Genomic DNA, 109,645 nt, shown 5'->3' on the forward strand with positions numbered 1-109,645 from the left:
TAATTTATGTTATATCTTTAACATATGATGACGAACTAGCGATTACTGATTTTACAGTGAAATTTTACTTCCACTGATTATAATTAGTAAGTTATAAGATAAAGTAATAAAAAAGAAGCGTTTCTATTAGAGATCAATGAAATACTAATTCTTAGTGATTTTATCCATATATTTATAAATAGAAATTAATATAGTTTTCATAATAATTATATTATTATATATATATATATATATATATATATGTTTATATGTATGTATGTATATGTATATGTATGTATATGTGTATATATAATTTGAAATTAATAGAAATTAATTTTTATTTTGTCTCAAAAACGTGAAAAATACGTTTTCTTAACTATGGTTTTAAAAGCGTTTCTATAAAAACGTTTCTTATTAATGTTTTACGGTTAAAAAATATTGGATGCGTTTAAGAATCGTATATGGCACGCCATTTTGCTATTTATTAATCAGATTTTCTTAACCTAAAATAAAAATTCAATAATTGATTTAAACTGAAGTAGATAGTTTTTCGGCATCATTTTTATTATGTTATAACATAATAAAAATGAATTAAAATTATGTCAAACATAAAATTGATTCAAAATACATAGGTCCATATTCTAAATTCTTTTTTATCGATAAAAGTGCCTCTAAAAAGGACTTTATAAGCCTTTTGATTGGTTATAAGCCTACTTTTAGAGGCACTTTCATCAATGAAAGAAGATTCAAAATATGGACCATAAAGAAATATACAGCCTATACGTGGAATTATTTTTATGTCAAGACATAATATTAATTCATTTTTATTATGTTGAGATAATATTAATGTATTTTTATTTATATATCGTAACAAAATAATAATTGTAGGAATATAAATTATGTAAACTATCATAATAATTCCGTGAATTAAAACGTTACGACATAATAGAAAATCACGATTTAAAATTATGTCATGTCCTAATAGAAATTCGGTAAATAAAAATTATGTTAAAACAGAATAAAAATTGAAAATTAAAATTACGTGTGACTGTCATTTTAATCCTAAATTTTATAGTAAATTTTAAATGGAAAGCGATTTTTATTATGTTTTATAATATTTATAGAGAACTTGTATTATGCACATAATTTTCATTCCAGAATTTGTATTATGCACATAATTTTAATTCCCGAATTTCCATTATGTACATAATTTTAATTCCTGAATTAAAATTCCCGAATTTCAATTATGTACATAATTTTAATTCCTGAATTAAAATTCACGAATTAAAATTATGTACATAATGAAAATTCGTGATTGGTGGCAACCCTGCACGTCTACGCACGCGCGGCGTTACGTTCGATATCGCGGCGTTAAAGCTTGTGTTTACGATGCTAGAAATCGGTCCGAGTTCTCGGACCGAGAAATGTGTAGCCAATGAAATTGCTGCCTTTCCGTAAAAACTGCATATTAATTGGCTACACATTTTTCGATCCGAGGACTCGGACCGATTTCTAGCATCGTGGACACAAGATTTAACGCCGCGATATCGAACAGAACGCCGCGCGTGCGTAGACGTTTTACTGGAATAAGATGTTTTCTATAAAATAAGAATAAGTTGTTAATCTAATTCGATTACTTCAGAGACACATCATTGATCCGGATTAGTCTAGGGAAATTTAGAAAGTCTATCGCTGAGTACTACTGTTAGTCCGATCAAAGATCGGATTAAGGCCCGATTCCACAACTTGAGTTAATCCGAGTTTAAGTAGTGAATGGTCCAATCAGGACCCAGTTTAACGTATTAAACTCCGATTAACTCGAGTTTAATACGTTAAACTGGGTCCTGATTGGTCCATTTACTACTTAAACTCGGATTAACTGGATTGTGGAACTGGGCCTAATTGTCGTAAACACCCACAATGGCCGTAGCATAAGATTGTTAGGCGTAAGACTCAAGAAATTGACCAATCACAGTCAAGTATTAAGAGAATACTCGACTGTGATTGGTCATTTTCTTGAGTCTTACGCCGCTAGTTAGACCCAGTTCCACAATCTAGTTAATCCGAGTTTAAATAGTGAATGGACCAATCAGGATCCAGTTTAACCTATTAAACTCGGATTAACTCGAGTTGTGGAACTGGGCCTTAGCGGTTGAGTCCGCTGCATTGAACTATATAACATACTGGAAGCCGCGCAAAGATACGTTTTGTTTATTATTCCCGAGCCGAGAGAGATAGATAAGTGGTCATGCTTTCCTTGTCTTACATATTACCTGAGCTGAAAACATTAGTCTAAAGAAATGTAGCATGTGCAATGTAATACGTATTTGTTCAAATATCATTTTTTCAAATTAAAATTGTGATAAAATAATACATACATACAGTTTTGTTTCATCTACTATGATGTGAGAACTTTAGACGAATCGACTGTAATACGTTAGAGAAACAAAGAACGCATCACCTTTTAACGCCTCCTTGTCTAACAGGCTGGATCGGCCACTTTCTATGGTAGCGCGGCTTCCAGTATGTTATATAGTTCAATGGTCCGCTGAATGCGGCCATAATTGGCCGCATTCAGCGGATTCAACCGCTAAATAGCAATCGAATATGATTGGTCTCTACTTTCAGGTCCGACCAATCAGCGTCGAGTTACATCGGAAAATCTAGTAATATTGCCTAACTGTTGAGTCCGCTGAATGTGGCCATTGGCTGTGATCAAACGGGATATTCACTTGCGTCGAAGATCTACAGTTCTGCTGCACTTTGTCTTCTGCACTCTGCATCCGCCTTTTAAAAAGAACGATATAGAAAATGGTCTTGTTTAGGAAACGTAAAATTCGTTGCAGAACGCGAAAAGAAGCGAATAATGGTAAGTCATAATAAATATTCGATTTTAGTGTAGATTAATTATAGATATTGCATGTCTATTGAATTAAGTTCGGTTAAACGAAAGAAAAAAGAATTTTAGGTTATGTCTAAGTAAACATGTAAATAAATGTTTGGATTTTTTTTAGATAGCAGTGAGGATGAAATTACGATGATTAAAAAGGAGAAAAAACAAGATCATAATCCATCTTCAACATGTGAGTATTTTTTATACAAAATGTCGAATTAATATATCATTTTCTCTTACTTAAATTATACTGTTAAAATGTGCAGTTATTGAATTTTCATTAAAATTGATCTTTTCTGGAAAGATAAAAATTAATAAGGTTGCTTTTACTTAAATTATTAGGAATTAGAAGGAAAAAATGACAAAAAGAAAGACATGGCATCCATTGAAATGGTACGTAAAGTACCAATTAGAGCGTCCATTAACTATCTTAGAGCAACTGTAAGACGGGACTACCAGCCCAATATCTGCAAAGATTATAAAGAAACTGGTATATGTGGATTTGGAAGTATATATAATTATAATTTACTTTAGTATTAAATAGATATTATAGTTTAATTTAGTAAAGAGTTTTCTAAAATTAATGTAATAAAAATTTTCTTTTATTTTGTTTGAGATAGTTGTAAATTTCTTCATGACCGGGCCGATTATAAATTGTCATGGCAATTGGAAAGAGATACTGATGAAGAATGTGATGAAAATGGAGATATAGATGATAAAAAGTTTGAGATTGAAAACAGAAGGCAAACTTGCCATTTAAGTGCTGTATTTGTAAAAACAATTTTGATAACCCAATTACAAGGTATGCATTATTAACTTATTATTTTTTAATGTTATTGTTATATTAACATAACGGTAATATTAATTTAATAATATTAATTTAATAATTTTAATATTAATTTTTAATATTAATATTAATATTAATTTTTAACATTAATTTTAATATAAATTTAATAATTTTAATATTTAAAAAGTACTAATTTATTGTCTTATTTTGTTTTAGATGTAAGCATTATTTTTGTGAAAAATGTGCTTTGGGACAATATAGAAAAAGTACACGATGTTATGTTTGTAATACTCAAACTAATGGCACTTTTAATCCTGCAAAAGAAATTGCACGAACTAAAATGAAAGAAAAGGGAAAAATAATTATAGCAAGAGAAGGTTCTAGTGAAGATTGATAAAAATAGAATGATCTCTATTTGCAAATATACCAGTTTTTAAAATTAATACGAAGTATATGTAATACGAAGAGTGGCAATTTTTAGAAATTGTAAGCTTAATTTAATATAAATTATTTTGATATATATTGTTCATGTATATAATGTATTTATTATATTTTGTGAAGTATTTTTAAGTACACAATCCTTTGGATAGTTTTCCAATTTTTCTCTTACACTTATTCTTTAAATAACAAAGATATCTTTCGAAAATATGTTAAATTCATTATGAATGTTAGACCTTAATAGATATATGTACATATATATAGGTATTCATTTTTAAGAAATGTATAGTTTAATTTTTTAATATGAAAAAAATGTACATTTTCTTACAACTAACAAATATATGTGTGTATAATATATTTACCAGTTATAAAAAATATCCAATATAAAAAGCTGAAAAAGAAAAATGTTTATTTTTTGAGGGATATATACTTTTTGTAAAAATAAAAAATTAACATAGAAATTACGTCGATTATAAAATATTTGTATTAAAGTAAACTGAGTCAAATAAAAGAAGAATACGATTTATATGATAGGCAAAAATGAAAATATAATTTTTTTAAAAAAAATTGTTAAAGAGACTGGAAATGTGTGTATTTGATTTTTTCGCGCTAGGGGAAAATGTCTAGGGACATTCTGGGAAATTTTTAAGCGCACCGTCTGCTTTTTTTACAACTAGCTAAATTCACGCAATAACAGACGCATTCCACATAACTTTATTAACCAATCGAAATGCAGAGGTTCTTCGTTCCGACTGATCGATCAAACGATTTGAAGCTTTTGTAAGATCAAGTGAAGTGAGATCGATGATGCAAATTTGATAAAGATTTGCTTTTATTAGAGGATGTTTAAAATTCAGATTTTAAAATTTGCACTTTAACCGGCCGCATATTTATTAATTTTTGTCTCAGCATCCGATTATTTTTTGTAAACATATCCACTTGATATCGAATGTTTTTCGCGGAATTTATGATAAAAACAAACGATATAAGAGAGAAGATAACGGTTTATTGATATTTCGTGTAATTATAAAAGCAATGAGCTTTCAAATATGATTTATCAGAATTAAATATGTAACGTGATAAAATAAGCGAGACGTATAATTCGCAAAATAGAACATGGATCTAATTTCGAATGATCATGCGAAGATGGGAAACGGTTAGTCATAAATATATTTAATTATATTATGGTTATAATAAGTATATTTAATTATATTAAATATAATATTAAGTATAATATTAAGTATAATAAATATATTTAATTATATTAAGTATAATATTATGGTTATAATAAGTATATATAATTATATTAAGTATAATATTAAATATAATAAGAATATTTAATTATATTAAATTAAATTTGGAAATTAAATTAATTTTGGAAATTTCAAAAACTTATAGGTGTTGCTTCCACGTTTAATTGTATTAAATTAAATTTGGAAATTAAATTAATTTTGGAAATTTCAAAAACTGCATTTTCCACAGGTTCCTCTTCGTCGAACCACGAATGGACCTGGGACGAAAGGTGGTCGACGTCGTCGATCAAATTATCGAGTGATAATTTAATCGTTACATTTCATCCTGTATATAGCACTGGTACAGCAGTGACGAGGGGTAACAAGCCACTGGAGAAAGGGAGGCATCATTTTTGGGAGATTTTAATGATAACGCAAATATACGGCACGGATGTTGTAAGTTTGCTTCCCTCTCGTTGGATGTATCTTGAAATTGGAACCTTTCTATATGTTTGACAAATAACAACATGTACAATTGTCACTTTGTTGGTTTAGATGGTTGGTGTAGGAACTGCAAATGCGGAACTTCATAACGCAGGTGAGCTTTTTTGCGCTCTCCTTGGACGAGATCAAGAATCTTGGGGTTTCTCATACAAGGGATATTTACAGCACGATGGTAAGGTGTATAAGTATGGGACGACCTTTGGTCAAGATAATTTGGTAGGTGTGCATCTTGATACTTGGAGCGGAACGTTACAATTTTTCCTCAATCGAAAGCCACTAGGTAAGCGGCAAATATCTCTGTAAACATACTTTCTAGAAATATAATTGTTAGCTCTTTTATAGGTGTCGCTTTCACGAGGTTGAATAATGTTATGCTTTACCCATTAATAAGCTCCACAATGGCTCAATGCACCATGAAGTTAACTTATAGCTGCTCGATACCAGTATCTTTGCAAACTTCTTGCTTAGCAGTCTTGTCACCTGTACAAAAGGCATATCTGTCGAAAGCATTTCCCAGTTTGCGTTATCTTTCTGAAAATGTATTTGCTGATATACTACGAAAACCTATTGGTAATTCTTCTGATAAATCTTGGTTTTTGTTTTTTATAAATGTAAACGATATAAAATTTTGCATTACAGAGCATGATAATGAAGAAGACATTGAATTTCCTGCAGAATATATTATCTTAGACGATTTCGACTATGCCCTTATAGGGAATGGGGTAAAGAAGAGAAAAAAGCATTGAAAAAATACTGTGTGGCAAATATTCAAGTAATTAATATAGAAATTATTTCTATTCATACATATACACGGACACATCATACAGAATGTCCTAAAAGTTACGAACCAGTCAAATATTTCATAAACTATGCACTTTATAAAGAAATGTTTCAGACAAAAGTTGTATGGCTTGAAGGGGGCCATCAGTTAGTGGCAATGATTTGACCTTGGAGAGTCATTTGAAGCTGACGTAAAGATCACCTTCAATTTCTTAAATGGAACTCCCTATTTTTTATTACATATTCGTGTAGTTTATCTCAAGAGCTTTCCAAAACACTATAATAAAGTATTTTTTCATTGAGTAGTTTACGAGTTATGAGGCTTGAAATCATTTCTTAATTTTACATAAACCGTAAAATATCTTGTAAAATATTCATTTTTCGATTATCTTACCTTAATAATTTTATGTACAAAATAATGAGAGGAATCAATTGGTGTAAAGAAAAAACACAGTTGTTTTTAAGAAAAGAATATGTAATTTGCAATTAACAATTACATATTTTTTTTTTAAATTGACGGTGATCTTCACGTCACTTTCAAATGACTCTCCAAGATCAAATCATTGCCACTATCTGATGGCCCCCTTCAAGCTATACAACTTTTGTCTGAAACATTTCTTTCTAAAGTGCATAGTTTATGAAATATTCTACCGGTCATATTCTCCGGGACATTTGGGACACTCTGTATACATGTATGTATGTGTATGAAATACATATAAAATGTATTCAATAATAAAATAGAGATTTTATGTATTTTTATTATATTACTAAGAAATAAAAGAAAGGAATATTTTATACATGTTTATAAAATAAGATTCTTCAAAAATATTTTTTTTATTACAAAGATTTTTACAAATTATTTTTTAATACACACAAGAGATATTAAAAATAATTATCCTTTAATTTAATAAAATGATAAATCGCCATTTATGGCGTACAGTCTCTTACAAATTTAAATATATAATTAAAATCACATTTGGTCAACAATTTTATTAATTTGTGAAATCTGTTGTATAAAATAAACTATCGTTGAAAAGCATTATTTTGCTTTAGGAACTTTTGTTTGTACAAGATTTTCATTTTCAGATTTTCGTTTTCGCTTTTCGATTAATTTGGGTTGATTTTTGATATTGATTTTTGCAGAAAATACAATAGCTTGTGCCCATCCAGCTAACGGGCCCCATAATTCTCCTAAATAATTACTGACTTCAGCATGAATTTTTGGTGTAACTGTCTTCTGCTTCCTCAAGTGTGGTAAATATTTTGCTTGCGCTATTTGAAAGATATGAGTATCAACAGGTATAGCATCCAAATGGCCTAGTGACATTAAACATATACAATCAGCAACTTTGAGGCCGATTCCTGGCAAAGTCATCAATTGTTCTCTAGCAGTCTGATAAGATACATTATTTTCTTTTTGTAGATTTAGGAGCCATTTCTTTCCACCTAATGCAGATAAACGTTCCGCTGTTTTAGCTATATATGCAGCACGATAGCCAAATTTTTCCCTCTTTAGAATACTTTCTACGCTTTTTTCCTTTAAAGCTTCTATTGTTGGAAAATCGTAATATTCTCTATCTTCAATTGAGCATATCTTCTGGCCAAATAACAAACACAATTTTTCAACCATATTTGATATCCTAAAAATCAAATGTATATCTCTAGAGTCAATAATATAAGTTTATATAGAAATTCATATTTTATATATATTTTATATATATTTTTATTTATATTTCAAATTTTAAAAATATATACCTTGATATATTATTATTAGAGCTACATATAAATGAGAAGAGAGTCTCTACAACATCTTGCTTTAATATTCGCACAGCGTTACTTTCATCTAGATTTTTCTGAAAATGTGTATCTGCTTCCGCCCACTTTTTATAATGTTCCTTCAATGATATCGATAACCTTAGATATTCAGACAGAATGTCGTCATAGTGTACAGAACTTTTTAATTGCCCTTGTACAGTATACAACAGATGAGTTTCATTTTGAGATAAGGTCCAAATACATCCATCAAAGATACCTTTATATCCATCGTCACAATCGGTCCATCTGAAATAATGGGTGGTTTTAAAAAATTTTTGGTTTTAAAATAATTTTGTAAAAAAATGTAAGAAAAGTATATCTGATTAATCAATGACTCTGTGATTAGTGAAAAGTTAATAAAATATTTGTACTTCATTCCATTTTACTACCTTAATGTTAACCGTCTCTTTTTTTATTTTATTCATTTATTGTGTTTTCAGTTCATACTTGAAAAGGACCAGAACCATATTCTTTTTATTTTTTGTATTTCACTAGCGATTTCAATAATCTTAACCTTTTTTATAAAATATTTCTAAATTATCGAGACATTTTCTTGGTTATATATAAATTTGTGCGTCATCTTTACCTAAAACTTTGACCACCATGTAAAGTGAGAGCAAGATTTAGTTCCGAGCGTAAACAAGGAATGCTGCCCCGTTTTATTTTCGTTTCGTGCATCGCGTTACGATACCATGCGATCTTTGTGTAACCTCGAGAAAAAATCATCTAACGATTGACAAGTGTTGCTAAAATGTCATTCTTGTTTAATTATTATTACGTCATTCTTGTTTAATTACTATTACTATCACAACATTATACACTGCACGTGTGTTATTTAAATAAAAGATTCAATATATCAATCGCGAGCAAGGAAAACAAATTCTATCACTTGGTTCACACGTGCAGTCGACCACGTGACTAATATTTTTTTGGCGGACTCGAGAGACGCTAACTGTCACTGACAGCTGATTGACTCCAGTGGCACTTACACGTGTTTTAGCGTTATTTTGATGTCGCGCTCTTCAACATTACATGTATAATATAAGAATAATTTTTATTTAATTTTTTATTAATATTTTTATTAATATTTTTATTTAATTTTTTATTAATATTTTTATTAATATTTTTATTTAATTTTTCATTAATATTTTTATTAATATTTAATATTTTTGTTTAATATTTAATTACTTACGCTATATATTTTTTAAATTTTCTCCCTCCTTCTTTCCCTAACAGCACATGATATCATTCGAATATTCTATACTTATACTGTAAATATACATTACAGATATAATATATTGAGAATAATCCCATAACATCTCTTGTTGTATATTATTTTTCATATATTCTCAGAATATACTTTGAATATCTCGCGTATTAGTATATTCTTTCTCATATATTTTCCGGATATTCTATAATATTGCATGTGTTTCCTCATTTTGCCGCTACGCGCGCTACCAAACTCGTAGTTTAATTTTGGTGAAATGGACATAAAGGACTGGTATTTAACATGAGTTCTAAAGTTTCTTCTTTTTTCTTTTTAGTCAGTTTAATTTATAATAAGCTGACTTAATTTAAAATTTGTTTAGTAATTTAGTTGTTCTGGATTCTTGATTGGGATTCAGAATATTAAAAAGATTATTTGAAATTAAAATGAGAAATAGTGTGTGCGTTTACGGCATTTATCAAAAGTATTTATATTACATATATGAATTATACTGCAAGATATTCTCAGTATTTACTATTAACCAAAATAGGCGGATATTAGAGCATTCTTAGTATATACTTAATATATCATAGTATGTATCTCGAATGTTCTGAGAATATATGCATTGTACTTTTGCGATATTCTTCGAACATTCTCAGTATCTACATGTGCTGTTAGGGTTGGGATGTTTATTGATGACATAAAATACTGGGTTCTAGTAAAAAAGAGATTTTTTAAATTTTAATCTAAATTAATTAAATTTCAATCTAAATATCCCAGCAAGCATCAAGTAACATTTATATAATTGTTAGTTGTAATTTCCCACTGTTTTATAACTGTTAATTATAATTTCCTACTCAACAATATAATTGTTACATAACTAATATAACAATTACATGTTATGTAACAGTTATATTACAGTTATGTAACAGTTATATTGTTGAGTGGGAAATTATAATTAAGTTATGTAACTGTTATTTAGTGTTTGCTGAGATATATCTATAATGAAAGATAAAAAAATTGCATGGTTTTTTTATATGATTTTATTTTTCTTCATTAATGCATGTCACATTTCGAATACTTTCATCTACATACTTAAAAATTTGTGCGATTTTCTCATAAACGCTACGATAACTTTATTATTCTTGATTTTAATAAATGAAATAGTTAGTGCAAAAATGCTTTTATATTTACGTCATGGTAAATATAAATTACCGAATGTTTTCGATGTTGTATTTTTTATTTTTCAAATTATTATTTTTTTCAAGTATTTTAAAGTATTTGAGAGTTTAACAAGAGAGAGACTTTTTGGAAATATCTCTCTTTTCTCATATGCTTCCTTGGATTCTTTCAAATATATACGCTAATTTCTATTATCTGCTGTCGCAGATTAATAATTTACGATTTTTATATATTAATTAAATAGTCGAGATATATATTTTGGAAGCAAAAAATGATAATGAGAAATCTTTTATATACAAATCGCTCAAATCTCGAGTCAGCTATTTACTCCTACGCAAAACTTGCGCGCATGCGCGAAATGCAGGACCACGTGTACTTGCATACACACTCTTAAATGTTATATACGTGTACGCTGGAGAGATCCAGTAAATGGATCATTTCTGATTAAATCGAATATATATAGAGCAATTTTAAAATAAATCATCAAACTTTATAAGATTTATTTTTGATTATTTTGATAAAAATCAAATATACATATCTCTCTCTCTTTAGATTATTATTTTCAATTAAAAATGGAATTAAAATTGCAAAGATAAAAGTTGGATGACTTATTCTAAAATTTTCTTATACAAATTACTATCTTGAATTAAAAATATGTATTTGTAAATGGAATATAAATAATAGTGATAAAATTAATTTTTTATATCTTAATATATGTATATCTAAACATTATTTTGTGCAGCTTGTAAATAGCTAATATAAGTACATACAATAATAATATGTCATCAAAAATGCTAAGCTATCTTACGGTTAGGTTAGGTAGATTATGTTTCGTATGTTTTATGCGTCTTATTTTTTTTTTTTATTTTTACATCTTTGGAATGCTATCTAAATTTCAAATGCTTCAACGAACAAAGGGTTAAAGCTTATTATAATTCTATTAATTTGCTAATAGTATGCTATTTAAAGTTAATGAATTTTATCTACAAGTTTAACTCTACAGTACAAGGACCGCCGATATCTACGATGACATTTTACAATTAAACGGCAGATATAAACGAAGCAATTCAAGTTTAAATAAATTTTGTTGTAAAATACGACCAAGAACATTTTTATTTTTATTATATATTGTAATATATTATAAAAAATGTGGCAGAAAAATATAATAGCAATTTTATAGAGAAGAAGACATTTTAATAAACTTAATTTACGTTGAAAAATGTTTACTTGTAAATGCATTCTTCTTGTTTCCGAACGTTTTAATTGAAAATGTCTGATATGAAATTATCGGCAAAATTAATATATAATAACGATTCTTAATATATAATAATATTCTTCGTATTAAAGATATTACGATATATTGTCGATCGTGCCTTTGGCGATACATCTCGATTTAGTAATCGATTTTTTCTTTTTGCGTCTTTTTCATTTGATATATGTATTATAAATATTTCGACAAAATATTACATCCCTGAGAACTGCTATTGACATCTCCGGAAGAAGGATATTTCATTATCTGTTTACGCGTTTCGCGATCCCTTGCGCTTTACAGCCTTAGTAAGGAACATTATCCCGTACGTGAGCTTGTTTTCGGTATTCGTGATGTTGACATTTGCCCCACCAAGATCGTTTCACGCACACTTTTTGCGGTTTCAAAATAAAGCACTTTGATTGCAGCACATCGAAGAAGATCTTGCCTATAAAATCCGCCGACGTAGTCCCGGCCATCTTCAAACATGTGCGAAATCTGTAATGTTACAAAGAAGATTGCAATTTTTATATACATTAGATGCAAACACAACAATCATCTTCTTAAGCATTAAAATATTACTGCGCGCGGGATAATTTTTTATCGTTAATAAATTTATATTTGCGATATTTATATTTTATTGTTTTACATTTATTATTTTATATAGAATGTTTAGCATTTGATGCACAGAGATCAAAATCACCCCAGCAAACACCAAGTAACATTTATATAACTGTTAGTTGTAATTTCCCACTCAACAATATAATTGTTATATGTTATGTAACTGTTATATAACAGTTTTATTGTTGAGTGGGAAATTATAACTAACAGTTATATATTTTATTATATAAACTATTAGTTGTAATTTCTTACTCAACAATATAATTGTTACATGTTATGTAACTGTTAGATAACAGTTTTATTGTTGAGTGGGAAATTATAACTAACAGTTATATATTTTATTATATAAACTATTAGTTGTAATTTCTTACTCAACAATATAATTGTTACGTGTTATGTAACTGTTAGATAACAGTTTTATTGTTGAGTGGGAAATTATAACTAACAGTTATATATTTTATTATATAAACTATTAGTTGTAATTTCCTACTCAACAATATAATTGTTACATGTTATGTAACTGTTAGATAATAGTTATATTGTTGAGTGGGAAATTATAACTAACAGTTATATATTTTATTATATAAACTATTAGTTCTAATTTCCTACTCAACAATATAATTGTTACATGTTATGTAACTGTTAGATAACAGTTATATTGTTGAGTGGGAAATTATAACTAACAGTTATATATTTTATTATATAAACTATTAGTTGTAATTTCTTACTGAACAATATAATTGTTACATGTTATATAATTGTTAGATAACAGTTATATTGTTGAGTGGGAAATTATAACTAACAGTTATATAATTGTTATTTGGTGTTTGCTGGAACAAATGTTCATCATTGTATAAGAGAAATATAATAGATTGAATAAAGAAAATTAAGAGAAACATACAGGGTGTCTCAAAACTCATAATGAATCTTTCAAAGACAGATTCCTGGGATCATCTGAAGATAATTTTTCCTCGACGAAAATGTCAAGATACTAATAATTTTCGAATTATAAGTTGAATTGGAAATAAGGGATTTTTCGTAAACTAAGCTTTGTAGAAATAAAATATTAACAAAACCACCATTCTTCGATTAATTTTAAATAGAATTTACTTTAGTTGAGTTTTAATTTAAGACTTAATTGCAAAGATACATGATGACAAAAATCGGGAACATGCAAAAAATAATGGCCTTCATCGACATTTTCGCTGAGGAAAAATCGTCTCCAAATGATCCCAGAAATCTTTGAAAGATTCATTGTGAGTTTTGAGACACCCTGTAGATTAAATATAGATTAAATTATAAAATTAAGAAATTAAATTATAAAATTAAGAAATAAAATTATAAAATAAAGAAATACAATTATAAAATTAAGAAACACTAAAAAATAAATTTTGCTGAAGATTTTCCGAAAGTCAGATAATGATTCGGGATCATCCGATACTACTTGGGGGACGCATCTTTTCTCAGATCGCGCGAGGTTAAAGTAAGAGGGTAAAAACAATAACTCACCGCTCGTCGCAGGCGCAATGCATCATGCTCGATATTCTCCAGTTGAAAACGCCGTAACGCTTCCCGAACGCCGGTATATGAAAGGGACAGGACGTGTCGTGCTTGCGACAACAGGCATCGGCCAGCCCGAAGCCGCCCAGATTCGTGTATTTGGTGGCGCGGTCCCCGCGGCCGCACCATTGCGTTCCCGGGATCATGAATAGCTCCCTTCGGGTCCGATTCCGGCCCCGTTTTTTCCCAATGTTCGTCGCGTTGGTCGCCGAGTTCGCGTATTTCCTGCGTTTATTACAAGAAGAATCTTTTTCACTCCCTCTCCTTTCCGCCACGCACTTGATTGTCGCCCATAAGGATGGGGGAGAAGGAGGAGGGTGGTGTCGAGGGGTGATGTACCTATGTCGATTTTGAGTCGCGACTTGGTCTCGTACTCGCATTCTCACACGATCGCACTGATAATGAAGCTCCGATGACGACAATAGCCAAGAGAGATCGCGGGGTATCCTCGAAGCGTCCTCGCCGTCGAGTTGGAACACCTCGATCGACACCTCGTCACCGTCATCGTGATAGTGATAGACGCGGCGAGAGCTGGGCAAACACTCGCTGTCATCCCACCGTGCGAGCTTCTCGTCAATGCAATCGGTCAAAGTTTCGCCGGCGTATATCAATTGCAGCTTTCTGCTTGACTTTCGAAGCCAAACCTGCCGCAGCATCACGTCCGTGTTTCTATCGAAACAACAAATTATTATAACGTCATTTAAATGTAAAACATATTAAATTTCGAGAAATATCTTCCGTCGCACGACGTCATCGTCGTCTCTTTTTTTCGACGAATTATTTTATTTAGATCCTAAAAACCCAGCAAACACCAAGTAACAGTTATATAACATATCTGTTATATAACATATAACATATAAGTTATATAACATATAACAGATACATAACATATCTGTTATATAACATATAATAGTTACATAACATATCTGTTATGTAACTGTTATATTATTGAGTGGGAAATTACAACTAACATTTATATAACCGTTAGTTGTAATTTCCCGCTCAGCAATATAACTGTTATATGTTATGTAACTATATCTTGTTACAATTTTCCACTCAACAATATGTTATATGTTATGTAACTGTATTAGTTATAATTTCCCTACTCAACAATATAATTATTATATAACAGTTACATAACATCTAATAGTTATATAAATGTTACTTGGTGTTTGCTGGGTAGTAAATCATTCCCAGCAAACACGAAATAACAGTTATATAACTGTTAGTTATAATTTCCCACTCAACAATATAACTGTTATATAACAATTATATAACATAATACATTATATTGCTAAGTGCGAAATTACAACTAACGGTTATATAAATGTTACTTGGTGTTTGCTGGGTATAACTAGTAAATCATTTTCAATAAACATCAAATAACAATTATACAACTGTTAGTTATAATTCCCCACTCAACAATATAACTATTATGTAACAGTTATATTGTTGAATGGGGGAATTTTAACTAACAGTTATATATTTTGTTATATAAACTATTAGTTTTAATTTCCCACTCAGCAATATAAATGTTATATGTTATGCAACTGTTATATAACGGTTATATTGTTGAGTAGAAAATTATAACTAACAGTTATATAACTGTTACTTGGTGTTTGCTGGGTATAACTAGTAAATCATTTTCAATAAACACCAAATAACAGTTATACAACTGTTAGTTATAATTCCCCACTCAACAATATAACTGTTATGTAACAGTTATATTGTTGAATGGGGGAATTATAACTAACAGTTATATATTTTATTACATAAACTATTAGTTTTAATTTCCCACTCAGCAATATAAGTGTTATATGTTATGTAACTCTTATATAACAGTTATATTGTTGAGTAGGAAATTATAAGTAACAGTTATATAACTGTTATTTGATGTTTGCTGGGAATGATTTACTGTAACTGCGCGAGCAACCGTGTCTAACATTTACAAAGAATTTCTGGCGAGATTATGACGAAGTAAAATAAACTTTCGGCAACTGGGATATCTCCGAGTGTATTTCACCGTAACGCAAAGAAGGAGACAAGTACCCGGAAATGAATTTTCTCACCAAATTATTCACGCGATAAAAGCAAATTCGGAAGAAAGAGTGGGAAACGAAAGCTCAGTGGAACAGAAAGCAGAGTGTGCACTTTCTTCACGACGGTAAAAGAGCTTTCGTCCTGCCGTTTAAGTGCAAAGTGACGCTTCGTGGTTGTGGTATTTCGTGGTATCCTCGTGAGAGCATCAGCAGATGAGTCCCATCTAGGCGAGACTAAAACATAGACCGAACTACGTTTAGGTCCAGGGTCCAATCCGGTCCCTACGTAAAGGTTCCGAGACACCCGCACGTCGCAGGACCTAATCCTTGCTTACTTAACTTGCCGCTTTTCGGCTTAAGAGCTCGGTTGGCTTTGCGGTTACTGTCAACGAATAAACATGATAAATTTGTGCCATTTGTATCCCCCTTTTTCACTCTAATGAAATAACAATTATATTATTGTATTTTACACGTTTTTTTCATTATTATCACGATGTATAATTTTATTGTATTTTATTTCGTTGTAATTTAACTTTACGTTACTTGTAATCTAATTGTAATATAATTTTACGTTACTTGTAATATAATTGTAATATAATTTTACGTTACTTGTAATATAATTGTAATATAATTTTACGTGTTACTTATAATATAATTGTAATATAATTTTTAATGTTATTTTCTATCGTTTTTTTTTTTGGTATTTTTATTAAATATTTTTATTAAATATTTTTTATTAAATTACAGATGGATATACAGGATATCCCAAAAGCCCCGGACCGGTCGAATATTTCATAAACTGTGCACTTTAGAGAGAAATATTTCAGACAAAAGTATGGCTTGAAGGGGGCCATCAGATAATGGCAATGATTTGACATGGGAGAGTCATTTGAAAGTCACGTAATTTGCAATTAACAATTATATATTTTTTTCTTAAAAACAACTATGTATTTTCTTTACACCAATTGATTCCTCTCGTTATTTTGTACATAAAAGTATTAAGGTAAGATAATCGAAAAATGAATATTTTACTAAATATTTTATGGTTTATGTAAGGTTATGGTATAAAATTAAGAAATAATTTCAAGCCTCATAACTCGAAAAGTACTCAATGAAGAAATACTTTATTATAGTGTTTTGGAAAGCTCTCGAGATAAGCTATACGAATATGTAATAAAAAATAGGGGATTCTATTTAAGAAATTGAAGGTGATCTTTACGTCATCTTCAAATGACTCTCCAAGGTTAAATAATTGCCACTATCTGATGGCCGCCTTCAAGCCATACAACTTTTGTCTGAAACATTTGTTTATAAAGTGCATAGTTTATGAAATATTCGTCCGTGACTTTTGGGACACTCTGTATATTCGTTGTGCAATATTATTTTTATGAGAGAAAAATATACACTTGCTTTAATGCGTGTGATTGAGCGAGCAGAATTATGCAGATATTATCGCGCATAGCTTGATTCTATATCTTGAGTCACTTGATATATATAAGTATTAACATGCGTGACTTGACGTTTGGAAAACAGCTGATATTGCAAGTTAAATTCGTTCCTTATATAAGCCGGCGGGGAAAAAGAAGCAAAATGTAAAATCTATTCATTCGTTTGAGCATCGATCCTCATTCTGCGGGCATCATAACGCGGCATTATAATTGTATTGAAACGACTGACAAGGATTCACAGGGACCGTTCCGCTAGACTGTATCAGCGTTCTTCGGAACGATGGATGGCATTTGAAAGACCTAACCGACGCTAAATGTATACATAACAGCCAGGCTTCCACGTATATATTGGCAATAGTGAAAGGCGGCATTGTTTTCGTGCTTGCCAACCGAGTTCCCGCTACAATCCTCTCCACATATGGGTGGGACGATGGGATAGGAAGAGAGATTTGCCTATATCCGAGAAAATGTGTTATTTCAGAAAGGCAGATGGAACGGGAGAGACACACTCTAACCTTGGTTACTGTAAAAACACTCGACGCGCCCCTTCTTTTCAGGAAAAAGGACGCATGTACACACCTAAGTATCGCCAGATAAAAATAACACTCGTCAAGATCTCAGAGATTACGATAATATCGAGCAATTTCTTGCTTCCAAAGTTTATTTCCGAAATTGGACTCCCTCGATTTCAACCTGTCTCGATTTTATATTTCATATTAAGATTGTAAAAACCGATTATGCCCACCCCCAATTGACAACAGTCTCCTTGGCGCAAGCTCCGGACCACCAAATGATCCGCTCCAATCGCTCATCGGACGAGATCCTGATGATCGAGATGCTGCGGCTGGAAGACGTCCCGGTGAATTCGGACGAAACATTTGATCGTGCAAAATATGTACCTTCTTGTGACAGGTAAGCTCCGACGGACGATTGCCTGAAAATCAATCCCAATGCCAACAGCAGCAGCATCGGGTGGTACCTGTTCCAAAATATCATCAGGCCGTAATATTTTTGAATAATGCAAATGCAAAATGTATTGGATATTTTGCAAACTAAGAGAGAATCTCCTAATATATAATCTGATGTAAAATAGTTTTCTTTATATAGGAATTATTTTTAATATTATTCATCGAACATCTTAAAAACACAAATAACAATAACAATTCTTATTATGCTTCCTATGTGAAATTCGAAAATAACTTTGGAAAATGATATACAAAAATATCTTGATAAACATATTTTTCTTTGACTATCACACTGTAATTTTCTGATAAATTGATAAATACGCAGAAATTAGAAAGTATATAAATATAAGTAATTTTTGAGATTCGACAAAAATTAATTTAGTTTTATATTAATTATTTATTGAGACTCTCTCATTAATTTTTTTTTCAAGCAATGCAATTGAATTTCATTAAAAAAAATTACTTAAAATTTGGTCTACAATGAAGAGAAAGAATAGTAAAAGATTGCTAACAATTTTACTTTTATTCTTTTTTATATAATTTAAGTAAAAAATTATATACAATTAATTCGATTCTCATATAATCATTTAATTTCCTTTTATTTAAAAATTCGCGTGTATGTGTATAATATAACTGATTTATAATATATAATATATAATGTGTATTTTTTTAAGAGATTACAAACATTGTATAATTAATTCAGTCATTATCTAAAATCAAAATTTTAAAATATTTTAGAAAGCATTCCCCAAAATTATAATATAAAATTGTAAGATAATATTTATAACATATTTTGGATTTATTACATTAATCTCACGTTTATAAATTTTTAACTAATATATAGAAAATATTTGAGTAATTCTTTTTTTAAATTTATTTCTATTTACGAAAATTATAAAATGCTAAGAATCTATAATTTTAAAGAAAGAAAATATGTAGAGCAAAAATATTATATAAAAATTATTTCAAGAATTAATTGATTTTAGTGTCTGCTATGAACAATAAAAATGTATTCTAAGTAGAAGAATTTCTACTTAGAAAAAGAAATATATTGGTGTTAAAAATTTCGAAATATAATAATCTTGAAAAACACTTTTTCTAAATTATTAAAAATTTTCTTCTTTCAAAATTACACAAATTATGCTTTTAACATTTTGTTACATCTTTGTATTATTTTAGAAGAATTATTTAAAAATCTTATTTTATTAAAAAACGATATAAATATTTTTTAAATTACGAATTCACTATTACTTTTAACAATTCATACTAGCCTTTTGATTCAATATCGATCAAACTTGAATTTATTAAAGACATTTATTATACATGTTAGTGAATTCTCCTACTTTTGATTTCTTATCGCAAAATAATCCCTTTTCCAACAAATTCAACACATGATGAGATAATATGTACGTTAAACATACATATTAGGGAGAGGAAATATGATATAAATATGATATTATTCATTGATACGACGTGACATGTGCGATAACGAAACATAACTTCTTGTTTATTCGAACTGCTATCGTGAGAACATTTTTGATACTTTTCAAGAGATTGTAAATTTAAAGTGAACAAGATTGGTCATTTTTATAATTAAACTTGAACAGTTTCATCTCTCTACATTCCTTTTTATATATCTCATTTTTTTTATAAAAAAATATATTATGAAAGCTAATTAAAGATTGGAGTCTCCTTTTGAATAATTATCCTTCATCAATAATTGCTTCAATAAAATTACACAAGAGAGAACGTACCTCTTTGATACACTCATCTGTACCATCCAAGATTCAAAGCTATCGAATTCTCCCGATCTTCAAGTAATGCCATATGTGTGTACTCTCACATAACGTCGTCGCGCCGATTTGGAGAGAAACTATACGCGATTCCCCATATATTCACTCTGTTCTTCGCACTTGCGCGTTTACGCGATCGTCTTTTTTTTTATCGCGCCAAAGACAAATTGGCGAACGCGGGAGGACGATCACGTGGCTGTCAAAATTGCCCCGTTGAATAATATTCCGAGTTCGTTCGTCTCGAAATTATTCGTCTCATTTACTGAATTTACAACTTATCCCTCTCAGCTCGGCCACGTATTCTCACTCGACTGGATGCCACGCGACTCGACTGACAGGCAAGTGTCAATCCGCGGGAACCAACCACCGACCGGCCGTGTTAACAACTGGCGCGCTACGCTCGCGGCTCTCCCTTAAATACCGCCGAGTGCAGTTCGGGTGGTTCGGTGTTGTCCAACAGTTCACCTATACCAACCACCGTTCTGTCACTTACGGCCTCTTCTCATCTCTCTTCCGCGCTCCACCCCATCTTCCTCTACCCTGGTCTGCATTTCTCCCTGTACCCTACTCCGAGTCTCCTCTCCGTCGTTCGGACACCGACCAAACTCCACCCCCTTGCCCCTTCTTCTTGTCCTACTCCTTCTCGCATCATCGGCATCTACCGCCAACGAGCCGCGCGCGCGTCTGCCAAATCCAATCCCACCTACACTCGGATCCTGGGGATCTAATCTTCGCGCGGTCTTCCTCTTCTTCTCCCTCGCGATCGCGATTTCTCTCTTCTCCTTTCAGCAGTAGTCGAGGCTGTAGCCTGGACATCCCTCGGCTGGATTTCTTTCGGCCTTCAAACGACTGTAGTAAATGCCGGTGCTTTGGTCCCGCTGATGCATCCATCACCGCGCGTCACTGCACCGTGCGATCATCGATATTCGAGATTTCTCTCTAACGATGAGTCGCGAAAAAATCTGCCGTGACATAATACAGCGGATATCGGTCGCGAGCTTTCTTATACTTATCATAAAACATGCTTGTAATCGTGAAATGATTCTAAAAATAACTTGATATGCTTTACGCGCTTTGGTCTTCTTGGATACGAATTTTATAAATAAAGAGCTATCGAAAAGATATTTTTAAGAGAAATAAGCGATTGAATATCGAATATTAAATTGTATTAACCTAATTATAATAAATATAATAAAAATAATTGGATTTATCAATATTATTTTTATTATTTAATTATGTCATGCGAATAATAAAGTAATCAAATTCATAAAGTAATTATATTAATTTATAATAAAATAAATTAATTTTAAATAAAATTTAGTAGCATTTTAATTACAAATATATACAGGATTAAAAATAATAAAAAATAAATAATAAAAATAATAAAATAATAAAATAATAAAAATAATAAAAAATAATAAAAAATAAAATACTTTACTTAAAATTTAAAAAAATAAAATACTTTTGTATCAAACATTTTTTTCTAAAAGTGCCTCTGTCAATCTTAAAATTGACCTTGAAAGTAATTGTGATGAAATAATCAAGTCAATTTTAAGATCGACAAAGGCACTTTTAGAAAAAACGTTTGATACAAAAGTTTCTTATTTTTTCACGTACAATTCGAATCTGTAATAAAAAGTACCATGTTCCCCTAAAAAAATTCAACTTCCGATCCGGATAGCGTATTTCCGGTCGGAATCAAAAGTTGAAAATATCACCATTCGATAGAGCGTATCCGATTCACTTAAAAATTGTTCGTGATTTTTGATAAAAGCCATTTATATTAAATGGTATCATAAAAAAAGATAATCCAAATATGTTGAATTTTTATGATAAAAATTTGATGTTTTTATCAAAGAATATTTCTACAAAATCGTAAGACTTGAAATCTTAATCTATGCACTTTTGTCAACTCAGATATACTCAACAACAAGCGACAAGCGTAGATGGATGTGTGGAAGTAAGCTTTACTTAAAAATAAAATTAAAAAAATATATAAAAAAATATATATATAAAAATAAAAAAAAATATATAAAATTTAAAAAAAAAATGACGTTAATTTTTACATCACTTATACGTTTTCTACGATTCTTCTTTCTGCGATGCTACGATCGTACGTGGAACGTGGCGTTTGCCATCGGTGAATCGTTCGACAATAATAAATTATGCAAAACCGTGCGACAAAAGCGGTTGTCATCATTGGCTGCGAATTCTAAAACATCGTACCACGATTGGCGAGTGGCCAAAGGTCGTTTTTCGTGCGAAACGCACGATAAACCTTTGTCCCAGCATGTCGTGCGATTCTGCATGTAATTGTACGTTTCTATGTGTGCACTTTTTAAAATACATTGTTCCATAATTTCTGACGTAGTCGCGCGGAGAGTGATTTTTACATTGCTGAATATTATAAATTTCTACATGAAAAGATAATAATTTGTAATTTTTAAATAAGGACGGCGAGGGGAGGAGATAAGATATAATAATCTGAACTTCAACAGCGTTGATAAGGAAACATCTTTGAAAGTGTTTGTGAATTAATTGAGAAGATTCACGACTTTGTGAATCCACTCGGCTATTTTAGTGCGTGAAATCGTGACAGTCAAAATTATTTGGCGGCGCCGACAAATGGCAGAGAAAGGACACGACGGCGGTTTCTATCTATTGTATCCCACATAGTTATGATTCGACATCGGTCGTGAACGAAAAAATGCGGGCAGTAGAAGTCTGGGCAAGAAGTACACTAGACGTGGTGTATGTCTCTTCATCAAAAGTTAAATACTTCTGCGAGTCGAACGCATTATATTTATGCACAATTTATGACTCAGAATTACGTCAAACTCGTATTCTTTATTTGAAAACTGTGTTTTTGATACATACAAAAAAAAATTAAAAAAATTGCAAATAAAATAAAGATTTCTTACATGATATTTGATATCGAAAAGCAATAAAAAATAATAGAGATTTTAGATACTTTTATGATTTTGGTAATAATTTTATGACAATCAAGATGAATATATATATATATATATATATATATATATATATATATATATTTTATGTAAAATTAAGAAGTTATTTCAAGCCTTATAACTCAAAAAGTACTTAATGAAAAGGTACTTAATTACAGTGTTTTGGAAAGCTCTCGAGATAAGCTACAAGAATATGTAATGAAAAATAGGGAATTCCATTAAAGAAATTGAAGGTAACCTTTATGTGACCTTCAAATGACTATCCAAGGTCAAATTTTTGCCACCCATCTTCTGTCCCCCTCGAAGTCAAGCAACTTTTATTTGAAACATTTTGTTGTACATTCAAATATAAAAAAGTTATTGGGGTGGATAAATTAAAATGGCTCACCCTGTATATGATGCATTCGATTCAAAAGTATTCCAACTTGATGGCATATAAGGCGTCTAATGTACGGCACAAAAGGAGATGTAATGAAAGAAAAGGACTATGGCGTTAGGGGCAAGAAGACTTGGCGAGGGTTCGTGAGTGAGAAGGTAATTCTTGGCATACGCGATTGTTCGCTTTCGAGGGTTCCGCGAACGAGTCACCGTCTTTATATGCATGATCTTGAGGATGATAAGGCCTGGACCAAACTTATCCCAGCTGTCCTAGTGTCAAAGGCCGACCTTCCATCTGACAGTATCGGCAGCTTTTGAATGCTTCCTTGCTAATTACGAATCTGGAAGTGAGTTAGATAATACCAATCGTACTTGCTTTCGATCAACGATTGAGAGCAATTGGTTCAAGACATTCTACATGTACATATATATGTATATTGTTTCTTGTTGAGTATTAAAATTTTGAATTAAATATTACATAATTACATAATATATTAATTGAAATAATTATATAATAATTATATAACAATTATATAATAACCAATAAAATTACAAAAAAGGCTTAAAGGACCAGCTCAATGGTGAAAAGATGCGAAAATAAAAATAAAAACGGTTGTATTAATATAATAAACCTAATAAAAACGTTTATTTGATTTAAGTGACAAATGCTGCGTTTCGATCCAATTCGGATCTTTTTCAATGTCAAATCACGAAATAACAGTAAAACATGAAAATAAAATAAAATACGATCAAATTAACTCATTAGTAATGAGTTGCTGGGTAATTATATAATAATTACCCAGCAATTATATAATAATTACCCAGCAAACACAGAATATTGCAGCAATATTGCAGCAATATTACAACATTGCAGCAATGTTGCTGCAATATTCTGTGTTCGCTGGGTATATAATAATTATATAATAATTATATATTAATTATATAATAACTAATAATAATTACCCAGCAAATACAGAATGTTGCAGCAATATTACAACATTGCAGCGATGTTGCAGCAATATTACAACATAGCAGCAATGTTGCGGCAATATTACAACATTACAGCAATGTTGCTGCAATATTCTGTGTTCGCTGGGTATATAATAATTATATAATAATTATGTAATATATTTATATGATATATGGAACTCTTTGAAAATTATACGTAGAGTTCTAGACTGAGTTAGATTCTCATGGAGGGAGTTTCGTCGGCAAGAGTTGACCCCCTTTTTGGACCGCTTTCATCAAGACACTCAAGGCATTCAGGCAATCGTCCTTTTTCGCGACAATTACCACGGAATAATTACATAATTCTCGCCACACTCGACACTCGGTACTCGGGAGGGATCGTCCAAGGTAGTTAAAACCGCAAGTGGTCGAGGCGTTAGAAGGGTCGTACGCTGGTTTGCGTCAAAATAATACGTCGTAAGTGATAGACACAGCTGACTCTAAAAGCCGCGATGTCATTCCCTGAAGAAAAGGAGATAAAAGACATTAAGGATGTTTTGTACCTATTTTCAAAATATTGAGAATTTAATGAAAATTCTACAGAATGTCTTTACATATGTTTAGAATCTTCAGTATAATTTTTTAATCGATTCACTAAAGCGTTCGCGAGTTATAAGGATTTTAATTTGCACCGAATTAACATGTGTTTTTATGGGAAATGTATAACCACGTCGATTCAAATAACAAAAACACATGGAAATAATATTCAGAATTTGTTTAAAATTTGCAAAAGTTTAGATACAGAGGAAATATATATTTGGTCAAACAATAGTATACAAGTGCTAACTGGTTAAAAAGATATTAAATATAATTCAACGAAGTTAGCCATGTATCTGTCACAAGGCGAAATTCTCTGCCAAAAGTTAATCATTTCGATTAACAAAATTCGGAATATTTCAGTAAAAACGCAATAAATATTAAAAAATACTAAGATTGTAATATTCCACACAATTTCTTATACTCAAAATACACCAAAAGTGGATATTCCTCAATATTGATTTTGAGCTACTTTTTGCTGGGATTGTACAAAACATCCTTAACCTTTTATATCGATTTTATATGATTCACTTAAAGTATTTGACTTTAAATTCTAGACTCTCGGACGAATGTCAAGAACGAAAACGGGACAAATCACGAAGCAAAGAGCACTATAATCGAAATTCTGTGCCGAATCTATCGAGACACGTGGTCAGAGGCGTCAAGATTTTCGAAGAAAATCGCCGCGAATCTCGAGGAGAAGAATAGGAAAGAAGAGCGGGAAAGTCGGCCGTCTTGCTCTAGCAATTTATCCGCATCTCTCTCCCCCCTCCGTCCTTTCATTTTGGCTCGCGAAGAGACAATAGGGCAACAGTTGCAAGACGCGATAGCGGCGGATTAATTCTCGATCGATTTCGAAGCTACTCCATCCGTGCTCCGTATTGTCCACAATCGACCCTGAGAGTCGTCAGCTTTACGTAGCCGTGTATATGTCGTACGCGTGAGTTCATTAAATGTGCGCGTGTGTGCGTATTATTGATATGCACGCGCGCGCATCGAAGAAGTTGGGACACCAGAGACCGAGGATCAAATTATGATTATTATCATAACCATCTGCGTGGCCGAAAGCTTAAAAGTTGGTTCGTTTGCCAGATCAAAGGAGCCAACGTTGCATTCTCTCGAGAGAATAGAAAAAGCGTGTCTAATGTCCCAGGCGGATAGATTCTCACACAAACGGGCGGTACACGTTGCTAAAGTGCTCCTGGGAATGTGTGTATAACCGTGAAATGTAATTTCAATTGCCTGCCTGTATCATATGATTTTCCTGCAGGCTTTTATAATAGCCACCGCTCAGCGGGACGCGAATTTAAGGAAATAAGAGAATTTCTAAAGTCGAGAAAAGTTAGACGATAGTATCGGGACACCCTGTATATGTACCCTGTTTAGGATTGGAGCTCGTTTTTTTCTGGAGAACATCGATGACCCTCTCTCCCTCATTAGGCGATCATCTTTTAATTAAGCCAGGAAAAAGGAACGCCGCCGGCGCCAGCCTCTTATATCATTGTAGAAACTATCACCGTGTCTCAGCGATTGAGTAAACGGACTAATGTGTGTTACAAGTTCGGAAAATTTATTCTCTATTAGCAGCGAATGACAAAGGTTCGCCTCGGGTTATTTAAGAGTATTGCTTAATGACTAATTGCCTAGCCATTTTATTGAAGAGTCGTATATCTACATTTCTATCGTATAAAAATGTTAAATGCTTTTAAATGTTGAAAATTTTTAAAGAGAATACCCAGCAAACGTCAAGTAACTTTTGTATAATTATTAGTTGTAATTTTCTACTCAACAATATAACTGTTACATGTTATGTAACAGTTACATATAACTGTTACATGTTATGTAATAGTTACATATAACTGTTACATAACATGTTAATAACTGTTAATAACTGTTATTTGGTGTTTGCTGGGTATATGTATATGCAATATTAATTAACCCAGCAAATACCAAGTAATATTTATATAATTGTTAGTTGTAATTTCCCACTTAACAATATAATTGTTATATGTTATGTAACTGTTATTTGGTGTTTGCTGGGTATATATGCAATATTAATTAACCCAGCAAATACCAAGTAATATTTATATTGCTGGGTATATATGCAATATTAATTAACCCAACAAATACCAAGTAATATTTATATAATTATTAGTTATAATTTTCCACTCAACAATATAACTGTTACATGTAACAGTTACATATAACTGTTACATGTTATGTAACTGTTATTTGGTGTTTGCTGGGTATAGGTATATGCAATATTAATTAACCCAGCAAACATCAAGTAATATTTATATAATTGTTAGTTGTAATTTCCCACTCAACAATATAATTGTTATATGTTATGTAACTGTTATTTGGTGTTTACTGAGTATATATGCAATATTAATCAACCCAGCAAACATCAAGTAACAGTTATATAATTGTTAGTTATAATTTTCCACTCAACAATATAACTGTTACATGTTATGTAACAGTTACATATGACTGTTACATGTTATGTAACTGTTATTTGGTGTTTGCTGGGTATATATGCAATATTAATCAACCCAGCAAACACTAAGTAACAGTAACAGTAATATAATTGTTAGTTAATTTCTCACTCAACAATATAACTGTTATTTAACACATAACAGTTATATAACATATAACAGTTATATAACTGTTACTCGGTTTACTGGGAATATTATATATCATAGATTATCGATGAAAAATTCTTCATACGAGATAAAAAAATTCCGTCGATACTTTCACGTGTCCCGAATCACTGTAATTTGCCTGTCAGTATAATAATTAACAGCATCGCGGGCAATCGTCGGTCGCGATCTATTTCGTCGCGAACAACGATATGTGACGAATGTTAAAATCCCGTTGTTGAAATCATCGGATCGCGACGTAGGAGAGATAGCGACGTCATCGATGGTCCCTTGGTAGCGGGAAGACATAATTGATACGTACAAATCACCCTGCTGCTGACGCGAGGAGGACGAAAACCAGGGATGGGTGCATGGATGTACCGAGAAGGGACGATCGACGAACGGTTGTTTGACGGCACCTCCCCCTCCCCCTTCCCCCCCGGTTCCCCTTTTTCACCCTCTGCCCCCTCCTACCACTGACGCACTACGTGAAGCTACGGTATCGCATTCACGGTCCACTGCCTCAGGATTCGGGTCTCCACCCCGCGCGTTTCTCTGCGCACCGACTCTTTCTTGTAAAAAGAGAGAATACAGAGGATACACCAACCCTCGTCGGCGATCCGTAACCCCCGATCGTCAGAATCGAAGGTATTGCACAACGAAACGTACTTAGCCAACCGCTACATAAATAACGCATCTGCCCGTTGCACTTCGCTGCTGTATATACGTACGCTTTAAGCGGCTATGCATTTTTCGGTTCGTTGGAAATAGCGTTACGTTGTTTAATTTAAATGCAATCGAAAATTGTTAATTCTATCTACCTTGCGTCGCTGTTTTATAGATTAGAGACTTAATGCGTATAATAATTACAATAATGATTAAAGTTCAGAATACATTAACATTATACTCATACAACACAGAAAATTGCAGCAATGTTGTTACAATGTCGCAGCAATATTATAATGTTGCTACAATATTGCTGCAATGTTCTGTGCTGTATGGGTATAGTTATAAAGAAATTACTGAAGAAATCTGATACAACACAGAAAATTGCAGCAATATTGCAGCAATATTGGTACAATGTCGCAGCAATATTATAATGTTGCTACAATATTGCTGCAATGTTCTGTGCTGTATGGGTATACTTATAAAAAAAATTACTGAAAAAATCTGATACAACACAGAGAATTGTAACAATATTGCTACAATGTCGCAGCAATATTATAATGTTGCTACAATATTGCTGCAATGTTCTGTGCTGTATGGGTATAGTTATAAAAAAAATTACTAAAGAAATCTGATACAACACAGAAAATTGCAGCAATATTGCTACAATGTCGCAGCAATATTATAATGTTGCTACCATTTTGCTTCTGTGCTGTATGGGTATAGTTATAAAAAAAATTACTGAAGAAATCTGATTTCATGTTTGTTGACGAAAAAAATTAATATCAATCTAATCAATGAGATCTGCATAAAAAAATTTCCCACGTGGAAAGAGTTACGTTATAATACGCGTAAAAAGTTGTACATTATTCCTCGCCTTGTTACATACATTAAAGTAATGATGAACTTTGATCGAGAATTTAATATAAGATAGATTTTGTGGAAACAAGGCACATCGATAGATAGATTATGAGATGAATGTTGGAGATTATTCCAATTCATACTGTGACACAGAGATGATTCAGATATCGCGCAGCTTATATCATTCGGCGTCATGTTTGCTTTCGCACTTGAAGCCAGGCATCAAATGCATGTATAATCCGTATTATCTAATAAATAACAAGTATTTTAAAAATATTCTTTTTTGTATAATATGATAAATATACATGTGCATTTTTCTCTAAATAAAATATTATAATTATCATAGCACAGATACATATATATGTGTATATTTATTTATGTATTATATATATTTTTTTATAATTTTATATAAAAGGGACACGCTGTATATATTTATATAAATTTTTTTCAAAATAATCATATTAATAGATAATTATAATTATTTAATAATTATTTATTATTAAATGATTATAATTATCTATTATTATAGTTATTTTGAAAAAATTCATATAAATATATACAGGGTGTCCCTTTTTAAAGTTTCCACTAGAATATTTCTTCAAAAAAGCAATGTTCAGGAAAAAAATGTTTTAGACAAAAGTTGTAGAGTTTTAAAAGTTCTATAGAATGGTCATATCTGTTTGATCTCGAGTGGAGGGGTCAAGGTCATATGGAATTCAACTTTGTTTTTTTAAATGGAACTCCCTATTTTTCTCTGCATATTCTTGTAGCTTATCTCGAGAGCTTTCCAAAACACCATAATAAAGTATTTTTTAAAGTATTTTTTGTCAAGTACTTTTCGAGTTACGAGACTTGAAATAATTTCTTAAATTTACACCATAAAAAAACATATGTCATATTTGATACGTGTTTATTCGACACCATGTTATATATATTTTAGCGCGCGTTAGAATGTGATAGATGGGATAGACGCGACAAGAGATTCTTATTCTAACAAGCATGCATTGGCTTTTTGCCAGGCCGTGATGCCGGACCATTAACGAGCGGGCATTGCTTATCAGTTGCTGAGTTCGCGCTACCGCGCCGTCCGATGACCAGCCGTCCGATGAAACTGTTTCTCTGTCCTCGTATCAACTTGGAGAGACCTCTGCCGTCTCATAACTCGTCGTCGGATACCGGCTGTAAATGATGAAAACGATCGGCGTTGATCGATCTATCTTCTATCCCTGCTCTATTGGTATCTCTGTCGTACCTATTGGTCGATCGTACAGCCCGATTATCTATCATTTTATCCTTGTCGACGTTTTTATTAATTACAAGCATCGCACGCTATTCGATTCATCGCATTATTATGAAATATGTATGTAATTTTTTTTCTCACGGAGATTAATTAACATTTTTTCCTTATCGATGATAAGCGTAATAATAATCAGCGTGTGGGCTGATAGTGTCCTCGACATATTCACGCGCCTTTCGCATACATACATATCCCAGCAAACACCAAGTAACAGTTATATAATTGTTAGTTGTAATTTTCCACTCAACAATATGTAACTGTTACATAACATGTAACAGTTATATTATGCTAAAGTCACAAGTAAGATTTATATAACTATTAGTTGTAATTTCCTACTCAACAATATAACTGTTATGTAACAGTTACATAACATGTAGCAGTTATATTGCTGAGTGGGAAATTACAACTAATTGTTCTATAAATAATTCTATAAATTGTTCTATAAATTACTTGGTGTTTGCTGGGTAAACTAGTAAGTCATTTTCAATAAACACCAAATAACAGTTATATAACTGTTTGTTATAATTCCCCACTCAACAATATAATTGTTATATAATAGTTACATAACATGTAACTGTTATATTGTTGAATGGGAAATTACAACTAACAATAATATAAATATTATTTGGTGTTTGCTGGGTTAATTAATATTGCATATATACCCAGCAAACATCAAATAACAGTTATATAACATGTAACAGTTATATTGTTAAGTGGGAAATTACAATTAATTGTTATATAAATGTTACTTGTAACTTTAGCATAATACATTCGTAAAATAACAAGAAAAACATTAATTAAAAATTAATGTTTTTCTTTAATGTTTTAATACATTAATGAAAAATTAATGTTTTAATACATTCGTAAAATAACAAGAAAAACATTAATTAAAAATTAATGTTTTTCTTGTTATTTTACGAATGTATTATGCTAAAGTTACAAGTAACATTTATATAACAATTAATTGTAATTTCCCACTTAACAATATAACTGTTACATGTTATATAACTGTTATTTGATGTTTGCTGGGTATATATGCAATATTAATCAAAAATTAAAAGCAAGATACAATTGCAAGTTGCAGATTCATACAGCACAAAACATTGCAGCAATATTGCCGCAATATTGCTGCAATGTTCTGTGCTGTACGGGTAGTGTATTTATTTAAAAAATAGAATTATATATTCTCAGCAAACACATATAACAACATATAACAGCATATATAACAGTTACATAACATATGTTTGGCGGGAATTTGCGGAGTCCGAAGCGAGGAGCGAGCCGAAATTCAAATATGGCGGAAAAAAGTATCGGAAGCTTTATTTAAAAAATAGAATTATATATTCTCAGTAAATACATATATAACAAATATATAACAGTTACATAACATGTTATATTGTTGAGTGGGAAATTACAACTAACAATTATATAAATTAATAATAATTATATATTATATTATATTATATTATATTATATTATATTATATTATATTATATTATATTATATTATATTATATTATATTATATTATATTATATTATATTATATAATTACATAATATTATATAATATTATATATAATTATATAATAATGATATATTATATAATTATATAATTATATTATAATTATAATTATAATTATATAATAATTATATAATTATATTATATTATTAAATTATATAATAATGTATATTATATAATTATATAATAATGATAATAATTATATAATTATACAAATTTTAATTGGTGTTTGCTGGGTTGATATATAGGTTTTCCTTTCCATTATTTTGCGTATAAATTCTAATCCCATTATTTATTCGAAATGTCAAAGTGTCACGTGGCACCTGTCAAAATTACCCATAACGCAATTGCAAGTTGGAGCGAGACGTATGTTCGGCGGGAAATTCGCGGAGTCCGAAGCTAGGCGCGAGCCGAGATTCAAATATGGTGGAAAAAAGTATCGGAAGCTTTATTTAAAAAATAGAATTATATATTCCCAGCAAATATATATTCAGTTATATAACAGTTATATAACAGTTACATAATATGTAACAGTTATATTGTTGAGTGGGAAATTACAACTATATAAATTATATAAATTATATAAATTAATAATAATTATATAATTATATAATAATTATATATTATATTATATTATATTATATAATTAAATAATAATAATAATAATTATATAATTATACAAATTTTACTTAGTGTTTGCTGGGTTAATATATAGATTTTCCTTTCCATTATTTTACGTATAAATTCTAATCCCATTATTTATTCGAAATGTCAAAGTGTCACGTGGCACCTGTCAAAATTACCCATTACGCAATTGCAAGTTGGAATCGGAGCGAGACGTACGTTCGGCGGGAAATTCGCGGAGTCCGAAGCTAGGCGCGTGCCGAGATTCAAATATGGCGGAAAAAAGTGTCGGAAGCGCCGTGGGTCGGCGAAGAGCGAAAAGTGCTGCCATCACGGAAGCGCTCGGCGACGCTATCGGCGGCTCCGCTCCCTCCAAAATTGCGCATACATTGGCAACATTGTTTTTTGGTAGTTTACAAATAAAATGGCCGATTGTGAGGCTAGTTTGGTACGGACGATAAAATATGCAATTATGTAAAATTAATGACCATCGGGCGTGCGTGCGTGTTGGTAATAACCGAGCAACGTGAGCGGGAAACGCGGAAAAAGTGCGCGGGGCGCGAGCGAGAGTGTGGGAGTGTCGCGGGAGGAAGGTGGAGGTTGTCTTCCGAGGACCCAGTGGACGCCGCGGCAGCGAGGGACGAGTGTAACGAGCGTGGTCGTTGCCTCGCGATCTCCAACACACTGAAGTGGGCCGTCAGTCTGAGCGCGGTGTGCTTTTTTCTATTGGCGCAGGCACCGGCGCGGCAACAATACGAAAGGCCGAGTCTCGGGATCCACGGAAACACGGAGCTGTCGTTCCTGCTCCGATATTACGGCGATGCTCCGATCGCCCCGTCACGCATAAGGAGCCCTCCTTCAGGACGCGTCATCTCCCGGGGCCCGCGTCGCGATCCCAAGATCGTCGAGAGCGCCTCGGGAGCACGCTCGATCACTCTGGTCCGATGATAAGTTCGCGGTATTAACCACCTTGCAGGCCTCCCTGTAGATCTATGTTGGCCGAATAGCCGGGGACGCGAGGAGTTGGCGGGTTGTAATTGTTGAGTCTCCACTTTACGGCCCGGTCTCTGACAGATATGACAGCTGTATTTGACACTCGAGATACTGGACACTGATACCCGAGATACTGGAGTGTAACGGGTACGTTTATTTAGAACCTCTCAAAATATTTCCTACGGATCAGTTTGTTGTAGTGGAAAGGGTCGGCGCGGAAGATGCATTGGTAGAAACGGAGGAGGTGCCGGCAACCAGTACCGCGTCGAACCAGACTAACCCATCCATTACAACACTGACGAATATGTGTACTACTCCTGGCAATGCGGGTGCAGGATTCGGTGGGTACTCTTGGTCTTTTAGCGGGCCAGGGACCGAGACCCGGGAGAATGCCCAGAGCGAACTCGCGACGAACATCAGTTATGCCGTCAACAACAATCAGGATCAAGGATCCAGTCAGAAGATACAGGTTGACATCAAGCCGGCGAAGGTCGCAGCCACCACTCACCGTCGTCCAATGTTTGCGATGAACGAAGGTTGCCAGCAAACACCCACTACGCATCATGGCCATACAGCGGGAGCGCATAATCAAACAACTCATGGTACTCATGTTCGCACTAAAAAGCATCACGACGTATTTTCATTAACGTGTGACAAAGGCGGTTGCAATTGCGACGCGGCACATCCCACACCTCCACCCTCCCTGTTCTCAAACACCTTAGTTTTTACAACAGCCGATAAGCATGCCATGAGCAAGCACTTCATGACACCACTTGGACCAATACAGCTTACGGCGGAAGAGTGCAATGAAATTTTAATGAAGAGAGCAGCCGCTGCGTCTAATCAAGCCAGCACGGCGAACAATGTGGCGACGAGTCAGACGGACAGTACCGCCCATTTCGGGCACGTTCTGACCCATGTGAATACGACGCAGATCGAGACCAAGGTCAAACAGCAGCAGGATATGGGGAGTCAGGTCCGGGTGCCCAAGGAACGACCCTACTCCTGCTCCGAATGCGGGAAGTCCTTTCTATTGAAGCATCATCTTACGACGCACGCGAGGGTGCACACCGGGGAACGGCCACACATTTGCGTTCATTGCGGCAAGAGTTTTGCGCACAAACATTGTCTTCATACGCATCTGCTACTGCACAGCGCCGAGAGACCGTATCAATGTCGCGAATGTAAAAAGTCCTTTACATTGAAACACCATCTTGTAACACACACTCGCGTACACACCCGGGAACGGCCGTTCGTTTGTCAGGAATGCGGAAGGGCATTCCCTCTAAAACGTCACCTGGTGACGCATAGTAAGTTTCATTCGGGGGAGAGACCTTACGTCTGCGAGGAGTGTGGGGAATCATTTTCCCAAAAGGATCATCTTACTATGCATTCACGCTTCCATGGCAGTCTACATCCGTTTGTTTGCCATGATTGTGGTGCAACTTTCCAGAGGAAGTTCGAGCTGGTTAATCATGGCCGGCTGCATGGCAGAGTTCCACACTCGTGTTCCGCCTGTGGAAAGGAATTTCTGCAGAAGAGAACACTTTTAGCTCACATGCGCTTACATACCGGTGAAACACCCTATGCTTGCACTGTTTGCGGAGAAGCATTTCCTCGAAAGGCAGATCTGGTCGCTCACTCAAAGATTCATAATAACAATACAAATGCCGATGAGAAGTCTCTTACGTGCAGGTGAGACATCATATCAGTAATCACACCAGTTTATTAATTTTATTTTTCAAAATATGTAATAATAAATCATTCTTTTAGAGTCTATTTACAATGATTAATATCAGTATACCTTTGACAATCACTGTAGGATGTATCACATGTCCAAGAAAAGTTGTATACTTTGAATATAGAATTCAAAATGTACGGTACAATGCTGCGAGTTGATATATGGATACATATTTTGATACAAAATTTATAATAGAACCAGATCAAATCCTCTCAATTGCAGTTTTTTACTTAAGAAAGTCGAAAAGAAATATTAAAAAGTATCTTTTAAAATGTATGCGTGTACCTGTTGAGCAAAGCAAAATGAATCCCGAGTTTTATAGTTGAGCAAGAAAAAAAACGTAATTCTCAAATATGTGTTTATTGTATGAACATACATAGAATATACATATATTTTATCTCATTTTTGAAGAAATAAACATCAATTCCTAATGAATAATTATCATTTCAGGGAGTGTGGACTAGATTTCCCGAATCGAGAAGCTCTAAATTTACACCAAAGGTTACATACTGGTGATCGAACACTCGTAACGGACCTTTGTGGACTAGCGGCCGCCTTCCAGCAAACTCCGGCACATTTTCTTACCCCAAACACTCCAACGACTCATCAGGTAATGACCAGATCGTCTCTACAATTAAGATACGTTTACCAGAGGGAGATATTTCAAGATATGTAGATTTTAACTTAATTTTTGTAATGAAAATTTCGTCTAGAAAGCAATCACGTTATTATTTGATATTAAATGTACGCTAATTTTGTCTTAAAAAGAGTATTACTTATACTTCTCCCAAAAAGAAATGCTATTTGTTCAATTCTTGTCTCGCGAGTAAAGATATTTTATTGCGGAACTAGAAAGCATTATGCGCGTTCAAAGCGTAAAACATGTAAATGATAAATAAAATATGTACACAGATGAACGGACCGATAGGAACGCCTGGTGTTAGTCATATGCACGGCGCAACTCAAACGTCACCGCCAGTGGGAACAGGGCCGAAACCTAAACCACACATTTGTCCTGATTGTGGTCGCGGTTTTGCACAGAAGCACGGTTTGTCGCAGCACCAACGACGCCACACAGACGGCAGTTGTCACATAAGATCCCATGTATGTGACAAATGCGGCAAAGCTTTCTTCCAAAAGAACCATTTGTTACTACATCAGCGTCAACATATGGATCCGCCACCTAGTATACTTAGACAGCAACAAAGGCAAGCCGCCCAAGCTGCTGCTCAGCAAGCACAGCAGCAACAACAGCAGCAACAAGCGCAACAACAGCAACAACAGGTCCAGCAGCAGCAACAAGTGCAACAGCAACAAGTGCAGCAGCAGCAACCGCAGCAGCAGCAAACAATGACCGTCGATACGAAAACGATTCAACTGCAAGCAATACAGCAACAAGTACAACAACAGGTACAGCAACAGGTGCAGCAGCAGCAGCAACAGCAGCAGCAGCAGCAACAACAGCAGCAGCAGCAGCAACAACAAACGCAGCAGCAGCAAGCATGTTCCGTGGACGCTAAAGCAATACAGTTGAATGTCACCATGTGAGACGGTATAAAGACGAAGGACTGGAGAGTCCTTGAAACAATAGCACTCCCAAATGCGCACCCCGCTGCCACCCTCTGCACGCACTTCTCTTGTACTAACAATATACATTAGATATATATTTATTATCTCTAGATCCAAGTACGGAATAATCGATTTTATTACAAGAGTATATAAGAATATACAAAGTATACATACTATATTCTAATTAATATAAGGCTTGTAACAAGAAAATAAAAATAACCACATATTAGTGTTTTACATATACTTTATAAATATACAAATATAAAAATAAATATATATAAATATATAAATATATACTCTAGATATGTAAAATGAGACTAAACAAATTAGTTGCCTTAACGAGAAGAAGAATTTTAATGAACATATTAACATATTGTTTGGTGATTTTTTCATTTACTTTTATTTAGTAGGACATCACTTTATAAGAAAGTACATATTAAATAAATCAAGATATAAAGAAAAAAAATAAGTTCGCCGTGTATCGCTGCTTTGTTGTTTATCCTTCTTCATACATTTGTACGATGGATAATTTGTGTATGAAACAGAGAAAAAGAAAGGGGAAGAGAGATTCTGTAAACGATTTTCGGCGAAGAGAAAGAGGGTGGCAGATAATGCGCATTTACGAAGCATTTTTAAAGCTTAGATTTATCCAAGATAGCATTTTAGTCCCGCGCAATTTATATTTTTACGTTAAAGGATACGAGCGAACTGCTTGTTAAATTTTAGAAATACGTAAGAATCCCGGTTTTATAAAATCCAAATATCAATAAATGGATGTAAATGTTTTTTCGTGAGAAATTAACGCGATTCTCGTACCGGCGGCATATACGATATGTATACATTATAAACATGAGACTAATAACGTATATCAGTTTTACATCAATCATGGACGGTATGTTTGAGAAAATATCGCAAAAAATTATACATGCATATTCAGGGTGGCCCCGAACGTTCCGGCCAGATTTTGAGATCTTATAGGAAATTTAATTCTGAACAAAAAATTTCCTATAAACATGGGTCGAAAAATGCTTCCTGAAAAAGTTATCGCTCAAAAACCTCTGATGAAGGAAGAGCAAAAGATGAAAAGAAAATGAAACTAAATAAATTTCTTGAAAAACGTCTTTATTCATTTTCTACTATTACGTGTTATTACTAAAATATTAGTTGAAAAAGAAAAAAAAATTATTTTATTTTCATAAGAGAAAAAGATTTTTATTTTTTATCTTTATCGTTTTTTTCAAGAAATTTATTTTATTTGTTTATAGGAAATTTTTTCTTCAGAATTAAATTTCCTATAAGATCTCGAAGTCTGGCTGGAACGTTCGGCGCCACCCTGTATATATTATATATATAAACAAGTTGAAAGATTGGTACATGTACTATCGATGCATGTAAAAAAAATCTTTGTAACGCGCGTTTAGAATCGCGGAAATTGCACTTTTAATTGAAATATTTCTTTATCGCGATAAAAAAGTGCGCGTCGAGGCAGATACATGAGATTGCTTAGCGGGCTCTTTTAGCAAAATGCAAATTTCATTTCTTTGTCAGCAGGTATATAACTGATAGATTAGCTAGAACAATCGGAAGAAATACGAATAAAGGTTTCCTACATAGTTTTAAAATACGCATCTATCTCTTTTTTTTCGAAAGCAACGTAAAGTGCTGCTGATGTGTATCGATATTCGTATATATGTGAAGGGACTGCGAGGCTTTTATAGTGAGAGTCTTATCTATCTGTGCCAGTTTTTCTAATCATTTCTACAGTGACACTCAAACAAAAATTATGAAAATTAATCGATATATTTTACATATTTTTACATTTTTATTTTACATATCTTTTCTTTTTTTTTTAGTTAAACTTTTGCGTTCCCTACATTTTGGTTACAAACTTATTGAACAATTTGAGAAGTTCCAGAATACTGTGGACATCACATCGATATGTAAGTAAAGTAAGTACATATCGCGCAATAATATAATGGAGGTATGTCAGATTGATTAAGAAGTTTGTGCGTTTTTCTTTCATTGTATCATATTAGTGTAAGAGCTAAACACAAAAGATGCGTAAAGGATTAATACAATTTTGTCATTAATCTAGTATTTTGGAAATCTGAGAGATATGTTTATACAAATATATATTATTTGCCATGTTTTATACAAAGAGCATACCAGAATTGGCGCAAGAATTAATATGCATCGTTTCTTGTCATATAAAGTCGACTGATCGAGATCAAAAGGATCATAATTTATTACAATTTATTATTAATTTTATACAATTTTGGAGATCATTGTTTATACAAACGTTGCAACGTTGCAAATTTCAATTTCATAATCTCGAGCTTAAATTCGCTGTTAAAGACTACTTTAAATCGAATAATGTATGATATTATTTATTTTTCTTAATTTCTATAATTTTATTTATTTTTCTGTTTAATGTATAATATTTTTTATTTTTACCTCTCACAAGTTTAATTCGCAAAATATCTTCGTTTTAGCCAGATTATATAATTATTGACGTTTCTTCAATTGAAGGATGAAAAATTGGCCACGTTTCCCTCAGAATTAAACCGTTAAATGCGCATCTTTCGTCGATTCTGGAATGTGAGGGGATAATATAATAATGTGCGAATGAAAAAAAAAATTAATCAAAATAGTAGGATTAATCTTGAAGAGATTGCTAAGCGTCAAATAAACTTTCTTTTACGAGAAAAGCCGTATGTAACAAAACTATTTTCAATAATTATCTACATTGAATTGGTGAAATTTGTTTAAATATTTACAAGAATAATATCTCGGAGACGTATCTATCATTATATATAGATATATATATCGATAGAAATCTTGTTTACATTTACATTTTCTAAAATAAAAGAGAAGCTAAAGTATAAGCAAATATATATATATATATATTCATTTTTTTGAAATTCAAACACCAAATAACATTTATATAGGGTGTCCCAAAACTCATAACCAATCTTTCAAAGACAGATTCCTGGGATCATTTGGAGACGATTTTTCCTCAACGAAAATATCGAGGCACTAATAATTTTCGAATTATAATGATTGGAAATAAGGGTTTTTTCGTAAGCTAAGCTTTGTCGAAATAAAATATTAACAAAACCACATTCTTCAATTAATTTTAAATAGAGTTTACTTTAGTCGAGTTTTAATTTAAGGCTCAATTCAAAGATATATGCAAACATGCAAAAAATGATGGCCTCCATCGACATTTTCGCCGGGGAAAAATCGTCTCCAAATAATCCCAGGAATCTATCCTTGAAAGATTGATTATAAGTTTTGGGACACCCTGTATAATCGTTAGATGTAATTTCCCACTCGACAATAAAACCGTTACATGTATCATCGAGTGGGAAATTACATCTAACAATTATATAAATGTTACTCGGATGTTTGCTGGGAAACATTTAATTACGTGATTGAAGAAAAGAGGAGAAAATGAAGAACACATTTTTTTTTAAATGAAACGTGCAAATTTAAATATACACAAACTAAACGTACGAGAAATTCACTCGAGAGTCAATTTGAAGGAAAGTATAACTCTTGCGTAGAACTGCGGAGAAGCCGGGTTTCAAAGACAGGTTCCTGGGATCATTTGGAGACGATTTTTCCTCAACGAAAATATCGAGGCACTAATAATTTTCGAATTATAATGATTGGAAATAAGGGTTTTTTCGTAAGCTAAGCTTTGTCGAAATAAAATATTAACAAAACCACATTCTTCGATTAATTTTAAATAGAGTTTACTTTAGTCGAGTTTTAATTTAAGGCTTAATTCAAAGATATATGCAAACATGCAAAAAATGATGGCCTCCATCGACATTTTCGCCGGGGAAAAATCGTCTCCAAATAATCCCAGGAATCTGTCCTTGAAAGATTGATTATAAGTTTTGGGACACCCTGTATAATTGTTAGACGTAATTTCCCACTCGACAATATAACCGTTACATGTATCGTCGAGTGGGAAATTACAACTAACAATTATATAAATATTACTTGATGTTTGCTGGGAAATGTTTAATTACACGATTGAAAAAAGGAGGAGAAAATGAAGAACACATTTTTTTTTTTAATAAGACGTGCAAATTTAAATACATAATATACATAACGTATACTAAACGTACGAGAAATTCACTCGAAAGTCAATTTGAAAGAAAGTCTAACTCTTGCGTAGAACTGCGGAGAGGCGGATCATTTCGAACGGTCGTATTTCGCGCGCTCTGGCGGCGGCGCCCGAAGTCGGGGGACGCGTCGCGCGCGGGGCGCACGCGCGCCAGGCGAGTCGCGCATGCGCGCCAGGCGGGTCGCCGTGCGTCGTATCGTGCGCGGTGCGCAGCGCGATGCGATTTCGCCTGCGGAGCGGAGCGGACGCACCGAGATAAATCGAAACCGACGCCGAGAGAGCCGAGATCAGAGAGCAACGATCAGCAGTCACGGTGCGCGGTTCGCTGGACGTGCAAGGGACGCGTCTCGCGTAATTTAGTAATGATCGTGACGGACCGTCGCCGCCGCCGTCGTTGCTCGTGGCAGAATCGCCCAGAGACGAAGCAGCCGTGATCCGTGGTCGTCGTTGGCGTTCCGAGGCCCGTGCCGCGAGGGAGCAGAGAGAGGAGGACCGAGGAACAACCGCGTCGTCGTCGTCGCACGCTGCTGCAACGGTCACGGATGCATATGGAGGTAGGTGGACGAAAAAAAGTATGCGTGCGTTACATAAATAAAGGTCGAGGGTCCGACGCGACTGGGTCGCTCCCTTCTCTCTGTTTACGCCAGTAAAATTCTCTCTCTTCGTCTCTCTCTCTCTCTCTTTCTCTCTCTCTCGCAGTCAGGTGTTTTCGACGAGGCGACGGGATCCGTCGTCCACGCGGAATCGGGGCGAACCCGAGGCGTCGCGCATCTACGTCGTTCGCGATTTAGGCTAATATATCACGCTTGTCGCGCGACCAATTTTTTCCAAGCACGCCGATTGGCCGCGGAATAGAAGATTTTTTTTTCAAGATTCAAAAAATTATTTATCCCGCAACCAATCGATGGGCCTGAAAAATTTCTCGACAAGTGTAATATTAGCCTTAGGATAAATGAGACGCGTTCTCCCGCGAGTCGCGCGAGCCCGTAGTCACGTACTCCATACTTCGCCTCGGCCTCCGAACTACGCATTATTGTTTTCGTAACTTCCGTAACACGCGGGTTCGAGGGGGACCGGGGGGGGGAGCATTATTTTCGTCCTCGCGGCTCCGATAATTTCGGACGCGCTATCGCCCGTCGAACCCGGCGATAGCGGATACGCGGATACGCCGCGTTAAATCGTCGGGTTTGTGTACGTTCTCAGCTGATGGAGCCTGTCAGCTGCCTCGCTCCGCCTCCCCTCGCCCCCCCTCGCCCACCATCCCGCCTCGCCTCCTCGTTTCGATTCGCGAGGCGTTCTCCGTCTCTCTCTCTCTCTCTCTTTCTCTTTCTCTCCCCTCGGTCCTGCCTCTCTCTCTCTCTCTCTCGCCCTCGTCCTTGTCGACGAGCGCAGGTATCGCGTCAGGTTAGCAACCCACGATCCTTTCTTCTCTGCTTCTCTTCCTTCCCCCCTTCTTTCTCTCTCTCTCTCTCTGTCTGTCTTCCTCTCTTCTGTTATCAATGGATTAGGTCGCTTTCGATTGATCTCGGCGACTTTGTTGTTCCTGGAAAAATTGGACCGTTTTTCGAGATAATATTTATTTTGTTAATTTAATTTTGTTATCAGGCAATAATAAAAATTCTAGGGCCAACGATACGAGCTAATTACTAAGGTCTAAATAAAATAAAAGTTATATATTAATAAGTTCATTTAATTGAATAATCGCAAATGACTTTACTCAGTCTTCCTCAGTATGAAAAATAACAAAATCAACATATTAAAATCATCTGTATTCCTTTGACAATATTATTCGTATGTCGCAGAAAAGTAAGTATAAATTTAGTCAAAATTAATTTTTCAACCAGTCTTTCTCTGTGTGTTGATGGAGACGGTTGACATGACAATCTTGACGAAGTGATTTCCTTATTTCTCACGATAGAATAGTTAACTAAATTATTTTCACTCCGAAAAGAACCAAAACCATGGTCGAAACGTCGTGATTCACTTTAATAAAATTTGCCAGTGTGGTCGTTTCTAATTACTTCTTGTATTTTATTTACTGACGACCTTGAAGAGTTTAATGTTACAATTAATTTTGTTATTTTGTTAAATCCTCCCACGCTAGCTTGATTTCTCGATAATTCCCAAGACATTCACCTTGGATTCGATTCCGCCTGTTTTGAAACGAGGAAGAAGAATCGGCTCGTTTGCTTTTCAAATGAAGATTTAAGATGGCGAGGAAGCTAATTACGAGGAGAAGTTCGATGTAATCGCGCTTAATGTTAACTGTACTCGATGCCCGACTGAAAATAACGGAATCCCTTGACCCTTATTCGCGAGCCTCTCCTCGATTCTTTTCTTGCGTCGACGCGTATTATAAATATATGCACGGGGCTATTGTAGATCATGTTTGGACTATGTAGATACATGTGCGATAAGTGGTACACGAATACACAAGTGGTAATGTCGCCAGATAACGCGGCGCATCCACGATGTTTTGTATACATTAACAGCTGATCCAACTGTCGCGTCATAAAAATATCGGGACCATTATCTCATTGTCAGCCAACTACGTTCTTGCTTCGTTCGAATCGCAAGATCTCGCTTTTCAAATTTTTTCAATTATTCCGTCGCTAAATAATCGTTATCTCAGCGAAGGAGTTTTGGAGGGGCTTCGATAAGGATGTCATGAAAAATGCGCTTGAAACATTTTGTTAAACAGATAGCGGGAACTGAATAAACATGATTTCTTTTTTTACCAGATTTTTCCATCTATTATCGAAATAAAGGCGAAGAAAAATATATATCTCATGATTTTTATTCAGTATAAAAAATACTTAAAAATATCATACTTTATTTAGTATTAAAATATAATTAATATAATAATTTTAATATAATTATAATATAATTGTAATATAATATAATAATATAATGGATTTTATATATAGATTTTATATATTTTAATAATATATAGATTTTATTTAATATTAATATAATTAATAAATTAATAAATAAATCAATAAATTAATTAATTATGTCAGAGAAATGTATAATATTTAATATGGAAATATATACGATGTTTTAGAAGAGAAGATTTGTCGAGGAAAATATAAAAAAAAGGCTGTCGAAAAAAAAGAACCAGAATTACGGGCTATAAAAATTCTGCGCGTAATACGATTCGTTTTCGAAAAACAATGCGTTTTTCGCATTCCATGGCCGCGCTGCGAAGAAAATGAATATGTGCAACGACGAACAATGGAGCGCGAATGAATTAAAACCGCACATGCAACTCCCATCCTTCTCCCTCCTTTCTTCCCTCTTTATTTATTTAATAGATGGTATGCATAATTTATTCGATCGATCGTATCGATGCAAAAACGTGTTGCGAAGCGATCTCGTTCGTAACTGCGCGTAAACATGGCTCCTATTTTGGCGCGAAATACGCAGCAGCGCGTGTTAAAACGACACGATCGATTTCCCCGTGATACTCGCGTGTTCCCTCTTCCGGTTCAGTCGCTCCCTCGCCTCGGCTTTCGCCGAGGAACGAACGGGAATCGGCGAATTTCGTGCCCTTGCGAGCCGTCAGGCCTTCGATCGAACGCGACGTCGCGACGCGCCGCGTCGCGTCGCGTCGCGTCGCGCGAACCTGTTGGACAACGGTTTTGTGTACATTTACAGCTGACTGGACTATCAGCTGACTGCGCGACAGAATCGCGCGCGCGCGCGCGCTCCGCTGTTTGCTTCCTCGCCTCCCTGTTGCACGCCTGTTTCTTTCCTGGCGTACTCTCCTTCTCTTCCTCGACTTTTAAAAATATCACATAATTTCTTCTATAATATTCAATCCTTAAACTTTCAGTTTCTTGACGAAGTCTCACACGGACGCATCAGTTTCTCTCAAATTCGAATCTAGTTAAATAATGTTTTTTGTTAATGTGACTTGTGTAGTTTTGCAAGATTATCGTCTATGCCTGTCTCCTGATTATTATTACATCGTATATACTTGATAAGGACCACAACCATATGGTCGAAACGTCGTATTAATAAACAAAATTTCTGGCTAGTTTGGTCGACTACACTTTTTTTCAACGATCCTTAAACTTTCAATTAATATATATATTCCTATTTTTTAATATAGCAAGATTGCCCCCCCCCCCTATCTTTCTTTTTCTTAAAATGATTCAGAGTATTTACATTTATTTTCAATTCTCCTAATTTATTATTTCTAATTATTATATTAATTAATTCTTTCATTTTAATTTATATTTACATTAATATAATAACCTTATTAATATTTTTTTATTCCACAAAATCTAAATTATTCTTTATAATTAATATAATCCCTTTGAAAAACTCTATCTTATCATATTCTTTAGTCTTTTCCTATCTTTAATAATAATTATAATTTAAATAAGATTTTAAGTTTATTTTTCTAAACTTTAAACCTTCAAAGTTTGATATATAAATTTTTCTATATTTATAAATCTTATTTTTTCTTAACCCATTTATTATCCCTTACTATATCCCCTCCCCGTTCCACGGTTCCATTTCGGGAGACGCGGTTCCTTATCCCCCATACTCTCTAAAAGTGAATCAGTAAAAATATCACTAATTTAAACAGTAAAATAAGATTTCATTGAGAATCAGTGAGTATTTTATTGATTTTCAGTGGAAACGCTTATTTTCTTGTTATTTTGTTAAAATAAAATTCACTATAAAACCAGTAAATTTCACTGTAAAACCAGTAATCGCTAGTTTGTTCGTTTACCGCTACCACTGTAAAACCAGTAATCGCTATCTCTCTCGTACTTAGTTTTAATCATAAGCATTATATAAAGTTTGCAAAGAGCGACAGATAAAATTAGAAGTATTATTTCGATTTAATTTCTGATACAATCTCAATAGAGAGGCTTCAGGTGTTAAATCGATCTTATATAAGTCGGACAAATAAATGTCTGACGACTTAATGAAAATGATAAAGAGATGAATTATAGTTTAATATTGCTGACGATAGAAAGAAATATTACTGATTGAAACAGTCAAAATTATTAACTGATTCTTTCAATAAAATATCACTGATTTACAGTGATAGTACACTGATTCACTTTTAGAGAGTACAGAACAGTGCAGCAATATTACAGCAAATTGTAATATTGCTGTGACATTGCAGCAATATTGTAATATTGCTGCAATTTTCTGTGCTGTATGGACCTCTTTGTTGTCTTGGTTTTTTTTTATTTCATTATTTCCTTTCGTCATTTTCCTCGTCGACAATTTATTCCGTCTCGAGAGCCACGGGTCCTTCAGACCTGTTTGTTATCTGTTTACGGAAGCGCGTTGAAAATTAATGAATCATTAGCTCGCTTGAGTTCTTTCGTATTGTTTGGAATATATTTCTCGATCGTGATTTCGAGGTCAGTGATTTGAGCAGGATTTTTCAAGGTTTCTCTCTCTCTCTCTCGGTCTTCGTCGTCTTCCCCCCTGCCTTTTCCCTGCGTCGTAATCAGTGCGTTGCGACAACGTGCGACGAGGGCAATGGCACCCGCCCATTCGATCTTCGTTTGTGTAATGTAGCTAATGCGGGGTGAAGGGTGAACGACTCGCGTAAATTCTCTTGCACACAGAAGGCAGTTTATAAATAACTGGAAGCGAAGCGGGAGGAGAGGGGTCTTTGTCCCCCGCACTTGGGTCCTCGGTCGTCAACCCCTCGATCATTTCTCTCCGAGTTACCCGGGGCGCTCGTACTTTATTAGGTTTCTTTCAAAGTATCATGTGGACTTTGCGCGATATCGCTGAGGTAAAATTACGATCGATGTTTATGACCGATAAGAATATTTCCTAATCAATTATGTCAACTTATGTTTTCCAACTATAATGTTTTCACTAAAATTTATATATTTTCAACAAGACATCATATATGTTTTGACAACAGATTAGTAAAAATATACGCCCATACAGCACAGAATATTGTTGTAATATAACAGCAATATTACAATGTTGCTGTAATGTCACAAACATTGCAGTGATATTATAATTTGCTGCAATATTGTTGTAACATTGTAGCAATATTGCTGCAATATTGCAGTAATATTACAAACATTGCAGCAATATTACAATGTTGCTGCAATTTTGCTGTAATATTAAAAGCATTGCAACAATATTACAATGTTGCTGCAATATTGCTGTAATGTTACAACAATGTTCTGAGCTGTGGGACGAGTAATGCGTTTATAAGGATTTTTTTCATCCTTTAAATTCCATCAAGAATTTTTGAAAAAAAAAATCTTTTTCTTTCATCTTCAAGACATTCGTGTACGAATAGATAATTTTATTTTACTTGCTACGAGAGATATGAATTAGATAAAATTTTCTCAGATGCGCACACAAGTTTCCTCTCTTTAGTCGACCGCTGCAGGAATCTTGGCGAGTTGCTGAGCCAGTCTCTTTCTCTCTCTCCTTCCTCCTTCTCGCATGTGTACTTGCGCGAAGAGAGAAAGAATAAAAAAAGACGCCGGTGCGTCTACAATAAGTAGCAATGACCTTGACTAGTATATTGACTCCAAAGTCCCGGTCTCTTTGTTCTCGGCAATCCGTTAGGAAACTCGTTCCCGTTCTCCTCTTCGCACGAGCCAACAAACGAGACGAGATCCACTTGAATTCATGTATATTCGCGAATAAATTTCAATATACTTACATACTTCGCTAATCGGTCGATGTTAAAAAATTATCGTCTTCCTCAAAGTGTCTTAACGTTGTTACTCAAGTGTACGTATTCAAGTGTACTCGACGTGTTCGACCAGCTCCAGTTGAGTCTCCGCGAGGTCACGGCGAGGGAATCAATTCCGATTAGCGGTGATTTTGCGGAGAAGCGAGTGCGCGATTAGCATTTACAAAGCGTCCGACATCCGTTCCAGGGAGGAATAAGAAGGAGACTCGCGTGTCTCTGTTCGCCTCTCGCGCGCAGAAGAAAAAAGCCTCTATCTTTAACGATTCATAATAACGTCCTTGTCTCTTTGTTTGAACGCGCGCCAGCACGTGTGTAGCACATACGTCGATGCAATTGCCTTTGAAAGCTACGCCTCGCTTCGCTTTCAACGTCATTTCCGCAGCTGTCATTGCGCTCCCCCCACCCAGTCGCCCCGGCGGTGTTTTTTCTTTTTTTTTTTCGTGAAAATAAAAAAAAACAAGATAAGAGCGAAGAGGAAGGAAAGAGCGAAAGAGTGACATTTATTGACGAAATAAAGACTTTCGAAGACGAAGCTATACAAAAGCTATTTACGCATTATTTGTTCTATTTACAACCTTCGTAATGCAGTTTATTGGAGACATTCATCGCGTAATCCACGGATCGATACGTTTCTCGTGAAAATTGCAGAGCTTATAACAGCAGAATTAGTTTCCCAGCAAATATCAGTAAGTAACCCATACAGCACAGAAGCTTGCATCAACATTGCTGCACTGTTACAATATTGCTCACTGCTGTGTAATGTTGCAAAAATAATGCAGAGACATTATTTTGTAATATTTGGCAATGTTGCAGCAACGTTTTAACAGAGCGAAAACGTATAACATGTGTTTCTTTACTTGCTGCTACGCGGCGACACCAAATTTAACTAACTCGGTTTCTAATTCATCTAAAGTGGATATAAGGTCTACAAAGGACTAATTATATTTCTTGTCTTGTGTCAGTTTAATTTCTAATAAACTGACTTGGTTTATTTAATATTCTGAATCCTAATGAGGGATCTAGATTATTAAACAAATAATTTGTTTAATAATCTGGATCTCTCATTGGGTTTCAGAATATTAAACAGATTTTTTTCAATTGAATGGGTAAATAGGAAATAATTCATTTGCGTATTAAAATATTCTGGTGTCGAATGTATGTAAAATAATTTTATATATATATTATTGAGATAAATATTTAAGAAACATCTAATAAAAAACACTAATAGATGTTTTCTTAAAGGCATTTTTTCCGATCTTTCTTAAACGTTTTTTTATGTTTTCAAAGTTTATTTATTAAATTTAAAACGGCGTCTGCAATTGTAGCAAAACGCGTTTTAATATTACAAATACGTTACACAACATTGCTACAGTCTTACATTGTAATATTCCTAAAAGTGGACACTTTAATGTTGCTGCAATCCCACAACAATGGTGCAGCAACATTTTGCAGTGAATTTGCGACGTTGCAATATTGCGGTGAAAGATTGCTGCAATGTTACAATATTGCTCACTGCAGTGTAATGTTGCAAAAATAATACAGAGACATTATTTTACTTAATATTACTTTGGCAATGTTGCAGCAACGTTTTAACAGAGCGAAAACGTATAATGTGTTTCTTTATATGTGTATACAATCTTTGTGTGCTGTATGGGAACATTTACATAACTATTAGTTGTAACTTCCCACTCAGCAATATAACTGTTGCATGTTATGTAACTGTTACATAACAGTCATATTGCTGAGTGGGGAAATTACAACTATGGAAAATTACAACTAACTGTTATGTAACAATTACACAACATGTAACAATTATATTGCTGAGTGGGAAATTACAACTAACAGTTATATAAATGTTACTTGGTGTTTGCTGAATTCTAAACTAATACAACCGTTGCGGTAAAAAATCACTTACTTCGCGATACTCGTATCGCAAAGTGAGCTATCTATTTGCTATACGTGCACGTTTTCAATGCGCGATCGAATCTACGTCAAACTTGTCAATCTTGTTTACACAATTAGCGGTTCGATCAAGTCTGATGTACGCCAAAAAAAAATGATAAAGAACAAGGTGGAAGAAAAAAATGTCGCGAGATTCCGTTGTAGACCGACTTGACGTTAGCGAGAATCGACCCGAAATGAGCATCAACGTTGCGCATTTCTCAGTAAATCTCCCTTGTTATTTATTACAGGTGTCCCCGAACCGGCGCTGTCTGAACCAGCTCAACAGCTGATCGGAGCACGAAGCGGCGGTGAACGGGGCTACTATCGCACCACCACCCCGCGTTTCGGAGAGAAATTCGATTTCGTGTCCGTTGAACGTGAAGAAAAGAAAGGGAAAATAAATAAAACATAAATAGAGAGAAAATAGAGCGCGAATCTCTCCCCTCTCTCTCTCTCCTCCTCTCGCGGAGAGACAGAGACTTGGACATCCTTGCGCTGTGAAAAAAGGCAAGAGGATAGAGGATAGCAGCGAGCAAAGAGCGAAGTGTGTCCCGCTCGCTTGGATACGCCACCATGGTGAAAACTTTTCAAGCGTACCTACCTTCCTGTCACCGCACTTATTCGTGCATTCACTGCCGTGCTCATCTCGCCAATCACGACGAACTCATCTCTAAGGTGAGCTGCACTCACTCGAGCGAGTAACGCGGTCTCTGTTGCAGTTTTTTTCTCTTTCAAAAATATGTCGAGATTTCAAGAGGGATACCAAATCGGATATTGGGACTAGTCTGTTTATAATTATAATTATAATTTTATAAATTTTATTTATTATTATTTTATAAATTTTATAAATTTTATTTGGGACTAGTCTGTTTATAATTATAATTATAATTTTATAAATTTTATAATTTTTAAAATTTATAAAATTTATTAAAATTTATTAAAATAATTAATTAAAATAAAATTATAAAATTTAAATTAATATATTAACTTAATTAATGTAAATTATTACTTAAGCTTGAAAAAAAAACGCGGATTAAAAGTTACTTTTTATCTTCGTATCTTTGTGTCGATGAAAGTTATCGGCATGTTTGATCTATATCGACAAGTATGATTAATGGGATATAAAGAAACTGATTGATCTCGATGTGCATTACAAGAGAGCATTTATTTTTCTTGCTTCTCGCGTCTTAATCTGCAATGAGGGATTAAGGGAGTTGTTATGGAACTGTTTGGGGAAAGATTTTCAATCGAAATTAATCCAATCGAATTCCTTTCCTCGCCGACAGAAACCAATCACGATGCGATTGGGAAAGATTATTATCGTTTGCTTTATCGTATGGCAATAATATGATCTCCCAAAGAGGTCCATAATGGCCTGAAGAAATCACAGTCCGGAAACTCGGTTACCGGAAACTCGGTTACCGGAAACACGCGTTTCCGATCGACATCATAAATAGTTCCATAATAGCTAATAATAGGAGAGTGTCTCTTAACTCGATGTCCCGTTTTTTTATTGTACATTATCAATGAATCTAAGTTTTGTCCGTTTTACATTTCAGTCCTTCCAGGGCAGTCAAGGTCGTGCCTATCTCTTTAATTCCGTGTAAGTATAATTAGTAAGAAGATAGGTAAATCGAATAGAATAATTTTTCATCACATCTTTAACGTTCATTATTTTTATAATGTACACACATGTACAAGATATCTCAAAATTATATCGATAAAGTTGACGCCAATCTTTTCTTATCAACAATTTAATTTAGCAATATTTCTTTTTTTGTCTTTTTTATATTTATTTTTTATATTTTTTATACTTGTTATTTATAGTTTTTTAAAAAATTAAGTCAATGTAGTGGTTACAAGAAAAAAATCTAATAACTGAGTATACAAATTAGGCAGAAAAAAAATTAGAGTTTTTTATATTTATTTCATATATTAATTTCATTAGTTATAAAATTTAAATTAATTAAAAATTAATTAAAATAAATTTAAAATTTATTAAAATAATTTTTAAAATAAAATAATTTTTTATAATTATTATAATTTTATAAATTTTGTAATTATTAAAATTTATTAAAATAATTAATTAAAATAAAACTATAAAATTTAAATTAATATATTAATTTAATTAATGTAAATTTTGTGAAGGAAAATAGAGAAAAAAAGAAATTAAATTGTAAATAAGCAAAAGATAAGATTTTTATTTTCCTCGATTTTTTTCTTAATTGATGGAAATTCTCAAGTCTCTCCAATTATTACTTATGATTAAGAAATAATATCAATAATTTGTAAATCATTAATTGGGAAGAATTAAAATAAATGGTTAAGTTTGATTTTTTTTTTCCTAGTTATATTTAAAACATATACATTTACATAAGCGATGAAGAAATATTTTGCAAAATTATAATTGTATTTACTACGTAGGGTGAACGTAGGTTGCGGACCCGCGGAGGAGCGAGTTCTGTTAACTGGGTTACACGCTGTCGCCGATATCTATTGCGAATGTTGCAAGACCACGTTAGGATGGAAATATGTTAGTGTTATCCAATAAATAAAAATATATTAATTAATCTCGAATATATGGGAGAGTTCAATAAAATTAATAATTCAATATGACATTTTTAGGAGCATGCGTTCGAATCAAGTCAAAAGTATAAGGAAGGAAAGTTTATAATCGAACTTGCCCACATGATCAAGGAGAATGGATGGGAATAAAGAGCGGAGGGGAATAGAGAGAGACAAGTTCTCCGTGCCTCTCGTCAAACTTTTCCTGACAATGCCTACAACATGTTGTTCTAATTGCAATGTGCGGCCCCTCTCTATTCGAACCACCAACGAAAGTCTGTGATTTCATTTGTGATTTATAATCTTAGTAATCTTCGTTTCGGACGATTCAACATCGGTTTGCCCTCTGGTCAAATCGAGCAAGCGAAGAAGGGCGATCGCAGCGATCCGCATTCGCCCATGTGTGGACACATTTCACCAAGTATTGTAAAGAAAAAATTATTTTTCAATGGGAGAAAAGGGTAGAGTAATAAGACGATAATGTCGAGTAATGGTGGAACATGATAACGATGGTGCCATGGTGGAGATGAGGAAGCGAGATCGCTCGGTACGAGCAATGGGGTGCCCCCTTCCTAATTTTGATCCATTATCTTTGTAGACATTGCGTGGCATCGTGTGCATGTCAACACTGAATGTTAAAAAATTAAACGTGCGGGGCACCCCGACAATCAGTTTTCATCTGTTTTCACGCACCGGATCAGCGCAAGTGCCACAGACTTTGCCGGACTGATTGCCTGCCTGCCGCGTCTGTCATTGGAATTTCACTGCCGATATTCCTAATATTAATTAAGGAAGCTACGTTGTATCTAGGGACGGCGTAGTGGTAGTCCTAGAACTTAGCGTACATTATAGAATACTAAAGCCTATATTACATTATTATAGAGGACCTCGTGGATAGAGAAAAATAGGAATAAATAAGAAATAAATGGAGGCGAGAAGAGCGAAGGAAAATGAGAGAAGAGGAAGGAATTTGAGCGAGTGAATGAGAGAGGCAGGAGCCCGAGGACGGGGATGATATAGAAACAAGTGGTCAAGTTTTCTGTCACATGTGTGCATGTTTGGTTTTACGTTCATCATGCCTGCCAAACTGTCCGTTTATCCGTTTGTCTGACAACAGTTGCCACTGTTACTACGGTAGTATCATGTTGTAACGAGTTTATCTTCTTCATTGGCTGAGTAGGGTGTGTGTGTGTGGGTGTCTGATGTGATTCGATTGAATTATTTTCATTGTGAAAATCTTGAAGAACCGCGTATGTACGTGTATGTATGTGGATGTGCGCGTCTTAGGCACGTAATATGATATGTATCTGAAATATAGAGGAAAGGGGAGGGGAGGGGAGGGGGAGGGTGAGGTGAGGGTGATTGTTCGTTTCCTATAAAATATCGATCTCGTTCGTGAATGTTTTATAAGATCCAACTGTGTATTTACGAGATTGCTGGTAATGATGGTCGCAGTAAAAAGGCCTCCCATCGAGGATTAATTCGATATCACCGAAATAAAATAGAGAAACGTCTCTCTCTCTCTTTCTCTCTCTTTCTCTCTCTCTCTCTCTCTCTCCGCGATCGAATATCCATAATCGAGTTGTCGTTTTCTTATATTTACATTTAAATGCATTTCAAATGCAATGTATGGTTCTTGCATAAAAGATTCTCTCCTTCGGAGATTCATCATTACAGGCTGGTTATACTGGGATCTGTCATTTTCTCTATATTCCTTGACGAGTTCTTCCGTTGCTATCTTCTTGTTATGATTATCGAAATGAAACGAGAGTGAAATTTATCGGCAATTATTATATTTAATGGCATTTGCACTTATGCTATTGGGGAAAATCAGATAAGCACAAGTCGCGTTTCTCTTTCCTTCCTCCCTGCCTCTTCCTTTTCCTCTCTCCTTTCTCTCTCTCTCTCTCTCTCTGTGCATGATACTTAACGATTAAACTCGTATATAAATTGTTGTGTTTAATCGATTTTTTGCATAGAAAATTGTTTCTCTTTCACGTGTTATATTATTAACAGGAAGATAGCGTTGTTGCGTTTATCCTATTTTAAGCGATAATCCGTTTATATATATTGTACGAAATGCTTTGTACGATATATCAATGCTGCTCCCATCCCCAGCAAAACACCAAGTAACAATTATACAATTGTTAGTTATAATTTCCCACTCGGCAATATAATTGTTACTTAACACATAACAGTTATATAACATGTGACAGTTATACAGGGTGTATCTTAAAAAGCGCCCACTAAGCAAATAGCGTTATTCCTGATTAAAAACCGAGTCGAAAAGTCCCGAACCATTTTTTTTTCCCAAGATTCATTAAATAATTAAATTAAATTATTAATAATTAAATTAATTTAATTAATCAGATTTAAGTATTAAAAAGATTTCGGAAAAGATGAATTGTTTAAAAATTAACACAAAACAGTTTATTTTTTTGCTTATCCAAATCTTCATACGTTGATAAGGAGGAAGTTTGTCCTTATTGGCGCAACTTTACTCGTTAATTACTGCTTTATTAAGCATTATGGAGAAAAATGGTTCAGGACTTTTCGACTCGGTTTTTAATCAGGAATAACGCTATTTGCTTAGTGACAGCTTTTTAAGATACACCCTGTATAACTCGGTGTTTGCTGGATCGTTTTTTTTTTCCGCACGATTTTTCCACAAGATCACACGTAGGCATACGTACAAAGACATACGTTGATCTTTCAAGTGCATCCATGTGAAAGTGCAGTGTATTCATGCGTATGTAGAAAAATGTCTGCCCGCCTACCTGTTCGACAGATTGACCGAGTGAATGAGCAAACGGTTGAATGAATGTGCCGGCCTAATATTCACGCTGTCACTCAAAGAGTACTTTTTATATTAATGTGCCGATATCTCCTTATCCGCACTCACCTCTTTTCAGAACCTTGTTAAAATGTACCTATCGATACACTAATTCCGTAGTCTTCTCAGCCTCCACAACTTCCACCATCACAGGATTTTGCTTTGTAAAACGTGTTCTTAATAAAATAAAAAAAAACAATCCACAAAGTATCGAGGATAATTTTAGACACATTTTTAATATAAGATATATCGGTATTTTTTCTACTCTTGTTTTTGATTTTTCGAAAACGGATATGAGGGCGTAGAGCGTTTTACGTGATAAAGGTCTCAAGAAAAATTGAGGGTAAGTATACACGTCACTTTGGATTATTTTTAGAACTTAAATTGAATATTTAATAATTAGAGACTTGGCTCAAAATATCAAAATGAAAATGGCATAGTTGGCATTAGTTGGAGCGCAGAGAACCAACAACACTTTTTTTTTCAATATTAGTTTGTTAAAAACTTAATAACAAAAACCGATTAAATTGAACATGTACGAGGGTAGTTCGAAAAGTTCTCGGCCTGGCAAAGAAAACACATGATTTCCAGCAAAAATCTTTTTTATTTTTCAACATAGTCCCCTTTCAACTCAATACATTTAGACCAACGATGTTCTAATTTTTTTATACCCTCAGTATAATACGATTTGCTTAAGCCTCCAAAATAAGCATCCGTCTCAGCGATGACCTCCGCATTTGACGTGAATTTTTTTCCAGCAAGCCATTTTTTCATATTCGGAAACAAAAAGAAGTCACTGGGAGCTAAATCTGGCGAGTACGGTGCGTGTGGTAACAATTCGAAACGCAATTCATGGAGCTTTGCAACTGCAATTGAAGACGTGTGAGCGGGTGCATTGTCGTGATGGAAAAGCACTTTTTTCTTTGCCAAATGAGGACGTTTGGTTTTAATAGCATCGTTCAATTGCTCCAGCAATGCTGCATAATATTCCCCATTGATGGTTTTGCCTTTTTCTAGATAATCTATGAACACCACACCTTGCGAATCCCAAAAAACAGTCGCCATGACTTTTCCGGCTGATGGAACTGTTTTTGCCTTCTTTGGAGCATCCGCTTCCACCCATTGTTTTGATTGTTGTTTCGTCTCTGGCGTGTAATGGTGAATCCATGTTTCATCGACAGTGATAAATCGTCGCAGAAATTCGGTTGAATTGCGTTTAAACAAGTCCAAGCACTCTTGAGAAATGTTCGTTCGAATGCGTTTCTGATCGACCGTTAACAAACGCGGCACCCATCGCGCTGAGAGCTTTCTCATATGCAAATGTTCATGTAAGATATTGTGAACACGCTCTATTGAGATGTTTGCAATGTTAGAAAGCTCACGCACTTTTACTCGTCGATCATTTAACACGCTATCGTGGATTTTTTGAATGATTTCCTCATTCGTGGCGGTTTTCGGGCGACCCGAACGTTCATCGTCAAAGATGGATGAACGGCCACGTTTAAATTCAGCAGCCCATTTCTTCACTGTTGAAAATGATGGAGAAGAGTCTCCCAAAGTGGAATCCAGCTCGTTTTTTATTTCTGTTGCCGTTAATCCTTTTAAAACGAAATATTTTATGACTGCGCGATATTCAATTTTATCCATTTTTGGAGAAGTATCAAATCTTGTCTGTTTTACTCGAGCACAGTAAACAAACTAGCGAACGAATCTGTCTGAAACTGTGCGGTACGCCCTCTGAGGGATTAAACTTGAGAAAAATCATAGCCATTTGATATTCTTAGCGACATTTCTATATTAGGCCGAGAACTTTTTGAACTACCCTCGTACCTATCGATACATTAATTCCGTAGTCTTGTCAGCCTCCACTCTGTGGCCTCCACAACTTCCACCATCACAGGATTTTGCTTTGTAAAACGTGTTCTTAATAAAATAAAAAAAAACAATCCACAAAGTATCGAGGATAATTTTAGACACATTTTTAATATAAAATATATCGGTATTTTTTCTACTTGTTTTTGATTTTTCGAAAACAGATATGAGGTCGTAAACCGTTTTACGCGATAAAGGTCTCAAGAAAAATTGAGGGTAAGTATACACGTCACTTTGGATTATTTTTAGAACTTAAATTGAACATTTAATAATTAGAGACTTGGCTCAAATAATCAAGAAATCAAAAAGAAAATGGCATAAAAGCCAACGCGCGATAGTTGGAACGCAGAGAAGCAACAACACTTCTTTCTTTTTTCAATATTATAAATATAAAATAAAAAATAAATATAAATATAAAATATAAATATAAAATATAAAATAAATTAATTATAAATATAAAAATAAATTATAAATATAAAATAAATTATAAAATAATTATAATAATATAATTTTATTAAAAACATATAATAAACAAAAAGCGATTAAATTAAACATTTTTATTTTTGCCCGATTTCAAATAATGGCGCTTCATTTTCACGCATGTGCACTACTCGTCTCGGGCTTTATCAAACGTGCCGACAGGGGGAACGACGTGCCATCATATTGCACAGATAACAATGGATTCCATCGTAGAAACTTGATTTTTTTCTTGTTAGCATTTCTTATAATTAATGTTTTTTTTTTTGTTCATTTTTAGTGTATAAACGTGGGCGAATTTTTATTTATCGTTATTACACATATATCTGTTGAACGCTGTTTATTACTTTAAGATTAATGATGAGGAACGCAAAAGTTAAGAATTCAAGGTAATTAAAATCATCAAATCTCTCTAAAGAAAGATTAAAAAAATACGCCAAGTACATAAAAAATATTCTACCTTGTATGCAAGAAAATGTTTAATGAAAAAATCTTTAAAACTAATTTACAATAATTTTCCCTCCGCAAAATTGTTTTTCTAAAAAACAAACCTCAACAAATAATTTTCATAAAAAAATATAAAATATAAAAATATAAAAAAAATATAAAAATATAAAATATCGAAACTATCAAATGACAGCTATGTGATTATTATATATAATTCCTGTCACTTGCTCTGATTATGAGAGAAAGACAAAGAGAGATCCTTGTTCTTACATAAATAAAATCATCTTATATAAATAAAATATTGCCATTTACAATTTATATTATTTATAGAAAATTATAACTCAGTTCAATGATTGCGTTTGACCTGTAATACAAATTTTTACAGAACGGGAAGTTTGGAAAGTTTTAGCGATGGAGGAGGATTATTTGATGTTGTTGTACGGCCAATGTTGCAGAAAGGCCACGAGGGAGAATTGTGCAGTTGGTTAAAAGAAATGAGTCTAATCCCTACAGTTTCCAACTGTCCCAATTTGGAATGTGATGGACGTAGTTTAGTGTGGAATCCCGCGAGAATCATAGACAAGTACATTTGGTCTTGCCCTGGCTGTTTGAGGAAGCTGTCGATAAGGGAAAAATCCTTCTTTTTTGGAATAAAATGTGACCTGAAAATGTGCCTTCAATTGATATTAGGATGGTGTCAAGATATTCCCTGCGAAATTATTGCTTCATGCTTAGGTTCTTATTTACAAATTATATCACAAATATTTTAGGTGATACATTAAAAAATATTATTTACAGTCAAATGCATATATTTGTATTATTGCAGATATCAAGAAATATGTAGTTAAAAAAATATATGATCGATGTGACGAACTTTCCGCAATCTACATGAAGAAACATCCAGAGGATTGGTTATTAGGCGGTGAAGGTGCAATATTAATAGTGGATGAATTTCCTGGTGGTTGTATGATGGAGCATCAACCGGATCTAAACTCTGCCAAAAAACGCAATAATAATTCACATACAATAATATGCATTGCAGAAGCGAATGCTATACCTCCTCGCATATGGTTGCATATGATTGAAGCTGTACCAGAGGTAATGAAATGTGTAATTAATAATTGCTATTATTTTATTTACCATATGATAAATAACATCATGTAAATATTAATCGCTGTGTAAATTGTCTTAATTTTGTGCTATTTACAGCCACAAAAGATTGACAAATTACAACAGGGGGTCAACAAGTGTAACATGGTAAAAGAAGCTTTAAAGGAAATTGCGAAGCACACAGTACCAGGAAGTTATATAGTAGCAAATGATCGTGCTTCCTGCTGTAGTTACGAATCTTTACAGAGTTTAAGGCAATATAAGATTATCAGTATTGAACAATTACAAAAATTTGATCCACCTGGTAAAAGTAAACTTCTTGATAATCTTGGTAACTATTTTTCTTTATACAATAATGTTGCAATTACACAAATGTTTTTGTATATATTTTTCTATCTGCCTAAACAATTTTCGCGTAAATTATCCATTCTCATTCATTTTTAAGAAACAATTTGGCAAAACGCCATTGAAATCTGTGAGGAAGTTCAAGAAGCTACGCACACTGTAGGCCAACATATCATTGCTAGACACTTGTGGAGACAGAAATTTGGAACATCAATCTCCACGGCTTTTCAAGATATGATGAATCATATTGCAGAACATTATCGATTTTCTTAAGATTAGGCATAAATATTGAAATCTCCTCTGGGTCGCAGCAGTATAACATCTCTCATACATGACAAAATGCTCCTGCAAATAACACTCGATTTTTTAATGAGCGTACAAGATGGATATTGATTGAGAAATTAGATCTTATATATATATATATAATTTTCACACAAATTGCCTTATATATAAAGCAACGAATATATATATATATATATATATATATATATATATATATATATATTATAAAATTTATTTTTTATATACACATAACAAAGTAAAATTTATAAATGACTATATTGTTAAGTCTTCCAAGTACTCTTAAGATATTACTCTTTATATAAAATTATATATATATTGACAATAATTGTTGAGAATTATAGTGAAAAGATGAATGAACTTTAAGAGAGAAAAAGTGAAGCGACAAGATTGATAAAAAGCTATATATAATGTCTTCATATTTGTGCTAATACTAAAAGCTATTGCATTGAAAGACTGAGAGTGATGCTATCAATAGAATATAATTTTAAAGTAATTTCAAATTCAATAATATAGCAATATTAGGATAAATAGTAATAGCAGATATTATTCACTTTCAATTTGTTTTTTTAATTGAAGAGATATTAAGTACTATAATTTTGGTACTAAACTTTTCTTGTATTTTTTTTCTAATATTCTCTTTCAAATGTTTAAGTACGCACAAAATTAAATTTATAGTATAACTTTATATTTTATTACATTGTTTTTTCATATATATGTTTTGTTGAATATAATTTTACATTTATAAAAGAGGAGGAAGAGCAATTAGTGAATCAGTTGATTTATTATGGGATCAACTCCGTAATTTTTTATCACTTTATCGATTATCTATAACTTCTCGTTATAACATTATAAATAAATTAAAAATAAAATATAAAAAAGTTCTTTTATTAATAAATATTTTTTCAAATATTTTCTCTAAAGGAGGATATTAAGATAGACACATGATCATTAAGAAAAATTAAACATTTGCTACAAATACTATTAATATGATTTTGTACTAAATTTTTGATTAAATTGATAATAAAATGTAAAAATTAAACGAGATTTGTTTATTGTTCCTGTTTTTTATATAAGAGAAGTAATAATAATATTATCGAATTTGGAATTTTGTATACACGTATACATATGATATATATTTAAAAAAATAAGTAATTACAAAATAATGTTTTGATTAAATATTTTTAAGAAAAATATACACTATGACGAAAAAAAATAGCTCGCGAGGGGGCACCCGGGTTTGAACCGGGGACCTCTCGATCTGCAGTCGAATGCTCTACCACTGAGCTATACCCCCAGTTATTAGTTGCTGTCAAATATATGGTTTTCTATCATGGAAAATACAATTTATCTCATTTGTCAAGTATAATCATACAACAATGCCTTGTGCAATTCTGAAATAATTTTGATTAATCGAAATATAATCGTCGTTTGCTCTAATACACTTTTCATTTCCTTGGAAAAAAATGGTTTTTTACTTTTTCAATAAATATAATTTCCATCTTTTGATTTTTTATTAAAACAAAATTTTTTTAGTTTAACAAAGAATAGTTTTTATCAATTTTTATTACTTTTAATGGCTTTAGTAGATTTTTCTTACTTTGAAAAATTTTTTTAAATTCTATTTTAAAGAATTCTGAGCTTTTCTTTTTCTATCTTTAATAAGAAAACACAAGGTCTGACATTAATCTCTTTTCGAACTCGATAATATCCGGGTCTGTTTTTATCGGTACGTTACTGAGACGCGGTGGTAGCTAAGCAACCCTTACATTAACTTACTCGTGCTAATGCAGAGCGTTCGTTCAGTGCGCTCTCCACTCTCCAAAGGTGCGTTTCACTGTTGTCATAATGAGTCGACCTCGTGGCCGGAGCAACATTTGACGTTTGACCGAGCTTTGACTTTTTGAAATCTCGCGCCATTCGTAATGATAAGCAAACAAAAGCTTTAATTCCGTAATTCGAGAAGGTAAGAACACTAATTAAATATGCACATTGAATATCATAACTAGAACGAGAATCGATTAAATTCTTGTATATTTGTTAGATTGTTAGATGTCATAAAAAGGTTACACATTTCTCTATATAATTATATCATTAATATAATTTCTGTTTTATCATAAAAGAATTATCTTGCTTCTGTTGTATCATAAAAGAATTATCTTGCTTGTAATTTTCCTATTTTTATATGTGCAAATAATTTTCTGCAAAAGATGAAAAGTAAAACAATTAATTAACACATTATTGTATTTATGTTAAAGTTATATTACTCTATTTTCTATTTGAAATATAATATCCTGAATTTGATGCCTTTTTCATTAATTGCATTAATTTATATTTTATATTTTATTATTTTTAATTTTTAATTAATTTTTCGATTATTAATTTACAAAGGTTTTTATTATTTTTAAAAATTATTTTAATTTATTATTATTTTTATAATTTTTATAATTTATTATTATTTTAAATTATTTTTAAAATTATTTTAAAATGATTTTTCAATTATTTTAATGTCGAAAGTTTCTGAAGAAATTGTTGTGGAAACAAAAAATACAGAAATATAGTTTCCATATTTTCCTATGACTTCTATTATATATCAATAGATTTTATCCGCTGATTTGTGTACATCATTTATTGCGCGAAGCAAAGAAATATGTTTCGTGGAACAAGAATGAGAGAGAATAGCTGTTTTATTTTTCCAACTTGTGTCGGCAAACGTGCACATGATTTATGCACCGTATTTCGATCGGTTGCCAATTCGGATCTCGCAAACAATAAGCACACGTGATATTTGAGGCGTATGAGAGGTGCACGTAACGCGGAGAGATGTTACTGTTAAATATTAATGACGCAACATCACGAAGTACGAAGGTCTCGGCGAATTATTAACGGAGCAATAACGATCGATGTGCGGCATGGTGAATCAACGAAATAACGATTTCCAGTCATCGCCGCATCGCACGGTGTGAGTTCGTTGCACGTTACGTATCGCAAGATATAAAACTGCGCGAGAAATCTCTTGTTCGACCGATCTGGGGTCGATTCCCTCAATACAAATATGAGACATAGCTTTCATGTTATTCTAATAATTAATGATTAAAAACTGAGAGAATGGATGACGAAATTACGTTCTTTAATTAATTTTGACAAGTGGATTTCAATAAAATTTTAATTTCAAGGTTTATCAGGTAGACATTTGTTCTTAAAATTTAAGTTTTTTTAGAAGCTACTTGTTTGCAATTTGAGTTTGTGAAAATTCAATAAATCTTCCCAGCAATCGCCAAATAACATTTATAACTGTTAGTTATAATTTCCTACTCAACAATATATAACTGTTATATAACTGTTATGTGTTAAATAACAATTTTATTGTTGAGTGGGAAATTATAAGTAACAATTATATAACTATTACTTGGGGTTTGCTGGAATATATACAACATAGAATTTATCTCACACTAAGAAAAGTAATCTAATTGATTCATTTCAAACAATTATATCTCTTTGTAACAAACGCTATTATTGACACATATAAATAATAGAATATATTGTATTTTATCGTAAATAAATGAATAAAGTATTGTTTCGTGAGATTACTATACTATTTACAATATCGAATTCATGAGCGGATATTTCTATGCAAATTCTCACGAGAATAGCCCAACACTAATTACTTTTCTAATAATTGATTAAACGAGACATTATTTTTAATTAAAAATATATAAATATATAAGATGCTGCCTCTTATTATATTGTATATAAGAAACAATAATATCATGAAAAAATAGTTTCAATAAACCATTTTTTGGGGTAGACACGAACATAATTATAATCCGCAAATTTTTTAAAATAAAGTTTAGATCTTCTGAATTTATATTATTTATACAGAAAATGTTACACAATTAACTTTGAAAAATTGCAATATCTACTTTATAAAATTTTAAGTTTATCCCCAGCAAACACCAAATAACAGTTATATAACAGTTATATAACTGTTACATGTTATGTAACTGTTGCATAACATGTTAACAGTTATATTGTCGAGTGGGAAATTACAACTAACAATTATATAAATGTTATTTGGTGTTTGCTGGGATCATACTCTTTCTATATAACATGAGTTTAAAAATATTTGCAGGTTATTAAATTTCAATGAAAAATTATTTTGATTTGATAGGAAGAAACATTTTTGATTTTAATAATTTAACATATCTGTGATCAAATAGGAGCAAGTCATTCAAGGCAAGTTAAATGAATCGGATTTCAGAAAAAAAAAATAATGAAACTTTTGCTCCCTTTACGTCGAGTCTATAAGATCCACGCTATGCATACCGAGGTTAAACAGTCTGTTATTTTAAGTAATCAGTTTCTTGACAGCTCGCGGGACGATCCACGCCAGGTGAAGATTAGAATTCGACACGTGGCGACCTTGCCGTCGTATCAGCCATTATATGGTTCTTTATAGGTAGCCGCGTGTTGTGACCATCGGTTTCTATGGTAGCGAGTGACCTGGTCAGTCCACCACGTGGTCAGCTTTGATTTAGGATCGAAAATTTGGGTCGTACTTTAATGGGGCTACACACTTCAGGATAAGAATCTAGCTATTTTACGGCGACGTGTCTTCAGCGCAGACATCTGAGTCGATATTTTTAATTTTACTAGCTTCATTTATCATTGTGCATCGTGTTGCAAAATAATCTCGGATAATCTCGAAATATTAATCATTTTAATCATCTATTAACTTGATTATTTAATATTAATTTGATTACTATTAAATTCAAATATATATATTCGTCTATTAGCAGCTATAGTAGTCAAACCTAATTTCGAGTATCATCCAGTTTGCAATAAACTTGCTTCACAGCAAGCTTATATAATTGTTACAATTTCCCATTCAATAATATAATTGTTATTTAACATATAACAGTTATATAACATGTAACAGTTACATTGTTGAATTATAACTAACAGTTATATAATTGTTGCTTGGTGTTTGCTGGGTTACAATTGCAATCTTCTTCAAGCTACTATTTTACTCGGGTAGAAGGATCGAGCGTCCTTTTCGACGCGATGAGCTCAATCCGTCGAGAGGTCCGAGGATGTCCTGGCGCGACCGGTCGACGTAGTCGGGGGTAGGTGCCAGAGACGGGCATGGACACTAAGACACCGCCGATCCCGTTGAAGCCGCAGGAGAAGCCTCAGCCTCAGAAGAGAACGGAACGTGTGGTCGACGTGTCCTTGCCCCCGCTGACACCGTATCCGAATCATCGTACACATCAGGATCATCGCAAGAAGAGGCCTTACAGGTAATAGAGATGCTGGCCAAGTTATTCCATATTGATTCCCAACCGCTTAAATTTTGAATCTCTCTAGTTTCATTTGCAAGAATCAATCTACTTGAGGATTCGAAATTTAAACGATTGCTATGATAATATTGAGTAATCAGTGAGTTGTCAGTTTAGACAATCACCTATACAGTACAGAATATTGTTATAACATTACAGCAATATTGTAATATTACTGCAATATTGTTGTAACATTGCAACAATATTACAATGTTGCTGCAATATTTCTGTAATGTTACAACAATAACGTAGCAATATTACAATGCTGCTGCAATATTGTTGTAACATAGTAGCAATATTAAAATGTTGTTGCAATATTGCTGTAATGTCATAAACATTGCAGCGATATTATAATGTTGCTACAATATTGTTGTAACATTGTAGCAATATTACAATGTTGCTGCAATATTGCTACAATATTGCTGTAATATTAAAAACATTGCAGGAATATTACAATATTGTTGTAATATTGTAGCAATATTAAAATGTTGCTGCAATATTGCTGTAATGTCACAAACATTGCAGCGATATTATAATGTTGCTACAATATTGTTGTAACATTGTAGCAATATTACAATGTTGCTGCAATATTGCTGTAATGTCACAAACATTGCAACGATATTATAATATTGCTACAATATTGTAACATTGTAGCAATATTACAATGTTGCTGTAATATTAAAAATATTGCAGCAATATTACAACGTTACTGCAATATTGCTGCAATGTTCTATGCTGTATGGGCAGGGTTCATTCTCTAGAAGCTCTCTCTGTTCCAGAGTGCTACACATAGGCGCTACACCCTTGATGCACGCCTGTCAACAGGGCGACAGAACGAGGGTGTTGAGATTGCTGAAGGAACAGGGGGAAACGGTCGCTTACAGAGATCGCACGTTAAGAAACGCTCTCCATTATTGCATGGACGCGGGAACTGGAGGTGCGGTTGCCGCGGCGGCACCGGAATTGGTGAACGCTCCGGACGCTGAGGGTCACACGCCACTTCACCTGGCGGTCATCGCCGGCGACACCCAGCTGGTCGCGGTCCTCTTAGCGAACGGTGCCGATGTCAACGCCAAGGACCTCGAGGGACACAGTGTTCTTCATTGGGCCACAGGTATATGTCTTACTTATACCTGATATATCTGAGGTAGAAAAATATTTCTCACAAACACGAGAGTTCGCAGACTGCATCAGATCGATAGATTAGTTTGATACTTTACTTTATTGTAGTGAATATATATTCTTCAAGATAGCAGATAGACTATACTCGTATACTGTTGTGAGAATTTGTAACGGAATTTTATCTTGTTATATTAAATTTCGATCCGCTGAGGCTGAAAATAAATTAATCCTTTTCGATTTTTAATCATCACAATTATAGAGATCTGCTATTTTAGATCAAGTTTTTGAATGAAGGAACATTTTTACATGTATTTGTAACTTTTACACAAATAACTTGAGGACATAACTATGATCAACTCGCTCAAGTGATCGCGATAATACGTGTCCTCGCGTGATCGTTAGCAGACCGAAATGACGTCATGCAGGACGACCTACTGACCTTACTTGACCACTACACGCCATCATCTCCCCGAAGATTGGAGGGAACGATACGCGCTCTGCATTTTACCTGTCATCCAGCTCTTAAGAGAGTTTAATGTACGACCGCGGACAATTTGACCTTCCAAAAGGGGAACACTGTGTTCTATCCAAGATATTTGCATCGTGTCTGCATGAGAACATAAGTTTGAAACAATTCTTGAACAATTAATATCAAGATTGCGTACTTTAAAGAAAGCTTAAAGAAAGTATCCTTCAAGGATACTTTGTATATTCTCTCTTCTTTCCCAAAGTCCTTGAAATATTAAAGAAAAAAAAAGAATTGAAGTTGTAAAAATAATTTTCAGTTTGCGGAGAAGCGGAATGCGTTCGATTAGTTTTGGCAGCTGGCGCCCGACCTTCCACTCCCGATTTGCGTGGTGGTTCCCCGCTTCATTATGCCGCCCAATGTTGCGGTGCGGCCGCCACAGCCGAGCTCGCGGTTCCCAAGAAGATCGGTCTGAAGGTTCTGCAAACGCTCCTGGAATTCGGCGCGGATGTAAACGCGAAGGACGAAGATGGACGACAGCCAATCTTGTGGGCGGCGAGCGCGGGTAGCGTGGAGGCCGTATTGGCTTTGGCAAGGTAGATGATTGGTCGTCACAATTGTCTTAGTTAGTTTTTCACCAAATGTCGGTCTATCTCGATTTTGATGAAAGTTGTAAAAAGATTCGAAATTAATCCTTCTCGTGAAATTATTCCACTTTGGATCCTGAGTGACAATGTAAGGGAAATGTATTTATGAACCTCCTATGAATGATTCAGAGCTGGAGGATCGGCGGCCGCGGGTACTTCGGACAAAGATGGATTGACAGCGCTTCATTGCGCGGCTTCCCGGGGCCACGCAAGGTGCGTGGAAGCGTTGATCAACTTGTGTGGATCTCATCCCGACCACGTGGACGATAACGGTTGCTCCGCTTTACACTACGCTGCCACTTTGGGTCACGCTGATGCCACCGCGCTTATCCTTAAACTCGGCGCGGATCCCAATCGTCAGGATCGAAAGGGTAGAACGTAAGATTACGAAAAGCTACTAGTCTTCCTAGAGAGACATATCTTCTTCTAAATATTCTAAAAATTCTAAAAAATATATATATAAGATTTTATAACCCAGCAAACATCAAATAACAGTTATATAACTGTTAGTTATAATTTCCCACTCAACAATATAACTGTTATATGTTATGTAACAGTTACATAACATGTAACGGTTTTATTATTAAGTGAGAAATTGCAGCTAACACTTATATAAATGTTACTTGGTGTTTGCTGGGAAAATAACATTACACTATTGTAGTCTATATATCTAGTTTGATCGGTTATATATTTTGATTCTAATCAAAAGTACCAATTTCCAAGAGACTGTCACGCTTGTCTTCAGACCGGCGCTTTGCGCCGCGGCCAAGGGACAGTTGGAGACCTTGAAGATTCTAAGCCAACACGGTGGTTCGCTTCACGCCAGAACCGTACGAGGTACGGGGATTGGACACGAGGCTGTAGCATCCGGTAGAATCGAGCTGATAAAGTGGCTGGCGAAGAGGAGACCGAGCACATTGGACGTCGCTACCCACGATGGCAAGACGCCTCTTCACGTCGCGGCCTTGCACGGTTACTTGGACGCGTGCAAGGTCCTTCTGGATCACGGCGCGAGAATTAACGCTGTTCTCAGGACTAGCAAGGGCAACTCGATGACCCCGTTGGACGCGGCCCTTTACAGAGGGCACCGAGATTGCGCAAAACTGATCCAGATGCACGGTGGTTGTACGGCTCAGCAGTTGAGGACTCACAAAACCGCACCAAACAAAGGTCAGATTAGGTATAATCTATAGACATTTGATGAATCTGGTTGGGAAGCAATTTAAAATGATAATAAATTGTGTTTGTGTTGCAAAATTTATTTGTATTATATATTTTTAACGAGACATGACTTTATTAACGTAAACGTTAAAATTTCATCATTTAAAAATTGATATTTTCTCTATGCGTTTATAAAAAATTTATGTGATAGTGATATATTATTGAGTAACTAGGTAAGTCACTGAAACGATTTTAGTCTTCACAGCAAAGTTTCGAGTGAAACATAACGAGAGTAGCTCTCCGAGCGATAGTAGTCCTTGCAGAAAAGGTCACAGAAGGCACAGACATCCTGAGCTTTACTACGAGGAGCGATGGATAGAGAGGAGAACGCGGCGGAAGAGTAATTCAAAGAAGCTAGCGCGTCGGGATAGTCGAAGTTTCAGCGAAGAGGAAGTGCGACTATCGAAGATGTCCACGAAAAAAGATGAAAGAAGAGCTCGAAGCGAATCCGCGCGGTAAAATAATGCAAATAACGTTTTATCAATGCGACGTAAAATAATACGAGGAGTGTTCATAAAGAACCCTTTTTTACAAGTTATTATATGGAAACTTTCAATATTCTCAATTTGTGAAATTAGCACTTTTTAGAATATCAATCGGTAAAAATTAATTTTCTAAAAAATTCTGACGATTAAATATAACAAGATAAGTAGAAAAAGAAAGGGAAAGATAAAGTTACTTTTTAAATCTTCTTGTATTAATTAAAATCGCATTGCATTATTATATTAGGTGTACAACTTTGCTTCCGCCGTTTTTTTTTCCGAAATTCGAGGCTTTATTGTAAAAAACTAGTTATACATTTATGATTCAAAGTATTGTCCATCGCTGGCCACTACTTTCTCCCATCTTTCGGGCAGCATATGAATCCCGCGTCGAAAAAACTGATCATATTTTGAGGCGATCCACGAATCGATCCAATTTTTTACTTCTTCATAAGACTGGAAGTGCTGGTCAGCCAGGCCGTGTGCCATTGATCGAAACAAGTGATAATCAGAGGGAGCAACGTCTGGACAATACAGCGGGTGGGGTAGGACTTCCCATTTCAACGTTTCCAAGTATGTCTTGACCACTTTCACAACATGAGGTCGAGCATTGTCATGCTGCAAAATCACTTTATCGTGTCTCTCGTTGTATTGCGGCCCGTTTGTCTTTCAATGCTCGGTTCAAACGCATCAATTGCGTTCGATACCGATCGCCTATGATTGTTTCAGTCGGTTTTAATACAATCTTCTTTCTTCCACCGCTATGCCGGTCTTCGACGTCAAAATCACTATTCTTGAAGTGTTGAAACCACTCACGACACGTTCTTTCACTAATAGCGACCTCACCATAAGTATCTGAGAGCATTCGATGAGCCTCAGCCGCAGATTTCTCCATATTGAAGCAGAAAATTAAAACCTCCCGCAAATGACGAGAATTTGGCTCGTAAACTGACATTTTCAATTGAGAATAACTTTATGATGGTGTCACAAATCGACTAATGTTTCTATGGGGTTATGTTGACAGATGCCCAAGTATATTGTATGACATCTATGATCTATTTATTTCGACCACCACCTACCGCTAAAGCCATCTACAGAAAAACGGCGGAAGCAAAGTTGTACACCTAATATAAAGTACCAAATTTACTTAAATTGTCATTAAAAATTGATAGATATGATAATAATGGCGAGTGCAATCTGCGAAGAAAACGAAGCAGAAGAGTATCTATGAGTCATAAGCATGAATATTCAGATTCGTCGACCGAATCTGACAGCTGTGACTATTCTCACGACGAAAATGAGGCAACTGTCCAACGGCAACGCGCAAAATTGCAGCAGGAAGCAAGAAAGGACAAGAGTAAGAGCTCCAACGAAACGGCAGCCAAAGATAGCTCGAAGAAAGAGGACGATGACAACGATCAAAGCGTAAGTGACGATAGTTTGGAGGTGATCGTAGTGAAGAAATCGTTGGAAAAAAAATGTGAAAAGGTGGTATCCGGAAGAAGATCGAAGACTCCTAGAGAACGCACAAAGGAGACGAAACTGACTAAAATGCATAAACGTAGCTCTAGGAAGATGTCCAGATCCGGTAAATCAAAGATATCCGATGAAAGTACAGTGGATCGAGACGATTCGCCCCATAAGAAAGGCAGAAGCGCAGTGGCAAAAGAGCCAGTGCATACCTCGGGAGCACCATTCGAGAGGAATGAAGTTGACGAGAGGATAATAGAATCTCGATATCGCAGAGACGCGACCGATAGCACCAGTCAGGAAACTGTGGAGCAAGTGATTGTCACGGCGATGGTTCACAAGGACCAAATGCCTGACACTCCGAAAGCAACGTTGGAGACAGCGAAAGAGGTCAGCTATGAAGACATTTTGAAAAAGAAAGCAATAGAGACAGAGGAAACGAAGGAAATTTCTAAAGATATGACTACTTCCGATAAAAATGAGATGATATTGCCGCACAAAATGGATAAGCAAGACTCTGGAGAGGGAGTGCAAGAAACGGTGCAAGAAAATTCTCTTCTCAGTGTTACTGAAGAGATCCAAGATGAGAACGAGAAAGTCAAGGAAACGAGTGATAAGACGCAAGGTAAGTTCCATTAGATAAAGATCAGATATTGCAAGGAGGATACAGAATTTGTGAAATACATTAGTATAAATCTATGTTTGCCTGACACTGGCTATAGTAATCTTTCAGATAGGTTAGATACATCCGAGGACGATACACACGAAAGGCAAAAAGTGGACGAGGATAAAATATTTGACGAATCATCCCATTTAAGTATGGAACCTGGTGCTACTGAAGATTTCATCAGCGAGAAGAGAGACAGTTCTAAAGACGAAGAGAAAGCTGATCAGCAATCTGTTTCTGATCAAAAGGACGTTTCTCAACATTCTGTTACCGTAGACGAAGAGGACGGAAAATCCATTTCCGAAGATTCGAAGAGAGAGGAAACCCTAAAAACTGCCATGAAAAAGACTTTATCGGAAGAATCGAAAACACTGTCTTCGAGACAATCAGAAGAAGGTGCAACTGCGAGTAGTTCAAAGGATAAAATCGCAGATCTAACAGGTGAAGAAAAAGGGGAAACTTTGACGAAACAGGTATCTGTGAAAACAGCATCCACCAAAGAGAGCTTTGAATCAACCGAAGATGCTGAATCGAAAGAGGATGAAGAATTGAACAAGCACGATGAAACATCTACGGGCATATTATCAACGGAATCGATGTTGACTGTAGAAAAGACTCTTTCTCCAGGAAGAGCGTCTCCTGACGAAAAATCGGGAAGTGCTAAGGAATCGGATAGTAAAGAACGATCAGAAATCGAGACAAGTAAGTCAAAAAAATATTATGTACTTTAAAATATGAAAAATATGAAATATTGAATGTTCTTCGAATACGAAAAGTCTTTAAATAGATATTGTCTGATTAAATTAAAATATTTATCATAAATATAATTTTGTTTTCGAGTTATAAATTACTTGTCGTCTAACGGACCAAGATTTTAGGGGGCAAAGATTCTCGATACATCGACGATAGTTCCTCGAGTTCTCCAAAGTCCCTGAAGCCGGTAAGGACGAGACGTTCGAGACCATCCACGGGAAGAAACGCGAGGACAGGAAGGTCTTCCTCAAATATATTAACGAAGAAACATCTGTTTGAAAGCTCGGAAGAGTGTCCACCGGATCAGCGTGCGATTGTCGCGGTGATAGATAGTCCGGAATGGGACGAGGACGAGGCGGTTGAACAGGAAATCAGACAGGCACTCAGAGAAGATACACTGGAGCGCGACACTGAACACGAAGAAGACAATGAGATTGGTGTTATGCGAGTTTTGCGAAGTACGAGCGAGGAAGAGACTCCTAGCACGACTTTAGGTGTATCTAGAACTGCCAGAATCGACTCTTTGCCTCAGGTAATCTGAAAGAAGGATTTATACCCTATTAGTCGTAGCGCTATCAAATGCAATAATTATCGAATTAATTATTTCTAAACTTTTTCTCCTTGGAAAGAATTACTGACCGTCATCATTAATAAAACTTACTGTCCCAGGTAGCACACAGTCGTTTTATATACGTTTCTTAAATGTATCTAATATTTTTTAACCGTAAAGCATTAATAAGAAACGTTCCTATAGAAACGATTCTAAAACCATAGTTAAGGAAATGTATTTTTTACGTTTCTATAGAAATAAAAACTAATTTTTATTAATTTCAAATTAATTTTAACTTATATATACATATGTACACTGCGCGACAACGATTCGTTCCGTGGCCCCTCTCTCGCGGGGCAAGGGGAGCGTAGAAGTGACCAATCAGCTGGCAGCGTGGCAGTGGCTGATTGGTTAGAGGCTACGCTCCCCTTGCCCCGCGAGAGGGACCACGGAACGAATCGTTGTCGCGGAGTGTACATATATATACATATACATACATACATACAATATATATATATATATATATATATATATATATATATATATACACATACATATATAATTATTATGAAAACTATTATATTAATTTCTATTTACAAATATATGAATAAGAATCACTAACAATCAGTATTTCATTGATCTCTAGTAGAAACGCTTCTTTTTTGTTACTTTATCTTATATCTTATTAATTATAGTCAGTGGAAGTAAAATTTTACCACAAAATCAGTAAACGCTAGTTCGTTTGTTTACCGCTACGGTGCGCTATTTTTCTCGTACTTAAGTTTTAGTTTTCATGAGGATTATATAAAGCTTGCAAAAGATGACAGATAAAATTAAAAGTATCACTTCGATTTAATTTGTGATAGAATCTCAATAGAGGAATTTCAGATATTAAATTGATTTTATAAGTCGGACATGTCCGGCGAATAAACAAAAATGATCTGTTCATTATATATTAAAGATGTGTAAAATAAATTATCATCTATTTAACATTCATGTTCTAATATGCATGTAAATATAAATAAAATTTTTAATTTTATATGAAGTAGATAAATTAATATTACTAATTAAAACAGTCAATGTTAATTCTTTTAGTGAAATATTATCGATTCACAGTGCTATAATAACTTATAACTGCATATCAACTGTATATCAGTAACTCTGTTTACTGTTTTCAGTTTACTGATTCATTTTTAGAGAATGTGTATGAATGCATTCTTCATTAATTCCGTAAAAGCCAAATGTTTTACGAATAAAAGAAAAAAAATGTATTTTAAACGTATTTTAAACATTTTTTAAACGTTTTTTTTATTAGAAAAAAAACGTATCTCTTAACGTTCTTCAAGTGGACATTTTAACCAATGAGAAACGTTTTCAAGAGTCGGTTATAAAACGTTTCGAAGAAACATTTGTGAAACGTTTTTGAAACGAATATGTGCTACCTGGGCGTGTAATTCCATATTTTATTTAAGGATATACGAGAAATCTTTTCAATAATTCTGACATTTTGCTCCTTTTTTGTATATTACATCCATATTTGTGATTTATTTTTTTGCCTAAATTTTCAATTATATTCCATTTAGATTTTATCTTTAAAACCACTGTATCAATTGATTAATTTTCCTTTATTTGAGAAATCTCTTGTATACCAACACCTAATTAATACCATGACAATCAGTTAATATTACATTGCCAGGTACAATCGACCACTAGTAGTCGTCTGCTTACAATCGAGCATCCCGATCAAACCCGTCGAGAACGATTCTGGCGGAAACAACGTCGCGACAGCGGGGGTAGAGACAGCGGGATAGAGCCGAGCCCGAGGGTGTCGAGAATTCCACGGAGGCGAAACGCGAGATGCTGTCCCAATACGGCGAAACAGCAAGCTCTCAACATGGAGACCATCACTAGGGACGTGCAAATTAGTCTGCGCCGTTATTATCTCGAAAGGAAGATCTTCTTCCAACTGATGGAGCTGAAGAGGTTGCAGATTCGTCACGGTAGAGCGAATGAGCACGTTCTGGTGAAAAGACAGGTGAGGTCTAGTTATTATTAATTAATTAATATTTATAATAAATAATATTAATTAATATTATTAATATTATTTATTATAAATATTAATTAATGTTGTAAAATATATTAAATGTATTAATATTAAAAACATGAGTAATATTTTTTACTTGAATGAGAGAAGTTAATATCAATATCGGAATATTATGATTGTCCAGAGATATTGATTTGCACAATGGACAATGATTTTTTCAGGTGGAAGCTTTTAATAGATCTGGCATGTCTGGACCCACTCTTGGCGTCGCGAAGTACGATCAACCCTTCACGTTCAGGTTACTGTCAAATCAAATAAATTAATGCGTTGAATAATTTATATAATTATATTATTCACTTATTATAATTATATTATATTATTTGTTAATTATAATTATTATATATTACAATTATATTACAATTATATTACAGTTATATTACAATTATATTACGTTCAAGTTACTGTCAAATCAAATAAATTAATGCGTTGAATAATTTATATAATTATATTATTCACTTATTATAATTATATTATATTATTTGTTAATTATAATTGTTATATATTACAATTATATTACAATTATATTACAGTTATATTACAATTATATTACGCTCAAGTTACTGTCAAATCAAATAAATTAATGCGTTGAATAATTTGTATAATTATATTATTCATTTATTATAATTATATTATATTATTTGTTAATTATAATTGTTATATATTACAATTATATTACAATTATATTACAATTATGTTACAATTATATTACAGTTATATTAAAGTTATATTACAGTTATATTACAATTATATTACAATTATATTACAATTATATTATTCATCTTAATTGGTAAAATATATCATTATTATCAGGCAATTCGAAGCGTTCCTGTACGAACAATTGCGAAGACTGCAGGGAAGACCGACCACTCCAGATTTTTGCACCGAAGCTAAACAATGCACGCAAAAGACTCATCGTTGTCATCACGCGACCAGCGCTTACACCTCTATTCCAGTGTACACGTATCGTAAGTCAATATATTATCGTTTTCAAGTATATAATGTATTGCTTTTTTGACATGTGTGTTTTAATTATTTTAATACGCTATATTTTTTTTTTAAGAAAAAAGATTTAGTGTATAACTATGTATATATCGCTGAAAAATTAAAACGCTTTAATTCTCAAGACCTAGCCATTTATATGTATGTACAGCCCGCGAAGAGTCAGTTTCTGTAGTGTGAATGTAGATTATAATTGCAGTAGGTGGAGACGCCCCAGATCGAGCGGAACATCTTCCGAAGATAGAGAGTCGCGGCAGAGGACACATGACGGTAATAAAATGTAGGGTTGCACGAGATACCAAGATTAGTCTTGATGTTGTCTTGTTTTGTCTTGAATTTCAAGACAAGATCGAGACAAGATTTTTAATTAATTATCAAGACAATACCAAGACTAGGACTGTCAAAATTATTAGTCTTGTCAAGATTATCGGTTCTCCAAAAAAACTAAAATATTTATATTTGTAAATGAAAAAAATCACTATACAGGGTGTTTCATTTTAATCTAGCCAGGCGAATATTTCCAACGCTGTTGAGTTTAGAGAAAAATGTTTCAGACAAAAATTGTATGGTTTCAAGGGGGACATAAGATGGTACCATTGGAATGATGGTACCATGGAATTGTTAATTGCAAATTACATATTTTTTCTTAGAAACAACTATGTGTTTTCTTTAGACCAATTGATTCCTCTCATTATTTTGTACATAAAAGTATTAAGGTAATCGAAAAATAAATATTTTACAAGATATTTTATGATTTATGTAAAATTAAGAAATGATTTCAAGCCTTATAACTCAAGAAATATTTAACGAAAAGGTACTTAATTATAGTGTTTTGGAAAGCTCTCGAGATAAGCTACAAGAATATGTAATGAGAAAATGTAGGTTCCATTTAAGAAATTGAAAGTGACCTTCATGTAATCTTCAAATAACTCTTCCAAGTCAAACCAGTGGTACCGTCTTATGTACCCCTCCGAACCCTACAACTTTTGTCTGAAACATTTTTCTCTAAACTCAACAGTGTTGGAAATATTTGCCTGGCTAGATTAAAATGAAACACCCTGTATACGAATTTAAAAAAATTTTATTCAATAAAAACATTTATATTAATAAATTTAAAAACATTTAATATTAATACAATATAACATTTTTATAAATTAGAAATCAAACTCGCAAATTTTAGACATTAAAGAACATTTCACCCAGGAATTGATGCACATTAGTGCTTTTAAAGATTTACTTTGTAATCTGGTTCTATTTTTTAACATAGTTAGAGTTGTCATTGAGAAAAGTCTTTCTAATGGCATGGACGAGGCAGTTGAACTTAAAATGTCTCGAGCCATTTTTGACAATGTGGGATAAATATGAACCTGATTTTTTTACTACTCCAAAATATTTATATCTGCACATTCCCTTGGAGCCTGTAAATAATTATTAATTTCTGTTTTCCATGAAACAGTAAATCTTTTTTTATGTAAATAAACGGCATTTATATCGATTACATAGTAATAATTATAATTAAAATATCATACAATAGTAATAATTATTTCAAATTATGTTACAAAAATTATGTTAAATATTATTTAAGTAATTTTTTAATATTAGAGAAAAAATTGTTAATAAAATCGAGATAAGACAATACAAGACAAGATTTTTGCTACCAATATTCACTCAAGATCAAGACAAGATTTAAATTTTTGAAAATTTTCAATACCAATACAATATTTTTACGAATATTGTCTTGTCTTGGGTCTTGTGCAACCCTAATAAAATGCATCGTATGAGAAAAACAGAGACGGAAAAACAAAACTTATTGCTCGATAGACATTTAATCTTAATTTATAATTCATAAAGCAAGCAAGGTGTCAATAATTTATAAGTTTCATGTCAATGCAAGTTGTCTATTCTATTCTAGTCTATTATTTTTTTTTCTGTAGGTGGAAGTGACGCATGGAGAAGGAAAACAGGTAATCGCTCTTCCGACTGAGAAATTAGATCGTACCAAAAAATATTTCGTTACGTTCACCGTAAGAGGCGAGACGCAAGACGACGAGAAATCTAAATCATCCTGCACAACACGAAGAAATGCAAAGAGCGTGTGAACACTTCAAACTTCTTCTCCTGTCTATTGATAAAATAATTAATAATTTGTGAAAAAAATACTTTAAAAAAGTACATATTGAGAATTAATTTTTGTGTATGAAAAAAAATATGCTTTCAGAAGCAATTCTATTCTATAAAAAAAAAAGTAAAGTATTGTGAATAATTTTGCTTCGTTCTTTCACAAAAAAGGTTTTCTATTTTAGATATTGTCTGATATGTTACCAAAAAAAACTTTGATCTCTACGACACATATTTTTCTTTTTTTTAAATCCAATAATTCTTCCTAGGACAATTTGCTTGACGCACAAGAATAAAATATAAGAAATATATCTCAAAAACTGCCAGACAAAATAAAATTGTTCAATAAATTCGATGTAAAAAAATCAAATTGCGCTAATTGTGCATGTCTCATTAAATTAATTTGTACAACATTATTTATATATCTCTCTTATACGAATAGCGATGATTATAGTTTCTTGTACCTGAGCAAGAGTCCATAGCTTGTAATTTTCTATTTTCTGTAACCGATGTTAAGAGAAAGATGATTAGAAAGGGGACAAAGTTTTATTGAATGTTGACTCCAATTTACAAGAGAAACAGATTTTTTTGCCAAGATATATAAAATTAAACAACAAATTATTATTTATTATAAAATATGCAAATCATATATTTTTCCTTTTTCTCCCTTGTATTTTCTGAATAAAATATGTAAAATAATATTCTAAATAAAATAAAAGAATGACACAATATTAATTACATCTTCTTGTACATTTTCCATTGTGTATCCTCAAAAAAAATTTTTTGATACAAAAATAATAGAAAATTATTTTGTTAAAAATATAGACTTTATCCCAATAATGAATAATAAATCTTATTGTGATATACAGTATAGATATTATTGTTTTATAGTAATAATAATAATATTAGCAAGCAAGGTAATTGCCTAATAATTTGTCTATAAAATTATACGGATTATTTTTATATATTAAGTAATATATTTTGAGAGAGAATTATTTTGAGAATTATTTTGAGAGAGAATTATTATTTATTCTCTAATATATGCAAATCAAACAAATTCGAGAAAGCAAGTGCGGCAACTATTGAAAGGGTTGGCTCAAAGGATTATCGATTAGTCGGTCGACGTGGTTTCAGGCAAAAAGGACGCGCTTTTCCCTATCAAAGTAACGCTGGTTCGGCAATAGATTGTGTCAACAATGTCGACGCGACTTATCGAATCCGCGATGATGCTGTTCATCAGGCAGCATGAGTATTATTTTATTCGTAGCGTGAAATTTCTGTGAAGAAGCCTTCGAATGGACAAATGGCTCCAAGATAGGAAGCTCTGGCTATTCGGTAGCACGCTGCCGTTGCTACCAAGGAGGTAAACATTCATGTCAAAAGCACATATTTTGATTCAATTAAAATATATCTACCTTTTCGAGTCGATATCTTTTGATTATTTGACATTTTTTTAAAGTGTATTATAATATCAAATTTTATTATAATATCCAATTTTTTCTAATTTCTCTTCGACGTCAATTTTTTGCATAAATATAATACCTAGATTTTGTGATCGTTTGACATTTAGGCTCGATTCCCTACAGCTTCTTAAAATTCCTACTTAAAAACTGTTCTACGATTCTTATGAGATTAAAAAAGACATACCAAATAATTCCAATCGAATACGGTTGGAAGATATATTTATTATATTTGTTGACAAAACATGCATGAGATGTTTATGCATTTTATTAAAATGCAAAAATGTTCCTTTTTATACAAGTATACAACGATAATCTTTTGCCATGATTGAACTAATTATGGCATTATAATATAATGTAATGTGGAAAATCGCTTTATTTGTGATGAACCATAAATCTTGCCACACTTTTAAAATTAAATTAAAATTAAATTAATATATACTTCTCATATATAAAAAGATAATTAATTAACTTAAATCATTTCTCTCATACATATAGCAGAGAATAAAAAAGAAATTTTCTTTTAATAATTTTAAGAAATATATCTTTTAATTTCGCATGTTAATATTTTAATTTTTATCAATTATTATTTTTTAACAATTAATATTTTTCGTAGTCTTCTACTGAAATAAAAAAGAATAATAATTTCATAAAGAATGGATTCCTTTATTTTTGCTCCACTATTTTATAATCTATGCAATTTTTTAATATACATAAAATATTTTGGAGAAAAAAAGTATATAAAATAAATAATAAATATATAAAAAATATACAAAAAATATATAAATATATAAAAAAATAAATAATAAATATATAAATTTACAGAATAAGTTAAACGTGAATAGATCATAGTCACAGATCATACGAAAGTCTTACGTCTTACGGATGTTTTCATGCTTTACATTGCGTAACTTTAGCTATAGAGAGAGTTCGTCCAACAGTCAGAAACATTTTGACCTCTTTCACGGTCAGGATATATAAACGCGTACTCGCGAACGTAATATCGATTGTCAATAATCAAGAGTTGAACAATGTAAAGCGACGTTTCTTCAGCGTATTAGTAGTGTCCGGTATGTTCGTCGACGCGGGTGACCTGGCAAGAGTATTCCATGAATTCCATTCTTGGATTTTTGTACGTATTAATTGTTTTATTATTTCTTTCTTTTTCTGTTTATCGAAACGTCAGACTTGTCTACTCATTGAGCAAGGTACGCCGAAACAAATTACATTATTTAATCGAACCTTCAGAATACGAGAGGTTGAAAAATTATGTAGACAAGTTTATATCATCTATTTTTCACCTCTATTTTTTAATCACATAATTTATTCTGATAAATATGGATTAATTTTCGAGATTTGATTACGTAAAACCTTACGATTACAATATATTGCTAAACGCATTTGTGTAAGATAGATTTTATTCTGAATATGAAAAGAGCTTTTATTGATTATAAATAATTTTCTCATTTTTTTTTATCTTTTTAATATCTAATTCTATCTATTTAATGTCCAACATTAAACTTTCCGAAAAAAATAATCATATATTATGTACAAACGTCCGCTTAAATGATTTATGTTTAAGTGTAAGTGTGTGTATTTTTATAAAATATTAAAATAATAATATAAATATATAAATAATTATAAAATATTAAAATAATATTATTTTTTAAAGAAGAAAAAAATAAAAGAATACTATGTGGTATGTTTTATTTTAATAAAATAGTAAAATAATAATTATATAAAATATTAAAGTAATAATTACATTCTTTTTTGAGAAAAAAGAAGAAAAAATAAAAGAATACTATGATATTCTATATTTTTTTAAATTTTAAATAATTTTGAGTAACGCACATACAATAATATTTTAAAAGTGAAATAATATCTTTTTGAAAGATCAATATAATGAAAACTATTTTATAAAGTTTCAATATTTTTTTCACATTGTTTTAGAAAATAAAGATAAAATTCTGCATATAATTGCATTAATTGTAACTTTTAATAAAATGAAGCACGTTTTCGTGAATTTAGCTATTTAACGTTTCACATCTTTTGATAACCTGGCGTTCTATTTGTCGATTTACTTTCAAAGCACGCATTCGAATGCATCAATTAATTTTCAAAATTGATACATACAATTTATCTCTTCCGAAATTATGGTGTATACATACAAGATCACGTCAATATGATAAACGACGTAAGATTTGCGAACTATCGACAATGCATACCACAGTGGTAAGAGATCTTTAATTCGGCCAGTAACCTCCCCAAATATCGAGATTAATATTAAACATAATACAATTCAATACAATTTTTTTTTATAAAAATAATATTAAAATAAATTAAAATAAATTATATAAAATAAATATTCTTATGTAAAATCAATTTTCAAAATTCGTATAAGAAGATTGATTTTCATCTAACTTATTTCAATATTATTTCGCAAAATATGTGTCAAAACTCACACATTTTGATTCTAATTAATAAAATATATTATTAATAAATGTATCTTTTTAAATTATTTAATGGATATAATAAAAGAAACTTGTTGAGATATATCAACGTTTTACATACATTGCGAGATAATTAAAAATTATGCAAACTTATAATGAAAAATAGAAATATTATATGAAAGACAAAAAATATCCTGATTTTTAAAATCAATTTTTTTAAAATTTCTTCTAAGAAAAATTCGATTTCCTTTTTTTATATATTTAATAGTATTATCAACTTTTTAGTTACTATATCAATAACTATTATATCAACAACTAATTTAAAAAAATATATAACAGGTTCTTCGTTAATTTTATTATTTAACATTTTATAAATATTTTAATAATGAATTCTTAAAGAGCTTATTCGGTTATGCTAGTCCATGAAATTATTTGTGATAGATCAATACCTTCTCCGATTGTGTATCAAATGTCAAAAAGCATTCATTTCATCGAGTAAATTTTTCCTCATTCTTCACGAAATATCTTCAATTTCTATTCCTATATAAGATTCTATTTCCTATATAAGATTCTATTAAATTTTTATTACAATCGCTCTCATAGAAGATAGGTCTAGTGTTTAGTTGACTGATGACGATTGCAATATCGCTATTATTACGCGGTTACAAAAATATCGTACTATTTTAAAACATCAATGTACTAATACTATTTTGATCCGATATTGCAATCGCACATTCACAAGTCTGGTCTGCCGCGTCTGCGCTATAAACATACGGTTTGAATAAAGCAAAACTTGCGGGGCGGCTTGACCCCTGGTCATCCATCGGGATAGAGACAGTCTAACTGGTACCGTCCCTCGTGATACTATGCTCTTTACGCAACAATTTACGTTACCATGCCTTGCCAAATATAAAAAGTAGGTACTCCAGAACGTTAAAAGAAGCTATTTTCAATTTTGTGCTATCAAAAATAATAATAATAAATGGTCACAAAAATCGTTTGCATCGATATCAAATAAATTCTGCCATCTTAATAAAATCATTTGATAAAATTAAGCAAAATTAAATATATGCGAGGAGTTAAAGAAATTTTTAATTTTTAAAAATTGATACAATATTAGGATGATTTCCACCGAGTTAATATATTTTTCGAATTTTAAACAATAATTTGAAACAATATATTTTGCTCCGGTTTATTTCAAATTGATGTGCCTGCGCCGCATTATTTTCATTGAACACGTTTGAATCTTATTTAAATTTTTATTTATTTTAATTTTTTTATTTAAATTTATTAATAATATCGAGAAATAATTTTCGCACAGGTCTCGGGCACCGAGCAAAGCCATGGAACGTTACGAACGTTTGGCTCGACTCGGCGAGGGTAGCTACGGCGTTGTCTTCCAGTGTAGAGATCGGCAAACTGGAAAATTGGTGGCTGTAAAGAAGTTCCAGCAGACCGAGGATGATCCTCTAATACGCAAGATCGCGTTGCGGGAGATACGTCTGTTAAAGGTCAGTTCTTTAAGGGGGTAGCCCTAATTTATTGGATCTTTTTTGCACAATTTTTTTTCCTAGTAGAATTTATTCAAATGTTCTGAGCTAAAATATATTACAATATGAATCTCGAAGAATATGAAGAATTTTTTTTTTTAAATGACATCCGGGAGATCCGGCCACCTGAAGAAAGTCCTTTTTTTTCTGGTGACCACGATTTCTCGAGTTTGGAGCGTCTGAAATAAAAAAGATTCTTAAGAATCACTACATTATTTTTTTTAATAAACGCTAGTAAAGCGAATTTAAATCTCTTACGATATAAGATGTTAATGAAATTAATTTATTTATACGAATTAATTTATCAGGCAATAGAATGTAATTGAAAATAATCGATAAGACAATAAAGCAATTATTTTTCAAATTTAAACCACTATTAAAATTAAAAGAGATATAGATCAATAAAATTGCTTATGATAAAAAGATATAATTGACAGAGAAAATCATTCTTGTGAAAAAACAATAATCTATAAAATGATAATAATTGCAGAAAAGGATTTTTTATAACTGCAATTATTAATTAAAAATCGAAAAATTCTTATCTTTTTCTTCATTTTTCTTGACAAAAATCTAAAGAATCTTTAATAACAAATATGTATAAAATTATGTATGTATAAGATTTTTGGTAGTAATATAAAAATCAATTATTAAAAATAAAAATCGCTGACATAATTTAAATCTCTTACGATATAAGATGTTAATGAAATTCATTTATTTATACGAATTAATTTATCAGGCAATAGAATGTAATTGAAAATAATCGATAAGACAATAAAGCAACTATTTTTCAAATTTAAACCACTAATAAAACTAAAAGAGATATAGATCAATAAAATTGCTTATACTAAAAAGAGAATTGACAGAGAAAAACATTCTTGTGAAAAAACAATAATCTATAAAATGATAATAATTGCAGAAAAGGATTTTTTATGATTGCAATTATTAATTAAAAATCGAAAAATTCTTATCTTTTTTTTCATTTTTCTTGACAAAAATCTAAAAATCTTTAATAACGAATATGTATAAAATTATGTATAAGATATTTTGGTAGTAATATAAAAATCAGTTATTAAAAATAAAATTCGCTGACATAATTTTTAAAGTTTTTCACGCGACTCGATCAATTCATGGAATAACTAATGTAAGTTCGTCGAGGGTCGCATTCGTGTGAGGTGAACGACCTCCGTAACGTATTCGCGATCGCTACTTCTCACCTATAGATAGGACGATGGTCAGTTTCGACCATCTAAGAATTGTTAATAAATTTATGAGATGCAGATAGTCGTGCAAATGTTTTATACTTTTTTTTTTAAATAATGCTTTATCCTTATTTAAATTTAATTATTGAAACAAAAAATTCATGGATAGATATTATGAAATGTAACCGGAGTATAATCGGATTTTTATACATTCAATAAAATTTCTTCTACCATTCTTGAGCCTGTTGTAGAATTGAAGAGGCAGGTACTCCGAATGACGGGGTACTCGCTCATGTGTAGAAGAACTTAGGTTCTTATTTATGCGATAAGAAGCTCGCATATACAATACACAAGTGCAACACGGGCTGCGAGAAGTAGCCAACGGTCAATACGGGACAGCGGTCAATATCTTGGCGTGTTCTGGTCTTTACCGACCTAACTTTATCGTTATGATCATCAACGAGGGTTCACCAAACATATGCACATTCAAATAGGTCCCTTTAAGCTCCGCGATGTTTTGACATTTTACCTCAAGGCTGTTCCCTTCGACAAAAGCATACTGCATTGTATGAGAATGTCCTTTTGGAAATTAACACCAAAGTGTGTTCAATTTTCTTCGCGATGTTTTATACAAAATATCTGCAAAATTATTAATACAATATAAATATAAATTTAAATATAAATTAAATTAAATATAAATTAAATATAATATAAATTAAAATATAATATAATATAAATATAATATAATATAAATATAATTAAATATAATATAAATATAATTAAATATAATATAAATATAAATTAAATATAAATTTAAATATAAATTAAATATAAATTAAATATAAATTTTATGTGGTATTTATTCGATTTTTCTGCTGCGGTTTTTGACCATTATTGTATATTATCTATGCGTCTTTGCTTTTTAATTGTCATCATTTTTGTAAATTTTCCGTTATGAACATTTATGACATTGTAATGCGCTATTTGTTTACTTTATTCTTTGTTCCCGAAACTTATTTTACACGCTTAGATTTTGACTTCTATTATTGTTATTAGACATTGATAAGGATCCGAACGGGATCGAGCGTTTGTCATATTTAAATGTAATGTAAAATACATATACTTCAGTGTAATTTACTATAGCATACTTTCGCCATTGCTCTGGTCCTCTGAGCCTTTGATTAATTTTGTTGAAATATAAATTTATATAGAAAATATAAATTTTTTTAAATCGGGGTCAAAAAATAAAAGAAGGTAAAATAAAAGTTTCTAGGACAAAATTAATGAATTAACAAATTAGTTTCAATAACAAAACGAATCGAGCGTCGATGTTATGACACATTTATTTATTTATTATACAATAAAAAGCATGAAAGAAATAAAAATAAAAATAAAAATAAAAATAAAATGAAAATTAATGCTTCTCTTTTGAGCAGAATCTCAAGCATCCGAATCTGGTCAATCTCCTGGAAGTCTTCAGACGGAAGAGAAAGTTACATCTGGTATTCGAATATTGCGAGAACACTCTTCTCAATGAGATGGAGAAATATCCCAGCGGTTGTCCAGATATCACGACCAGGCAGATCACTTGGCAGATCCTACAGGGTGTCGCTTATTGTCATCGTCTTGGATGCGTTCACAGAGACGTGAAGCCGGAAAACATTCTCATTACCTCGGAAGGCGTGGTAAAATTATGCGACTTTGGGTTCGCGCGTATGCTCAGTCCTGGTGAAAATTACACGGAATATGTCGCGACCAGGTGGTACAGGGCACCCGAATTACTGGTAAATATCACGTATGCACCTCTCACCTTGCTTGCTCGAGATATTTGCTGAATAAAAATTGAACGTAGAGAGATATTTAATTCTAGGTTCTAGAGAAATATTTAATTCTTAATTCTAATATTAAACATATATATTATATAATTATATATACCAGATGTATGCATAAGTTTTTTCCGGTTTTTTGGTAAAAAAAAACACGTAATTTTCAAGGGAAATTAATTTTTTTTATTCAAAATATTGGCCATCGGCTTCTACACATTTCGCCCATCTTTCAGGTAATTTATGAATACCATGCCAGAAAATGCCTGCTTGTCTTTTGCGGCAAACCATTCATCGAGCCATTTTCCAACTTCCTCAAAATTGCTAAAGTACTGCTCTGCGAGCGCGTGCCCCATTGATGCGAAGTAGAGAACCTCTAGGAGAGAGAATGGACAACTGATCATGTGACATGTGATCAAGCTTTTTCATGATTGGCTGGCAGAAAATGTATCAATTTTAGTTATTGCGACGCCAATGCAAAATATGATGACACACAAATAGGTTAATATAACCTATTTGTGTATCATCATATTTTGCATTGGCGTCGCAATAGCTAAAATTGATACATTTTCTGCCAGCCAATCATGAAAAAGCTTGATCAGTTGTTCATTCTCTCTCCTAGAGGTTCTCTAATGCGAAGAGGTGATAGTCAGATGGCGCCAGGTCTGGGGAGTACGGCGGGTGCGGAAAGATGTCCCATCCAAGCGATTTCAAGGTGTCTTTCATTGGTTTTGCTGTGTGAGACGGCGCATTGTCGTGTAACAAAATCACTTTGCCATGTCTTCTGGCCCATTCCGGTCGTCTTTCGATTAATGCGTGGTTTAAATTAATCATTTGTTGGCGATAGCGTTGTGTATTAACGGTTTCGCCGGGCTTCAAGAGTTCATAATACACAATATCGCTCTGGTCCCACCAGACACAGAGCATGGTCTTCTTGCCAAAGCGATTTGGCCTTGGTGTTGATGGACCGGTTTCGCCAGGTGAAAGCCACGATTTTTTCCGCTTCGGGTTTTCAAAATAAATCCATTTTTCGTCACCCGTCACAATTCGATGCAAAAATGATTTCCTTTCGTAGCGTTGAAGCAGCATTTCACAAGTGACTTTGCGATTTTCCATTTGACGTTCATTCAAATTATGTGGGACCTATTTACCGAGTTTATTGATCTTTCCCATTGCTCGTAAACGTCTGCTGATTGTTTCTTGTGATACATGTAATGCTTCTGCTAATTGCCGTTGAGTTTGAGTTGGGTCTTCATCCAATAACTCCTGCAATTGCTCGTTTTCGCATTTTTGTGGTCTACCAGAGCGCTCACTGTCTTTCACATTGAAATCACCACTTTTAAATTGTCGAAACCATGTCTCACATGTTCTAATCGATGGAGCATATTCACCATATGTTTCTACCAGCAAACGATGACTTTCAACAGCCTTTTTCTTTTGATTAAATAAGAAAAGCAATGCGTGCCGCAAATGTTCTTTTTGAGGCACAAAACTCGACATGATCACTGAACGATAAAACAAAGACGCTAGTTTTTGGCGGACTCAACTTGTGTGTGTTTGTAATTTTAAATGTCAGACGAACAAAATGACGTATGTGTCAAATTAATACGCTGCGTACTTTTCGCTGGTGCCATCTCTTAGTTAAACCGAAAAAACTTATGGTATATTAAGATGCTGGGTCGGCATGTTTTAAATAAAGTGTTTAAAACTGTTTGATTAAAACTTGTTTAAAATAGTGGACACTGTTTTAAACATTTTTGTTTTAAACTACTGTTTAGAACCGTTTAAAATATCACAAATAAAATATATGATTATTTGAAAAAGAAATTGTAAAAAAAATAAAAAACAAACAAAAACTAATAGATGTGTATGTTGCAAAAAAGTTTTTGTTTTAGTGTTTTCAGTTTTTTATCTATATTTATGTAACATATATAGATATAAAAATATAAATAATAAAATAAAAATGATAAGATGGATATTATTTTAGCAGAATATTTATTTTTGGATATTAAATAACAATCAATACAATAAAGATTACTTAGAAGATATTGCCTGACTTTACATTTTAGCATTTTAAATTAATAGTACATAACTCATAGTAGGTCAGTAATTCTAAAAAAAAGTTCTTCTTTTAAAAAGAAGAATTGAGGTTTTTTTATTTTTCTTTTATTTATAATTTATGTTGAGAATAAAGCATTACTTAATAAGAATAGGAAAGGAAACAAAGTATTATATATTAAACACTATTAACTAGAACTTTTTTTCTCCAAAAATAAATAGCTCCAAAAATAAATATTCTGCTAAAATAATACCCATCTTATCATTTTTATTTTATTATTTATATTTTTAATAGCGTTGTCAATTTTGGCAACGTTATTTACAGTTTAACGCTAGCGAAAAATTTAAATATTTAGATCAAAGGTATTAAGTGTTTTTTGCTTGTTTAAAACATGCCTTTTTTGTTTAAAATATGTTTTTTTTTACTTTACTTAAAAACACAAATAAAACAAAAAACATTGTTCTAAACAAAAAAAAACAATGTTTTTTGTTTAAAATAAAAAAAAACAAGTTTCTTGCCAACCCTGTTAAGATGAGATTAAAAGAGTTTGATTTTGGATTGACTTTGGATAGATATTAAAAGTTAAAAAAAACTACACTCTAATTACTGCGTTTTATTAAAGGTCTTTAATAGCCCTTTTTTTGTTTTTTTTTTTATTTTTAATTATGATGCGGCGATTAATTACCCGTTTTCCGGAACAGGTCGGGGACACGCAGTATGGTACTCCGGTTGACGTATGGGCAATCGGTTGCGTGTTTGCGGAATTAATACGGGGTGAAGCATTGTGGCCAGGAAAATCCGATGTAGATCAGTTGTATTTAATAAGAAGAACGCTGGGCGATCTCTTACCAAGGCACATGGCTATCTTTCAACAGAACGAATTCTTTACCGGTATTACTCTTCCAACACCACAAACGCTTACGCCTCTCGAAGACGCTTTACCCCGTGGAAATAATAGTCCTGTACAGGTAATGGCAACAAGCTCGATTTAATTACAGAAAAAACAAAATGTAATTGCATATAAAAGCGTCAATATCAAAAATTTTAATTATAAAAATCTCGATAAATATATTTTAAAAAATATGAAGAAACTCTTTCAAAAGTTGTTACACAAAATTTAAAAAAAATATCATATATCCAGTAAGCACAAAGTAACAGTAATATAATATTAATGTCATAATACCCACTCAACAATATAACTGTTATATAACATTAATGTTATAATTCCCACTCAACAATATAACTGTTATATAACATTAATGTTATAATTCCTACTCAACAATGTAACTGTTAAATAACATTAATATTATAATTCCCGTTCAACAAAATAACAATAATATAACATTAATGTTATAATTCCCACTCAACAATGTTACTGTTATATAACATTAATGTTATAATTCCCACTCAACAATGTAACTGTTATATAACATTAATATTATAATTCCCATTCAACAAAATAACAGTAATATAACATTAATGTTATAATTCCCACTCAACAATGTTACTGTTATATAACATTAATGTTATAATTCCCATTCAACAAAATAACAGTAATATAACATTAATGTTATAATTCTCTCTCAACAATGTTACTGTTATATAACATTAATGTTATAATTCCCACTCAACAATGTAACTGTATATAACATTATATAACATTAATATTATAATTCCCATTCAACAAAATAACAGTAATATAACATAAATATTATAATTCCTATTCAACAAAATAACAGTAATGTAACATTAATGTTATAATTTCCACTCAACAATATAACTGTTATATAACATTAATGTTATAATTTCTATTCTACAATGTAATTGTTATATAAAAAGCATGTTATATTATAGTTACATTGTAGAGGAGGAAAGTATAACATTAATGTTATATTATTATTACTTTGTGTTTATTAGAATACACATTTACACTGTTTGCCAGTGAAATAATGTGATCGTGTACAATTTGCTACTTCTCGTACGGAAAAGTCGTACGACAAGTGCTACATTGAACGCACGTGTGATATAAAAATTATTTCGATGAATCATGTATCAAATCATCTTTCCGACAGTTGGATTTCCTGAAAAAATGCTTGGATAAAGATCCAAATGAGAGATGGACATGCGAACTGTTATTACGACACTCTTACTTCGACAATTTTCATTTCAAAATGCCAGATGTCGAGACAGAAGAGTTCGAAAAACTTAAAAAGTATCGAGAACGTTCTCGGGTAAGTTTAATTAATAAATTAATAATATATATATATATATATATATATATATATATATATATATATATATATATATACAGGGTGACCCATTTTAACTTAGGCAGCCAAATAACTCGAAAAATAAGCACACTACGAAAAAATGGTTAGAATCAAAATTTCGTCATTTCGAGGGGGACGTACAATGACGTTAAAGTCAGCCCCCCCACCCCTCCCCCTGGGCGGTGAGGGGGGGCAAGTTTGAAATCTTAAATGGGAACCCCTATTTTTCATTGCATATTCTTGTAGCTTATCTCGAGAGCTTTCCAAAACACTATAATTAAGTACCTTTTTATTAAGTACTTTTTGAGTTATAAGGCTTGAAATAATTTCTTAATTTTACATAAACCATAAAATATCTAGTAAACCATTCATTTTTCGATTATCTTACCTTCATACTTTTATGTATAAAATAATGAGAGGAATCAATTGGTGTAAAGAAAACATACAGTTGTTTTTAAGAAAAAATATGGAATTGTTAATTGCAAATTACATATTTTTTCTTAGAAACAACTATGTGTTTTCTTTACACCAATTGATTCCTCTCATTATTTTGTACATAAAAGTATGAAGGTAAGATAATCGAAAAATGAATGGTTTACTAGATATTTTATGGTTTATGTAAAATTAAGAAATTATTTCAAGCCTTATAACTCAAAAAGTACTTAATAAAAAGGTACTTAATTATAGTGTTTTGGAAAGCTCTCGAGATAAGCTACAAGAATATGCAATGAAAAATAGGGGTTCCCATTTAAGATTTCAAACTTGCCCCCCCTCACCGCCCAGGGGGAGGGGTGGGGAGGCTGATTTTAACGTCATTGAACGTCCCCCTCGAAATGACGAAATTTTGATTCTAACCATTTTTTCGTAGTGTGCTTATTTTTCGAGTTATTTGGCTGCCTAAGTTAAAATGGGTCACCCTGTATATACAGTAATGTATATACAGGGTAATGTATATATATATATATATATATATATATATATATATTAATAATATATATAATAATTATTAATAAATTAATAATTGATGAAATATCCAGAAAATATAAGTCGGACAATAAAATCTATCAAGATAAAGAATTTTCTATTGTGTAAGATTTGTCGACAGATTTATTGCATTACTCAACATTTTGTTTACAATTTATGGGGGAAAAGATTACGAATGTGTGTTCGTATTTACAGAATACTAATTACAGTCAAATGGTGTTACCCCAGTTACCCAAGGCTGGCCCTTCAGTTCATAGCCATAGTGAAAGTCGACCGAAGAGCTCCTCTATACATCAACAAAATTTTGACCATCTACCTACTATAAGAGGTTAATTCTGTGATTGTACATATATTTTCCTAAGCTTTTTAAGGGAATGTTCACGTTAATTTATAGAATTTTATGAAAATAATTGTTATATATTATCCTTTTGTTTGTATTCGCACATTTTTTCTTATGAAAGATTTTTCTTTAGGTTTTGATTTTCTGTTTATAAATAGAAATAAGCATGTGCAATTCATATGTATATCTCTTACAATAAAAGTTTTGTATAAAACGAGAGAAATTTATTTTCTGTACATCATATTCTGTAAGCAAGGCAGGTAATATTGCTGCTCCAACCGCAGAGAATGTTTCATTTTAATGAAAACTCCTAAACCTTGGAAAGAATAGCATAAAAAACTAACAATCTATTATTTAACATCTAAAAGTTAGAAAAAAATAAACATTATTTATAACAACAAACAAAATTTTCAAACATTATTTATAACAACAAACAAATTTTATATATTACATTCTTGCATTACTTTATTCTGCAGTTTCTACGGTTTCTGTGGTTTTCTTATACAATTTAGTTAGGGGATGCTCATGTCTTTCAGGCGGTGGTACATAATATTTCTGCAGAACAAACCAACCTATGTGAAATCCTATGATTGCTGGTATCATGATAGCGTAGGTAGGATTTCTCCATATCCATGACTTCTTCGCATTAGATTTCTGAGACATTTTTTATCATGCAATAGGAACTGGTAGTATATTCACATTCGCTTTTGCTTCACAATATACCTAAAAAAATAAAAAAGATTTCCTTTAATATATTTATATTAAATATATAAAATATATAAAATGTAACATCTACGCAATTGAATGAAAAATAATTCTTTGTTTATCATAAATGTATTTACAAGTTACAATAAATTATATAATGTAATAATTTTCTTAACATCATTGATATTAGTAGCAAAAAATGTACAAAAATATAGAAAAAAAATTCAAGAAAAAAAAATACATATATAGGGTGTATTTTAAAAAGCTCCCACTAAGCAAATAGCGTTATTCCTGAATAAAAACCAAGTCGAAAAGTCCTGAACCATTTTTTTTTTCAAGATTCATTAAATAATTAATCAGATTTAAGTATTAAAAAGATTTCGGAAAAGATGATGAATTGTTTAAAAATTAACACAGTTTATTTTTTTGCTTACCCAAATCTTCATATGTTGATAACGAGGAAGTTTGTCTTTTTATTGACTTTATTCATTAATTACTGCTTTATTAAGCATTATGGAAAAAATGATTCAGGACTTTTTGCTTAGTGGCAGCTTTTTAAGATACACCCTATATATGTATTTTTTTTTCTTGAATTTTTTTTCTATATTTTTGTACATTTTTTACTACTAATATCAATGTTGTTAAGAAAATTATTATATTACATAATTTATATCAATATTTTTAACGACAAATAACAATAACATTAAAATACTAACCTAACCTAATCTAACCCAAAATACTAACCTAAACTAGCCTAACCTAAAATACGTCCTAATCTAACCTATATACATTAACAAAAGTATTTTATAAAATATGATAATACACTTAGAAATTGATTCAATCATAAAATCATTTTCCAACTTTTTTTTGACACAGTTTTTGACGATAATCGAACAACTTAATACCAATCAAGTTAGTCTTTCAAAAAAGTCGAAACTCACCGCAATCTCGTGAGCGACAAATTTTGAGTAATCGAGCTGTTATTTTGGCTGCGTTCGAAAATCCAGTTCAACAGAGTAGTGTTTGATCGACCAATCAAGATTTTTGTTTCCTTCATCCTGATTGGTCAATAAACACTATCTACTTCGACGAGTAGATTTCAGAACAAACCTGTGGAAGTTCAAAAGGCGGGAAAAATGACGGTAAACAGTTTCCTTAACCTTTGTTAAGCCTTGCGAGGAATGTGCGGTGAGAAAATAATGTAAAATGATTTCTTTTCCAACGATCAAATATAATTAATTTTTACTTAATAGGTCGTGCTTTTTTATTCACAATTAGCTTAGTAATTTGTACTTTTATTTAACGACGATGGCTGATAATAAATGTGCACAGATGATTCAAACAAATTTTTCTTTACACGGTCTGATACTGTCTAGGTAAGTGATTTGTATTTTTTTCAAAAGTTAAGATTAGGGGAAAACTTCTAAATAAAATTTAAAAAATAGATATTTATAAATACAAAAATCATATGAAGATAAATATACTTTAAATTTTGTTCAAAGATAAATATTTTTTCATTCAGTCTTGTTTCAAAATATTTATCAATGTATTCATATATTTATATAATTTTTATTTACTTCTTGTAATGATTATATTTTCAAATTATTTATTTTCCTACATAATTGATTGTATTTTTATAATTGTTTATATTGATTGTATTTATAATTTTATTTATAATTTATTTATAATTTATAATTTTTTATTATTTATAATTTTATTTATAATTTATTATTTATAATTTTTTGTTTATGTATCTTTTTCAGGGAACTCAGAATATCTCTTACCAAACAGCTGTTAAAGATACCAGAAGATGAACGTGAATCCTGGCTGAATCGCATTATAGAGCTGGTCCTTGCTCAAAACTTAAATGATCCGCATGTTAGCGCGGAACATATAAAACTTGCCATAGAGGAATGTGTGGAACCAAATAAATTAAAAGATACAGAAACAGTATTTAACGTTATAAGTGGATACGATATACCAAAAATAAAATATGACATTTGCAAAAAAAAGTTTACTATAGACAATGAAAACTTGTATCCTGAAACACAATACAAGTCATTAATTTTTAAACATCGTTTTGAAATGGTATGGTACAAAACTTTGAGACATAAGCAATTCCAGTCTTCCAAGTTTGAGAAACAGCAGGCAGATAAAACAAATATCATACCTATTGAATATCTGTTGAGTGAACTGAAAACAGGAAGAGTATGCATAATGGGCCTGATAACACAATTAATGGAGGATCAATATTTTTTGGAAGATACAACTGGAACTGTTAAAATTGACATAAGCAGTACAATATCCTTTACAATATCTGTATATATATATATATATATATATATATATATATATATATATAAAATTAATATATAAAATTAAAATATAAATTTAATATATAAAATTAATATATAAAATTAATAAAATTAATATAAATTTAATATATAAAATTAATATATAAAATTAAAATATATATATATATATAATTATTTTTAAGTTTATTTTTAAAGCAAAGCCAAATATTATAATAACACTTATTGCAATAATATATATATATATATATATATATATATATATTATTGCAATAAGTGTTATTATAATATAAAGTATATAAAATAAAGTATAAAGTAAATATAAATATAAAGTAAATATAAAATAAGTGTTATTATAATATTTGGCTTTGCTTTAAAAATAAATTTAAAAATAATTTTTTTAAACAAAATTTTTTAGTAAAAATATGGAAATGTTACCAAAACTTAACAACATTCAAAAAATTTGAAAACATTAATTTCCAGATTCATGTATAAAATATTTTCTTGTCTTCTCAACATTGATATTTGACTAATTCTTTCAACAATATGATATGAATGGAATAAAAATATCTTTGCGATATGGCAGTAAGAATAGGACCAAGTTTTTTCCTTATCTTAGGTCTTACGATTTTCAGGATACTTTCATTATGGAGGGCTGTATAGTAATTGTTAATGGTGTTTACAAGGATGATGTATTACATGTGGAGAATGTCAACTTCCCACCGATAGAATCATCAGAAAGCATGCGGTCAGATTTTGGTGACACTAATACATTTGGTGGACCGCATAATCTCTCTTTGAAAATGTCGGAAAAGTTACAAATTCATGAAGAAAACGATCCGGATGGAATGATAATATTCATAGCGGAACTATGGCTGGACATGCCAAATGTGTTGCAAAAATTTAAAACAGTGCTGGAAGGATACACGGATTATCCTCCTATAGCTTTCGTGTTATGCGGTCATTTCTTGAGCTTTCCCACAAATGTAACCAGCCCACAAGCCTTAATAACGGGTTTTAAAAATTTGGCTGATGTAATAGCGCAGTATCCGAACGTCAAAGAATCCTCTAAATTTGTTTTCGTACCCGGTCCCCACGATCTAGGCTCGCCTAAGATTTTACCGAAACCTCCTTTGCCCAAGTGCATTGTCGAGGAAGTCACCAAGCTAGTACCGAACGCTATTTTCACTACAAATCCGTGCAGAATACAATACTGTACAAAAGAGATTGTGATATTGAGGGAGGATATGTTGACAAAGATGTGCAGGAACGCACTTCGTTTTCCGAAAGAGGAACATTTCTTTAAACATGTAAGCGAGCGATCAGATTTCACCAACTATCGTCAAAGAAGTATTACATGATGATACAATTTTTTTCTAAATTAAAATGAATTTAAGAGGCCATAAAGAGCCAACGCAGTTGTAGGGCGTGGAAAAAATCATTTGGCATTTTTTGATTTTATTAGAATCACTGAAGATGGCTTGAATTGAGTCCGAAACGTTTGGAATAAAGAAGAAAGATCGGTTGAATTGACTGTTTTCCTGGAAAATTTTTTTCTTGCTCTTAAATTCATTTTAATTTGTTAATTTTGGGAGCCTTTTTTTGGGGGAAATTTTTTTTTGCTCTTAAATTCATTTTAATTTGTTAATTTTGGGAGCCTTTAACTTCGTGTATTTTATGCTAATTTTTTTCTAGTTCGCCAAAACTATCGTAAGCCAATCACATTTGACTCCTGTACCTCTCCAAGTTGTTCCAATCTATTGGAGGTACGACCATGCCCTCCAAGTGTTTCCAACGCCAGATCTCATAGTGATTGCTGACAATTTTGGAACATACACGACCGATTATGCAGACTGTTATGTGATAAATCCAGGAATGTTTTCGAAAAACAACTTTTCGTTTCAAGCTTACGTGCCCGCCATCAATCAAATCCAAGATTGCCAGCTTCCAAATGACATTGATATTTCTTGAAAAAGATAAGTTTGAAATAATTGAAAAATTTTGACAATTTGATAATTTATAATTATTGTGCTAGTCTTTTATAATTTTATATATTTATTTTACCTTTGTAACACAAAATCTTATTTTTACAATACTTTAAAAATGGGTCGGAAATAGATCACTTAAATCATAACTTGATACTGATACTAAATACAAAACAAATTAAATTAAATTCAAGGAATAATTTAATCACACGCGAAGATTTTCTGGGCTGAAAATGGGAGGAGGGGGTGAAAATGAGGGAGAGAAATAATTTGTTCTTACAATTAGTCCTTTGTATCCAACAATATTACAGCAGAAAATATTGAGAAGTAACTTTGTCGTGATTTTTTAAGAGATGGAATATTAATATAATGAATATAATACCTCTTTCTAATTATCTTAAAATGCTTCTCTCATATTTCCTATATTAAGATGACTAATAGGATCTTACATCAGACTTTCCGAATAGGACAAATGGTACACACTTGCTTATTCTTTCCTATCAATTATATATAAATTATATATAAATAAATATTTATATATATATAAAAGCTATTTATATAGCTATTTATATATATATAAAAAATATTATATATAAATAGCTACATATAATATTAAACGTAGTGTTTCTCTACCATTTTTGCAATGTACATAACATTATACAGGTACAGACTGAATCCCAATTTATTTCAATTTATCGCACTGGAAGCATAAATCAATTACTGGCCATGGTAAACCAAATATGATCATTATGTATTAAGCGTAAAAAGTCGTTAACAGTAACATTACAACATGATAATACTAACATTTTGTTTGCAAGTGAGCAATATCATTTCTGCAGCGATCAGCAATTGCGTTAATATTGCTAAGAAATGGCGCATACAAACATTACAGGGACATAAATTTACTTGAAATACAATCAAGATGTAAAATATATGTATAATAATATTTGCAATAGTGAATTCCTGTGGAAGAAATTTTTTTGTACATATATCTTACAAATTTTTCGCTCAAAATATTCCAAATACTATACGCTTTTCGTTAGAGTAGAATCGTTGATATATTTTACACAGGGGAAATTAATGGCCGATACAGGTATATAAGTTTCCTTCTTAAAATATGGGAAGCAGACATTTTGAATATTCATTGCAACGTACGAACGTAGAATCTTTAAGGTCGAAATAAACGATTACATATATAAGTGTAAATTGCAACAACTACACACATTAATTCATCACATATATATTACAGTGCCATCTGTAAAAAAAAAAAAGGAAAAAAAAAAGAAGAAAGTACGCTTTTATACTTTTATTGCACTTCCTCGTAAACACGCATTGTCCGATATAATTTTTTTCATATGCTATTCAATTCCTCCTGCAAAAATTATAATACATTAATAATATATAATTATAGTACATTAATATTATAATATAATATTATAATATTATTATAATATTATAATTAAAATAATTAAAAATTATTATTATTAAAATAATTAAAAATTATAATATTATATAATATTATAATTATAATATTATAATATTATTATAATATTATAATATTATAATATTATTATATGTTATAATATTATATATACTCACACGCAAAAAAATGGGCCACTAAATTTCAGCACAATTTTTTACATCTTTCTTTATAGCGATAAATCTGCAAAAATCATTATATTGAGATGAAATAAAGCTCAAATTAAAGCTTAAACATTCCTTTCAAAAATAAAACAAACTCAAATTTAAAAAATGTTTCCCAAAATGGCGGACATTGAAGATAAACTTTGAGAAATGGGAAACAAATTTGTTGTAACTCAAATTTGATTTATTGCTATTGAAAGATGTTAAAAAAATTGTGCTAATTTAGTGACCCGTTTTTATGCGTGCGAGTGCATTATAATATTATTATAATATATTAATATATATTTTATATAAAATATATATATTTTATAAATTATTATATTTTATAAATATATATTTTAATATTACATATTTTAATAATATATATTTTATATAAAATATTAATTTTAAATAGTAATTTTAGTCCAATCAGATGGCGTAATAAGTTCGCACTCTATGTCTCACGAACTATTATTCTTCGTATAGTTCTCTTAAAAAATAAATTTGTGCTCTAGCTTATCATATATTTACAAGTAGAATTAATATTATAATTTTTGCATTTTGCCACATGAATAAAATGTTTATATATAATAATAGAATATATAAGCATGTATATGGGAACTTTTCATCCTTATGACGAGTCCAATCCGATCCCTGATTTTGACTAATTATTTCAGGACCACTCTGTATATCCTTCGATTAACGTAAAACTGAATTTTCTTTTACAAAAAGATAATTCCTTAATGTTATTTTTTACATTTTATTAATCATACTACAAAGATAAAACAAATGTATTGAAACTTAATAACGTTCTTTTTAATTTCGAGCGAAATCGCATGCGAGTCATATATAGTTCATAAGATATGGAAATGCGAAAAATTACTACGCTGTTACTCGAAATTATAATTTTACCTATAATTAATAATCTTAATTCATAATTTTAATACACATGAACATAATAAAAATAGCAAGATATAAAATTTTAAAATCTTAGGATTTCTAAAGTAAAAAGCAAGATCTTTAAGATTTAAGATCTTAAGGTTTCTGTTTATAAGATATCTTGGTATAGCGAGGATTAATTTCATTCTAATCATCATTGATATGCAAAAATGACTAGTTTGTGTATTGGAGAAAGGGGTAAAGAAATAAATGCTCCATGCGATCATTTACGCACTTTCTCTTTGATATCTCCGGCAAGCCTGATTCCTTTCTTCGGCGTCGAAATACCAAAGTGTGATAGCATATCTCGTTTTGTATGCTGGTTGCACCTCGTGCGGATTCCGCCTGTCGGACCAGAAAAATAGTATCCTGTCGAAAAGTGGTTCGATATCTGCTACTTGATCGCGCCATCCTTCGGGAAATATCCTCAAAAGTCCGCCATTCTCCTGCGTGAAATAAAACAAATAAGCAATTATTTATAAATTCCATTGTTACATACAATTATTATATCCTTATATTATTCATTGGCTTCAAGAACGACGTTACATTTGCGAGATCTTATTAAGGTTTCCGATTCGCGGGTTAAAATAATGAATTGTAATGTATTAAAAGAAAAGAATCAATTTTGTAATTTTAATAGTTTTTAAGAAGAGATATACAGGGAAGACAGAGATTACAAAAATATGTAATTGTTAATTGCAAATTACATATTTTTTCTTAAAAATAACTATGTGTTTTCTTTACACCAATTGATTTCTCTCATTATTTTGTACATAAAAGTATTAAAGCAAGATAATCGAAAAATGAATATTTTACTAGATATTTTACGGTTTATACAAAATTAAGAAATTATTTCAAGCCTCATAACTCGAAAAGTACTCAATGAAGAAATACTTTATTATAGTGTTTTGGAAAGCTCTCGAGATAAGCTACACGAATATGTAATAAAAAATAGGGGGTTCCATTTAAGAAATTGAAAGTTATCTTTACGTCATTTTCAAATGACTCTCCAAGGTCAAATCATTGCCACTATCTGATGGCCCCCTTCAAGCCATACAACTTTTATCTGAAACATTTTTTTGATTTTTCATTATTTTCCGAAATATTTGAGTGGATCACTTAAAATGGCCCACCCTGTATAATTGTTAATTAAGAAGAAATATGTAATTATGTGTTTTCTTTACAACAATTGATTCCTCTCATTATTTTGTACATAAAAGTATTAAGGTAAGATGATCGAAAAATGAATATTTTATCAGATATTTTATGGTTTATGTAAAATTAAGAAATTATTTGAAGCCTCATAACTCAAAAAATACTCAATGAAAAAATACTTCATTATAGTGTTTTGAAAAGCTCTCGAGGTAAGCTACAAGAATATGCAATAAAAAATTGAGGTTCCCATTTAAGAATTTGAAGGTGACTTTCATGTGATCTCCAAACGACTGTCCAAAGTCAAATAATTGCTACTATCTTATGCCCCCTTTGAAGCCATACAACTTTTGTCTGAAACATTTTTTTGAGAAACTTCCCTTTTGAGACATCTGCGTGGATTGATTAAAATGATCTACCCCGTATAATCTCAGTTATTTGTAGTACGATATTTGTAAAATTGAGGAAGTTTCTCGTATATGATTAAATATGTTTTCCTCGTACGTAATGTTATAAGTATAATTAAAGACATATACGCATATATGGAATTGTACCTTGATGTCCCAATCTCGGTTAAGATAATAAATAGCCGTGATGCAACGCCCATCTCGGTTAGGATTATCCACATGTTTCACGTAATGCGAACCGTGACCAGGATAACAAGCCACCATTGCCTAGAACGTAAAAGAAAAAATAAATTTTATTGAAAGAGAGAATCGTAATCTCGTAAGTTATATCGTGATTAACAAAAATGAATTTTAAATATATTCAATTATTAAATATATTAAATATATTAAATATATTCAATTATTGAAATATCAGATTTTATGCGATATAAAAAAAAATGATTGACATATTTTACGATCAAGTGAAAGTAAGGAAATGTATTATCTTTCTCTTCACTAAATGTGTAAAATATAAATATATTTATTTTGTCACATACAATCATTTATATCCTAATATTTATATTTGAACTTAAAAAGAGTACAAATATTTTAACAGTTTTAATTTAATTAAATTAATTTAATTAAATTAATTTAATTTAATTTAATTTAATTAATTTAATTCAAAAAATTGTATGAATACTAGTTGTTAAAAATTGTATGAATACTATTGTATGAATACAAATGAAAATGTATTTCGAGTGATCGTGTCAAGACTATTCATTAAAAAAAAAAAAAAAAAAGAGGACAAAAATGCACAAGGCAGAATCGTAATAATGCGCATTGACATGTGTCAAATTTAAATATGAAAGGATGAATAAGAACTGTTTCACATCAGATAAATTCGTGGAAAAATATTAGTAACTTTTCAAAATACTTGTTTACAAATTCATGGAAAAATATTAGTGACTTTTCAAAATACTTGTTTACAAAAGTAAAGATATAGAACTAAAACCAGTTATTCACATATGATGTGCACTTTAGAAAATTATTAATCTAATCATGAATGAAAGAGGAAAAAGCCGGGAAAATTACCCGTGACACATCTAGTATATATATATATATATATATATATATTATTGTTGCATTTTTTGTGAAAATGCAACAGACAGATACAATGATTGTATTAATGCACAGATATATATTTTGTGTTTTTTGTTCAATCTCGATTATCAAATGATATACTAGTGTACATCTTATAACGCAACACTTGATTGCAAAGACGTATTTTACGTGCGAATCATTTTTTCTGATAATAAAATATTTTCATTGCAATAATCCGATGATAATCGGAAATATAGGAATTCTTGCTATTGTAATAATTCTTACGTCAATTCCTAGTTTTTCTTTCAGAGAAAAAATATAGAAGTATTTTTCTCTAAGCAACTGTGTTTTTCCAATTATAGACTCTTTAATAAAGTTTAAATCCGAGGAAATAGTCGTTGAAAGAAAATTGAATTATTATCCTTATAAATATTTTAACGTGTACGTTTTAAATCGATAATTTATACATCAAGAAATGTGAAATGTTACACTTATAAATAAAGATTAGATAGATGTGTCAATTTTGACGAAGACACCTTTTTATCGAGATACCCTTGGAACTTCAAAATTTTATCATAGTCGTACTCATATTCGAACAAGATTTCGCTGACAATTAATAATCGTATCTATCGTATGATAATTAAATATGTAAATGTACTTCTTCGAAGCTTGCTTGGAAATCTTGTATGTTAGATTAATAACATTTTAATTTACTTACACAGAAAAAAAAAGAAGTGTCAAATAAAAACTTATATACTTAAACTAACGCGTTTAAATCAAAGATTATAATTTTCTTAAAGTGGAATTAAATAATTGTATAATATATATTTATAATATTTATAATATTTATTTAATATATATTTATAATTATATAATATATATTTATAATATTTATTTATATAATTAAATAATTATATAATATAAATTATATAATTAAATAATTATATAAATATATTAAAATGGAATTAAATAATTATATAATATATATTTATAATATTTATTTATATAATTAAATAATTATATAAATATATTAAAGTGGAATTAAATATTATATAAATTATATAAATGGTTTCGTATATACGCAACAATTTCTAATCTTCTTCGAAGAATTTAATAATTTTAAATTTCAACAATATTATCGTCTTATTTTAATATTGTAATTGTCATCTCAAGAATATATAATTATTTAATTCCACTTTAAGAAAATTATAATCTTTGATTTAAAAATGTTATTTTCTGTCCATCATTGTTTCTTTTCTATTCAAGAAAAATAAATCTTAAATCATGAGAATATATTTTTCTCAATTGAACTATATAAAATGGCTTCATTCAAGTAAGCAATTATTCAAGCAATTATATTTTTCTTAAATTAACGCGATATAATCTCAAGATTTCCATGTTAAAATTAAATATATTTTCAAAATAAGAATGTCCTTTTTTTCTGTGTAGTAAAAAGAAGTACACTAATCGACCGTCAATTTCTTTTATTCATTAGCCATTATTCGAACAAGATTTCGCTTATCTTTCATACGAAAATACGCATTCGTTTATAAACGGATTAACACATCTCAACTATATGTATCATAAATATTAACACACGCGCGTATAAATTACAGCACAATCGTGAACACATAATATTGCGCAAAATAAAATGTTTGATAAATTGAATGCGCAGAACATATATCCCTGTCTCATTATGTATATGTATATGAAAGAGTAATCATATATTTAACTAAAAATAGACACTGATAAATCATACAAAAGAACAATGATATAGTCGCATCGAATAATATTAAACAGGTACGAGTTTAACGAACTGCAATACAATCGCCGATAAAACGGGAAATATATTCTGTATCTGTTGATTAAATAAAAAAACTGATGTATACACAGGATATTATGTTTAAATGTTGAAGAAACATAGAAAGAATATACTGCTATGTAAGAGAAAATTAAATTCCGAGAGGTTTTAAATTTCATATAATTATCATTAAATTCCTCTTTCGACGGCAAGTTTTATTTTTTCCTCGTCTTGTGTATCAAATCTCTACATTTTTCAAGAAAATTAAATAAAATAAATATATATATATATAAAATAAATATATATAAAATAAATATATATATAATATATATATATATAAAATAAATATATATTATTATTATTGTATTCTCATGGTTGATTCATTTATAGCAATAATAATATTTTTTTTGGAATAAGAAAGTGACGCTTTTCAGAAAAAAAAGAAAATTAAATTATTTAAAATCAGAAGAGGAAAAATTGAAAAGTCTTAAACAAAGTGGCTTAAATACATTATTTTAACCGTTGCATAATTTTTCTCATAAAAATATAAACTATTTATTTTAATTAATAAATATAAACTATTTATTTTTAATAAATTATTATTTTTGGTTACTATTTTTATGTAAATTATTTTATATAAATTATTATATAAATTATATATTATATAAATTATTTTATATAAATTATTTTATATAAATTATTATATAAATTATTTATAAATTACTTATTTTATAATTTCATTCATTTTACAATTACTTATTTTATTTATTTTTCTTACGAGAATATAAATTATTTTAATAAGAAAAGATTTTAGCTATCACACGTACGTGTCTCTTGTTAAATTCCTAAATTGTCGCGTTTAAATATTAAATATTACAAAAAAGTATCGAGTAATCAGATCGGAGATCAATCAATATTTGTTGGCAAAATCTTGCCGAGGGAACCGACGCAATTCGGCAGCCGGGCGGGAGATGAACATATGTAATATGAAAATGTGTAACGTGATTCGCGCGTAGATGTGAGAGTCGAGGAAGAAGGTGGGAGTCGTGCGGCGTACGTGACTGACTGCACTTCGCGCTCTCGTTCCCCTCTCTTCCTTCTTTCGACGTGACACTCCTCCTCTCTCTCTCTCTCTCTCTCTCTCGCAGATGATGACTACATTTTTGGAAATCTTGACCTTGTCTATCACATTCACCTCGGCGTGTCATCGCGACATTGTTCCCACGTCCAAGAAAATCGCATATATCCTGCTAATATTTCTCCTCTTGAGCCACGATTGCATATGTATGAAAGAGAAAGATACCTCGTCTCGTTTAATTAAAATTCAGATCAGGTGGATATTAAATATGCAGCTGTCTTATCGGGGGCGCACGCGCTGTCCGAGATAAATTATTTTATAAATAATTATTTCGGTGAAAAATAATTAACTGGACTTTTAATTCTTTGCATCTTTTTCACCTTTTTACGTTGAATTTTAATATTTTTTCCATTATATATTAGCTTACGTTATCCATTTATCTTGTTTCACCTTTATTTTACATGGGCATCGTCAACATAATGAGATACCGAGACACTTAGTATTACTTTGGGCGGCATTCTATCCCATCGATTCAGATGTGTAACACCTTTGTTATATTTTTATCACATCATCACATTTGCGCTGAAGATGACCCAAAAATAGGGTCGAAACGTTCGCTATTCCTTCCTTTCATTTTTATTTTATTTGTTTCATGCCTTTTATTGTATAATAAATAAATAAATGTGTCATAACATCGATTGCTATTGAAACTAATTTGTTAAAAATAATTAATTTCTTTTAGGCTTACTTGTAATATAATTATGATACCACAAAAACGGGATGTACTTACTTTTGTTCTTCCATTGATCGTATAGTTCCCTATCTTTCCATTATTGTGCATTTTATTGGCTCTCATAATGATCGCATCGACCCGCGAGATCAGCATGCCAATATTCTGACACTGATGTTCCTTGCCATCCAACCATATTATTTGATCACCACGTATCGTCTTTAAGTCGTTTGTGCTACCCTTATTGGAGACCAACTGTCCGTCCTCGAACAATCCGGCACTGTACATGTATAAAACCTCGTTTAGCACTGCGAGACCCTTCTCCATGCCTAGAAACTTGTCCACCACGCACACACCGTACTTGTCCATGTCCCTTATCACATATTGGCAAATTTTGTCTATAAACTCCTCGAGATTATTTCTATTCCTATGTAGAAAAGGGGGCAAGAGCTCCTCCTCCTGGCCCAGTCGCACCTCAGGGAAGTTCTTCATGCCGTTGTGATGTTGGACTGGCAGACCCAGGTCCGCGTTGCTCAGGCCCTCGAGAAACCTCGAGCTCTCTAGAGCAGGGTTCAGGAGCTCGGCCCGTGCTCCCAGGATAGTGTCCTCCGAGCTTCCCTCGTACGTTATAGGCGACGTCCAACCGTCAGCCTTGTTGTTACGCGCCTTTCTCGTCCTTCCACCGTTCGACTTCTTCTTCAGATTCTGATTCTCCTTCCTTTCTTGCTGACGACTCGATCCGTTCTCCCCCTGAGTGACGGAATCTACGATCAAATGAACGTATGTACAAGCTTTCTGTCAACTTTATCAAGTCGAGGAGCGATAATAGCGAGCTTTATATCGCCAGGGTATCTATATATCTCTACAGCTGTGCGATCCTCGAGTAACCGACAATAAAGTATTGCCGAGCTATTTATATCACAAATTTATCGGCGACTGGGATTCATTGTTTATTACTGCGCAATAGCGCGGATTCCGGCTGAAAGAAGGAAAGACGAAGGAAAAGAAAAAAAGAAAAACACAAGTGTACCTAGGACAGGCTTCGCGTTCCTAGACGCCGACTCCGAGGTAACGTTCGGCGCATCCGGGGCTGGGGACTTGCTCAGGTTAGGAACCGGAACGTTCGGCGTCGACGACCTGACGGGCCGCTGCCTGGACGGGGTGTCGCGCGGGTTCCTGGACCCGGGGGACGAGGGATGGGCCGACTCGGTCGGGTCCTCGCGCGCGGGATGAGTCGCGCAGAACTCCCGGTGGCGCTTCCAGTCGCGCCTCTGATGCTCCTTGGTGCAGTAGAAGACGGCCTTGCAGCGCGAACACCTGAGCAGCTTGTCAGTTCGGTCGCAGACCGCGCAGACGGTCACCCGTGACGACGCGTCGCCGACTATCGCGCGAGCATCACCTTCGCCGCGCGTGGCTCGCGGGCGACTGACGGGGTCGGACGTTGTTGGCGTCGAGGTCGACATCGGCCAACTTCACGCGTTCGACGTCGGCCAACTTCACGCTTTCCGCTCACTTCACTCGGATAATGCCGTCGCGTTGCGCGACGACATTTCTTGGACGACGAGGAGGAGAGTGATAACATGCGCCGCCAGCCGCTCCGATCAGCTCCTCTCGACGGAATCCCGTTTCTCCGTTTCATCCGATTCGCGCTGCCGCCGTTCAGTGTCGCGGCAAGCTTGACCGGCGCCTCCGGTCAGGAGGAACATGGTGGTACCCCAGGGTACGCGGTGCGACATATGAACTCGAGAATCGAACTTTCTGTCTTTCGGGTCTAAAAATAACGTTTGCCAAAAGCGCGACGAATAAAGATTCCCGGAATGAAAATTCGGGACTTATTTTCGACGAGGTCGCGGAGCAGGCGAGAACTAGACGCGCCTAGGCCCAAACCTGGTGCCTAGTGACTTGGAATTTAGCGGCGACCAATCGCTTTTCCCTAGAGACCCTCTATGCTAGGGAATAAAGCGACGACCAATCCAACCGTCATTTCCTCCAAGCAGTGCGTTCGAAAATGTGTTTGGTTGGTGTTGGGAAAAAAGATAAAGTTGGCAGTATTGAAAACTCCCAGTGCTGCGTTTCGTTTCTCCCACTGGGATCATTAAGATTGTATTGTACCGTATGTACATACATACAATATATGAAAGTATTGCAATTATACTAATTATTATTATGGAACAATATATTTTACTCGAAAACATTATTTTTGAATCTTCGAGTAGTTCTTCTTCAGATAGTAATGATAATAATGAAGAATTACAAAATATTTTATTCGAAAATAAAGGTGAAAGGAAAATAGTACCAAAAATAACAGATTATTTGGAAAATGTTACCAGATATACAAATATTGAATTTAAATCACATTTTAGGTAAATTATGTCACTTTATTATAATTATAACATTATTAATATAAAACACACGTTCGTATTAATAATAATATATGTGATGTTATTAAACATATTATTATAAAATATATTTAATTACTTTACTCTTTACCTCTTTTAATATCTCAAGTAGCAAATTTTTTTAATCCTAGTGATCCCAGTGGGAGAAACGAAACGCAGCACTGGGAGTTTTCAATACTGCCAACTTTATCTTTTTTCCCAACATCAATCAAACATATTTTCGAACGCACTAAAGCCACAGACTAAGGGCCTATCCAGACAAACTTGCATAGGTGCATATGCATAACATAAGACCATATGGACCAATGAGCATCGAGTATTAAATCGCTATATTGACTTACATAACATAATACTCGATGCTCATTGGTCCATATGGTCTTATGTTATGCATATGCACCTATGCAAGTTTGTCTGGATAGGCTCTAAAGGCCGCAGCACACACTTTTTCATAAGCGCATAACCATAAGCATAAGGAAATTGATTGGTCCCCAAGTATATGCATAAGAAAATGAACCAATCAATTTTCTTATGCTTATGGTTATGCACTTATGCAAAAGTGTGTGCTGCGGCCTTAAAGCACTATGAGAAGAGTAGAGAGTAGTTAAGTAGTGATGCCAACCACTGAAACAAAATTCGGTAAGCTAGATTAGATTTTGACAAGTTGCATTTTCACAAAATATACATAAGTGAAATGTTGAAAATTTATAAATTTTGTAAATAAATGTATATAATTAATTACATAAATGTATGTAATTGTAAATAAATGTATTAATCCTACTGCCATTGTAGATGACATAAGGTGGAAGCACATAAAATTACAGGAGCGCATAAGCATAAGAAAATTGATTGGTTCATTTTCTTATGCATATATTTGTGACCAATCAATTTCCTTATGCTTATAGTTATGCGCCTATGCAATTTTATATGCTTTCAGCGGCCTTTTCGTTGACGCTAAAAAGTAGCGTCAACCATTGGTTGAACAAAGAAGTAAGTAGTTGCTTCATTGTTCAACCAATGGTTGACGCTACTTTTTAGCGTCAATGAAATTGCACCTTTCGTCTTTGCACGATTATAGCGCCTTCATCTAATCCTCATCCCGTATCTCTCTCTATCACGTTATTTATAAAGAAGATGCACTGCTTTTTCACTCTACTTTACCGATATTTTAGATACGGAGTGAAATTTTCCGAAGAAAGTCATTTATTAATTAGGCAATTAAATTCAGTTTTTATAGTTCGACAATGTTCTATGGTGCAGTACACAATCGTAAAAGTTACTGTTTTATGCATAAAAGCTATAAAACTTTTATAAGAAGCTAATATTTGTACGAGTTAA

The 109,645-nt window shown here is 32.4% G+C and overlaps 11 protein-coding genes, 1 long non-coding RNA gene and 1 other non-coding gene across 20 annotated transcripts; 8 read left to right on the forward strand and 5 right to left on the reverse strand.

Moving 5' to 3' along the window:
• The first annotated feature begins 2,714 nt into the window (after positions 1-2,714).
• On the forward strand, positions 2,715-4,036 carry LOC105256282 (RING finger protein 113A-like). The gene is made up of 5 exons (XM_025410486.1): positions 2,715-2,848; positions 2,994-3,062; positions 3,215-3,380; positions 3,489-3,674; positions 3,876-4,036. The coding sequence occupies exons 3-5, from the start codon at positions 3,248-3,250 to the stop codon at positions 4,001-4,003; spliced, it is 447 nt and encodes a 148-aa protein (XP_025266271.1). The 5' UTR covers positions 2,715-2,848; positions 2,994-3,062; positions 3,215-3,247; the 3' UTR covers positions 4,004-4,036.
• Positions 4,037-4,848: 812 nt separating this feature from the next.
• On the forward strand, positions 4,849-7,932 carry LOC105256283 (SPRY domain-containing SOCS box protein 3). 2 transcript variants are annotated; one of them, XM_020029072.2, is made up of 6 exons: positions 4,849-5,253; positions 5,580-5,785; positions 5,885-6,113; positions 6,176-6,403; positions 6,473-6,605; positions 7,757-7,932. In XM_020029072.2, exons 1-5 carry the CDS (start codon positions 5,214-5,216, stop codon positions 6,577-6,579), a joined length of 810 nt encoding a protein of 269 aa, XP_019884631.1. In that variant the 5' UTR covers positions 4,849-5,213; the 3' UTR covers positions 6,580-6,605; positions 7,757-7,932. The 2 variants fall into 2 exon arrangements, with proteins under 2 accessions (XP_019884631.1, XP_011264364.1); XM_011266062.3 differs by lacking the exon at positions 7,757-7,932 and having other exon boundaries at positions 4,850-5,253; positions 6,473-6,835.
• On the reverse strand, positions 7,518-9,368 carry LOC105256284 (N-glycosylase/DNA lyase). The gene is made up of 3 exons (XM_011266063.3): positions 9,015-9,368; positions 8,369-8,674; positions 7,518-8,253 (listed from the first exon to the last, which is right to left on the reverse strand). The coding sequence occupies exons 1-3, from the start codon at positions 9,152-9,154 to the stop codon at positions 7,653-7,655; spliced, it is 1,047 nt and encodes a 348-aa protein (XP_011264365.2). The 5' UTR covers positions 9,155-9,368; the 3' UTR covers positions 7,518-7,652.
• A 2,745-nt stretch (positions 9,369-12,113) lies between these two features.
• Positions 12,114-21,397, reverse strand: LOC105256285. Of its 2 annotated transcripts, XM_025410490.1 has the most exons (5): positions 20,454-21,247; positions 18,480-18,713; positions 14,587-14,916; positions 14,197-14,472; positions 12,117-12,564 (listed from the first exon to the last, which is right to left on the reverse strand). In XM_025410490.1, the coding sequence occupies exons 1-5, from the start codon at positions 20,477-20,479 to the stop codon at positions 12,372-12,374; spliced, it is 1,059 nt and encodes a 352-aa protein (XP_025266275.1). In that variant the 5' UTR covers positions 20,480-21,247; the 3' UTR covers positions 12,117-12,371. The 2 variants fall into 2 exon arrangements, with proteins under 2 accessions (XP_025266274.1, XP_025266275.1); XM_025410489.1 differs by having other exon boundaries at positions 12,114-12,564; positions 14,197-14,916; positions 20,454-21,397.
• An 11,952-nt stretch (positions 21,398-33,349) lies between these two features.
• Positions 33,350-37,509, forward strand: LOC105255759 (zinc finger protein 2). The gene is made up of 4 exons (XM_011265231.3): positions 33,350-34,129; positions 34,183-35,677; positions 36,174-36,333; positions 36,636-37,509. Exons 2-4 carry the CDS (start codon positions 34,287-34,289, stop codon positions 37,269-37,271), a joined length of 2,187 nt encoding a protein of 728 aa, XP_011263533.1. The 5' UTR covers positions 33,350-34,129; positions 34,183-34,286; the 3' UTR covers positions 37,272-37,509.
• A 4,105-nt stretch (positions 37,510-41,614) lies between these two features.
• Positions 41,615-54,834, forward strand: LOC105255758 (protein yippee-like 1). The gene is made up of 5 exons (XM_011265229.3): positions 41,615-41,984; positions 50,326-50,752; positions 51,637-51,680; positions 52,502-52,610; positions 52,703-54,834. Exons 2-5 carry the CDS (start codon positions 50,651-50,653, stop codon positions 52,790-52,792), a joined length of 345 nt encoding a protein of 114 aa, XP_011263531.1. The 5' UTR covers positions 41,615-41,984; positions 50,326-50,650; the 3' UTR covers positions 52,793-54,834.
• Positions 54,835-58,181: 3,347 nt separating this feature from the next.
• On the forward strand, positions 58,182-60,180 carry LOC105255757. The gene is made up of 5 exons (XM_011265228.3): positions 58,182-58,213; positions 58,657-59,006; positions 59,098-59,369; positions 59,481-59,712; positions 59,827-60,180. Exons 1-5 carry the CDS (start codon positions 58,182-58,184, stop codon positions 59,997-59,999), a joined length of 1,059 nt encoding a protein of 352 aa, XP_011263530.1. The 3' UTR covers positions 60,000-60,180.
• A 1,071-nt stretch (positions 60,181-61,251) lies between these two features.
• Positions 61,252-61,323, reverse strand: Trnac-gca. Its single transcript has one exon. It is a non-coding gene; the product is annotated as a tRNA-Cys (tRNA).
• A 528-nt stretch (positions 61,324-61,851) lies between these two features.
• LOC105255756 (ankycorbin) lies at positions 61,852-77,990 on the forward strand. 3 transcript variants are annotated; one of them, XM_025410487.1, is made up of 15 exons: positions 61,852-61,992; positions 65,065-65,326; positions 66,130-66,479; positions 67,273-67,549; positions 67,730-67,978; positions 68,346-68,770; positions 69,018-69,276; positions 70,476-71,398; positions 71,507-72,142; positions 72,319-72,725; positions 74,440-74,778; positions 75,009-75,085; positions 75,658-75,812; positions 76,046-76,116; positions 77,781-77,990. In XM_025410487.1, the coding sequence occupies exons 2-15, from the start codon at positions 65,172-65,174 to the stop codon at positions 77,943-77,945; spliced, it is 4,488 nt and encodes a 1,495-aa protein (XP_025266272.1). In that variant the 5' UTR covers positions 61,852-61,992; positions 65,065-65,171; the 3' UTR covers positions 77,946-77,990. The 3 variants fall into 3 exon arrangements, with proteins under 3 accessions (XP_025266272.1, XP_011263529.1, XP_025266273.1); XM_011265227.3 differs by having other exon boundaries at positions 66,145-66,479; XM_025410488.1 differs by having other exon boundaries at positions 76,033-76,116; positions 77,781-77,956.
• A 1,147-nt stretch (positions 77,991-79,137) lies between these two features.
• Positions 79,138-92,141, forward strand: LOC105255755 (cyclin-dependent kinase-like 4). 2 transcript variants are annotated; one of them, XM_011265222.3, is made up of 6 exons: positions 79,138-79,327; positions 83,196-83,385; positions 86,060-86,407; positions 89,207-89,473; positions 90,578-90,736; positions 91,955-92,141. In XM_011265222.3, exons 1-6 carry the CDS (start codon positions 79,260-79,262, stop codon positions 92,090-92,092), a joined length of 1,170 nt encoding a protein of 389 aa, XP_011263524.1. In that variant the 5' UTR covers positions 79,138-79,259; the 3' UTR covers positions 92,093-92,141. The 2 variants fall into 2 exon arrangements, with proteins under 2 accessions (XP_011263524.1, XP_011263526.1); XM_011265224.3 differs by lacking the exon at positions 79,138-79,327 and adding an exon at positions 80,455-80,556.
• LOC109610339 lies at positions 91,865-93,830 on the reverse strand. Its single transcript, XR_002192761.2, has 2 exons — positions 93,746-93,830; positions 91,865-92,822 (listed from the first exon to the last, which is right to left on the reverse strand). It is a non-coding gene; the product is annotated as an uncharacterized LOC109610339 (long non-coding RNA).
• A 136-nt stretch (positions 93,831-93,966) lies between these two features.
• LOC105255754 (DNA polymerase epsilon subunit 2) lies at positions 93,967-97,434 on the forward strand. Of its 2 annotated transcripts, XM_020028934.2 has the most exons (5): positions 93,967-93,992; positions 94,083-94,180; positions 94,568-95,105; positions 95,743-96,426; positions 96,812-97,434. In XM_020028934.2, the coding sequence occupies exons 2-5, from the start codon at positions 94,113-94,115 to the stop codon at positions 97,085-97,087; spliced, it is 1,566 nt and encodes a 521-aa protein (XP_019884493.1). In that variant the 5' UTR covers positions 93,967-93,992; positions 94,083-94,112; the 3' UTR covers positions 97,088-97,434. The 2 variants fall into 2 exon arrangements, with proteins under 2 accessions (XP_019884493.1, XP_011263523.1); XM_011265221.2 differs by having other exon boundaries at positions 93,970-94,180; positions 95,743-96,466; positions 96,812-97,060.
• A 397-nt stretch (positions 97,435-97,831) lies between these two features.
• On the reverse strand, positions 97,832-107,809 carry LOC105255753 (egl nine homolog 1). Of its 2 annotated transcripts, none has more exons than XM_011265219.3 (5): positions 106,942-107,807; positions 105,972-106,675; positions 101,370-101,489; positions 99,899-100,109; positions 97,832-98,473 (listed from the first exon to the last, which is right to left on the reverse strand). In XM_011265219.3, exons 1-5 carry the CDS (start codon positions 107,372-107,374, stop codon positions 98,460-98,462), a joined length of 1,482 nt encoding a protein of 493 aa, XP_011263521.1. In that variant the 5' UTR covers positions 107,375-107,807; the 3' UTR covers positions 97,832-98,459. The 2 variants fall into 2 exon arrangements, with proteins under 2 accessions (XP_011263521.1, XP_025266234.1); XM_025410449.1 differs by lacking the exon at positions 97,832-98,473 and adding an exon at positions 98,701-98,764 and having other exon boundaries at positions 106,942-107,809.
• Positions 107,810-109,645: the final 1,836 nt, after the last annotated feature.

Source organism: Camponotus floridanus, unplaced genomic scaffold, assembly GCF_003227725.1.
Source record: "Camponotus floridanus strain SB8 unplaced genomic scaffold, Cflo_v7.5 scaffold32, whole genome shotgun sequence".
NCBI classification, from domain to species: Eukaryota; Metazoa; Arthropoda; class Insecta; order Hymenoptera; family Formicidae; genus Camponotus; species Camponotus floridanus.

Coding starts and splice junctions, on each gene's coding strand:
- LOC105255756 (XM_025410487.1), top strand. CDS start 65,172: ATGGACACTAAGACACCGCCGATCCCGTTGAAGCCGCAGGAGAAGCCT. Junction 71,399..71,506: donor AACGAGTGATAAGACGCAAG/GTAAGTTCCATT, acceptor GTAATCTTTCAG/ATAGGTTAGATACATCCGAG. Junction 75,086..75,657: donor GATCAACCCTTCACGTTCAG/GTTACTGTCAAA, acceptor CATTATTATCAG/GCAATTCGAAGCGTTCCTGT.
- LOC105256284 (XM_011266063.3), bottom strand. CDS start 9,154: ATGATTTTTTCTCGAGGTTACACAAAGATCGCATGGTATCGTAACGCG. Junction 8,675..9,014: donor CATGGTGGTCAAAGTTTTAG/GTAAAGATGACG, acceptor CCATTATTTCAG/ATGGACCGATTGTGACGATG. Junction 8,254..8,368: donor TCTAATAATAATATATCAAG/GTATATATTTTT, acceptor TTTGATTTTTAG/GATATCAAATATGGTTGAAA.
- LOC105256285 (XM_025410489.1), bottom strand. CDS start 20,479: ATGGTACAGATGAGTGTATCAAAGAG. Junction 14,917..18,479: donor GAGACTGTTGTCAATTGGGG/GTGGGCATAATC, acceptor TTGTTTCGATAG/AAACACGGACGTGATGCTGC. Junction 12,565..14,196: donor CATTGCGCCTGCGACGAGCG/GTGAGTTATTGT, acceptor GTAACATTACAG/ATTTCGCACATGTTTGAAGA.
- LOC105256283 (XM_020029072.2), top strand. CDS start 5,214: ATGGATCTAATTTCGAATGATCATGCGAAGATGGGAAACG. Junction 5,786..5,884: donor AAATATACGGCACGGATGTT/GTAAGTTTGCTT, acceptor TTGTTGGTTTAG/ATGGTTGGTGTAGGAACTGC. Junction 6,114..6,175: donor CCTCAATCGAAAGCCACTAG/GTAAGCGGCAAA, acceptor GCTCTTTTATAG/GTGTCGCTTTCACGAGGTTG.
- LOC105256282 (XM_025410486.1), top strand. CDS start 3,248: ATGGCATCCATTGAAATGGTACGTAAAGTACCAATTAGAGCGTCCATT. Junction 3,381..3,488: donor TGGTATATGTGGATTTGGAA/GTATATATAATT, acceptor ATTTTGTTTGAG/ATAGTTGTAAATTTCTTCAT. Junction 3,675..3,875: donor TTTGATAACCCAATTACAAG/GTATGCATTATT, acceptor ATTTTGTTTTAG/ATGTAAGCATTATTTTTGTG.
- LOC105255753 (XM_011265219.3), bottom strand. CDS start 107,374: ATGTCGACCTCGACGCCAACAACGTCCGACCCCGTCAGTCGCCCGCGA. Junction 106,676..106,941: donor GAACGCGAAGCCTGTCCTAG/GTACACTTGTGT, acceptor ATTTGATCGTAG/ATTCCGTCACTCAGGGGGAG. Junction 101,490..105,971: donor CGATCAATGGAAGAACAAAA/GTAAGTACATCC, acceptor TTTACGTTCTAG/GCAATGGTGGCTTGTTATCC.
- LOC105255758 (XM_011265229.3), top strand. CDS start 50,651: ATGGTGAAAACTTTTCAAGCGTACCTACCTTCCTGTCACCGCACTTAT. Junction 50,753..51,636: donor ACGACGAACTCATCTCTAAG/GTGAGCTGCACT, acceptor TTTACATTTCAG/TCCTTCCAGGGCAGTCAAGG. Junction 52,611..52,702: donor CCACGTTAGGATGGAAATAT/GTTAGTGTTATC, acceptor TGACATTTTTAG/GAGCATGCGTTCGAATCAAG.
- LOC105255754 (XM_020028934.2), top strand. CDS start 94,113: ATGGCTGATAATAAATGTGCACAGATGATTCAAACAAATTTTTCTTTA. Junction 95,106..95,742: donor AAATTGACATAAGCAGTACA/ATATCCTTTACA, acceptor CTTAGGTCTTAC/GATTTTCAGGATACTTTCAT. Junction 96,427..96,811: donor AGGAACATTTCTTTAAACAT/GTAAGCGAGCGA, acceptor ATTTTTTTCTAG/TTCGCCAAAACTATCGTAAG.
- LOC105255757 (XM_011265228.3), top strand. CDS start 58,182: ATGATGAGGAACGCAAAAGTTAAGAATTCAAG. Junction 59,370..59,480: donor TGATTGAAGCTGTACCAGAG/GTAATGAAATGT, acceptor TGCTATTTACAG/CCACAAAAGATTGACAAATT. Junction 59,713..59,826: donor TAAACTTCTTGATAATCTTG/GTAACTATTTTT, acceptor TTCATTTTTAAG/AAACAATTTGGCAAAACGCC.
- LOC105255759 (XM_011265231.3), top strand. CDS start 34,287: ATGTGTACTACTCCTGGCAATGCGGGTGCAGGATTCGGTGGGTACTCT. Junction 35,678..36,173: donor GAGAAGTCTCTTACGTGCAG/GTGAGACATCAT, acceptor TTATCATTTCAG/GGAGTGTGGACTAGATTTCC. Junction 36,334..36,635: donor ACACTCCAACGACTCATCAG/GTAATGACCAGA, acceptor ATATGTACACAG/ATGAACGGACCGATAGGAAC.
- LOC105255755 (XM_011265222.3), top strand. CDS start 79,260: ATGGACAAATGGCTCCAAGATAGGAAGCTCTGGCTATTCGGTAGCACG. Junction 86,408..89,206: donor ACAGGGCACCCGAATTACTG/GTAAATATCACG, acceptor TTTCCGGAACAG/GTCGGGGACACGCAGTATGG. Junction 90,737..91,954: donor AGTATCGAGAACGTTCTCGG/GTAAGTTTAATT, acceptor TCGTATTTACAG/AATACTAATTACAGTCAAAT.